Here is a 144179-nt window from a genome sequence, read left to right as displayed (position 1 = left end):
GCTTCTCATCTCTCCGTTCCTGTCTGTCTGTCCCTGTCTATCCCTCTCTCTGACTCTCTCTCTGTCTCTGTAAAAAAAAAGTCAAAGGGGACACCCCAAAACTGGTCATTCAACCATAAACCCTCTACCTTTATAGAGACTATAAAAATCACCTATATCAAGAATACAAAAAGCCATGAGTTACTAGTGATGAGAGAAGAGTTTTGGAGAGAGCAGGTAGTGTTCTGTGAGTTCCTAATCTTCTCTGTGGAATGCCTGCCCCTCAACTCAAATGTGGGGAAACAAGGCCACTCACAGACCTCAACACTTACCCTTGCAGTTTGGGGATATTTAGCTCTACCTGAGAAATTTAGAGTCAGAGCTGGCTATCTGTTCCAATGTAAGAGCAAAAGAGAGATTGATGCTATGTTAGGAATAACCTGAATTTCTCTATTTGGGCAAAGGATGAGTGTTTTCTATGAACTGGAAGGAAATCATGCATGTGAGAGGACCAGCATGTAAGTGTCTTAGATTCCTCCCAAAAGGACTCTGGGGGGTGTACCATTGGGCGCCTATGGACTGCAGAAAGAGTAGCAGACAACCAGCCAGACTACAGATGCAAGCACTCATGGCAAGGGACAGACTTGTGAAAACTTCCTAAGAAATGTGGGATTTATGAAGAGCCCATAACATCTACCAAAGTGTCCAGGACAAAAAGAGCTGGTTGAAAACTTTGAGCCAGAGAACATTTTACCATATCACCAAGACAGTGCCAATTAGTTATGAATTTTTCTATTTCTCTTTTCTCTTCCTTTTCCATGCACTCAGACCCTAGAGTGACCAAAACCCAGCTTTGGCAAGATGCAAGAACAGGAGGAGGAGAAGCACCAACCCTGTAGAGCAGGGGTCCCCAAACTATGGCCCGCGAGTGGCATGCAGCCCCCTAAGGCCATTTATCCAGCCCCTGCCACACTTCCGGAACGGGCATCTCTTTCATTGGTGGTCAGTAAGAGCAAGGTGTGTGTTGCTCACGTACAGTACTACTTCTGGTGACGCAGGATGCACGCGTCACGGTTCTGGAAGCGCGTCTTATCACTTGTTACAGCTAGCAGTGACAAATATGGAACCGGACATTGACCATCTCATTAGCCAAAAGCAGGCCCATAGTTCCCATTGAAATACTGGTCAGTTTGTTGATTTAAATTTACTTGTTCTTTATTTTAAATATTGTATTTGTTCCCATTTTGTTTTTTTACTTTAAAATAAGATATGTGCAGTGTGCATAGGGATTTGTTCATAGTTTTTTTTATAGTCCGGCCCTTTAACGGTCTGAGGGACAGTGAACTGGCTCCCTGTGTAAAAAGTTTGGGGACCCCTGCTGTAGAGGGCGAAGCTGCCTTCCTCCTCTTCCTTGATTGCAGCCCTCTCACTGCAGCAGGCCAGAGCTGGGGGTGGGGCTGGAGGAGCCCACAACTCTGGATCATTAAACAGGAGATCTTTATTATTGATGTGTGTGTTGTGTGATGTGGAGTGACTAAAAGGATGGCCTGAAAAGTCCATGACCTCAGTTTTTATCTGGAGGTGAAGAGCAAATGAGTGCTAGAGAGGGGATTTAAAGGGACCCAGGGAGTCAAAAAATAACCGGGAACTCTCAGTCCTCGTATTTTTTATGCACACTACACTGTTCTATATGCTGTAGATTTGGCTACTCATTCCACCAAGGCTGTGACTATAAAGAGGCACTCCATGCCCTGGCCAAGGGGCTCGGTTGGTTGGAGCATTCTCAGATGTCTGGATGTCCAGATGTGTAGGGTTGGGGGCTGGGAAGGTGTAGTTAGATCCCCTGGCACGTGCAGGAATTGACCAATGGGTGCATAGGTGGATGGAACAACAGATCCATGTTTTTTTTTTCTCTTTCCCTTCCTCTTTCTCTAAACTCAATAAGAAACAAAAAATTTAAAGGCACTTTACTATAACACAGGTGATAATTTAAGTAACATGCCACTGGGTGGCATGGACTAGCAGTATCCCATCTTCTATTATAACAGATCCTGCTCCTTTCAAAGAAATCCAGATCACATAATCCCAGACTCCTTATTTGAATGTCTATTGTCTACAAAACTTTTGGATACAGATAGACAACAAAAATTACTCCAGCTATTTTCAGCAGAAAATGATTTCATACAGGAATTCAGTGGTGAAAATAATTGCTAAGAGGGCTAGACTCGAGCCGCTACAGGAACAGGCTCAGAGATGACCCTCAGAAGAAGACTGACTACTGGAGTGCTGCTGTATTTGCCCTGATCAATCTGCTGGCAAATCAGGACGGCATGCTACAAGTATTGTCTCCAGGAACAGACAGCAGGATGTTGCCACTGCACTGATGGAGTGATGTCACACTTGTAGCCTTGCCAGCAAAAACAGATGCCATGCATGTTATATACTCATTCTCCACTTAACTCAGTTCTGAATTCAAGTCTTACATGTATCTTCAAGAGAATCGGGCAAATGCCATTTTTAGCTTTCCAGCCTTTATACAACTAGAGAGGCACACTAGGGGGAGGTTGGAATATTTTACGAAGGAAACACACCATATCTCTTTCTTTCATTTGTCTTCTGGGTTTAAGACTGTTCACTGTTGTTAATTTGTTTACTATGTCACTCACTGAGATTTTGGAAAGGAATAAAGATAAACATATATATTCAATACAATAAGTTTTGTTTTTGTTTTTGGTGACAGAGACAGAAAGATAGTGAGAGGGACAGATAGACAGAAAGGGAGAGAGATGAGAAGGATTAATTCTTCGTTGTGGCACCTTAGTTGTTCAATGATTGCTTTCTCATTTGTACCTTGACTGGAGGGCTCTAGCTGAGCCAGTGAACCCTTGCTCAAGCCAGTGACCTTAGGCTCAAGCCAGCAACCTTTATGCTCAACCCAGAAACCATGGGGTCATGTGTGTGATCCCCCACACTCAAGCCAGATGAGCCTGCAGTCAAGCCAGTGACTTTGGGGTTTTGAACCTGGGTCCTTAGCATCCCAGGTCAACACTCTATTTGCTGCCTGGTCAGGTCAAGTTCTATAGATTCTACAGATACTTCCTTTGTTTTGATTTCTTCCTTTGTAACCCTATCACCTCTACTCAAGTGGACCCTACTATTGAATGCTACAATAATTACCTTAATGGTACTCCCTACCTTCAGAATCATTTTTTTCTAATTTATTCTACATGAGCAACCTTTTTAGTCCTCTACTGTTCAAAAAGCCTCTAATGACTGTCCATAGAATGAAACAAACTAGCAGACTGAATTTCAAGGTCCTTCACAATTTGGTCCTCACCTACCTACCTTTTTTTTCTTCTGCTTCTTATTAAGAAATCCCTTCTGATAGCCTCACTCTTTTGCTTATTCTTCTGTGGTCACACATAGTGCTCTATTTTTTACCTTGCTTCCAAATACTCTCCTACTTGTCACCTATTGAAGGTACTAATCATAATTTAAACTCAGGGAAAAAAAGGATATTTTTCTCTCATCCTGGAACCATCTCACTTAATTCTGAGTCTCTGTAGAATTTATGGTACTTGATATTTAGTGTTTTACTTTGTCAGTTAAGTTTTATTATATATGCTAAATTTTGCCAATAAATTGCTAATTTCTTGATGCCAAGGAAACATAGATATTAATGCATGTATTACTGTATACATTAAACCAAATATTGGGACACACAATCTGTGAAAATACATACTTATGGGGATAGAGGGCTGATACTTGAATTTGGGCCACTCATGACTCATGGAAATCCACTCAGATTTCAAACTTTATAAGCCCATTTTTTTGATGCATATAAGTTTGTTTCTTAACAATTGAGCTCTGCAGAACAGTAAATGTGGTGTTAGTTCGCACATGTGTTTGAAGTGTAACTGTTTTATTAATTTTACTTTATCTGATAATGAGAAAACAAGTAAATCAAGCATGAAAATCAAATATATTAAACCTCAAACTATTCTTAGCTGATTTATTTTGACAAGTGTTTAAATTATTTAGCTGTTCTGAATTTATTTGATTTTAATTATTTATAACTACACACGGTAGTGCATTAGTAAATGTCTTGAAGAGTGTTTTGTAAAAGTAGGCAGCATCTCAGTAATAATAGGAGCATAACTCTGCCATTTAATTTTTGCTGACAAAAAGGTTGAGCTTGTGAGGATAATTGTAAGGAACATTAGGGGACAGTTGATACAGGATGGCATTGTCACTGCCTTTTCAATTCTGTGGCTACTATAGTTTTTCAATACTTTTCAAAACTGTCAGCAGTTCAATAAGACTTTTAGTTCATTCTTGAGCTTAAAATACCATCTTCATATGCATTCAACGCTATATGCCCAAATTTCTAAAGTGCTTACCTACTTAGCTTTTCAACAGAAGTACTTTTAAATGGTGTTCCATTACATCCTAAATGTTCAAACCTCTTCTGCTTGGAAATTTTTTCAAAAGCACTTCAATATTTGAACAACAATGCAATAATGTACAATGTAGATTTTATGTGGAGCAACTCTATTTAATGAACTTAGCTTCCTTATGCATTTTTCTCCTTAAGTTATTTCCCTTTGACATTTTCAGTAGAAGCATCTTTACTGCCCAGTGAGAATGAAATAAGTATAAAGAAGGCTACAGTGAGGCATTTCCCAAAGTTTGTTGGCTTTGAGAGCAAAACCAAGAAGAAATAATTCATTAATTATTTAACTCCTGCGGTGGACATGACCTGTGTTTATTAAGAATAAAAATGGCTTAGACTATAATCCTAGTGCTGGTAAAACACCCAGAAAGTTAAAACCTTCAGCATTATCCAAGATAGTCATTTTACTTCACAGATATAGATATTCCAGTTACTGGAAAGATGGAATCTACTGTGCGACAAAGACTTTCTAATTTATGTATCCAGTTTTGTGTTCCATTTATGCAGTAACATCAAGGCTTAGCTCTTGATTTCCATCCTTCCTAGCACTTGATTTCCTTCCAGTGTGCAAAGTGGTTAGCAAAGGCTGAAAAGGCAAAAATTAGATTACCAGACTCTTTTGCAGCTATGAGTTGTTCTTTTTTTAAAGAAACTTGAGTATGGACATTTTCAAACATTTACAAAAATAGACTAGTATTTTGGACCCTGCATCTCTATCTACAGTGTGTCCGTAAAGTCATGGTGCACTTTTGACCGGTCACAGGAAAGCAACAAAAAACGATAGAAATGTGAAATCTGCACCAAATAAAAGGAAAACTCTCCCAGTTTCATACCTATTCAGTGCAGTTCGATGTGGGCTCACGCACAGATTTTTTAGGGCTTCTTAGGTAGCTATCCCATATAGCCTCTACAGACTTGTCACTGACTGTTGGCCTACCAGAACGGGGTTTCTCCACCAAACTGCTAGTTTCCTTCAACTGCTTATCCCACCGAGTAATGTTATTCCTATGTGGTGGTGCTTTGTTATAAACACACCGATATTCACATTGCACTTTGGTCACAGATTTGAATTTAGCGAGCCACAGAACACACTGAACTTTCCTCTGTACCGTCGACATCTCAACTGACATGGCCGTGGGCTGCTCCGCTGTATACACAGTGTTATGTCATCATCTGCACATGCGCACATGCTGCCACATCATCCTACAGAAACTGGGAGGGGTTTCCTTTTATTTGGTGCAGATTACACATTTCTATCATCTTTTGTTGCTTTCCTGTGACCAGTCAAAAGTGCACCATGACTTTACGGACACACTGGATTATCTAGCTTCAACAATTGTCAACATTTTGCCAATCTTTATCCATCTATCCCTCTTCACAATTTTGTTTTGGTTGAAATTTTTAAAAACAGATTTAAGATGTCATTTCTTTGTACCTATAAATATTTCAGAAGGCATCTCTAACTGATAAGTACATTTATAAAATAATTGACAACACCTAGGTTCTTGCAAAATGTGCATAATTAAGATATGAAAGGTGGAGGTGAGGTAGAGGTCATCTGTAACTTCTACTGTTGAGCATGGTGGTGGTGAACACTTTGGGTTTTTTTGCAAGAGCGATCCAGTGTCTAGTTGCTCACCACAGGCTAGTAGGGTCCCTACACTTATTAAGACAAGTGGGCTTTATCATCAGGAGTTATAGGGTTGCTGCTAGCAATACCCGGGACAAAAAAAAAAAGTGTTTTTCTGGAATCTAGAGAGTCCTTTGAGTTGCCTCTTATGTACCATGCCAGTGATAAAAAATTAATGGGAAACTAAAACTACCTAATACAGGCAGGATTTCTCAGGAAATAAACAACAGCTTGTACTTACATGGCATTAATTATATGTTATCTACTGTTCTATGCATTTCATATATATCAACTCATCTAATTCTCACAATAACCTTCTGATGGCGACACTTTCATGATCTTTATTTTACAGAATAACATATCGAGGCACAGAGTTTAATTAACTTGACTAAGGTCACTTAATAAGTGACAGTGCTGGGCTTTAAACCCAGAAAACAACTCCAGAGCCAGGTGCTTAACAACTGCATTTTACTAGTTATTAATTTTGATATCCTGCCAGGTAAAACCCAAACCAGTTGAAGTGCTAACTGAGGGCAAAAGGAACATGGAGTGACTAACAAAATTATAAATTTTATGACCTGTAACAGAGACATGACCTGTAGTAACAACCCAGATTTTTCCCCTTTTGTATTATATATTGTAACATACCTTTGGTGCTCTCTTATTTCTTTCCTTCCTTTCTTTCTTAAAATATTTCTACTTTTAAAAAAGTTAATTTCAACATGGATTCAAGTGTCCCACTCAATATAACACCCTCACCCCTAACCACATGCTCCCCTGTTATACCCACTTTGTCCCCCTCCCATAATTTCTCCCTCCCTCCACCCCATTCCTCTGGGATTTGCTGTCCTGTTATCTGTATCTATGTGTTATGTATATATAATTTCACTAATCCCTTCATCTTCTCTGGTCCCATCCCCTCATCCCCCTTCCCTCTGACTGCTGTCCCTCTGCTTCCTGTGACCCTGCCTCTGCCTCTATTCTGTTCCTCCATTCACCTTGTTCATTAGATTCCACATATAAGTGAGATCATATGCTATTTTTCTTTCTCTGCCTGGCTTATTTCACTTAGCATAATAATCTTCAGGTCCATCCATGCCATCGCAAAAGGTAAGATTTCCGTCTTTTTCACAGCCGCATAATATTCCATCGTGTATACGTACCACAGCTTCTTAATCCGCTCGTCCACTGACGGACACTTGGGCTGTTTCCAGATCTTGGCTATTATAAATAATGCTTCAATAAACATGAAGATGTATATCTTCTTTTGAATCAGTGATTTGGTATTTTTAGAATATATTCCTAAAATTGGGATAGCTGGGTCAAAAGGCAGTTCCATTTTTAACTTTTTGAGAAAACTCCATACTTTTTTCCACAGTGGCTGCAGAGGCCTGCATTCCCACCAGCAGTGTAGGAGGGTTCCTCTTTCTCCACATCCTCGCCAGCACTTATTGTGTGTTGATTTAATGAGTGCCATTCGGACAGGTGTGAGGTGGTATCTCATTATGGTTTTAATTTGCATTTCTCTAATAATTAGTGATGTTGCACGTTTTTTCATATGCCGGTTGGCCTCTTTGGAGAAGTGCCTATTCAGTGCTTTGCCCATTTTTAAATTTGATTGTTTACCTTCCTGGTTTTGAGTTTTAGAAGTTCTTTATAAATTTTGGTTATTAATCCCTTATCAAATATATTGGTGAATATGTTCTCCCATTATGTGGGTTATCTTTTTTATAGTGGTATCTTTTGCTGTGCAAAAGCTTTTTAGTCTGATATAGCTCCCCTCTTTTTCATTTTGTCTTTTATTTCACTTGCTTGTGGAGATAAATTGGCAGAACTATTTCTCCAAGAGATATTAGAGAGTTTACTTCCTGTGTGTTTCTTCCAAGATGTTTATGGTTTTACAGCTTATACTTAAGTCCTTTATCCATTTTAAGTTTATTTTTGTGAATGGTGTAAGTTGGTGGTCTAGTTTCTTTTTTTTTTTTGCGTGTACCTGTCCAATTTTCCCAACATCATTTATTGAAGAGACTATGTTTACTCCATTGTATACTCTTTTTAAAAAATTGAATTTAATTAATTGTGTTTACATAGATTCTAGTGTACCCCCAAATGCACCCCCAACCCCATGTTCCTCTCAACATCCCCCTTGCCCCCCTCCCTGCAACGCCCTCCTACCTTCCCTCCAGGATTATCCCATTCTATCATCCCCTTACCCTCTGTCCGCTTTCCCTCTTGTTACTTTGATCCCACTTGATCATGATGTATGATTTTTTTCATGTATTGCTGGATCTGGTTTGCTAATATTTTGTTGAGAATTTTAGCATCTAAATTCATCAGGGATATTGGCTATAGTTTTCTTTCTTTGTGTTGTCTTTGCCTGGTTTTGGAATCAGAATTATGCTCACCTCATAAAAGGAGCTTGGAAGTTTTCCCTCCTCTTGAACTTTTTGAAATAGCTTGAGAAGGATAGGAGTTAGTTCTTTTTTGAATGGTAGAATTTGCCTGTGAAGCCATCTGGCCCAGGGCTTTTGTTTGTTGGGAGTTTTTTGATAACTGTTTCAATCTCATTTGTTGTAATCAGTCTGTTTAGGTTTTCTGATTCTTTCAGATTGATTTTTGAAAGATTATATTTTTCAAGAAATTTGTTTATTTCACCTAGATTGTCTAATTTTTTGACATACAGTTCTTCATAGTATTTTCTTACAATCCTTTGTATTTTTGCTGTGTCCGTTGTTACTTCTCCACCCTCATTTTAAATTTTATTTATTTGAGTCCTTTCTCTTTTTTTCTTGGTGAGCCTGGCTAAGGGTTCAGCGATCTTGTTTACTTTTTCAAAGAACCAGCTCTTGGTTTCATTGATCCTCTCTATTGTTCTTTTAGTCTCTATGTCATTTATTTCCGCTCTGATCTAAATTATTTCCTCCTTCAACTTCCTCTAGGCTTTACAGTGATACCTTGACATATGAATTTAATTTGCTCTGTAACTGAGCTCATAAGTCAGTCAACTTGTATATCAGACTGCCGATACTGGACCTGTGCACCAATGCACCAACTAGCGGCAGCTTCTGGAATTACGACTCGTATCTCGAAATTTTGCTCAGATCTCGAACAAAACTACAGACTGAGTTGCAGCTCATATCTTAAAAATTTGCATGTTGATCTGTTCATATCTCAAGGTACCACTGTACTTGCTGTTCTTTTTCTAGTGCTTTTAGTTGCAGGATTAAGTAGTTTATTTGAGCTTTTTCTAGCTTCATAAGGTGTGCCTGTAATGCTCTGAACTTCCCTCTCAGGACTGCTTTTGTTGTGTCCCACAGATTTTGAGTTGTTGTATGCTCATTTTCATTTCAAGGAAATTTTTTATTTCTTCCTTGATCTCATTGTTGACCCATTCATTATTTAATAACATGCTGTTTAGTTTCCAAGTGTTTGAGTGTTTTTTAGTTTTTCTATTGTAGTTGATTTCTAGTTTCATGCCATTGTGGTCAGAGAAGATGCTTGATATGGTTTCAATCTTCTTAAATTTGTTGAGACTCATTTTATACCCTAATATGTGGTCTATCCTAGAGAATGTACCATGTGCACTTGAAAAGAATGTATATTCTGCTGCTTTAGGGTAAAAGGTTCTGAAGATATCTATTAAATTCAGTTGATCTAGTGTGTTACTTAATTTTGCTGTTTCTTTGTTAATTTTCTTTTTTTAGGATCTATCCAGTGATGTTAGTGGGGTATTGAAATTTCCTAAAATTATAATATTGCTGTTGATCTCTCCCTTTATGTCCATAAAAAACTGCTTTATATATTTAGGTGCTTCTATATTAGGTACATAGATATTTATAATGGTTATATCTTCCTGTTGGATTGCTCCCTTTATCATTATGTAGTGACCTTCTTTATCCCTTACTATAGTCTTTGTTTTAAAATCTATTTTGTCCTATATAAACATCTCTACTCCAGCTTTTATTTCATTTCCATTTGAATGAAATATTTTTTTTCCATCCTTTACTTTCAGTCTATGTGTATTGTTTGTTTTGAGGTGTGTCTCTTGTAGACAGCATATGTACGGGTCCTATTTTCTTATCCATTCAGCTACCTTATGTCTTTTGATTGGATCATTTAATCCATTTACATTTAAGGTTATTATTGATATATGGTTGTTTATTGCCATTTTATTCTTTAAAGCTGTATTCCTCTTTTGCTACATTCTTTTCCCCCTTTGACATACATTTAGCAATGCCCCTTAGCATTTCTTGCAGCATTAGTTTGGTTGTAGCCAATTCATTGAATTTTTTTTGTCTGGAAATCTTTTTATTTCTCCTTCAATTTTAAATGATAGTCTTGCTGGATAAAAGAAGTCTTGGTTATAGGTTCTTGTTCTGCATTCTTTGAATATTTCTTGCCATTCTCTTCTCGCCTCAAGTGTTTCTGTTGAAAAATCCAATGTCATCCTTATGGGGGTTCCTTTATAGGTGTTGGACTGTTTCTCTCTTACAGCTTTTAGTATTCTTTCTTTATCTCTTAGCTTTGGTATTTTGATTATGATATGTCTTGGTGTGGGTCTCTTTGAGTTCTTTTTTAATGGGGTTCTCTCTGCTTCTTGAACCTGTGTGACTCTTTCCTGCATCAATTTAGGGACATTTTCAGCTATAATTTTTTCAAACAATTTCTCTATTCCTTGTTCTTTCTCTTCTCCTTCAGGAACTCCTATTATGTGGATATTGTTTCTCTCCATGTTGTCACAGAGTTCTCTTAGAGTTCCCTCAGACTTTTTGATACTTTTTCTTTTTGTTTTCTGCTTCTATACTTTTGCTTATCTTGTCCTCTAAGTCGCTGAATCAATCCTCTGCTTCATCCAGCCTGCTTTTAATTCCTTCTAGTGTAGTCTTTATTTCTGATATTGTGTTTGTCATTTCTGTCTGGTTCTTCTTTATGATTTTTGTGTCCTTTTTGATGCTTATAATTTCTTTATTGAGGTGTTCATTAAGTCCATCAATTGTAGCTTTGAGATCCTTAAGCATTCTAACAATCATTATTTTATACTCTGCATCTGGTAATTTGATTACTTCTGTTTCATCCAGGACTTTTTCTGAGGATTTGTCTTGTTGAAACATATGACTTATGTTTCTTTTTTTTTTTTTTTTTTTTTTTTTAAATAAATTTTTATTAATGGTAATGGGATGACATTAATAAATCAGGGTACATATATTCAAAGAAAACATGTCTAGGTTATTTTGTCATTAAATTATGTTGCATACCCCTCGCCCAAAGTCAGATTGTCCTTCGCCACCCTCTATCTAGTTCTCTGTGCCCCTCCCCCTCCCCCTAACTCTCCCCCTGTCCTCCCTCCCCCCACCCCTGGTAACCACCACACTCTTGTCCATGTCTCTTAGTCTCATTTTTATGTTCCACCAATGTATGGAATCATGTAGTTCTTGTTTTTTTCTGATTTACTTATTTCACTCCTTATAATGTTATCAAGATCCCACCATTTTGCTGTAAATGATCTGATGTCATCGTTTCTTATGGCTGAGTAGTATTCCATAGTGTATATGTGCCACATCTTCTTTATCCAGTCTTCTATTGAAGGGCTTTTTGGTTGTTTCCATGTCTTGGCCACTGTGAACAGTGCTGCAATGAACATGGGGCTACATGTGTCTTCACGTATCAATGTTTCTGAGTTTTGGGGGTATATACCCAGTAGAGGGATTGCTGGGTCATAAGGTAGTTCTATTTTCAGTTTTTTGAGGAACCACCATACTTTCCTCCATAATGGTTGTACTACCTTACAGTCCCACCAACAGTGAATGAGGGTTCCTTTTTCTCCACAGCCTCTCCAACATTTGCTATTACCCGTCTTGTTGATCATAGCTAATCTAACAGGTGTGAGGTGGTATCTCATTGTAGTTTTGATTTGCATTTCCCTAATAACTAATGAAGCTGAGCATTTTTTCATATATCTGTTGGCCATTTGTATCTCTTCCTGGGAGAAGTGTCTATTCATGTCTTCTTCCCATTTTTTTATTGGATTGTTTGTTTGTTTGTTGTTGAGTTTTATGAGTTCTTTGTAAATTTTGGAAATTAGGCCCTTATCTGAGCTGTTGTTTGAAAATATCATTTCCCATTTAGTTGGCTGTCTGTTTATTTTTATATCAGTTTCTCTTGCTGAGCAAAAACTTTTTATTCTGATGTAGTCCCATTCATTTATCTTTGCCTTCACTTCTCTTGCCATTGGAGTCAAGTTCATAAAATGTTCTTTAAAACCTAGGTCCATGAGTTTAGTACCTATGTCTTCTTCTATGTACTTTATTGTTTCAGGTCTTATATTTAGGTCTTTGATCCATTTTGAATTAATTTTAGTACACGGGGACAGGCTGTAGTCGAGTTTCATTCTTTTGCATGTGGCTTTCCAGTTTTCCCAACACCATTTGTTGAAGAGGCTTTCTTTTCTCCATTGTGTGTTGTTGGCCCCTTTATCAAAGATTATTTGACCATATATATGTGATTTTATTTCTGGGCTTTCTATTCTGTTCCATTGGTCTGAGTGTCTATTTTTCTGCCAATACCATGCTGTTTTGATTATTGTGGCCCTATAATATAGTTTAAAGTCAGGTATTGTAATGCCCCCAGCTTCATTCTTTTTCCTTAGGATTGTTTTGGCTATTCGGGGTTTTTTATAGTTCCATATAAATCTGATGATTTTTTGTTCCATTTCTTTAAAAAATCTCATAGGAATTTTGATGGGAATTGCATTAAATTTGTATATTGCTTTGGGTAATATGGCCATTTTGATTATATTTATTCTTCCTATCCAAGAGCAAGGAATATTTTTCCATCTCATTGTATCTTTTTCGATTTCCCTTAACAATGCTTTGTAATTTTCATTATATAGGTCCTTTACATTCTTTGTTATGTTTATTCCTAGGTATTTTATTTTTTTTGTTGCAATCGTGAAGGGGATTATTTTTTTGAGTTCGTTTTCTAATATTTCATTGTTGGCATAGAGAAAGGCTATGGACTTCTGTATGTTAATTTTGTATCCTGCGACCTTACTGTATTGGTTTATTGTTTCTAATAATCTTTTTGTGGAGTCCTTCGGGTTTTCGATGTATAGGATCATATCATCAGCAAAAAGTGATACCTTTACTTCTTCTTTTCCAATATGGATGCCTTTTATTTCTTTGTCTTGTCTGATTGCTCTGGCCAGAACTTCTAGCACCACGTTAAATAAGAGTGGAGAGAGTGGACAACCCTGTCTTGTTCCTGATTTAAGGGGGAAAGCCTTCAGTTTAGTGCCATTTAATATGATGTTAGCTGATGGTTTATCATATATGGCCTTTATCATGTTGAGATATTTTCCTTCTATACCCATTTTGTTGAGAGTCTTAAACATAAAATTGTGTTGTATTTTATCGAAAGCCTTTTCTGCGTCTATTGATAAGATCATGTGGTTTTTGTTCTTTGTTTTGTTGATATGGTGTATTACGTTAACCGTTTTGCGTATGTTGAACCATCCTTGAGATTCTGGGATGAATCCCACTTGATCATGATGTATTATTTTTTTAATATGTTGTTGTATTCGGTTTGCCAGTATTTTGTTTAGAATTTTAGCATCTGTATTCATTAGAGATATTGGTCTGTAGTTTTCTTTCTTTGTGCCATCCTTGCCAGGTTTTGGTATGAGGGTTATGTTGGCCTCATAAAATGTGTTTGGAAGTATTGCTTCTTCTTCAATTTTTTGGAAGACTTTGAGTAGAATAGGAACCAAGTCTTCTTTGAATGTTTGATAGAATTCACTAGTATAACCGTCTGGGCCTGGACTTTTATTTTTGGGGAGGTTTTTAATAGTTTTTTCTATTTCCTCCCTGCTGATTGGTCTGTTTAGGCTTTCTGCTTCTTCAAGACTCAGTCTAGGAAGGTTGTATTGTTCTAGGAATTTATCCATTTCTTCTAGATTGTTGTATTTGGTGGCATATAATTTTTCATAGTATTCTACAATAATTCTTTGTATATCTATGATGTCTGTGGTGATCTCTCCTCTTTCATTTTGGATTTTATTTATTTGAGTCCTGTGCCTTTTTTCCTTGGTGAGTCTTGCCAAGGGTTTGTCAATTTTGTTGACCTTTTCAAAGAACCAGCTCCTTGTTTTATTGATTTTTTCTATAGTTTTTCTGTTCTCTATTTCATTTATTTCTGCTCTGATTTTTATTATCTCCTTTCTTCGGCTGGTTTTGGGTTGTCTTTGTTCTTCTTTTTCTAGTTCCTTAAGGTGTGAAGTTAAGTGGTTTACTTCGGCTCTCTCTTGTTTGTTCATATAGGCCTGAAGTGATATGAACTTTCCTCTTATTACTGCTTTTGCTGCATCCCAGAGATTCTGATATGTCGTATTTTCATTTTCATTTGTCTGTATGTATCTTTTGATCTCTGCGCTTATTTCTTCTTTGACCCATTCATTTTTTAGAAGTATGTTGTTTAGTTTCCACATTTTTGTGGGTTTTTCCCCCTCTTTTTTGCCGTTGAATTCTAGTTTCAAGGCTTTATGATCAGAAAATATGCTTGGTACAATTTCAATTTTTCTAAATTTGCTGATATTGTCTTTGTGGCCCAACATATGGTCAATTCTTGAGAATGTTCCATGTACACTAGAGAAAAATGTATACTCTGTCGCTTTGGGATGAAGTGTCCTGTAGATGTCTATCATATCCAGGTGTTCTAGTATTTCGTTCAAGGCCACTATATCTTTATTGATTCTCTGTTTGGATGACCGATCTAGAGCCGTCAGCGGAGTATTGAGGTCTCCAAGTATGATTGTATTTTTGTTAGTTTTTGTTTTAAGGTCAATAAGTAGCTGTCTTATATATTTTGGTGCTCCTTGGTTTGGTGCATATATCTTAAGGATTGTTATGTCTTCTTGATTCAGTGTCCCCTTAATCATTATGAAGTGACCATTTTTGTCTCTGAGTACTTTTTCTGTCTTGTAGTCAGCATTATCAGATATGAGTATTGCTACACCTGCTTTTTTTTGGGTGTTGTTTGCTTGGAGTATTGTTTTCCAGCCTTTCACTTTGAATTTGTTTTTATCCTTGTTGCTTAGATGTGTTTCTTGTAGGCAGCATATAGTTGGATTTTCTTTTTTAATCCATTCTGCTACTCTGTGTCTTTTTATTGGTAAGTTTAATCCATTTACATTTAGTGTAATTATTGACACTTGTGGGTTCCCTACTACCATTTTATAAATTGCTTTCTGTTAGTTTTGTATCTAGTTTGATTCTTCTCTTTTGTTTTTCTATCATTTGTTTCTGTTTGTTTGTGTTCCATACTTCTTTCCTCTGTTGCTACCTTTTTTAAGTCATGTGTTTTTGTGGTGGTTTTTTCAAGGGTGGTTACCATTAAGTAATGAAAAGGGTACCTACCATATTCATTGTAGTACCCTATCTTATAAGTATTTCTGCACTTCATCGTCCTTTGCTACTGTTAATCTCCATTCTCTCCCCCCCTTTTTTTTTCCTTTGTTGTCACAGTTTAAGTTTGGTTTTATTGTGTTCTTGGTGGAGCTGTTACTTGTGGTGTTGTTTTCTTTTGTTCTTTGAATCTGGTTGGAAAACCCCCTTTAGTATTTCCTGGAGTGGGGGCTTTCTCGTGATAAATTCTCTCATCTTTTCTGTATTTGTGAATGTTTTTATATCTCCTTCATACTTGAAGGATAGCTTTGATGGGTATAGTATTCTTGGCTGAAAGTTCCTCTCTTTCAGGGCCTTAAATATTGGGGTCCACTCTCTTCTAGCTTGTAGAGTTTCTGCTGAGAAATCTGATGATAATCTAATAGGCCTTCCTTTATATGTTGTACTCTTCTTTTCCCTGGCTGCCTTGAGAATTTTTTCTTTGTCATTGGTTTGTGTCATCTTTATTATGATGTGCCTTGGAGTGGGTTTGTTGGGGTTAAGAAAACTCGGTGTTCTGTTTGCTTCTTGAACTTGAGGCTTTAGTTCTTTCCACAGGCTTGGGAAGTTCTCGTCTATTATTTGTTTGAGTATATTCTCCATTCCATTTTCTTTCTCTTCTCCCTCTGATATACCTATTATTCTTATGTTATTCTTTCTGATGGAGTCAGATAATTCCTGTAGGGCTTTCTCGTTTTTTATTATTTTTGAGTCTCTTTCTTCTTCTCTCTGTTGTGCCTCAAGTTGTTTGTCTTCTATTTCACTAATCCTATCTTCAATCTGGGTTGTTCTGCTAGCTAAGCTTGTTACCTCGTTTTTCAGCTCGTGAATTGAGTTTTTCATTTCTGTTTGATTTGTTTTTATAGTTTCAATTTCCTTGGTAATATATTCTTTGTGTTCATTGAGTTGTTTTCTGATCTCCCTATATTGCCTTTCCGTGTTTTCTTGTATATCTCTGAGTATTTTTAAGATTTCTATTTTAAATTCTCTGTCATTTAGCTCCAAGGCTTCCAATATGTTAAGTCTTTTCTCCATAGATTTTTCCACATCTATTTGTGTTACCTCTCTTTCTTTTGTATCCATAATATTCGATTTCCTCTTTCTTATTGGCATCTGCGGGTGGTCTTGTTGATAGCACACCGGCGCACTTTCTCGCGGCTTGAATGAACGTCCCTGCGGTAGCTTCCTCCACACCCTCGTCTCTCAGATTCGAGTGATAACAGTCCTTTTGCTTTCAGTTTGCTCCGAAGATAAATTTTCCTGTTTCTAGTTGATAAATTTGTTGTGATTTTGGGGAGATCTGTCGGACGCGCTGCTCACGGCGCCATTTCCGTGACGTCACTCCTGACTTATGTTTCTTTGCCTTCCTATTGTTCTGTGTATGGCTTGTAGGCTTGTTCCAGTTGTGGTCTCCTTTCCTAGTAGAGCCACTTTAAAGTCTTGCATGTCCTTTTTTTTATATTGGAAGACTAATCTGTAAATGTCCATATTTGATTGATGCAGAGTCAATCCATTGCATGTGATGTGATGCATTTGTATCTAAATGAGTACTTTTTTTTACAATTATTATTAAAAATTAATAGACATGTAAGCATAATTATAATATAAAATATTACAAATATTTTTATTATGCACTTATCATATTATAGTTTATTATTGTTGCAATGAATAAAGTGTTTCTTTTATTTATAATATTGTTTTCTTCAATTTATTTTTGTCCTTTTTTTCATTGTAAAAAGGTTTGTCACCTTATTAATTGTACGTAATATTTTTTATTTATTTTAAAATATTGTTAACATGTGTTTTTATTTTCCCTGTCTCTCTCTCTTTTTTTAAGGGGTCCAATATATTTTTTTCACCTGGGGCCTCAACCGACCTTAATGTGTCTCTGTGTGTGGGCTCTGGGGCTCTAGGCTGGGGCACCCAGCCTGGGGCTGAGCACTCTTCCCTCTCAGGACGACCCTCCCCTCAGTGAGAGTCCCTCCGGACCCTTAGCTGTCGCTTGCTCCTGGGAGCGTTTCCAAGTCTCTGCCCTTCCTACCAGTCTTGGTGTGGCTTCTTCTGTGATCCTTGGTTATAGACTCCTCTCTGTTTAGTCCAAAGTTGGTTTTTCAAGATGATTGTTCTTAAATTAGGTTGTAATTCATTTTGGTTCTGGGAGGTGGCAATTGGAATGTCAGCCTACTCAGTTGCCATCTTGGAATCACCTGGTGCTCTCTGATTTCAAGTACAGTTATTATAACTAGTTCCCCTTGTAAACATTTCCTGTGCTGGCAGACATTTCTCACTTCAAGTGTTTCTCCATTTTCCTTCTCAGGGCTTTCTCTGAAGTTGTGGGGGTTTGCTCAGCCTAGGCACAGGGCAGCCCAGAAAGGGAGAGGCACTAATGCCCAGGGGCAACTCTATACTCTGTGGGATTGGAGTTGTTGGATAAATGACCACCTCCATCCTTCAGGGGACAACTTGGAGTTGCATCTGATCTGTTTCTTAGAATATTCCCAGTTTAATCAGCTCCAGTTGCCCCAGTTGTAACCAGCTCAGGAATGGACACATTATTGTATGTCCTCTTTTCCTGTCTCATGTCCCCACTCTTTTGTTCCTCTTTTGTGGGATCACCTCCCCAATAAATACATGCACTTGTGTCCTTGTCTTGGGTATAAATTATTTATATAATTGAACCAATTTCCTTCATTTTTTCTTCTTTCCCTCTTATTTGTGTAGGGTGTGCTGTTAATGATTAACTTCAAAATTTAGGCCACTGTTTATAGAATATGATGGCAGGATTGGGACTGAACAAGATGAGAAATGAACATCACCCAGAGATGACCCAGAGAATTTGAATATACCCTTCTTGTGAGAGATTTTGCATGTCTTTTTTTAGGTAGAATAATTGCATCTGTTAGGTAGGAGCAAGTTGTTTTGCCCTTTCCATTGTTTAGAAGTTTAACTATGGCTGTTAAACTCAGCCAAAGGCCTGAGTTATGGGGAACATAATTTTAATTCAGCCCTCATTTCCAATGCCTTCCATTTTCTCTTCTGATATTTTAGAGTCTGAAAAGTTACAAATTGTACTTTTAAGACTTAGACTCCCTTGTATTTATTATTATTGTTGTGATATAGTTTCCTCAAATTAAATACATTTATTACAATTAAAGTTCTTTTAAATTTATTGATTTTAGAGAGAGAGAAAGGGAGAGAGAGAAAGTGAAATATCGACTCGTTGTTCCACCTATTTATGCATTTATTGGTTGATTCTTGTGTGTGTCCTGACCAGGGATCGAACCTACAACCTTGGCTTATTTGTACAATGCTCTGACCAATTGAGTTACCTAGCCAGGTCTGCGTTAATTATGTTTCAAAGGTGGGAGTGAAGCAAAGTTTGTCTGCCATTTTTAGTATTTTCCACTACCAAGTATAGTGGGAATGTTGGGTTTTTCTTCAATTTTTGGCTTTGCTGGTAGTTAGAGGCACAGTAGCTCACAATCACCCCCTATGGCAGCAAAGACTTCATGATTCATCATGATTTCCACACTGTGTTCTAGAGGCAACCTCTTATTCCCCACCTTCCTGGCTATGGCAAAGGCTACTCCTCCTCTGGTGGGCTAGTTCTGTGGTGCTGTTCTTTCTAAAAGTCATCCTTGGAGACCTGACTAGTATCCATGTCTTTAGGCATTCCAAGTGATTTTTCTGTAAGCACCCAATTCTCTGGTTTATATATCCTTTTATATTTAAAATAGTTCCTAGTTACTGTTTTTTGAAAATAGACTCTGATTAAAAAAATTATAAAGAGATTTGTATCTGTGTGGTATCACCTCAGAGTATGTTACCAAATTGAGTTTCTATTGATAGATCAGTAGCAATGAAGTTTGGACCTGAACCACTCTTGCTTCACTGGGGTGCTATCACTCTGTGAGACCTGGTCTGAGAAATTGTCTGGCTCCCTTTATGATATATATTCTCTACTAATACAGAAGCTCTTATTAACAATGTTTAGGGCTGGAGGCATGTAAGGGAGAATCCCTTTCAGCACCTTAATTTTACTTTATTTTGTTATATGTACTATGTTTTTTCTGTATGATTTCCTTTTATCTACTTTTTAAAAATTGGGTATAACTTAAAATGCACATAAAAGTGTTGCTCTGTGAATTTTTACGTATGTCTACACCATGTAAGCACTACTAAGGTAAAGATACAAACATTTTTTTAGTACTCCAGAAGGCTCCTTCATGTTCTCTCCCAACTGATAGCTCCCTATAGTGTATCAATTTCACAGGGCTGCCGTAACAGATTACACCAAACTGACTTTCTTAAACTACAGAAACTTATTATTTCACAGTTCTGGACATTAAAAGTTCAAAATCAAGGTATTAGTAAGTCTGGTTCCTACTGGAGGATCTGGGGGAGAATTTGTTCTATGTCTCTCTTAGTTTCTGGTGGTGCCAGCAATCCTTGGAGTTCCCTACACTAGCTGTATCATTCCAACCTCCATCTTCCATATCTGATGGCATTCTCCTTCCCTGTCCCTTTGTCTAACTTTCCCTCTTCTTCTAAGGACATCAGTCTCTGGGTTAGGATTCACTCTAATCCAGTATGACCATATCTTACTTGATGACATCTTCAAAGACCTAATTTCCAAATTAGGTCACATTCATAGGTCCCCCACTTATAACTTGAACATATTTTGGAGTGTGCACAATTCAATCCATAACACCCAAAGTAACCACTATTCTTGTTCCTATCATAATAGAGTAGTTTTACTTTTTTGAACTTCTTGAAATATTATACATATACATGAGGGCATAGGGTAGTTCTGAGTTTATCACTCCATATATATAAATATCTGTGAAATTTATCCCATATACTATATCATATATAAGTACTTCCCCCCAATGTACTGTTGCATTACATTGTAGATATTTATATATTCTACTGTTGATGCATATTTAAGTGTTTCCCAGTTTGGAGGTTACTAGAACCTGTTTTTACCCACAGAGCACTTCTGTCACCAAATGTGTAGATTTTCACACCAATGACCACTTCTGCCATTGTCCAGACACTCACTGGGTGGATTATAATTCAATTCAATTCTGATACTGATCACTTGGAGTTAACACAGATCCCACAGGTTGAGTTCAGTCTCACAAGACTTCCTCCACTTCCAATTCTGTTCTACCTGTACTCTGACCAGGCAGCTATATAGTCAGGAGGTTCCCATGACACCATCCTCAGGCTTCTTCTTCTTTTTCTTTTTAGCAAGAAAGATACAGAGAGGAAGGGAAAGAGATGAGAAGCATCAACTCATAGTTGCAGCACTTTAGTTGTTCATTGATTGTGTCTCATATTTGCCTTGACTGGTGGGTGCAGGGGAATGGCTCAAGCCAAGCCAGTGACCTTGAGCTTCAAGCCAGTGACCTTTGGGCTCAAGCCAGTGACCATAGGGTCATGTCTATGATACCAAGCTCAAGACGGTGACTCATGCTCAAGCTGGATGAGCCCACGCTGAAGCTTGCGACCTCAGGGTTTTTTTTGTTTGTTTTTTGGTATTTTTCTGAAGCTGGAAACGGGGAGAGACAGTCAGACAGACTCCCGCATGTGCCCGACAGGGATCCACCCGGCATGCCCACCAGGGGGCGACGCTCTGCCCACCAGGAGGCGATGCTCTGCCCCTCCGGGGCGTCGCTCTGTTGCGACCAGAGCCACTCTAGCGCCTGGGGTAGAGGCCAAGGAACCATCCCCAGCGCCTGGGCCATCTTTGCTCCAATGGAGCCTCGGCTGCGAGAGGGGAAGAGAGAGACAGAGAGGAAGGAGAGGGGGAGGGGTGGAGAAGCAGATGGGCGCTTCTCCTGTGTGCCCTGGCTGGGAATCGAACCTGGGACTTCTGCACGCCAGGCCAACGCTCTACCACTGAGCCAACTGGCCAGGGCCTCAACCTCAGGGTTTTGAACATGGGTCCTCAGCATACCAGGTTGATGCTTTATTCTCTGTGCCAGCATCTATATCTTCTTGTTGGATTGCTTCTTTATCATTATGTAGTGGTCTTCTTTGTCTCCTACTGTAGCTTTTGTGTGTGTGTGTGTGTGTGTATGACAAGGACACAAAGTGAGGGGCAGATAAGAACAGACAGATAGGAAGGAGAGAGATGAGAAGCATCAATTCTTCATTGTGGCACCTTTGTCGTTCATTGATTGCTTTCTCATATGTGCCTTGAATGGAGGGTTACAGCAGACCGAGTGACCCCCTGCTCAAGCCAGCGACCTTGGGCTCAAGCCAGCAACCATGGGGTTATGTCTATAATCTCATGCTCAAGCCAGCAACCCTGTGCTCAAGCAGAATGAGCCTGTGCTCAAGCTGGCGACCTCAGGGTCTTGAACCTGGGTCTTCTGGTTTCCCAGTCCAATGCTCTATCCACTGTGCCACTGCCTGGTCAGGCTGTAGCTTTTGTTTTAAAGACTATTTTTGTCAGATACAAGTATTGCTACCCCAGCTCTTTTCATTTCCATTTGCATAGAATATTTTTTTCCATCCCTTCACTCTCAATCTGTGTGTGTCTTTTCTTCTGAGGTGGGTCTCTTGCAGAAAGCATATATATATATATATATTGGTCATGTTTTCTTATTCATTCAACTATTCTATGTCTTTTGATTGGAACATTTATCCATTTACTTTTAAAGGTATTATCGACATATACTTATCTATTGGCATTTTATTCTTTAAACCTATAGTCCTCTTTCAATTTCTTTTTTCCTTTCCTTTCCTTATAGCAGACTCTTCAACATTTCTTTTTTTTTTGTATTTTTCTGAAGCTGGAAACGGGGAGAGACAGTCAGACAGACTCCCACATGTGCCCCACCGGGATCCACCTGGCATGCCCACCAGGGGCGACACTCTGCCCACCAGGGGGCGATGCTCTGCCCCTCCGATGCGTCGCTCTGCCGCGACCAGAGCCACTCTAGCGCCTGGGGCAGAGGCCAAGGAGCCATCCCCAGCGCCCGGGCCATCTTTGCTCCAATGGAGCTTTGGCTGCGGGAGGGGAAGAGAGAGACAGAGAGGAAGGAGGGGGGGCGGGTGGAGAAGCAAATGGGCGCTTCTCCTATGTGCCCTGGCCGGGAATCGAACCCGGGAAAAGAAAACTCAACATTTCTTGCAATGTTAGTTTGAAGATAATTAAGTCCTTTATTTTTATTTATTTATTTATTTTTTCCCAGAGACAGAATGAGAGTCAGACAGAGGGATAGATAGGGACAGACAGACTGGAACACAGAGTGATGAGAAGCATCAATCATCAAGTTTTTTTTTCGTTGTGGCACTTAGTTGTTCATTGATTGCTTTTTCATATGTGCCTTGACTGTGGGGATACAGCAGACTGAGTAACCCTTTGCTCAAGCCAGCGACCTTAGGTCCTAGCTGGTGAGCTTTGCTCAAACCAGATGAGCCCGCTCTCATGCTGGCGACCTCGGGGTCTTCAACCTGGGTCCTCCGCATCCCAGCTGGACGCTCTATCCACTGTGCCACCACCTGGTCAGGTGGTAATAAAGTCCTTCAGCCCCCTTTTTGTTTTGTCTGGAAAGTTCTTTATTTCTCCTTCAATTTTAAACAATAGCTTTGCTGGATAGAGTCCTCTTGGTTGTAGGTTCTTGTTTTTCATCACTTTGAATATTTCCTGACAATCCCTTCTGGCTTGAAGTGCTTCTATTGAGAACTCAGATGACAGTCTTATGGGGGCTCCTTTGTATGTAACTAATTGCTTTTCCTTTGTAGCTTTTTGTATTCTTTCTTTGTCTTTAATTTTGGCATTTTAATTATCATGTGTCTTGGTGTGGGCCTTTTTGGGTTCATCTTGATTGGGATGTTCTGTACCTCCTGAACTTGTGTGACATTTTCCTTCAACAGGTTAGGGAAGTTTTTAGCTATAATTTCTTCAAACATGTTCTCTATTCCTTGTTTGCTTTCTTCTCCTTTAGATACCCCTATGATGCAGATGTTGTTTTGCTTGATATTGTCTGAAAGGTTTCTTAGACTTCTTCAGACTTTTGAAGTCTCTTTTCTTTTTGCTGCTCTACTTGTGTGCTTACTGTTATGTTGTCCTCTAAATCACTGATTTGATCCTCCATTTTATCTAACCTGCTGTTGATTCCTTCTAGTGAGCCTTCATTTAGATATTATATATATTATTTCTGACTGATTCTTTTTTATGGTTTCTATGTCCTTTTCAATGCTTACTATATTTTTGTTTAAATTCTCACTGAGATCATCCATTTTTACCCTAGGATCCTTGAGCATCCTAATAACCATTGTTTTACACTATGCATCTGGTAAGTTTGATTGCCTCCACTTTAGTTACTTCTTTTCCTGGAGATTTCTCTTGTCTTTTAATTTAAACATATTGTTTTTTACTTGCAATTTGTCTGTGTATTAGTTAGCTCTGTTCTGACTACTAAACTTGTTGTGATGTCTTTATGAGGAAGATGTCTTGTTGGGCTCCATGGTACAAATATCCAGGTCACCTGAGCTTCTTGCTTTAGGAATGGTTTTTTTTTGTCTGGAAAGTTCTTTATTTCTCCTTCAATTTTAAACAATAGCTTTGCTGGATAGAGTCCTCTTGCTGGATAGAGTCCAGTAGGTTAGATGTAGCTTCTGATTGTATATGAGTCTTGAATGCTGTAGAGTTAACCCTCTAGGTCGTCTGGCTCTAAGGGTCAACCTTGATCACTGTGTATGAAATTCTGTGCAGTGGCTGTCCCTTAGGGTAGAGTTATCCTCAGCAAGGTCTGGTGCCTGCTGGACTTCCCTTTTAAGTGTGCCACTTGTGTGGTTAGTTGGGTCTAGCACAAGTGTGGTCTGAAGTCCACTACTGGTTTTGTTGGTTCTGTGTCCTCTTGGTGGTGTTTGGGTATGGGTCAATGTCAGACATTGTTTGTAACCAACTGTGTACTCCCTGTTTAGGGCTACCACACTGTTCACTTTTTGTGTCTGTATTTACTGTGGCTTGGTACCTGTGAAAGGGGTCAACCTGTTTATTAGAGTTGAATTCCTCCAGCTTATAGCTTGTGGCAGCTCTGTAAAAGGTCCCAAGCTTTTTAAGACTTGGCTGTACTTGTCAACTGCTCCACTTCCTGTTGCAGTTGCCTGCTCTTGCCTTGAGACTTCTGAAGAAAGACTATCAAGTGGGCCCACAGGTTGTGAGTTTGGTAGGGCAGGGCTTCTGAGGTTTGGAGGACAATGTTAGTGGGACCCCTACTTGTAGAGGGTCTCTTGGTTAGGCACTCTGTGCAGAGAATGTGACCTCCTACTCTAAAGCTTAGTCCCTCAGCCACTGTTGGATAGTCCAATTCTATTTTCCCCTGGAGGGGTGAGAAGCAGGTTCAGGTTGGGTGGGGCCAGCAGTCCCGTCTGCAGAAGTTCTTTTAGCTGAGGAACCCCTGGTCTCAGGGGGGAAGATTGAGAGAGCTTCTCACTGGAGCTGTTTGTGGCCCATTCCAAAGGAGGAGGCTAAGCCCTCCATCTGCACCCCTACAATAGGCTCCAAGGAATTCACACCTTGAATGTCTGAGCTCTAAGCCTTCCCACGGGGGGGGGGGAGGGTATTCTGGATTTGATAGGGCTAATCCTAACAGCTTCCCTTTGGGGGTAATGCTTGTAGTCCTGTAGAAAGGGGTGGGGCACTTTTCTGCCTTTTCAGGGTATCACTGACTGAACTCCAAGGGGAGGCAGGAGTCAGCACCCCCACTGTGCAGTTTCTACATGCCCCTGCACCTGTCTGTCTGGCTCCTGGACCAAAGCTTCCCGGGGATGGCAGGCTTGGAAAGTTCTGGCTCTCTGCATGGCACTGTGATCTCCCAGCACTCTGTGAGAGAGGCCAGATTCTAAACAAGTCTTGACCCCTGTGCAGTTTTCTGCTCTCTCAGTGCTCTCTTTCCAAGGCCCTTTGGGGGTAGTGCACATCAGCCTATGGAAAGGAAGCTGGGACTTCTTCCCTTCCCTGGGGGTAGCAAGGGCTGTGATAACCAGGGAGACAGGAGTCGCACCTCCTCGATGACTCCAAACACCCCTGCTCCTACCCATCTGATTCTCAAACAAAAACTCCTCTGGAGACAGTTTTGTTCTGGGGGTTGGGGAAGCTGGCCTTCTTTTTAAGGCCCCACAATTTAGTCACTGTCTGTATTTCCACCAAAAGCTTCCCCAGAATAAGGGCACCACAAAAGACGCTGGTAGGACTGAGCACAGCAGGGTGCCCCACCAGCAGTTGGGGACAGGATGTGCACTCCCCTGGCTGTGACAATAGAAGTGCTGGTACTTGGGAAGGTAGCTTCTGGAACTCTAATTTTCTAATTTTCTAGATGTTATGTGGGCTCCTCTTCTTGTCCCTGTTGTTCTGGGTTGAGGATCCCTGTTTGTGTTTGAGACTCCCACTCTCTTGGAGGGAGGGATGTTATATCCCTCTGGCTTTTCAGCCACTGCACATAGATGCAAGGTTAACCCTTCCACACCTCTACCCTCCTTACCAGACTCTGCATGGCTTCTTAGTTAAATCCTTGGTTGTTATTTTTCAGTTTAGCTATTGCTCTGTTGATTATTCTGGTTGAATGCCCTGTGTTTTGAATGTGAATCAAGTTTGGAACTGGAAGCAGGTAAGTGTAGCATTCACCTACTCTGCAGCCATATTGGAGTCTATACCCTCCTTAGGTTTTGTAATTTACTAGAAGGGCTAACAAAATTCAGGAAAAGAGTTTAATTACTATTATTAATTTATTTAAAGGATAAAACTTAGGAACAACCAAGCAGAGGAGGTGTACAGGGCAAAATATGAGGGGTGGATGTGCACATAGCTTTCAAACCTTTGGGTGCAGAAGAACCTCCTTGTGATCAACAAACTGGAACCTCACTGTTTTACTGTTTTTAAATTTAAATTTATATATTTGGAAGAGAGACAGAGAGAGGGACAGATAGGGACAGACAGACAGGAAAGAGAGAGATGAGAAGCATCAATTCTTCATTGTGGCACCTTAGTTGTTCATTGATTGCTTTCTCATATGTGCCTTGACCAGGGGCTACAGCAGAGCCCTTGCTCAAACCAGCGACTTTGGGCTCAAGCCAGAGACCCCATGCTGAAGCTGGTGAGCCTGTGCTTAAGCCTGCGACCTCAGGGTTTTGAACCTGGGTCTTCTGCATCCCAGGCCAATGCTCTATCCACCGTGCCACTGCCTGGATAGGCTGTTTTAGTTTTTTTATTATGGAGCTATGGTTGATTAAATCATGGCTCATTGAACTTTTTCTGAATTTTCAGATCGTTTCTTCTCTCTGAAAGTCAGAGGTTGAAGCTAAAAGTTCCAACTCTCTAATAACACTGTTGGTTTCTCTAGCAACCAGATCCAATCTTCCAAGATTCATCACATTAGCATAGCTCAGATAGTACGAATAACAAAAGATGTTCTTCTTATACCACCACTCAGGAAGTTCCAAGGGTTTTAGGAGCTCTGTGCTAGGAACAGGGACCAAATATATTTTTCTTATTATATCACTATATCAGAGACATTATTAATAAAGGTACCATGAACATTCTTGTATATGTCATTGATACTAATATGTATTCATTTTCTCTTGGGTATATGTCTAGGAGTGGAATTGCAGTGTCATGAGGTATGCATATGTTCAGCCTTAACAGGTAAACAGTTATCTAAAGTGGTGGCACTTATTCATAGTCCTACCAGCAGTACATAAGAGTTTCAGTAATTCTACATCCTCATCAATGTTGGGTATTATTGTTTTAAAAAGCTAACAGTTTTGGCCCTGGCCAGTTGGCTCAGCGGTAGAGCATCGGCCTGGCATGCGGGGGACCCAGGTTCGATTCCCGGCCAGGGCACATAGGAGAGGCGCCCATTTGCTTCTCCACCCCCCCTCCTTCCTCTCTGTCTCTCTCTTCCCCTGCCGCAGCCAAGGCTCCACTGGAGCGAAGATGGCCCGGGCACTGGGGATGGCTCCTTGGCCTCTGCCCCAGGTGCTAGAGTGGCTCTGGTCACTGCAGAGCGACACCCCGGAGGGGCAGAGCATCGCCCCCTGGTGGGCAGAGCATCGCCCCTGGTGGGCGTGCCAGGTGGATCCCGGTCGGGTGCATGCAGGAGTCTGTCTGATTGTCTTTCCCCGTTTCCAGCTTCAGAAAAATACAAAAAATAAAAATAAATATAAATAAATAAATAATAATAAAAAAAAGCTAACAGTTTTGTTGGATCTGTAGTGAAATATATTTGTGTTTCCTTGATGACTAATGATGGTATCTTATATTTGTAGGCCATTTGGATATCCTATCTTGTGAAGTACCTGTACAAATATTTTGCCGACTTTTTACTTGGGTTATTTTCTTCTTGATTTGTGGTGTTATATTGGAACAGCGAGAAACAGATGTGTGCCACACAATTAAGTAATCAAATTAAGGAGTCTGTATTACAGAAGCCTGAGACCATGAGTGGACTAGTGTCCCAAAGAACTCACGGCTCCTCACACACTTAGGAGCAAGCTTTTAAAGGCATAAACCACATCCTGGTTGAGCTATGGGGGAGGGAAAGATTCCTAGCAAAGTGAGTAAGAGAAGCAGAAAAACAAGCTCGTTATTCTTGCTGATCTTTTGCAAGGTCTATTTTTAGGAACAATTTAGGGAAGGATAATAGTTATTCTTAACGACTTCAGACATATATGTAGGCGTGCAAAAACAAGTTCTGAGGTCAAGGGTAGAGATTTCTTAAGAAAAACATGTTCTAGGGTCATTTAGAATTCAAGGTGGTAGTCAGAAGCTAAAATGGAGTTACTTATGCTAAGAGCCTTGCTTCATTCCCTACTGGGTTTTTTTTTTTTTTTTTACAGAGACAGAGAGAGAGTCAGAGAGAGGGATAGATAGGGACAGACAGACAGGAACTGAGAGAGATGAAAAGCATCAATCATTAGTTTTTAGTTGTGACACCTTAGTTGTTCATTGATTGCTTTCTCATATGTACCTTGACCGTGGGCCCTCAGCAGACCGAGTAACCCCTTGCTCGAGCCAGCAACCTCAGGTCCAAACTGCTGAGCTTTGCTCAAACCAGACGAGCCCGCACTCAAGCTGGCGACCTCAGGGTCTTGAACCTGGGTCCTCCGCACCCCCAGTCTGACACTCTATCCACTGCGTCACCACCTGGTCAGGCCCCTACTGGTTTTATGTACATAGAATCAAATCATTGATTCTTCTAGATCTGGGTCTGGGTCCTGATTAGCTAGTGGTTTATACTGTCCTCTGATAATCATAAGCTTGAAAGAATTTGTGCAATTCTGAATAAAGTTAGTTACGAAGTTTCTGAGTTAGGGTCTGACAAATAAGCCTAACAGGATTAAAGTCAGTGGACCTGTGGCTGCTGACAGGAGAGTGGTGAGCCATGGGGACCAGTTGAACATATGCTGGAACAAATTTTGGGATAGTTCTAATTTTCTCTTTCTGTTTTCTATATATTTTTTCTAACTAGGGAGAGACTTTCTTGAATTAATCCCCTATTATTAGCATAAAAACAATTTTCCCCTAAGGCTGCACAAAGTCCTCCCTGTTGAAGGAAAAGAAGATCTAAACCTTGTCTATCTTGGAGAATTCTTTCAGCTAAAGAATCTACTGGCTTGTTTAATCGGGAAATTGAACTTTCAAGGTGGGTGAGGTCTGCATTTACTTGGCTAGTAAGCTCTCCTATGTGAATTTCCCCTTTGATTAAAGCAGCTGTTCCTATGGCTGCAGACCCTGCTAGTCCTAACTCTGCTAATATGGAGACTAAGATTGGGGCCTTGTTCCATCATGATAAGGAGGAAGGGGGGTAAATTAGAGTTCTGCCTTCATCTCCATTGTATATATGTACTTGAGGCAGAACATTTACTAGGATACAAGCCCTGGCTGGTTGGCTCAGCGGTAGAGCATCGGCCTGGCGTGCGGGGGGACCTGGGTTCGATTCCCGGCCAGGGCACATAGGAGAAGTGCCCATTTGCTTCTCCACCCCCCCCTCCTTCCTCTCTGTCTCTCTCTTCCCCTCCCGCAGCTAAGGCTCCATTGGAGCAAAGATGGCCCGGGCGCTGGGGATGGCTCCTTGGCTTCTGCCCCAGGCGCTAGAGTGGCTCTGGTCGCGGCAGAGCGATGCCCCGGAGGGGCAGAGCATCGCCCCCTGGTGGGCAGAGCGTCACCCCTGGTGGGCGTGCCGGGTGGATCCCGGTCGGGTGCATGCGGGAGTCTGTCTGACTGTCTCTCCCCGTTTCCAGCTTCAGAAAAATACCAAAAAAAAAAAAAAAAAAAAAAAAATTCACTAGGATACAAAGGAGGGACTTTGAGGGATTAGATATTGCCTGATGCACATCTTGTGAGGCCATCTGTAAAGGCTAACCAAGTGTTGTTAGAAGCTACGTAATAAATGTCAGAAGAGTGGCCTATAGAGGAGTTTGGGGAGATGAGCAAAGTGTTGTTGCAAAGGTCCCAATATGGGGACAGATGGATCTTATAAGTAGTGGTCATGAGGCAAGATCCTTCCCTTTGAATATCCCCTAAGGTTAATGGGGGTTGGTTCCAGTTGCAGCTATCCTGGGAGCTGTCCTGAGAGATATTTTGGAGGATGCCTATTCCTATATAATAGGGAGGCTTAGGGTTGAGACCTAGACCACAATCAGCCCCTAAGTCAGGGTCAGTGGAGTTTACAAATTTATGCATGGCAGCTAGCATGTTTAGTGGAGATGGCTCCAGGGTCTCACTCGGCTCAGGTGGGTAAGCAGGGCTGGGGAAGATAGGAGTTGACAGGGAGTGGATGAGGGACAGCCTGGTTGGGATAGGTTTAACCAGAATGGGTAGGGCTAAGTCGGCAAGAGGGCTGAAGGGTCTATAGGTGGTGTGTATGCTCGTTCTTGAATGGTAACGAGGGTTCCTGGATTGGTACCCGAAACATAAAGCCTAATGCCCCAGGTTTGTCTGATCCTCTGGGTAGAATCCTGCCCATTAGTGATCTGAATTCTTATGAGGTTACATTTTCCTACTACACATGAAGTAGGCTTGGGGTCTCTCCAGAACGTGAGATACAGGTCCCCTTGCTTGCCGTCAACCATGGAGATTGTTTCACAACCCCAATGAGGGCAAAAGAATTCCCTTGCATTTATGCAGTTATAATGAAGTTTTCCTGAACCTGGGCAAATGTAATAATCTATGTTTTGTTATCTCTTTACTGCTGTTGTGGTTCAACAACCATAGGAGCATTCCTGATTTTGAGGGACGACGGGGGTCGTGGTGGTGGTGGTGTCTGGGACCATTATATAAATTTGGCCTAGACAATGAGTTAGTATCAATTCTTGGAAGTGCTTCCCTGAATAGGCTAGAGAGGTCAGTATTCAAAGTGATAGATTCCCACCTAGGGTCAGTATAGTTGGCAAGGACTTTCCCCGTAATTCCTTTTCGGAGTTCATATATTCATTTTGGAGGAGGCCTATGGGGATTAGACCCTTGGCAAGTTACAAAAAGGACTATTAGGAGTGTGAGGGAAAAGGGAGGCGCAAAAGTCTAATCTTTAGCAGATCTGATGTGGTGTTGACCTTCCATCCCAGGCCTGCTGGCTTGAGCCGGTTGTGATGAATCCACGCTGGTATTCCGTCTACCTTCGCGGAGGTCGGAGTAGTCAGGATGATGGTATAGGGTCCTTTCTAGGCAGGAGCTAGTCCCACCTTGATGAACTTCTTGACGAACACAGTGTCCCCAGGTTGGAAAGGATGAACGGGGTCAGAGATGGGTGAAGAGAGGGTCTCCTGGACTTGTTTATGAACAAGCGCCTGGGTGGACTGCAGAACCGGTAAGGACTTAAGTAGCGAAGCATTATGGATTTCGGCAAGAAACTCGTCGTGGAGCTTAGGGAGAAGAGGGGTTGCCCTGCCGAATACAATTTTATACCTGGTGAATCCTGCTTGGTAGGGGGTGCATCTAGCTTTCAGCAGAGCCAGGGAGAGTCGGCTGGCCCAGTTCTCATGTTTCTAGAATGAATTTAGTTAGTATTTCTTTTAATGTCCGATTCATTCTTTCTACCTGTCCTGAGCTTTGGGGCCGATAGGTGCAGTATAATTTCCAATTAATATTTAAAACCTTACCTATTAGTTGTGAAATTTTCGAAATAAAAGCAGGCTCATTGTCAGAACCTATGGCTAGAGGGAACCCAAAATAGGGTATAATCTTATGCAAGAGTTTCTTGACAACTATAACAGCGGTTTCCTTTCTAGTAGGGAAAGCTTCCACCCAGCCAGAGAAGGTGTCAACAAAAACTAAGAGATAACGGTACCCTGCTGCTGGGGGCTTAACCTCAGTGAAATCTACTTCCCAGTGCTCTCCTAGAATTGCTCCTCTAACCCTTATACCTACAGGCCTTTTCCCCTGTCTAGCATTTACCTGAGCACAAGTTAAACATTTAGATACTATACTGTCTACTATAGACTCTAACTGGGGTAGGCAGTAATTCTTTTGAATTAGCTCAGCTAGCAGGCTACGCAGGTCGGTAGCCTGATGAACTTGAAGGCTTATAGTTCTTCCTAAGGCCTCAGAAGAAAGGGCCGTCCGTCTGGAAGGATTAGTCATCCTTCAGAATTGAGGTGTGCACCTTTTTCCTTTGCTAAACTTTTGTCCTCTTGAGTATACTCTGGTGTAGTAGGAAGTTTGGGGTCTGGAACAGTCAATAGAATGTCAAGGGGCCCTACTGGTTTTAGGGGTACTTCCTTGGCGGCAGCATCAGCTGCTCAATTTCCTCGGGCTTCTAGTGAGTTCTTTTTTTTGGTGCCCCAGACAGAGCATTGAGAGCCACCGCCTCTGGCATCCAGGTGGCTTTCAGTAGGGCTAAGATCTCCTCCTTATTATTTATTTCTTTTCCGGCAGAGGTGAGTGTAAGGTATTTTTTCCCTGCCGAGGAAGAAGGAAGGGTGTAGCCACAAAGTGTGGAGTATTAGTACAGAGCGCATCCCGCCCGACGAGGTTCCCTGGTCCTGGGGACAGAGGCCAGGGGAGTCGCATGGGGTGATTCGCGTGGGGGATATTTAAAGGGTCTGTAGGGTGGTCGAGCTAATATGACATGGTGAAATCTCACTGGCTGGCAGACACTCGTTCTTTTCCCAAGGACTCCTGGGAAGTTTCTTTTGGTGCGCATGAGTGTGGGCGGCTCTAGCCAAAGTTCCCGGGTCTGGGTTCCTCACGTGACCTTCCCCCATTGCTGACCACCTTACAGTGAGCAGTCCCCTCTCCTTGTATATGGCTGTATGTATGTGTGCCGTCGCAAAAACATACCTGCTGTTCGTGTATATATTTACAGCTTTTCCTGTGGCCCACCTTAAAGCCTGTGTCAGAGCAATTAGGTCAGCCTGCTGTGCTGATGTTTCATGAGGTAGGGCTTGTATCCAAACAGTCCGTTCCAGGGTGACTATAGCTGGTCCCACATGCTGAATCCCATCCTGCATGAAACTGTTTCTATCTGTAAAAAGCTGCTCATCAGGGTTGGTTAAGGGAACATCAGTCAAATTCGGCCTTGTCCATTACCTCTAAACAGTCATGGAGGGGGAAGCTGGAATCATGTCCGGTAGCAAACTGGCAGGGTTGATGGCTTGGATTTTGCTTAATTTAATGCAAGCTGGTCTAATAAGAGAGCTTAGTACTGGGTAAGCCTGGTGTTAGACATCCATCGTTCTGGGGTGCCGCGGAGCAAAGTTTCTACAGCATGTGGGGTGGTGAGAAAGACCTCTTGCCTGAAGGTTAGCTTATCAGCTTCTTTGACTAACAAGCAGTGGCAGCAACTGCCCGAAGACAGAAAGACCAGCCTGAGGTGACTGGATCAAGTCTCTTAAAAATGTAGGCAACTGGCCTCCGCCAGGGCCCTAGGGTTTGAGTTAGAACCCCATTTGCGACCCTTTAGCCTCATATATAAACAGGTGGAAAGGCTTTAGGATGTCTGGCAGCACCAGAGCAGGTGCAGAGACAAGGGCCTGTTTTAGTTTTTCAAAAGCCTGTTGCTCAGTATCAGTCCAGGTAAGGGCTTGAGTTCCCCCTGTGCTCGAGTATAGTGGCTTAGCAATTTTGGCAAACCCCAGAATCCAAAGAGGACAATAACCAACCACCCCTAGAAATTCATGTACCTGCCTTTTCATCGTAGGGGAGGGGATTTTCAGGCTGGCTTCAATGTGGCCGTGAGAAAGAGTCCGCTTACCTTGCTCCAGATGGTATCCTAAATAGGTGACCTTAGCAGTGCAGACCTGAGCCTTTTTGGGTTTTGTTTTGTTTTTTGTTTTTTGTATATATTTTTTTCTGAAGCTGGAAACGGGGAGAGACAGTCAGACAGACACCCGCATGCGCCCGACCGGGATCCACCTGGCACGCCCACCAGGGGCGATGCTCTGCCCACCAGGGGGCAATGCTCTGCCCCTCCAGGGCGCGTCGCTCTGCTGCGACCAGAGCCACTCTAGCGCCTGGGGCAGAGGCCAAGGAGCCATCCCCAGCGCCCGGGCCATCTTTGCTCCAATGGAGCCTTGGCTGCGGGAGGGGAAGAGAGAGACAGAGAGGAAGGAGGGAGGGGGGTGGAGAAGCAAATGGGCGCTTCTCCTATGTGCCCTGGCCGGGAATCAAACCCGGGTCCCCCGCACGCCAGGCCGACGCTCTACCGCTGAGCCAACTGGCCAGGGCCGACCTGAGCCTTTTTGACAGAAGCCCGGTACCCCAGGGTCTGGAGGGTCCCTAGGAGGCTCTCTGTTACTGCTTAGCAGTTTGCTTCCATCTTTGCAGTGAGGAGTAGGTCATCTATGTATTGGAGCAAGATACATTCAGGGTGCTCTTGCCGAAACCTGAGCAGGTCCTGATGCAAAGCCTCATCTAACAAGGTGGGGAAATTCTTGAATGCTTGTGGCAGCCTTGTCCAAGTTAGTTGACCAGAGACACCAGCTTCGGGGTCAGTCCATTCGAAGGCAAAGATAGGTTGGCTGATTGGAGCTAATGGAATATTGAAGAAAGCATCCTTGAGGTTTAAGATAGTGTAGAACTGTAAATCTGGAGACAAAAGACATAGTAGAATATAAGGAATAGGCACAGTAGGGTGGATAGTTTCAACCCTTTTATTTACTTCCCTTAGGTTCTGAACAGGGTGATAATCCCTCATGCCAGGTTTCTGGACTGGGAGTAGGGGTGTGTTCCAAGGCGACTGGCAGGGAACCAGAATTCCAGCAGTGAGGAGTCTAGAAATGTGAGGGGCTATGCCCTTCTTAGCTTCCCTACTCATGGGGTATTGTCTTACCCGCACAGGCACAGTGCTTGCTCTTAGCTGGACTACTACGGGTGTCTGATGTTTTGCCAGTCCCAGGGGGTTAGTTTCTGCCCATATGTCTGGGAATTTCTGCTGTAAGTCCTGTAGATACTCAGAGTACATGTTAACAGGTGCCATTTTTTCCTACAGGAGGAAAAGTTAAGAGAATCTGAGAGGGTTAAGGGGTTTCCTTAGTCTTAAAGTGAGCAGAATCCCCTTCAAAGGATATAGTGGCCTATAGTTTTCTGAGATCACAGCCTAGCAAAGGGTAAGGACAGTTGGGGACAACTAAGAAAGAATGCGTCACGGCGTTCTTGCCTAAGTTAACAGTTCTTTTTGAAGTCCAAGGACAGAGAACAGAGTCTCCAGTGGCCTTTTGAATGGAAGTCTTATTCTCAGCTATAGGTCCTACGGGAGAAGTTAAGACAGAATATGCAGCTTAGTGTCTATTAAAAAGTCTACTGGAGGCCCTGGCCGGTTGGCTCAGTGGTAGAGCGTCGGCCTGGCGTGCAGAATTCCCGGGTTCGATTCCCGGCCAGGGCACACAGGAGAGGCGCCCATCTGCTTCTCCACCCCTCTCCCTCTCCTTCCTCTCTGTCTCTCTCTTCCCCTCCCGCAGCTGAGGCTCCATTGGAGCAAAGATGGCCCGGGCGCTGGGGATGGCTCCTTGGCCTCTGTCCCAGGCGCTAGAGTGGCTCTGGTCGCAACAGACCGACGCCCCAGAGGGGCAGAGCATCGCCCCCTGGTGGGCAGAGCGTCGCCCCTGGTGGGTGTGCCGGGTGGATCCCGGTCGGGCGCATGCGGGAGTCTGTCTGACTGTCTCTCCCCGTTTCCAGCTTCAGAAAAAAAAAAAAAGTCTACTGGGTAGCCCCTGACTTTTAGGGTTACCTTGTGCTCCTGGGGGCTTATTGGGATGGAGCCCTGGCCCCATCAGTCCTCCTGAAGGTTCAAAACCTTTGAGTAAGATGGTCCTTTTGGTTGTTTATCTTCCCTTTTTGGGCACTTGTTTTTCCAGTGTCCTTCCTCCTTGCAATAGGCACATTGATTTTTACTTAATTTTTTTAGTACAGTCTGGCTGCCTTTCGTTTTCCTTTTTTTGTGGCAATGAATACTTTTGCTAACGTTTTTTCCTGGTTCTCAGTGAGGGTACCTCTACTACTGAAAATCTTTTGTGCTATTTTGACTAATTGTGATAGGTTCATTCCAGGGAAGACTTCTAATTTTTGTAGTTTCTTCCTAATGTCTGGAGCTGACTGAGACACAAAAGCTAAGTTGACTGCTCTGGCACTTTCGGGAACATCTGGGTCTCTAGGGGTATATACCCTGCAGGCCTCTTGTAGTCTCTCTAAATAAGCTACAGGTGTCCCTGTAGTCCCTGTATTTTCTCTGAGACCTTAGATAAATTCATTGGCTTCCTTGCTCCCTCTCTTATGCCTGCTAGCAGAAAACGGTGAAAAGTGTCTAGGGAGGCTTTTACTCTGGCCATATTTGGGTCCCATCGGGGTCTGGTGGAAGGAAAAACTTTTTCAATATGCTCTTGGTTTTCCTCCAATAAGCCCCCACTGGTTCCAACCACGGCTTTCCTTGTCTCAGCCCTAATTCTGTCTCTGTCCTCTGAGGTGAACAAGGTGACTAGGAGTTGCTGACAATCATCCCAAGTGGGATAATGAGTATGAAAAACAGACTCTGGGAGCCCAATCAGGGCTTATGGCTTCTCAGAAAATGTTTTTTTTTTTTTAGTTTCCCAATTATAGAGGTCGCTTGTGGAAAGGGGAACACAGACCATAAAAGGCTGACCCCCCTGGGGCAACCCATCTGCAGGTGGGGCTGCCCTCAAGGATAAGATGGGTTCAGAGGAAGCAGCAGCATTCCCTGAGTCCTCCCTTTGTGTTTGGCTCCAGGTATGAGGTGGGGAGAAAGAGTAAGCTAGCCTGGGAACGAGCGTGGAGGGGGCTGCCTGCCTACTTCCCAGAGCTGAACTGGTAGGGGCAGAAGAGGCTGCGACTGGAGTATGGTAAGGGGTGGGAGCGCGGATTCCTCTGGAGTGGTTTGTAAAACAGGAGGCTGTTTGGAAATGTCTGGGGCTGACTGATGCTACTAAAACCTTTTGTCTTAATCGCGTGGCACAGCCCTTGAGCCAGGAAAGAGGATTCTTTACCAAAGCACACCACTGGTCAATATAGGGGTCAATATCCATTCATTTCCTACCGCTCATGTTCATGGTTGCAGGTGGCTGGAGCTAATCACAGCTGTCCTCCGGGACAACACCAAATTTTTATTGGATAATGCGTAAGGTACATGGGTCGTTGTATGGCTCTCACGGAATTACATTTTAAAATATGTGGCGTTCATGGCTCTCAGCCAAATAGGTTCTGGATCCCTTGTATAGGGCATGGTTTATAGAAAGAAAAGTTGCAAGGAGCTGTTGACCAAAGAGATGGTTGCTAGGGGAAACAAGGCCATACACTTACATCATTTGTTTTCTGATTGGGGGGACAACTAGACTTTCAATGGTTGACTGATTCAGTGATCAAGCAAGTGGGGTTGTGAGGTGAGCACAGTGGGTAATATATGATTAAACAATTATCAGGCCCTAGTTTCAAGTCCTGGCCTGTGGAACAAAAAGGTTTTGATCATCATCATAGTACAGTGAGTATTAGTTAACAACAATGCAAGAAGTACAATTTATCAAACAGTACAATTAGCACAGTGGGGCTGCTGGCTCAGCAGCTGGTTCTGGGGCCCAAAAGAGCAAAGTTATGCTTTGAAAACAGTTTCAGAGCTCAAGCTATAAAAATCCAAATATTGGTCCACAAATTACAAAGTTAAAGTTCTTATAAGTCCTCAATAACACAAATCAGCCCTTTTGAGTTTTCCAATTCTAATTTATGCTACCAGTGTGATTCAAGAAAGCTCCAGTATAGAATTTAACTTTAAGTGATCCCAGTTTGATATCTCCCCAAATAGAAGAAATTCATCTTTGGAGGACTTCAGTTACAAACTAAATATCATAATATTCACAGATAATATTTCAAGGAAAGAACAGTTCAAAGAAATAAGGCATCATTAGTGAGAAAAGATAGAATAAAAACCCAGCAGAAATAGGCCTATAAAAAGTCAGCTTTTGGAATTTTAAGAGAACATAGAATCACTTTGTATAATATAGTTAAAGAAATAAGAGTGAAACTTAAAAATATGAGGGGAAACAAATAGATTTGCAAAATAACCTCTAGAAATAATTTAAATGAAAACCTCAAAATTGATTTAAGCCACTATTAAACACAGGTAAAAGGGAAGATATAAAAAGAAAAAACAAACAACAAAAAAGAAAAGATAGATTTAAATAATTATTTAATAGTGAAACTAAGAGACATTGATAAGAGTGTGGTGTTTAGGGGGGGAGAGGGGGGAATGGGAGAGGGAAAGAGAGAGGGGGAGGGGCACAAAGAAAACAAGATAGAAGGTGACAGAGGACAATCTGACTTTGGGTGGTGGGTATGCAACATAATTGAATGACAAGATAACCTGGACTTGTTATCTTTGAATATATGTATCCTGATTTATTGATGTCACCCCATTAAAAAATAAAATTATAAAAAAAATAAATAAATAAATAATTATTTAAAATAAGTTTAAGGACAAATATATGAAAAATGTGAAAGAAGTGAGGAGATAGGGAGGAGAGAATAAGAATTTCTGTTCTATGTATAAAAGGAGTTCTTAAAGAAGATAATAGATTAGAAAAAGGGCAGTATCCAAATAGTTAACGATGAATATTTTTTTAATTATTGAAAGATATCTGCAGATCCAGAAAGCCCAACTAAAAATATCTACACATCATAACAAAATGTACAACCCTGCCCTGGCCAGTTGGCTCAATGTTAGAGCATTGGCCCAGCCTGTGGAAGTCCTGGGTTCAATTCCTGGTCAGGGCACAGAGAAGTGACCCTCTTCTTTCTTGCTTTCTCCCCCCCCCCCAACAGCCGTGGCTCAAATGGTTTGAGCAAAGTTGGCCCTGGGTGCTGAGGATGGCTCCACAGCCTTGCCTCAGGTACTAAAGTAGCTCAGTTGCTGAGCAATGCCCCCAGACAGGCAGAGCAATTGCCTTATAGGGAGGTTTCTGGGTGGATCCCAGTTCTATGTGCATGCGAGAGTTTGTCTTTCTGCAACCCTGCCTCACACTTAAAAAAAGTACAACCTCAGAGAAAAGGAGAAGATAGTAAAAAGTCACAGGAAGCCTGATCGGTGGTAGCACAGTGGATAGAGCATTGATCTGGGATGCTGAGGTCCCTGGTTTGAAACCTGAGGTTGCTGGCTTGAGCCTGGGCTCATCAGCTTGAACATGGGGTGGCTGGCTTGAGCCAGCCATGAAGCCAATGTTGCTGGCTTCAGTGAGGGGTCACTGTCTCGGCTTGAGCTCCCAAGTCAAAGCATATGCAGAGGTGGATTAAAGTCAGTTGAGGCTCTGGGTGCAGAAGAAAATATTGAGCCTCTTAAAAAAAAGAGAGACAGGGAAAATAAAAATACATGTTAACCATATTTTTAAATAAATAAAAAATATTATGTACTATTAATGTTAAAATTGCACATATGAAACCAAACTTGGTGCATTAGAAAAAAGTATAAAGTTAGGGTTTTCTGGGGCCCTTCAGAAGTCGAGGCCCAGGGTGTGAACATTTTGCTCTTGCTGTTAAATCCACCTCTGCATATATGAGAAGCAATCAATGAACAACTAAAATAAAGCAACTATGAGTTGATGCTTCTCATCTCTCTCCTCCCTTTCTCTGTCTCTCTCTCTCTCAAAAATAAAAAAAGTCATATTACCTACAAAAAGAAAAGGTACTTAGATGGCTGGGTGACTCTCAACTGCAACAGTGAGGACAGAAAAAATATGATATATTCAAAATGCTGAGAGAAAATATTAATCAATCTAAAGTTCTATACCTATCAAAGGTATCTTAAAAAACAAAGGGGTAAAATAAAGATATTTTCAGACAAGCAAAAACAGACTTTACCATCAAAATACACTGTCTATGAAAACTGACCATGAGCCTGCCTGGTGATGGCATAGTGGATAGAGCGTCAAACTGGGATGCTCCTGAGATTGCTGACTTGAGCAAGGCTCATCTAGCTTCAGTGCAGGCTCACCAGCTTGAGAGTGGGGGGCACCAACTCCCTGACCCTTCCCCTGCCAACCTCCTCCCCCCATCAAGGCTCATATGAAAAGCTATCAATGAACAACTAAATTGAATCTTCTCATCTTCCTCTCCCTCTCACAAAACAAAACAAAAGAAAAACAAAAATCCTGACCATGTATTGCAGGGGTCGGGAAACTTTTTGGCTGAGAGAGCCATGAACACCACATATTTTAAAACTAGAAAGCCCAGCAGTCATACGAAATGACCACTGTTCTAGATATTATAAATTGTAATTAAAATGATTTGTGCAAAGGTGTCTGCTAATTCAAACTGAATTACCCAGGGCAGGCGGCGAGGACGCCCCTTTGCTTACTGCCCCATGGGGTTTCCCCCTTCTACTTGCTTAATTGCTTAAAGTAGAGTGCAATGAAGGAAACCACTGATGGTACATTTCTTAAGAGCCACCACTAGCTCAATAAATAAAGGTGATTTAAATAATAAAATGTTAATTCACATGTCAAAGATCTCTTTGTACACAACATTTCTTGTGTAGATCTTTCCATCATTTTTAAGCTCGCCTTGCAGAGGACCATCAATTATTTTTAATTTCATGTTCATTCTTTCACGAACTCTCGAACAGGCAACATAAAGTTGACCATGTCCAAATGCAGGCTCAGGTAAAAAAAATGCCAACACGCTTAAGCGTTTGGCCCTGAGACTTATTGATGGTCATAGAAAGGCAAGTTTTACAGGAAATTGTATATGTCTCAATTGAAACGGCAACCCTGTTTGAGATGGAGCCAAATCAATTCTTGGAATGACATGTATTTCACCTTTAGAGGAGCCAGTCAAAGACTTAGCTATTATGACATTATTTTTCAATTGGAGAACCTCTAGTCTTGTACCATTGCAAAGACCCCTTCTGGTGCTAAGATTTCTTAACAGCATAATAATTGCTCCAATCTTTAACCTCAATTTGTGAGGTGGCATGCCAGAAGGCGACAGAGTATTTAAAAATTCCATTGGAAAGTTGTTGGCACTCGCTTTATTATCAGCTACAACGGAATCAACACTTAAATATGTCGTGTCGTTCCCTTCTATGATATTTAAGACATCATCATTTAGTTTGTCTACATCAGAATTTTTAGGATGCAAAGTTCCAGTTTGATGGTAAACTTGACCATGAAGTCGAAAGCAATAAAGTCCTGGTCCAGGCAAGTCAATTGGTTTGTTTCCCATGGACGCAAAAGCAAATGAACTATTAATGGATTGAATGCTATCCATGTACTGTTTGCTATTTGGATGCTGATTAGTCAATAATTTATTCAAGAGTGGTGGATAATTCTCAATTAGTGGAACTACAATGTTTCCATACTTGCAACATTGAGAAAATCCTTTCTTGCCATGGTCAAATCGATTAGTTTCTAACTTGAAGTTTAAGGACTGACAGTGTTCACATTTAATTTTCATGTCACCGGAGGAATGCTCAAAAATTAAAGTTTCTCCGTTTGAAACTGTTTTAATCCTTTTTGCGTTTCGGTCAGCATTACTCTGTTGTTTTTTTGCATTTCTCTCCTGCCTTTATTCAAGGGACTCATTTTGTCGAGACAGGCTTTTTTGTCTTGCATCTGAGGCAAACCTTGTTTCTCTATGCTCATCAGTCTCATTTTGCCCAGAAAGACGCATTTGCTCTGCGACTAAAGCAAGCCTTGTCTTTCTCTGCTCAGTGGTTTCTTTTTGTCGAGAAAGCCATTTTTGTGCAGCTGTAGCTCCTTTTCTCTCCTCTTCAGTGCTGTATTTTCTAGGAGGCATTCTTAAAAGAAATTACGTTAAGACGTAGTTTTTATGTAAAATAGATGATTGCCAATGCAAACAAATGTTCACCTTCCCCCTGACACGCTCAATTTGCGTTCAGCCTTAAATTGTTTCAAAAGCAGATGATTGCCAATGCAAACAAATGTTCACCTTCCCCCTGACCCGCTCAATTTGCGTTCAGCCGTGGCAACTTCACCCCATTGGCTAGTACAGTTACGCAAGCAACCAATAAGCTATCGGCGACAAACAGACACTTAAGCCGCATATAATAAAGATGTAATTCCGTGAGAGCCATACAATGACCCATGTACGTTATGCATTATCCAATAAAAATTTGGTGTTGTCCCAGAGGACAGCTGTGATTAGCTCCAGCCACCCGCAACCATGAACATGAGCGGTAGGAAATGAATGGATTGTAACACATGAGAATGTTTTATTTATTTATTTTTTCCTTCTCATATGTGCTTTGACCACGGGCCTTCAGCAGACCGAGTAACCCCTTGCTCGAGCCAGTGACCGTGGGTCCAAGCTGGTGAGCTCTTGCTCAAACTAGATGAGCCCGCACTCAAGCTGGTGACCTCAGGGTCTTGAATCTGGGTCCTTGGCATCTCAGTCCGACGCTCTATCCACTGCACCACTGCCTGGTCAGGCAAGAATGTTTTATATTTTTAATGTTATTATTATTTTTATTAAAGATTTGTCTGCGAGCCAGATGCAGCCATCAAAAGAGCCACATCTGGCCCTGGCCAGTTGGCTCCGCGATAGAGTGTCGACCCGGCATGTGGAAGTCCCAGATTTGATTCCCGGTCAGGGCACACAGGAGAAGGGTGCTTCTTCACCCTTCCCCCTCTCCTTTCTATCTCTCTGTTCCCCTCCCACAGCCAAGACTCCATTGGAGCAAAGTTGGCCCAGGCGCTGAGGATGGCTCTATGGCCTCTGCCTCAGGTGCTAGAATGGCTCCAATTGCAGCAGAGCTACACCCCAGAGGGGCCTAGCATCACCCCCTGGTGGGCGTGCTGGGTGGAACTCAGTTGGGTGCATGCGGGAGTCTGTCTGCCTCTTCCAGCTTCTCATTTTGGAAAAATACAAAAAAAAAAAAAAAAAAAAAAAAAAGAGCCACATCTGGCTCACAAGCCATAGGTTCCCAACCCCTGATGTATTATTGTATGTACTAGGTAGGCCTTAAAGGTAGTGTTGGCAAATTTCAAAGTATTGGTACTATCTAGGCCAGGGGTCCCCAAACTATAGCCTGCGGGCTGTATGCAGCCCCCTGAGGCTATTTACCCGCCCCGCCGCACTTCCAGAAGGGGTACCTCTTTCATTGGTGGTCAGTGAGAGGAGCACATTGACCATCTCATTAGCCAAAAGCAGGACCGTAGTACCCATTGAAATACTGGTCAGTTTGTTGATTTAAATTTACTTGTTCTTTATTTTAAATATTGTATTTGTTCCCGTTTGTTTTTTTACTTTAAAATAAGATATGTGCAGTGTGCATAGGGATTTGTTCATAGTTTTTTTTATAGTCCGGCCCTCCAACGGTCTGAGGGACGAACTGGCCCCCTGTGTAAAAAGTTTGGGGATCCCTAATCTAGGCTACATTATCATGCAATTAAGTTAAAAATCAATTGTAGAAAAATAACCAAAAAATCCTTTTTTTTTTAAAGTGAGAAGAGGGGAGATAGGGAGACAGACTTCTGCATGCACCCTGATTGGGATCCACTGGGCAACCCCTGTCTGCAGCTGATGTTCGAATCAACCAAGTATCCTCAGTGCCCGAAAATGACGCTTGAACCAATTGAGCCACTGGCTGCTGGAGAGCAAAAGAGAGAGAGAGAGAGAAGGCGGAGAGGGCGGGGAGAGAAGCAGATGGTCACTTCTCATGTGTGTCTTGACCAGAGATCAAACCCAGGATGTCCAGACGCCAGGCTGATGCTCTATTCACTGAGCCAACCAGCCAGGGCCTAGAAAAATCTTATACTGAGAAATTAAGAAATGTCTTAACAACTCATGGGCAAAGAAGAAATCATTATGAAAAGATGAAAGGCAGGGTAAAAGCATCTTTCATGTCTTGAATACCATTGATCATATCTAGAACTGTGGCTTGTACATATTTGCTTTCAACCAATACTGGTTGATTGATTTGCAATATGTCCTATAATAAGACAATGGTACTAATGTGAATTCTTTAGAGTTGCCATCTAAGAACACAGCAATATTGATTCAGTCTGCTTATTGACAAATGATTCTGACATTTTCATTTTGGTACTGTGTGTACTTTTTGGTAATTCAAACTGAAGACAGATTGACACCAAGATCCTTAGAATACCTCTGAAACAGAAAATAAGGTGGCTTAGCTGGAACAAGACAGCTATTTGTCTTTGTGAGTCTCAAGTACAATGGCAACAGATCTATTTAGTAGATGCTACAAACAAGATCTTTTAAAATAATGGGTTTTCTCCTGTGGCTTCATATAGGTACGCATAAAGGTGTGCGTGGTGAAATCATCTACTCTGTTAGCAAATTTCAAGTTTACAATACAGTATTTTTAGCTACTATCACTATGCTATGTATTAGATCTCCAGAATTTATTCATCTTATAACTGAAAGTTTTTACTCTTTGACCAACAGCTCCCCATTTCCCCCCAGCGCCTGGTAATCACCATTCTGCTGTGTTTTTTTTTAATGGAGTTCAGCTGTGAGATTTGAAAGTATGTTTATTTACAATGATTTTTACAAATAGGGAGATAAAGGAATTGTGAATAAAGGCTCAGGAATGATTGTCAGTTAAATCAGAGAGGCAACTGGTGACTCTGACATCAGAGTCAGTCAGTTACTATTCTGAAGACCTTGGGCATGTTACTTAATTTCTGAGCTTTAGTTTACTCACCTGAAAAAATAGTAATAATAAACCTTGCATTTCAGAAAGCATGTATGGTACACTGTATTTTCCCATGATGGCTGCGACAATATCTCCCATCCCTGGTGCTCTCTTCCATGTGACTGACTCATCTCTCATTGCAACGTGGGGGTTGTTTTAGTTTATTGGGGCTGCTTTAACAAATTAGCATAGACTGTATGTCTTAAACGACAAACATTTACTTCTCACAGTTCTGGAAGTTGGAAATCTGAGGTTTGGGTAGCAGCATGGTCGGCTTCTGGTGAGAGTCCTCTCTTGGGTTGCAGCCTGCCAGCATTTCATGGTGTCCTCACGTGGCAGGAAAAAGAGTGAGCTAGCTCTCTGGCCTCTCAGAGAGCTCAACTCTCATGCCCTGTAACCTCCCAAGGTCCCCTCCTCTAAATACCATCACATAGGGAATTAGATTTCAACATGTGAATTTGGGGGGTCACAAACATTAGTCCATAAAGGTCCTCCGCTTGTATCTGGAGGGGCTTGTGATTATGGGAAAGACAGTACTGTGTGACTTCAGAGGCTAGGTCATAAAAGGAGGTAGTGAGGAAAAAAGCAGTCTTTAACATTTGGAAGCTGGCCTAGCGCTAGCAGCTAGGCCATCTTTTTTCTTATCGAACATAAACAATCTTAAGAGAACAATCTTTGGACAAGATTGATCTAAGACTGTGATAAAATGAAACAAAGCAAGGCCACTTCCTAATTTTATCTAAGCACAAAACCAAAGTCACTGTGGCACCCACAAAAATACCAACTCTCCTTTAAAAAAATGTTTTTTAAAATATTTTTTATTAAGTGAGAGGCAGGGAGGCAGAGATAGACTCCTGCGTGTGCCCATCCAGGATCCACCGCACAAGTCCCCTGCCCATCCGGGGCTGCTGCTCTGTTGCCTGGCAACTGAGCTATTTTAGTGCCTGATGCCTGGCCATGGAGCCATCCTCAACTCCCAGGGCCAACTTGCTCAAATTGAGACATGGTTGCAGGAGGGGAAGAGAAAGAGAGAAAGAGAGAGAGAAAGACAAGGGGGAGGGGTAGAGAAGCAGATGATTCACTTCTCCTGTGTGCCTTGACCAGGAATCAACCTAGGACATCCACACATCGGGCTGACACTATACCACTGAGCTAACCAGCCAGGGACCTTTTTTATTTTTATTTTAAGATTTATTTATTAATTTTAGAGAAAGGATATATATAGAGAAAGGCAGGGGTGGGGTGGGAAGCATCAACTCTGTTGCTTCTTCTTTGTGCCTTGACCTGGCAAGTGTGGGGCTTCCAACCAGTGACCTAAGCATTCTAGGTCCACACTTGATCCACTGTGCCACCACAGTTCAGGCCCAACTCTCCTCTTGGTCAAAATGAGTGAGGCCTACTTCTTCACCAATTGCAGTTTTATCCTCACTTTAGTCTGCTCTAAGAATAGGTAAGATAATTGCAATATCGATCAGAATTGCATCCAATCTGACAGCATTAAATCCAGAGAGAATTAGTTCCTCCATCCTCAGACCCTCCCTCAAAAAACTCAGCCAAAGCCCAAATCCTATAATTGGTTCTTTCTAACATTCTCTTACTGAAACATCCAATGTTTCTCCCATGGGATGTGTTCTCCCTCACTGCAAAGAGTAATAAATCCAACTTGACGGCCCTCTGTCTCTCCAGAGCACTCTGGCGCCTTTCTCTTCTCTCTCTCTCTCCTCCTATTCCCCCGCTTTTTACCCTTAGATGCATTTTTCTTGCCTCTCTCCTAAGCTCCAAGCCCCTCCCCCCTTTTTATGCCTCTGTAACTTGTTTTTTACTGTCTGTGATTTTTTTGTTTTTAATTTATTTATTGTTTTTAGAGAGACAGGAAGAAAAAGAGAGATTGATAGAAATATTGATCTGTTCCTATATGTGCCCTGACCAGGGATGGAACCCACAATCTTAGCGTATGGGGACAATACTCTAATCAACTAAGCTATCTGGCCAAGGCTGTGACTTTCTAAATAAATTTTTTCTTATAAAAAATATTTAACTTGCTTAAGTACATGTATATTCATGATGGTCTTTGGCTGGAGTGAGGAAGGAGGGGCAGGCCTCCTCTTCCCTGAGAAAGAGAAAACGAAAAGAATACAAGGGAAAGGAGCCAGCTGGGGTAACTGAGTCAGCCAGTGATAAATGAACTATATCCATAGTTACAATACAAAGCAAGAGTAGCAGGATCTGTGTATAACTATGGCCAGTGATCTGGAAACCCCTTCCCCCTTGCTTACCCCACTGAGCTTTCCCCTCCCCTCTCCTTGAGTCCTGGGAAACTTTAAACAAAGAAATCACACACCCATTGCTTAGATACTGTAAAGGTATATAACCTGTAAGAAAGTCAACTTCAGGAAGCCCGTGTTCTAGAGCTACAAGCCCTACATGCTCCTCTGGCTTTAATAAATCCTACCTCTTTCATCAAGTTGTGTGGGCGTTTTTGTCCTCCTTTGATTCCTGCAATAGGAGGACATCAACTATGTTTTAGCTTTTTTCTCTTAAAACATTTGTTTGGGGGTTGGGGTGCAGTGGGGTGGGGAAGAAAACCAGTTGTCATGTAAGCAGACCAACTATTCTATTAAAATAAAAAAAAATTATTCATTTTAGAGAGATGGGCCAGTGGGTGGGTGTGGGAAGACAGAAAGAGAGAGGGAGAAAGGCAGGGGGGAGGAGCAGGAATCATTAACTCCCATATGTGCCTTGACCAGGCAAGCCCAGGGTTTTGAACTGGTGACCTCAGCATTCCAGCTGATGCTTTATCCACTGTGCCACCACAGGTCACGCATCTTTTAAAAGATTATCTCTGTTGACATGTATCCTATGCTATTCTCCATGCTCATTAACCACATACATATTGTCAAATAAAAAAAAAATTCTGATTTAGGTAAGGAGAGATTTTATTTGAAAGGATTATGGCAACCAATGTTGGGGAGGTTATTGCAATAGGAGGAAGGAGACTTCCCTGCTTGGAAAGAGTGAAATGAAAGGGTTCCTTGATTGGATAGTAGATGAGAGAATGTTTTACCAAGATAAACATATTCTCAGGAGAGGCCTATTAAGTGAGGGGTTACATGCTGGCTCAGGCCATCCTAGGTGCAAGTTCCTAGTCCTGGAGCAAGAAGAGAAATTTTACCAGTTTGATTAAGGAGCATTCTCCCCCACCCCTATTCCCCCATTGGTCAGGGGGCAGAGGTAGTTCAGCTAATCATTCATGAGGCAAAGGATGCAAACTTGGAGAATCTGTGTCTGGCCTTGTCCTAAGTGACAAAGAGAGCATCTCTGGGTCTTACCTAAGTCACACAGGGAATGGTGTTATTTTGCAGTATGCCACTTCCAAGAACACAAAAAGGTGGAAATATTAGCAGTGAAAAGGCACAATGTGTTAGTAGTGGTGGAGTTAGACCAGACTTTGGTTCAGCAAGGTACTTGAGTTCTTGCTAAGAAAGAATTCAGAACCAAGACTCTAATACAAGCAAAACTTTATTATTTATTTATTTTTTTAAAGGTATAGACATGTATGTATATACGTATGTATGTATGTATGTATGTATGTATTTATATTTTTAGAGAAACAGGAAGGGAGAGAGGGGGAGGAGAAAGATGAGAAGCATCAAGTTGTAGTTGCTTCACTTTAGTTGTTCATTGATTGCTTCTCATATGTAACTTGATGGGGGGGGGAGCTCGAGCCAACTTAATGACCCCTTGCTCAAGCTAGTCACCTTGTTCTTCAAGCCAGTGACCTTTGGGCTCAAGCTAGTGATTTTGATCATTGACATGATCCCATGCTCTAGCTGGAGACACTGCATTCAAGCCAGCAAGCCTGCACTCAAGCCAACAATCCTGCGCACTAGCTGGTGACCTCAAGGTTTCAAACTGGGGACCTCAGCACCCTGGGTTGACGTTCTATCCACTGCACAACTACTGGTCAGGTGCAAAACTTCATTTTGAAAGTCACAGTGGTAGAAGTGAGCTGTGGAATAAGTGAGCCAGCTGGGCTGCGTGGGCTCAGGGAACAAATTACAGAGGTAAAAGAAGGTCCCCTGGAGCTTAGAAGAAAGACAGAAGAGTAAATGTGCTTGTGCCTGAGGGAAATAGAAGGGGAAAAGCTCTGGCATGAGAGAGAAAGAGAGAGAGGGAGAGAGAGAACTGCAAGCTGGATCCTTTGTCTTGAGGAGTTTTATCTGGAGGTCTCAGGGGAGGATCATCAACTTTCCAGGTGTGTTCCCTCAGGATCATGGTCTCCACTCATTAGTCAGTGGGCCAGTGGTTAGGTTAAGAGTCATTAGTCATTGTAGCTGGTCTTGATGTCAGTCATGGTCACCCTGCCTCTCTTGCTGCTTTTCTGGACTTGGAGCTGAAACACAACTGAGGCCTAGATGTTATCTCTAGGTCTTAACATTTCAGGGAGTGGTCATGCAAGGGCTTGTATAGGAGTCATATAAGGCTATTCTCTGGTCCCCTTTGTTCCTTCTCTAAGGGGGTCTACTGCATGGCTGGTCACATGCCAGGGGAGGAATGGTCAGATGAGAGTCCAAACCACATGACTGGTGATTTGAAAGGTCAAGGGTTCTAAACATGTTCAGCAATGTGCTAGGGCAGCAGTTTGCAACCTTGTTTTCATCTCATGGCACACACAACTAATTACTAAAATTCTGTGGCACACCAAAAAATATATTTTTGCCAACCTGACAAAAAGATAAGTATAATTTTGATCCATTCACAGCTGTTGTTGTAATCTAAGGGAAAAGAGGTCAGTGACCCTGTCTAAGTAGTTAAGTATTGCATGTTTTAAAAATTCTTTCGGCACACCAGTGTGCCACTGTACAACCATTGAAAATCGCTGTGCTAGGGGAAGAAAGGTCACCCTGGAGTGAGGTCCCACCTTACAGCTGTCTGTTGCTAGGCACCTGGGGCTTTCTGCCCTGGTGGCCTTCTGTTTCTACTCTGCTTGTGCCTAACTGCTTACTATTAAAGGTTTCTTAGCCATCACTGTTTTCCAGAAGTACAATGCGCAGGTAAAATTCAACATTGACAATGTACAAGGTTTAATGGGTTGTTTACTTTACAAAAATGAGATCATGTGTTTTTAGAAAAATATTGATTGATATTAGAGAGAGAGAAAGGGAGAGAGAGAGAGGGAGAAACATTTATCTGTTCTTCTATGTGTCCTGACCAGGGATAGAACCTGCAATTTTTGCATATGACTACAACAACCAATCAAGCTATTCAGACAGGGCAAAGATAAGACGATATCAAGTACTGTATACTTCCCCGAATCTTATCTTTTTCTCTTAAAAACAGAGAAAATCCTTTCAAGGCTTAGAATAGCTCTTTTCCATTTTTTATTATTTAAAAAAAATGTTTATTGATTGATTTCCAAGAGAGGAAAGGAGAGAGAAAAACATTGATTTGTTGTTCCACTTGTTTATACATTTATTGATTGTTTCTTATATGTGCCCTGACTGGGGATTGAACCTGCAACTTTGGCATATGGAATGACGACACTCTAACCAATTGAGCTACTCTACAAGGGACTCTTCTCTACTCTTTTTAATAACCTTATAATGTTTCACGATGTGGTTGTACCATAATATTCAGTTACCCCATCTCACTTCAAATATTAGAAAAAGTCATTTCACTAAGACTTAGGGGTTCTTGTAGCTGCTAAACTTGGGATTTCTAAAGCTGCATTTCATTTTTCAAAATCTATTTTCTTGGACCTGGGTAGCTCAGTTGGTTAGATCCTCTTCCCTATATGCCAAGCTTGCATTCCCCCCTCCCCCAGGGCATCCCCCAGGGCATATACAAAAATTAATCAATTAGTGCATGAATAAATGGAACAACAAATAAATGTTTCTCCTTTTTCTCTCTCTCCTTTCTACTCTCTCTAAAATCAATCTTTAAAGAAATAATTTTTAAAAATTGATTTTCTTTCAGAATCTTTTCACAGAAATGTGGATGGGTTTGAATTTACATTTATTTCCCTCCTTCCTTATTTCCTCCTTCTCCCTCCTTGCCCAAGGAAGGGGTGGTCTTCCTGATCACTTTCCAGGAAGCAGGGGGTCTCCCAGGCCCATCCTGTCAGTGAGAGGCAGGAACTTTGGATCCCAGCTCCTAGTCCTTCCTGCTCCACAGAAGCATCTGAAGGAAGGCGGCCCAGGCTTCTGGCATCCTGGCTGAGCGCCAGGGGTTGGCATTGTCCCCGTGGCTGGCACGTCCCCGGGAACTCTGAATAATGAAAGGTAAACCGAAAACACTGTGAGGAAGGAGATACACCACAAAGACCTGTTTCCAGGATCCCTTCAAGATTTTACCCGTTTTTCGAGGAAAAGAAACAGAACTAAAGCGTCTACAGTTTTGTTTTTAGATGGAAAACATGTTTTCTAAACTAGTCCGAGGGAAGGAGACTGGGAAGTAAAGGGAGGGGCCCACAGCTTCTTTCCAGTTAGCAAAGTTCAGGCCATTACCAAATCATTGCTTCTTAAGTTAGGACACGCGGGAATAACCTAGTAGCACCTCATTTGCTGATGTTAACTAAGGGGCCATAAAAACCTGAAATGCATATTGGGTGTCACCCAACACTGAGGCTCGACTTCTAAAGCGGAAAAAAAAAGTGCCCTTTCTCCTCCTGCTCCCCCGGAGGTGCCAGGTTGTAATCTGCAAATGTTATTATTGCCTGGCCCCAGGGGCTCGACAGTTAATGATTTGCCGCAGAAGCAGCCCGCGGGAGAAGCCTCCAGACCCAGCGAGCGCCGGAGCACCGGCGCAGGGACCGAGGCGAGCCCCCGCCGCCCGCACAGGCGCCGCCTCCCGTCTTCCGGGCCCGGGCACTTCGGGGGGTTCCGGGCGCCGAGACTGAAGGCGACCCGATGGAGGCGGCTTCACCGGCGGGACCCGGCGCCCCGCAGCCAGAGGCACTGGCGGCTACGGACACGGTCGCGGGGCTGCTGCGCAGGATAAAAGGCAAACTGTTCACCTGGTAAGTGGAAGGGGCGCGCGGCGGGAGCGCGGGGGAGCTGCGCCCTGGCGCCCCAGGACCCGGCTCGCACGTGGCTGCAGAGCACACGGACCCGCGGCGAGGGAGAGGCGGCGGCAGCGTGGACTTTGGAGCTGGTTCGGGCGACTCAACCTGTGTACAGGGATGTAGCTATCTACCTGTCTTTGTGCAGTGCTTGGTGCTCCTCCCTTGACCCCTTCTTAAGCAATCGCGGGAATGTATTTAAGAGGATTGGGGGAAATTCACCCTGTTGGCACTGTTGGGTCGGTCCCAGGTGGTCTACCAGAGGGGAGGGGGCGAAGTCTCCAGGGATGCTGTGAAGGAGGGGTGGCACCCTCGGGCTTGGCAGATGGGTGGGTGAGCGCCCTTTTCTGGCGCGGGCCGCCCGCATTCCTTCTGCAGCAGAGAGCCCGTCTCGCTGGGCCCGTGATCCTGCTCTAACAGATGAGTTCATCCAAGTGAGAAATCTGTGTTAAGTTTTGTGGTGCCGCCGGCAGGGCGTCTAGAGCTGCCTCCCTCCTTCCCGGGCCTGAGCAAGGCGACATGGCCACCTTCAGATTTGCGGTTTAGGGAAGCCTGCTTTTAGAGTCTCTGGGCTCTGTAGGAAAATGTGCTTAAGGGATTGATAGCGATTCTGGGACAGAAAAAGCATTTCTGTGGCTTCTGGAGGACTTGAATTATGGAAATAGAAATAACCCAGGATCTAAATAATGGAAGCCAACATTTACGGAGCATTCACTGTGTCAAGTACAATGCATAGCATTTGATTGTTTTTCCCAGGGAATTTCTCTAATTGATTTTCTTTTTTGGGGGGTAGAGGAAGTGGGGAGAGAGAGAGAGAGAGAGAGAGAGAGAGAGAAATCGATTTATTGTCTCACTTATGCATTCATTGGTTGCTTCTTATATGTCTGTGCCCTGACTGGGGATCTAACCCACAGCCTAGGGACAAAGTTCTAACCAACTCAGCTACCTGGCCAGGGCTAGATGGTAAGCTTTTTTTTTTTTTATTTTTTTTTAAATAAGAGAACGTTTATTTAGAAAGTCACAGAGGTAGAAGCAGCGAGCTATAGAAGAAATGGGCTCTGGAAACTAGTTACAGAGTCAAAAGAAGAACCCTTGTACCTTATCTGAGAGAGGCAAGGAAACATGCCTGGGGGAAGGGGGCAGGGAAAGGCAGGGGCTGCTCCATAGAGAGAGCTTTAGATAGTAAGCTTTTTGAGGACATACATTTTATTTTATCCTGTTCTTTCTGTAGCATAATACAATACATGTGTTCGTTCACTCATTCATCAACTCATTCTTCTTCTTCTTCTTCTTCTTTTTTTTTTTAGTGAGAGAAAGAGAGCGAGACAAACAGACAGGAAGGGAGAGCGATGAGAAGCATCAAATCGAACCTAGATCCTCAGCATCCCAGGTCGACGCTCTATTCATTGCGCCACCACCTGGTCAGGCAGATCACATCCCTTTTTAAAATAAGTTTTTCATTCAGCACTGTATGACTTAGTCAAGTTGTTTTGTTCAACCTGTCCCGTGTTTCTCAATTGCATCCCTATTGACATTTTAGTTTGAATAATTCTTGGGAGGTGCTGCCTTGTACATTGAGGGATGTAGCAGCATCCCTAGCCTTTACCCACTTGATTGCCAGTATTACACTCCCCTCCACCCTTCACCTTCAAATTGTGACAATCAAAAATCTTTACAGGCATTGTGAAATGTCTCTTTAGGGAACAAAATCACCCCTGGTAGAAAACCACTGATCTAATCTATTGTTTCTAAGTAACTACTGCAGACAATTCTGTGCTTCCTGGTTCTCCAGTGATGGACACCTATGTAGTTTCTAGCTCTCAGCCTCCACAGTCAACACTGTGATGAACATTCTCATACACAGTCCCTATGTACTTGGGGAGAGCCAGTGGCCAGGCCTGGTTCTAAGTCCCTACAGGTGACTTTAAGTACAAGGGAGGGATAAACCTCAGGATAGAAAATCCTTGGGCACCACAGAACCACTGTTGATTGCTGTTGTTCTGGGCCTCTTCCTCAGGCTAGTCATTGGACTACCACTGGGCTAGTCTATGATCAAGGCATTATCTTCAGCTGCTCTGGAAAAAGAAAGAGGAGGTATTGTCTCTAGGTTTTAGCTCATTAGCTCTAAGAGCTTAGACAGCCTGGACCTTTTTATTAACTTCTCAACACAGCAAGGGTTTGTTAAAGGGACAGTAAGTAATTGTTCCCATGAAATATAGGCGAGAAGGTGGAATTTAAAAGCTTTTTTCCAACATGCTTTCTATTGGGCTTCAGCCTGTTTTCTGCCCCAGCCTGTTTTCTGTCCCTCCCCTCCTCCCCTGTTCCCCCCAACCAGATCCATTCTAGACCACCTTTGGGCTATTGCTGCTTATCTCTGCTCCTTTCTTCTGGTTGATTTGAAGGCAATGAGATGGCTGCCAATGCTTATCCCCATCTCTACTGCACTTTCAGAATATTTTTGGAGTTCACCTCCCCTTCCACCCCCTACTATCACTACTTCAGTTCAGGCTTTTATGATCTCTCATTGGGCTCTTGTCAGAGTTTCCATCCATGCCTCCCAGTCTCCTCACTACATGGAACCAGAGTGATGGTAAATAAAAGTAAGGGGTATCAATAACTGCCATCAAATGAGAATTCACGTTGTTTCGTCATCCAACTACATTGCATCAGTCCTAGACAGTCTTACGAAATAGTTTTCTTACTCCCTTTGACAGCAAATAAGTAATTTGCCCTAGAAAAGCACATGGCTGGCTGGTGAGAGGCAGAGCTGAGATATATAAGATGCAACATTTTTTGAAAAACTTGGGGTCTAAAAACTGGGTGCATCTTATACAGTGGTTGTAGATGTTTTTACTTGCATTTCCCGCATTTTCACTCTTGTTTTGTGCTCCTTGTTGAAGACAGTGATTCGTCATCAGACACAGATGAGGACAAGCTAATGGATGGGAATTTTGACAGTGATGAGGAGTTGTATGAATTTTATGATGAATAAAACTTGAATTCAATAACTTTATGTAATGCTTGTCCATTTTTTTTTTTAAATTTCAGGCCCCCAAATTAAGGTGCATCGTATACATGGGGAGATATGGTAATTCACTTGATTCTAAAGACCAGACACACTTTGCTGTTTCAGAAATCTTACTGTATCTTGTTCAGGCTGAAAGATTTCAGCTTCCTCCATTTGCACCAGTGGTTTGCAAAGTGGGAGAGGTCTTTGGGTTCCCTGGAGGTACCTCAGGGTCCATTCTGGGGCAAGTGGGGAAATTGTTGTCGGTGGCCTTCCAGGCCAGCTTCTCGCACACACTGGGTCTGTTGCTTTCCTTGTTGGGCTTTGTCTGTAGTTGGGCTTTTATGTAAGATGTTTGAAGAAAGAATTCTCCTGCTAGAACAAGTTTGATCCACTACTGTAATCACTGGATTGAGCTCAAGCTGTGGCTGTTGCTGCTGCTTCTGGCTGTGGTTTCCCCCACCTCCACTTCCTTTCCTCTCCTCACCTCCCCCCTTCTCCTTCCCCTGGACATGATTATTATAGTTTTAGTGTTTTTCTTGTGATAAAATATATGTAACATCAAATTTACCAATGTAAAGTGTATAACATAGTGACATTAAGTATTTTCACCATGTTGTGTGATCATCACTACTCTCCATTTCCTGAACTTGCTCATCATCTGAAAGAGAAATTGTACCTGTTTAAACACTAATTCTGCATCTTTCTCTCCCCTTAACCCCTGGTGACCACCCTCTGTCTCTATGAACTTGACTTTCTAGGACTCTCATATAATGGGAATCATGTAATATTTGTCATTTTGTCAGGGCTCAAGGTTCTTTTTTTTTTTAGATTTCATTTATCGATTAGAGAGCAGGGTGGGGAAGAATGGGAAGCATCAGCTCATAATAGTTGCTTCTCGTATGTGCCTTTACTGGGCAAGCCCAGGAGTTTGAATTGGCGACCTCAGCATTCCAGGTCGAAGCCTAATCCACTGCGCCACCACAGGTCAGGCAGGGCTCAAGCTTCTTGACATGATGTACAGGGCCCTCTATCAGGGGCCCTCTTCCCTCTGCAAGCTCATCTCCCAGAGTGTCCATCTCTCTGGCAACCAAACAAGCCTCCGATTTCCTTGCACACTCCATATTCTGCCCCTCCACACCTGTTTTTCCCTCCCTGAATGCTTTTTCTATTCAACCTCTTCTCATAGTTGCTTAAAGACTCTTTGTAGACAGCACCAAGTCAGGCAGTCTTCTTGCCTGACTCCTTTCTGTCTCTCTTCCCATAGGTCTTGGGGTGATGCTCTTCCTCTGGTACCCGTTCCTAACTCATTACATTTATCATGAAGTAGAAGGTAACTATCACTAGTCTGGGAGAATGCCTTAAGGCCAGAGATGGCAGTTCAATAACTTTGTGCCTCTTCCCTCTGCAAGCTCATCTCCCAGAATGTCCATCTCTCCGGCAACCAAACAAGCCTCTGATTTCCGAAATGATAGTCATTGAAATGACAGTAATTTCCGAAATGATAGTAATTGATTTCTAGGAACAGTCAAAACCTGTTGACAATCAGATTTGATAAATAAGATATAAGAGTTAGGACTGAAATAAAATTAGGCTCTTTCTGAAAAAGAGTTTTTATTGATGTTTTGATTGGTAGCCACATCTGTGGAAGGAGTCACTTGCCTCACAAGGTAATTGCTTGCGTGTATAAGTTTTTGTAAGTTTATTAAAATATAAAAAACTTCCGTATTACTTACTGAGGGTCACCAGAGAAAGTGAACCACTTTATACAGGTGAATTTTACAGGTAATTTAAAACTCACTCTTTTAAGTATTAAAATTTACTTAAAACTTTTTTATTGTACAGTATCTGTTGGGGTAACAGTGGTTAATAAAACTATACAGTTTCAGGTGCACAATCTGCAACACATCACCTGTGTACTGCATTGTGTGCGCACCACCCCGAGTCAGGTCTCCCTCCATCACCAGCTATTCCTCCCTCCACCCTCCTGCAATCCCCATTAAAGTTTACTTTTAAAACCAACTGGATGGCACTGTTTAGGTCATGGATCACTCACTTCAGTTAATTTATTTATAATTTTGGGTAGCAGTTCTACATTTAGTTGGTTTGTATCAAACAACTTTATAGTGTAGCCAACCTATTGATTTACTTACTGGGTCCATTTGCAACTAATCCTGGAGATTTTACCAAGAAACAATAAAACATTATTTAAAAGTCTTCATGGTGTGTTTAAAACAAATATATGAGACTAATCACCTTTTAATGAACAATATCACATTTTCTTCCTGATTCAAGTTCATCATTATGAATGAAATTTATTCTGTTGCATGGCAGTAACATGCTTAGGAGCCACTGAAGTGGATTTTTATTTCTTTTTTCTCACAGTTGTCACTTGTGATTTTTTTCCCCCTGTTACTAAGCATATCTCTAGAAGTCTGCATTCTTTCGAAATTATGACTTCTAACCTGTTAACACTGTAGATACCAGATAACCCATTTTCTTAAAACTGCTTGTACTGAAGATATAAATAGTCTCTGTATAAAGATTGAAATAGTTTCCATTTTGATAAGTTATAAAAACTTTTTTTTTTTTTTTTTTTTTTCATTTTTCTGAAGCTGGAAACAGGGAGAGACAGTCAGACAGACTCCCGCATGCGCCCGACCGGGATCCACCCGGCACGCCCACCAGGGGCGGTGCTCTGCCCCCCAGGGGGCGATGCTCTGCCCATCCTGGGCGTCACCATATTGCGACCAGAGCCACTCTAGCGCCTGAGGCAGAGGCCACAGAGCCATGCCCAGCGCCCGGGCCATCTTTGCTCCAATGGAGCCTTGGCTGCGGGAGGGGAAGAGAGAGACAGAGAGGAAAGCGCGGCGGAGGGGTGGAGAAGCAAATGGGCGCTTCTCCTATGTGCCCTGGCCGGGAATCGAACCCGGGTCCTCTGCACGCTAGGCCGACGCTCTACCGCTGAGCCAACCGGCCAGGGCTAAAAACTTTTAGTTCACAGATTTTGTGACATTTTTTGGGCGGGGGTAGATGGTTATGGGAGTCTGTGACTAAAGTCATCAGGTAAATTATATGTCACAAGCACTTATTTATGTTAATGATGCAGAGATAGATTCCATGAAAAATCGGACAAGTCCCAACCTACTTTCTAGTCATTCTTTGGAAACCAGAGCACTTAAACCAGGGGTCCCAAACTTTTTACACAGGGGGCCAGTTCACTGTCCCTCAGACCGTTGGAGGGCCAGACTATAAAAAAAACTATGAACAAATCACATTATCATGAAGTTGAATCTCTGTAATATTTATTGGCCTTATGTGTTCCTACTTCTGTGAAGTACCCATGTTACTTGTGAAATACATGGATTTTTCACCTGAGAGGTGAAAAAATTGGGGCCTGCATGAGGTCACCCACTAATGCTCATTGATTTCTCACCTAATAGTGGCAGTTCAGTGGGGAAGTTTGAGAGTAGTTGAGAAGTAGAAGGATGAAATTGGGAGCAGCTAAGCTGACTAAGGAGGGGAGTGAGTTTTTCTAGTTTGAGGCCTGTGGAGTGTTGAATGACTAATGTGATTCATTTGGAAATCTCCCTTACACCTCTACTTCCTCTGCTGGCTGAGTCTTCAGGGACTTCCTAGATCAGGCTTAGACTCCTGACTTTTTCTGACTTCTGTTCTTTTTTTTGTGTGTGTGTGTGACAGAGACAGAGAGGGACAGATAGGGACAGACAGACAGGGAGAGAGAGAGATGAGAAGCATCAATTCTTCACTGTGGCTCCTTAGTTTCCTTAGTTGTTCATTGATTGCTTTCTCATATGTGCCTTGACCGGGGAGGGGGGCTGCAGCAGAGCGAGTGACCCCTTGCTCAAGCCAGAGACCTTGGGCTTCAAGCCAGTGACCTTTGGGCTCAAGCCAGTGACCATGGAGTCATGTCTATGATCCCACACTCAATCCAGCGACCCTGCATTCAACCTGGTGAGCCTGTGCTCAAGCCAGAGACCTCGGGGTTTTGAACTTGGGTCCTCCGCGTTCCAGTCCGATGCTGTATCCACTGTGCTACTGCCTGGTCAGGCGTTTTCTGTTTTTTGGTGGTGTTTGATGAGCATATTAACTTTGGCTGTTAGTGGAGAAATTCACCACTGGCATAGGTGAAAAAGAAGATTTATTACTTTACATGTTTCAAGGAGGGTTAAAATGCCAAACCAAAGAGAGCAGAGAAGCAGCTGGAGCCAGGAGCCCCAATCCACACCACAGTCTCTGTGCTTTGCTGCATTCTTCTGAATGTAGACCAGTGGATTATCTTCATCAGAGGATAAACCACACAGACAAAAACCAAAATCCCCAAGTTTTAAAACTGTATTTTGTCTGATAATCCACAAGGAGGTTTATTTAGATTTTACAGTGTTAAAAAATAGTCCTTCAAAACTTCCTGTTCTGCCTCAATGGGCAGGCGGTATTAGGAATGTAAAATTTTATGGGCATGGCTTCTTGTCTGCCTGTTCAGACAGGGTTACTCTGTCTGTTCTCTTTGGCACCTGTGCCAGACTGTAGGGTAGAAAGAGAGTTGTGTGCCTGTCACAGGACCATAAACTGTAACCATCCAGACTCTTGAAATGCCAGTGCACTCATTACCCAATACTAATCCTATCCTTACGAACTACCCTTCCCCCATCCTGGTGACCTTGGTTTCAAACCTGGGTCCTCGGCGTCCCCGATCAATGCTCTATCCACTGCACCACCACTTGATCAGGCATAAGCATTAATTTTTATAAGCATTGTTGACTTATTTTATTAGTTTTTTTGATGTCATAACGAACTAACACAAATGTAGAGGCTTAAATCAACACACATTTATTATTTTAAAGTTCTGTAGGGCAGAGATCTGACACAGGTCTCACTGTGCTAAAATGAAGAGGTTAGCAGGGTTATGTTCTTTTCTGGAGGCTATAAGGAGGGATTCGAGTTCTTTGCCATTTACAGCTTCTAGAGCAGGGGTCGGGAACCTATGGCTCGCGAGCCAGATGTGGCTCTTTTGATGACTGCATCTAGCTCGCAGACAAATCTTTAATAAAAAAAAATAATAACGTTAAAAATATAAATCATTCTCATGTATTACAATCCATTCATTTCCTATTGCTCACGTTCATGATTATGGGTGGCTGGAACCAATAACAGCTGTCCTCCAGGACAACACCAAATTTTTATTGGATAATGCATAACATACATGGGTCATTGTGAGGTGAGGAAGTAAACTTGCCTCCTTTCAATCAAGTAGTCAGCTAGCTAATTGCAGAAACCCTTTTGACGAGGAAGATGGCTAAAAGAAAAAAAGATGAGTATCATACTTTTCAGCAGGAATGGACAGAGGAATTTGCCTTTGTGGAGAGAGCAGGTTCTGCAGTGTGTCTAATATGCAATGATAAAATTGCATCGATGAAACGGTCAAATATAAAGCGGCACTTCGACACACGCCATACTACATTTGCATCGAAATATCCAGTGGGGGACAGCAGGAAGAAAGCATGTCAAGATCTATTGTGCAGAGTGCAAGCTAGTCAGTAGCAACTCCGTGTTTGGACTCAACAAGGTGACTGGAATTCAGCTAGCTTTGCTGGTGCTTTAGCAATTGTGAGAAATGGAAAGCCATTCACAGATGGGGAGTATGCCAAAACATTCATGCTTGATGTTGCCAATGAACTTTTTGACGACTTTTCGAATAAAGACAATATAATCAAACTAATAAAAGACATGCCTCTGTTGGCAAGAACTGTTCACGATCGTACCATCATGATGGCAAATCAAATTGAGGCAACACAAGTGAAGGACATAAATGCAGCACCATTCTTTTCTCTCACTTTGGATGAATCAACAGACATAAGCCATTTATCCCAGTTCAGTGTGATTGCAAGGTATGCTGTAGGTGACACACTATGTGAGGAAAGTCTTGCTGTTTTGCCTATGAAAGAGACAACAAGAGGGGAGGATTGCTAAAGAAAAAAATCTACTGATGGATAAACTTATTTCGGTGTGTACTGATGGTGCTCCGTGCATGGTGGGGAAAAACAGAGGATTCGTAGCACTTCTTGGTGAACATGAAAAGAGACCCATCCTAAGTTTTCACTGCATCTTACATCAGGAGGCACTTTGTGCTCAGATGTGTGGCGAGCAGCTTGGCGAGGTGATGTCGCTGGTTTTTCGGGTGGTCAACTTTATTGTTGCCCAAGCTTTAAATGATTGCCAGTTTAAAACAGTGCTTGATGAAGTTGGGAATAATTATCCTGGTCTGCTTCTGCACAGCAATGTGCATTGGTTGTCAAGAGAGAAGGTGCTGGCTTGTCTGAGCGAAATCCAGACTTTTCTTGAAATGAAAAACATCGAGCATCCTGTGTTAGCTAACACTGAGTGGCTCCATGTCTACTATCTCATGGACATAACTGAACATCTGAACCAGCTCAATGTGAAAATGCAAGGTGTTGGAAATACAGTCTTATCCCTTCAACAAGCAGTGCTTGCATTTGAAAACAAACTGGAACTTTCATGCTGACATTGAAACAGGTCGTTTACTACACTTTGAAAAACTGGGAGAGTTTAAAGATGCATGCACAGCAAGTGACCTTGCTCAACATCTTGATCTCCAGCAGCTAGCGGGCTTCACATCTAGTCTCCTGCAGTCATACAAAGCACGCTTTGAAGAATTTTGTGAGTGCTCTTGTCTTTTGAAGTTCATCACCCATCCACACGAGTGTGCAGTGGACAGCACCGACCTGAGTTACATCCCCGGTGTCTCCATCAGAGATTTTGAACTACAAGCTGTTGACCTGAAGGCCTCAGACATGTGGGTGAATAAGTTCAAGTCACTGAATGAAGATTTGGAAAGACTTGCACAATAGCAAGCAGAGTTGGCAAGCAAACACAAGTGGGAGAAATGAAAAAACTTCAACCCGCGGACCAGCTGATTGTCAAAACTTGGAACACGCTTCCCGTCACATACCACACACTGCAGCATGTGAGTATTGCTGTACTGACAATGTTTGGCTCTACGTATGCATGTGAGCAGTCTTTCTCACATCTAAAGAATGTTAAGACCAATCTACAATCACATTTAATGGATGGAAGTCTCAACGCCTGCATGAAGCTTAACCTCACCATGTATCAACCAGTCTACAAAGCCATCAGCAAAACCATGCAGCACCAGAAGTCGCATTAATGGTAAGAAGTACCATTATTCATCATTGGTTAGCAACACATAACAATGTTATTAAAAATAATTCAGAGACTTATTGTACTTTAAAAGTGTTGGTCTTACATAAAATGCACACATTTACTTGTATTTAGTGTTAAACATATTGTATGGCCCTCACGGAATTACATTTTAAAATATAAGGCGTTCATGGCTTTCTCAGCCAAAGAGGTTCCCGACCCCTGTTTTAGAGTCTATCTGCTCTCCTTGGCTCATGGCCCTTTCTTCCACTTTCAAAGCCAATAATGGTAGATCTCTCTGACTTTTTCTGTGGTGTCATCTCCTTCTGACAATAGGTTGGAAAAGTTTTCCTTTTAAGTACTGTGTTTAGATGGAGCTTACTTGGAAAATCCAGGATAATCTCTTCATCTCAAGGTACTTAATCATAATCGTACCTGCCAAGTCCCTTTTGCCATGTAAAAGGAAAAGAACTGATTTTCTGTACTCAAGACTTATGACAACAAATGTATGTATTTTTTTCTCACATCAACCGATTCTCTAATTCTCCAGACACAAACTGGATATCTTATGATTCAGTTATGACACTAATTACCTGGAGTTAGCACGGACCCACAGGTTAAGTGCTCAGTCCCACAAGTACCCTCCTACTTCCCGAAACCCCATTTCAGACACTAGTCTCTAGTTTCTGGCTATCACCTGTACTTCTGATTATCTAGGAGCCAAAACCAACACACACACACACACACACACACACACACACACACACACGGTGGGGAAAAAGTAGTTTACAGTTGTGAGTATGCAAAACCCAAAGTTTATTCTTGTATTATTATTTATTAATTACTGTATTATTATTATTATTTTAGCAACAGAGAGAGAGACAGATAGGAAGGGAGAGAAACATCGGTTCTTCGTTGTGGCACCTTAGTTGTTCATTGATTGCTTTCTCATATGTGCCTTGACCTGGGGGCTCCAGCCGAACCAGTGACCCCTTGCTCAAACCAGCAACCTTGGGCTTCAAGCCAGCGACCTTTGGGCTCAAGCCAGAGACCCTGCTCTAAAGCTGGTGTGCCTGCACTCAAGCCTGTGACCCCAGGGTTTTGAACTTGGGACCTCAGCATCCCAGGTTGATGGTCTATCCACTACATCACCACTGGTCAGGCATATTGTATTATTTTCTATACGATCAACTGTAAACCTACTTTTGCCCCACCCTGTGTGTGTGTGTGTGTGTGTGTGTGTGTGTATATATATATATATATATATATATATATGTTAATATATCACAATATCACACTAGGTAAGGTGACCTATTCACAGGTTCCAGAGGACTAGGGCATGGATATTTGGGGGGAAGCATTATTCTGCCTACTATATTTGGTGGTACAATCTAAAAATGGTTCCAATAAAAGAAAATAGCTTTAGAGCACAATGACCACCTGGATACTGGTAAAAATGTTAAGAATAATGCATAAAATGTTAAGGAAACCTTTCCTCAATGCATTTAATGCAAAATGTTTTGCATATGGTCAGTATTTGAAATAATCAACCAAGAATTGCTAAACTCCTCCAGTTGCACCACAGGTTTGGAAGAGATGTAGTAGCTGCTAATTCCATTTAATGAGTTGCATCCCCAGGCTTCAGTCATGTTGTAGAATTTGTAACACTGTTCCCTTTGCTGGGACAGCACAGCAGTTTCTCTTCCCTTTCTCTTGACCTGAACAACTTGTCTTCATTCTTCAAGTCTCATGAAATATCACATTGTGAGTAAAGCCTTCCATGAAATCTCAGATTAGGTTAGGTCCCATCCTAATTGTTTCTTTACTGTTTTTCTTCACTGCTGTATTGAAATTTCATAAAAGCATGGGCTCTGTCTATTATTTCTCTGTATTCCCAGAGCCGGACACAGTGTCAGGAATCTATTAGCTATGAAAAAAAACCTTTGCTGACTTGAACTGGGTGCCATTAGGAAGATGGTAATAAGGGTCACTGTGGGTTGTTGAAGTTGCCTGCCAATTTGGACTGTTTCCATTAAGTAGGCAAAGAGAATTCCCATATACCCAGTCTCTAGGTGGAAGTTGTAGAGTGGTGTACTACTGCAAAGGTTACCCCTCTCCTGAAGGAAGACACAGGTATAAACTTGATTTGATCATTCCTGAGATAGATCAGCTCCTTCGGACATGGCTGCAGTTTTTCAGGTGTGCTTTGTCCAGTTCACAGATGCAGTTACCATTAAGTACCTCAAGAGGCTCTCTCCACACTTCTCTCTCTCTCTCTCTCTCTCTCTCTCTCTCTGTACTAGCATCCATCTGATTTTCTACTTAAATCTAATTTTCTTTTTTTTTTAAATTGAATTTAGTGGGGTAACTCTAATTTTCTTTTCGAAGTTATTTTTATTTATTTGGGATAAAAGTGTCTGCATTTGTATTGTGCAATTTATCAATTAAACCTTCTTTCTCTTCTTGAAGTGACCCCTGAATTTCTCATTTTGATGAACTTTGAATTTATTGGGTTTTCCGCAGCCAAGAGAACAGACTTGATGTTCAGGGAAGACTGGCCAACCTAAGAGCTTGTGTAACTGAAATATTCAAGAGTTCATTTGCAAATATAGTAAGTGAGCAGCTAAAAATATCACCCCACTTCTTAACAGTGTGCATCTCGGGCCAACAGACACATATTTTGTCATCAAGTTGCTTAAGCTTCTGAAGGCAGGGCTACAATTGGGTCAGATGGTAAGAGAAGTGAAGAGAATGTTTGATAAAACCTGACTGATTGATGTCTGGCTTCCCCACCATCACAGGCAGTTGACAGTTTGGGACCAGATGATTTATTTGGCTATTCCGATAGAAGATGGGGCCTGGTAGGCAAGTCTGAAGGACAGTAAGGTCAGTTTCTGTGTAGTGTCTAGTAATGCTGAGTTCCCCCAAGGTGGGACATTATTAATATTTCGTTGCTTCTCTTTTAGGTCCAGACCCTAATATTTGATAGTCATTTAAAGTCATGAAGATTCAGTCTACAAACATAAATGTGTGACTATCTTTCTGTTTTATTTAATGTTTTTACATTTATGTCACAAAAAGCAAGGGCATATATTTATTTAATAATTATACGATATTTTATATGATTCTTTGCAATATATAATGACTTTTGCTTAGTTAATTATCTTGTAAAAATAATCATAACACATTAACTGGCTAAACTTGTTATTTAAAAATTACTTTTTATGGAGAAATAAATATTTCCTGAGGGGAAAATTATAAATTAAACTAGGGTTTCAGCTCCCGGTATTTGGGTATCACAGATTATGAGAAGCTTACATCAAAAAATATTCAAGTACAGCCCTGGCCGGTTGGCTCAGTGGTAGAGCGTCGGCCTGGCGTGCAGGAGTCCCAGGTTCGATTCCCGGCCAGGGCACACAGGAGAAGCGCCCATCTGCTTCTCCACCCCTCCCCCTCTCCTTCCTCTCTGTCTCTCTCTTCCCCTCCCGCAGCCAAGGCTCCATTGGAGCAAAGTTGGCCTGGGCACTGAGGATGGCTCCATGGCCTCTGCCTCAGGCACTAGAATGGCCCTGGTTGCAACAGAGCAACGTCCCCTGGTGGGCATGCTGGGTGGATGCTGGTTGGGCACATGCGGGAGTCTGTCTGACTGCCTCCCTGTTTCCAACTTCAGAAAAATACAAAAAAAAGAAAAACTCAAGTACACAGTTTAGATACATCAGAATTTGGGAACACCTTGGTTGGCACAATGGGAGAACTTTGTTTTTTATTTAGGTCTGTGGTTAGTGAATGATCATGCAGTACTTTGATGACGTTTAATCATGTGACTTATTGATTTTAGAGAAAAAGGAAGGGGAGAGGGGAGAGAGAGAGAAACATTTATTTGTTGTTCCAGTAATTTCTGTATTTGTTGCTTGATTCTAGTATGTGACCAGACCAGGGATTGAACCCACAACCTTGGTGTATCTGGAGAAAGCTCTAACCATCAGAGCTACCGTGCCAGGGAAGCTTCAGTTTCTTTGTAACCTCACAGCAATGTCAAATGGTTAAAAATCAAATAAGCTAGGGTATAGAAGAGTTTTTCTAAATTGCAAGGTACTTTAAAAGACATAAGGTATGTTATTCTGATGAGGTCCATTAGCATGCATGTAATAAATAAATAATACTTGATGATGATGGATGCCCCATTGGCAATCCAGGGAGCTTAAAGCCAGCAGTTTGGAAATCTTGAATTGCCAACAGAGAATCATAGGGATTAAGGAGGTTGGGGGAGAAAAATAGAGGGAAGGTGAGCTGTGAATCTAAATTAGCACAAGGATTCAAAATGCGTGAAGAAGTCTTCTGAAGTTATTTGTGTTTTCTTCTGCTCCCTTCACTCCTGGTTCCTTTAGGAAAGAACACATTTTAAAAGTAGACTTCTGAATGTTGGAAAACTTGGTATGTACAAAATGGATAAAGAAGAAAACAAAACAAAATGTCCCACAATCTCACCCAAATTCTCTGTTAATTTTAAGATTCAGTCAATTAGGTAATTTGCTCCGTCAGTCAGTCTGATCATTGACTTCTTACCCCTCCTACTAGTATGCCGTGGCACTAGGCCCTCTCTTGTTCCTGCAGAGTCAGAACGGAAAGAAGCAGTTCCAGGAACTAGCAGAGTTGGGAAGGCCCAGAGAATAAAGTTCATGTTGAATATCCCGAGTTACCACTGTAAGTTCAACCCTGTGGGTTACTCGCTGGGTTTAGACCTACACTAAACTTGCTCTTCTGCAAACTCTGTTATATTGTTATAGAATACTGCAAAATTTGTTAGCTTTCCCTCCCTTCTAGTCGGGAAGTTACATATTGTGAAGATAAGTAAAGAAAAAATTTGTTCCTGTTTTCCGATGAGTCCTGTTCTATTATTCTGTAGCCACAAATCTAAGAAAATGTAATGAGTGCTACCATTTATGGGGCAATTTTTGGAAAAGCTTGCTTCATTATTTCATTAAATATCAGGTTGTGGTTTTGGCAAAATTTTATGAACATGCTTCTAGAATTGTAGATGAAGAAGACCGACATCTGAACTACTGGATTCCTGTTAGAATTTTCCAGTTCTATATGGCTGGAACATCACGGTCAGTTCATTTGGGGGTGACCAGCCTCTAGATAAGTGGCTCTTGTGGCTCAGACTCACAATTTATACTTGAAAATAAATGTCCTAATTAATTTACGAGGAGAATTTTTGCCATTTAATTTGAGAGCTGGTAAGACCATCCCAAGAAACCTACTTAGGAAATTACATGATCTGAAGTTGCTTGGTGAGTCTAGAACAAGGACAAGACATGACAGACAGGTCCCTACCTGCTTCATGACACTCTTCTACTCTAGCCGGCTGCCTTCCAAGCGGTAAAGATCGAGTTGTAAGTGGATCCGAGACTTTTGCTCCTGTGTCCTGTGCAGGATTGGAGAACTTGGGTAGGTTTCCTTTTTCTAGAATTGCTGTTGTCCAGCAGAACAGACCCCTGTCACTCTCTGTCCTGTTGCAATATGCATTGCAACTTATTTTACGTTTCCATTTTAACGTTGAATGCTTTCTGGTAGCATTTGGATCGACACATTTCTAGGTTAAAATGTAGAGTGATATCGTTCTGTTGTTCACTGTGGTTCCCCTTGCTGCACATAGGCTAATAGAGGCTTCAGAAAGGCCTCTTTCTCTGGTGGCAGTTTTACCTTTGGCCAGCCCATACTGACTCACATACTGGATAAACAAAGACAAATATGACATTGATTCTGCCTTTTAGGAGCCCACAACCTACCTGGGGAGTCTAAAGCATATACCAAGTAGGATACAGTGTGAGATATTTTATGTTAGATCAGCAACCTTCAGGGTTTTAATCCATTATAAACCCTGTTTATTGTTTTTCCACCAGGAATGATATATTTTGAAAGATTTTGAAACTCCTTTAAGTTGGATTTGTTAAGTAATAGTGAATTTCTCTCTTTTAACTAATCACACTAAGACTTCTTATTAGCAAGAGAAAATGAGAGTTGCTACACTTGATTGGTTAATTATGGCTGAAAGCAAATGTAATGATTTGTTTGTACAGCATTATCACGGATAAATGTAAGATTTCTGTTAGGCTGTTTTTCTTTGAGAGAGAGAGAGAGAGAGAGAGAAAGAGACAGAGATTGTGAGAGAGATGGGAGAAGAAAGGGAGGAGGAAGGGAGAGACATGAGAAGCATCACCTTATAGTTGTGGCACTTTCAGCTGTTCACTGATTGTTTATCATATGTGCCTTGACCAGGGGGCTCCAGCCAAGCCAGTGACCCCTTGCTCAAGCCAGGGACCTTTGGGCTCAGGTCAGCAGCCATGGGGTCATGTTGATGATCCCACACTCAAGCCAGTGACCCCACGTTCAAGCTGGTGACCTCGGGGTTTTGAACCTGGGACCTCAGCATTCTAGTTCAGTGCTTTATCCACTGTGCCACCACAGGTCAGGCTCTCCTGCCTTCTTAATCTACCACCTGTGGGTTTCATGCAACCTTCCTTGGCTCTTCTTTGACTGTAAATGTGTAAAAATAACTAACTGCTATATTGTCCTTCTCAGGAGCATTTTCTCAACCTCTTGTGATCTTGCTTCCAACCAAGCATATCCTCAGTTACTGGTGCAATTAAACTCTTATAAATTTCTTTCTATAGGTTTGGACTTTTTTTCATTGACAAAATTAAGATGCACATAAGGCCTATACATTTAAAGATTGTTATATCTATATATTTTTCTTCTGTAAGCTTCTCCTTATTTTTGTGGTTTATTTTTGAAGAAATAGTTCATTTGTCATGTAAATTTTTACACATTCTGAGTTTTGCTGATTATGCCTTTCTGGTGAGTTTAAAATATGTCCTTCTCAGAATAATGTTTTAAAATACATGAAGTGGCCCTGGGCAGTTATCTCAGTTGGTTAGAATGTTGTCCCGATATGCCAAGGTTCATGGTTTGATCCCTCTCAGGACACATACAAGAATCAACCAGTGAATGCATAAATAAGTGGGACAACAAATTGATCTTTCTCTCTCAAATCAATAAAAAAAGTAAATGTATAAGTTAAAATACATAGGATTATAATGGAAACCAATTACATCTATCTACGTATTAAACTATTGAGCCTGATCAGGCGGTGGCATGGTGTATAGAGCGTCGGACTGGGATGTAGAGGACCCAGGTTTGAAACCCCAAGGTCACCAGCTTGAGTGCAGGGTCACTGGCTTGAGCATGAAATCATAGACATGATTCCATGGTCTCTGGCTTGAGCCCAAGGTCGCTGGCTTGAGCAAGGGGTCACTCATTCTTCTGTAGCTTCCTGGTCAAGGCACATATGAGAAAGCAATCACTGAACAACTAAGGAGCTGCAATGAAGAATTGATGCTTCTCATCTCTCTCCTTTTCTGTCTGTCTGTCCCTATCTGTTCCTCTTTCTGACTCTCTCTCTGTCTCTGTCAACCTCCTCCCCCCAATACAAAAAAAAACCTATTGAAAACACATTGTGGTCCTGACCTGGTGCAGTGATAAAGTGTCTACCTGGAAGGCTGAGGTCACTGGTTTGAAACCCTGGGCTTGCCTGGTCAAGGCACATATGAGAAACAACTACTACAAGTTGGTACTTCCTGTTCCTCCTCCCTTTATCTCTCTCTTCCCTCCCTTTCTCCATCTCCCCTCTCTAAAAAATCAATAAATAAAATCTTAAAAGAAACACACATTGTGATATGTTAATGTATATGCTCCTTTTCTTTTTTCTTTCTTTTTTACAAAAATTTTCCATTGATTTAAAAGAGAGAAGAAGAGAGAGGGAGGGAGGTGGAGCTAGAGGGAGAAAGCAGCATCAACTCCTTGTTCAAATTGTTTGTTTCATTTATTGTGCATGCATTGATTGCTTCTTGTATGTGCCCAGACCAAGTATTGAATCTGGGGTCTTAGCACATCAGAGAACATTTTATGCCCTGAGCCACCAGGCCAGGGCCAGTGCCCCTTTTCTAACACACACACACACACACACACACACACACACACACACACACACACACACACATTAAATGACAAGGTCTCACAGTAGGTCTTTTATTTTGTGACAAAGACAGAGAGAGGGATAGATAGAGACAGATAGACAAGAAGGGAGAGATGAGAAGCATCAATTCTTCATTGTGGTTCCTTAGTTGTTCATTGACTGCTTTCTCATATATGCCTTGACCAGGGGGCTATAGCAGAGCAAGTGACCCCTTGCTTAAGCCAGCGACCTTGGGTTTAAGCCAGTGACCTTGGGCTTCAAGCCAGTGACCTTTGGGCTCAAGCCAGTGACCATGGGGTCATGTCTATGATCCTATGCTCAAGCCAGTGACCTTGCACTAAAGCTGGCGACCTCGGGCTTTCAAACCTGGGTCCTCTGCATCCCAGTTCAACACTATCCACTGTACTACCGCCTGGTCAGGCACAATAGGTCTTTAACTATCATGATTTTGCAGTAGTGATGAAATGTAAATGATATTTTGAAATTTCAATGGCAGTTGTTATATGATAGGAATATGTCTGGAGTCTTTGGCAACAAACTCCTAGGTACTGCTATTGCTACTGTAGTTTGTTGCCTACATTCATAATTGAAGGGAGTATTAAACTTGAGTTAAATGTTACTGGAAATCAGGGTCTACTTTTCCCACCCATGTTCATAGATTTCCCAGAATATTTTCATGGACCTGGTCCATGGACACCTGGTAAAAAAATCCTCTGGTCCTTTTTTTTTTGCAAGAATATTTTCTAGATGTTGAGTAATGCCGTCACAAATTCTGTAATGTTTGTTTGTCTCTCTTTTTGTATTAGGAACTACTGAGTTTTATTACCTACATTCATTATTTTATTAGGGGTTATAAAATGCTATTCTATTTCTGTCATTTCATTTTTATTTATTATCTACATACTTTTATTTATTATCTACGTACTCCTTATCATCAACTCATTACCCTGATGTATAATTTGTCCAGGAAGGGCAGGGTAAATGTTTACTTTCCCCTCCATTTATTTGCCAGTTTTCAAAATAATCTGTTGGTTCCCTAACATCCTCCAAAGTGAACCAATCAGTTTTATTTAATTTTTTTTTTAATAATTGCAATTAATTTATGGAATTAAACATATCGGAGGCATTTCATTGTTTTGTCATGACTCTACTACTCTCTGATAGCTTTCCTGTCACTTGGTATGACCAGAGTTTCCAGGCTTTATACTTATCTTGCTCTAGGTCTGAAGTCTCTCTCTAAGAGCCCTAGTTCGTTTTAGTATGAAGTATTATTTAGTTGCCATATTATAGGCACAGAAGTGTTCATGATTGTTGGTTGTTCATTGCTTTTGGTCTTTACAGTGAACAAAGATGGGAAATATATACAGTACTTAAAAATATATAAAATGTCTTATGAGTTAATTCTTTCAATAAAGTTCAGAACAATAGGTTTAAAAACAAAACAAAACTTAACCTTTTTAATCTTACACCTTCACCTTTTTCCTGTACCAAAAATTCATGCATCAATATAATTTCTTGCTTTATTTCACAGTATACACACAGTGTCAAAATAATTTCAACACTACACTTCCAGACAATTTAAGTTATTTTATGATTCTTATTCTCCTATGCCATATTCTAGTAGGAATGTATTATCAAATTAGTGTATTTTAAAGTCACTTGAAATAATTCCTCTCTATTTCATTGTACCACAAACTTAAAATACCCTTGTTTATTTAAAAAATTTTAAATTAGATTGGCTTCTTTTTAAAAAAATGTTTTGTTTTCTAATTATAGAAAATATTTACATGGCTCCAAAGACATCTGTAAAACGAGGTATATTTAGACATCTATATATATGACTTTGCTCTCTTTCCTGACCTATAGGTAACTTTAAAAAGTTTTTGTTTTATCTTTCCATTTAGAAATATTAACAAAGATAGGTAAATGTTAGTGTCTCATACCCATTTCACTCCATGTTTTCCTGTTTTATGTAAACCCTGGCAGTCACTTTATAGCAGCGAATAGAAGTATCTGCCTTGCTTTTTATAGCTGCACAGTGCTCCTTTGTGTTTGTGCAGCCAGCTCCCTACTGTTAAACATTAAGTCTTTTTTCTTTAGTCTTTTATTATTGTAAACAGTGCAGCAATGATAGACACCTGTATATACACCTATTCTTTTTCTGCCAAAGTATGTAATGGAATAGATTCCTAGAAGTAAAATTTAGAAATTGCCCCATAAGAAATGTATCATTTTGATTTCTTACCAGCAATGGTCAGAAGTACCAGCTTGAGCGTGGAGTCACTGGCTTGAGTGTGGGATCATAGACATGATTCCATGGTCACTGGCTTGAGCCCAAGGTCACTGGCTTGAGCAAGGGGTTACTGGCTTGGCTCGAGCCACCACCACCCTTTTCCCGCATCAAGACACATATGAGAAGCAATCAAAGAACAACTAATGTGTTGCAGCTGAATTGATGCTTCTCATCTCTCTCCCTTCCTGGCTGTCTGTCTCTCTAGCCAAAAAAACAAAACAAAACAAAAACCCACAGAGTTTTGTTTTTTTTTTCTGAAGCTGAAGCTGGAAACGGGGAGAGACAGTCAGACAGACTCCCGCATGCGCCGGACCGGGATCCACCCGGCACGCCCACCAGGGGCAACGCTCTGCCCACCAGGGGGCGATGCTCTGCCCCTCTGGGGCATCGCTCTGCCGCGACCAGAGCCACTCTAGCGCCTGGGGCAGAGGCCAAGGAGCCATCCCCAGCGCCGGGGCCATCTTTGCTCCAATGGAGCCTTGGCTACGGGAGGGGAAGAGAGAGACAGAGAGGAAGGAAGGGTGGGGGGTGGAGAAGCAAATGGGCGCTTCTCCTGTGTGCCCTGGCCGGGAATCAAACCCGGGTCCCCCGCACGCCAGGCCGACGCTCCACCGCTGAGCCAACTGGCCAGGGCCCCCACAGAGTTTTTTGAGAGGCTTACTACCGTACTCAATTTTGTAACAGTAATAAGAGATGGAGTTAGTTTGATTCAAAGTCTAATATACTTTCCACTGTGTTCAGAAGGAGTTCTCCTTTCCCAAAGACTACATCTGGGGTGCAGTCTCTACCAGGCTTTTACAAAACAAAACAGAAATGACGCCATACGCTGTTTTCACATGTCTGCACCTGTTTCTTCTCTCTCACATGTTTCAAATTTAAATTTAGACCCCCGTTTTATCTAACTCCTGGGCTCATATTCATTCTGCTATTATAATGCCTCTTGAGTTTACTTCTAAAGGTCGCCTACCTTGCATTTTAACATTATGACATCTCAGTAATTAATTGTAGCATTTATTCATTAAAATAATAAACATTTACTGAGCACCTGCTATGAATAAGATGTAAGTTATTGGGGGTAAACCTATAAATTTTCTTTCCTTACATGCCTTCCTTTTAAGGTAATAATATTTACACATTACTACATTCCCTATTCCTTGAAATTTGGCTTTCTTGGCCACTTTGAGTTTTGAAAATGCCCTGTTACATCAGAATGTGTTTTTAACTGCTAGCTAGCTACTTATGCTAATTGGAATTAGGTGATACACTTATGGCTAAATGTTTGAACCCCAGAAATGTAGAAATGGAAAGAATATAGAGGTCAAACAGGCTACGACTCACTGTGTGAAGAAAATCTACTTATTTGTTTTCTAGCTTCTAATAAGATTTAAAATTCTTCAGTAATAGATACTAGATAATCTGTGTGTTAAATCTGAGGATTTGTTCTAAATGAATATTTATTTTCAGATTTGTAATAAGATTTTTTTTTTTAATAAAAGAGAGAGAGAGAGAGACAGACAGACAGGCAGGGACAGACAGATAGGAAGGGAGAGAGATGAGAAGCATCTTGAGGCACTTTAGTTGTTCACCGATTGCTTCTTCTATGTGCCTTGACCGGGTAGTGACCCCTTGCTCAAGCCAGTGACCTTGGGCTCAAGCCAGAGACCTTTGGGCTCAAGCCAGCAACCATGAGGACATGTCTGTCATCCCACTCTCAAGCCGATGACTTAGGGCTTCAAACCTGGGTCCTCAGGATCACTTATTGACACTCCATTCACTGTGCCACCACCTGTTCTGGCTGTAATAGGATTTTTATAGACGTGCTGGAAGTTATTCTGTACCAGGTAGTTAAAGGTGGCAGATGTAATGAATTTTAAAATCTCCCCAAAGAAGCTCTGCTCCTTAGAAACCTTTTAGCTATCCTACTAAATCCTGCCTTTAACTAACAATATATAATTTAGCAGCACAGATTTATTGAGACATGATGTGAAGAAAAATGTGTAATTTGCATTCAAACAATGTATTTTATCAGTCATTTGAAACTTTTTTTTCTTTAAATAAAAGGGAGAGAATAATTCAGCAGTTTGCCATTCTTATTGCATACTAGACGCATATAGGGGGCTTTTCAAAATAGACTGATATTTAGACCCTACCTCCTGAGAATCCGATTCAATTAGTTTAGCCTAGTCTTGCTGTCATTGTTTTTTCTTTTTAAGCCCTCAGCGATATTTAATGTACATCCAGGTAGAGGACTACAGTCAAACTTGATGTTGCAAATGAGGAAGAGCTAAAGAAATGTATCGATTCCATCATCCTGTTTTGGATACATTTTATGTAAAACTAGTGTTTGAATTAGGCAAAAAACCCTTATTATAGCCTTTTCTTCATTCCTGAATCTTTCTGGAAATTGTTCACATTTCTGGTCTGTGATCAAGGGTCTTTAGGTTATCTGTAAGAGAGAAGGGAGGGAATTAAGTGCCTTAAAATATTTTCTTTAAAAAAAAGGTTTTCTTTTTTCAATCCTTAAATTCTGATGCTATATCTAAATAATAAGGTAGTCAGAAGTGACCTTCAGTTTATCTTCTACCTGTTTTCCTACCTCTGCCCCAAATGATGCATGACTCCTGTTTTTAGCTCTGCTTTCTGCTGGCATGGCTCCCTCAGCGTGAGGCCGCCTGGGGAAACGCCTGGGAATTGGACCACACCCTGCCATTGAAGTTCCCTTCAGTGTAGTTCCCTTTGAAACACCGCGACAGGATATATCCCATGGTTAGATGCACGTTGTTTCCTGCAACTTCCTTTAGAGAAGAACAGGTTTTGTGTAAAAAAGATGAACTAAGACCTTGTGGTGAAATGCAAAGCCTTAAATGTGAAGCCATAAGTAACAAAAATTGTTTTGAGGCCTTTGGTATCTCTCCACAAGTCTGTTCTTCTCTCTTTCCTTTTTCTGTTCAGCCACCACCCCCCTTCTGCCAGTTTGCCTCTCTCGCTCCTGTTCTCGCTCCTCCATTATAGATGAGGTCATTCTGATTTGGAGCCAAGAGAAGTGCATTCCTGTAACTTTAAATTTCCATACTCGATTTGTGACTCTCCCTTTTTTTTTTTTTTTTTGGAACATGGTTATACTTTATAGTGGGAGGACAGCTTGCTTAATCGTGTTGTTTCAGAATGCAACTATGCGCTTACTGGAGGCATTCTGTCAATTTGTGAACAGGGCTTAGTGCTTTCACACTTCTTATTCTCACTTATTTCAAATTTATAGTTGCCTTCAAGTCCATAAAGGGATGTGAAAAATGGTCTAACTTTGATTAGGTTATTGGCCACTTGATTAGCTTTTTGGTACTTTGGACCTTGTCCCCTGATGTACAGGGAAGCGGTGTTAATACCGGTGGGAGAGAAATCAGGCTAATCTCCTTTCCTGATAGCAAGGTGGGGGTGCAAGGATCCTTTAGAGAAGGGATTACTAATGTAAGCTCTGTTATAAAATCCTAGTGGGGAAGTGAAGGAGGGTAGAGAGGGGTGTTTGGGGGAAGGAGAGTGAGGAGAGAGACACAGAAAGTCAGAAGATTTCCCTCTTCTGGGCTACAGTTTCTTCACTTAAAAAAGTGGTCATTTAGCAAAGTCTTGCAGTTCTGAGACTTTCTTCCAGAAGAGGAGATGTTTCCCTAGATTAGATTCTTTAAGCAAATTTTTTTTTTTTTTTTTTCATTTTTCTGAAGCTGGAAACGGGGAGAGACAGTCCGACAGACTCCCGCATGCGCCCGACTGGGATCCACCCGGCACGCCCACCAGGGGGCGACGCTCTGCCCACCAGGGGGCGATGCTCTGCCCATCCTGGGCGTCGCCATATTGCGACCAGAGCCACTCTAGCGCCTGGGGCAGAGGCCACAGAGCCATCCCCAGCACCCGGGCCATCTTTGCTCCAATGGAGCCTTGGCTGCGGGAGGGGAAGAGAGAGACAGAGAGGAAAGGGCGGCGGAGGGGTGGAGAAGCAAATGGGCGCTTCTCCTGTGTGCCCTGGCCGGGAATCGAACCCGGGTCCTCCGCACGCTAGGCTGACGCTCTACCGCTGAGGCAACCGGCCAGGGCCTCTTTAAGCAAATTTTAACTCCCTGATCTAGTCTTTTATTTTACTTATTTTTGTTTATTGATTTTTAGAGAGAGAGAGAGAGAGACAGACAGGAACATCTATCTGTTCCTGTATGTGTCCTGACTGGGGATCGAACCAACAACCTCTGGGCTTTGGGATGGTGCTCTAACCAATTGAGCTATCTGGCCAGAGACCCTGATCTATCTAGTCTTCTAATAGCTCAGAGCAGCTACTTCCCCCTGTATGACTATGGGTGAATTATGGAGTCACTCTGTAACAGGAGAGTTATAGGACTACTTTTCTCAGGATTGTTATGAGGATTATGTTGAGAATGTGTGCCATGATGATACCAGTTGAACCATGAAATACAGGAAAATTGGGAGCATGTCCTTGCTAGGTAGCTACCCTTCACCACAGATTTCTTGAGGGAAGTATGTGGCTGGGGACAATGACACCTGTCTCCCCAAAATGTACATTTCCATTCTTTGGCTCTGCTTGTCTACAGAACAAAGTGGTGAGTTTCTTTTGTCTGGGATCAGGCAGTCTAAAATCCAGAGTCAATGCCTTCTTCAGGGAGAAGAGAGCACAATGGAAGAGGCAGCATGCTGGATCTGGGTTGTCTCAGCAGCCTGTGACAGGTAGAGCATTCTTAAAAACACTGCTGCCTCTGTGGGAGCAAGTTCTTAACCCTTTGCTCACTTGGGCAAAAATTTCCTTCCCCAGCCTAATAAAATATCTGCATCTGGCCAGTCCTGACACTCTTCCTCCCCCTTGGTGGGTGGAGGTTTTCGGCTCTTCCCTTTTGAGAGTAACAGAGTAATATAACCTTTGAAGAGCTATCTAGCAAAACAAGTAAATTTGAAGATGCATCTGCCCTAAGACTAACAATTCCACTCTTAGATCTATCTTCAAAGAAAACAATGCCTTTAAACTTCATGCCACAAATAGAAAGTCGTATTTGTAGGCACTCTGAGTTCACCATGTCCGGCAGATGGATGCCTTCAGTGGTCGCTAGACAGCGTCCTGAGTGCTGAGGAGACTATATCTTAGCACATCAGTAACCCATTTGAACCAGTTTGCTAAACACCAGAAAAACTCTTACATATGTACATCAGGAGACATAAGCAAGAGTGTTTGTGGAGGCATTGTTTATAAGAGCAAAATAAATAAATAAATAAATTGGAATAGAATCTACCATATTTTCCCATGTGTAAGATGCACCTTAATTTTGGGGCCCAAAATTAAAAAAAAATGTATTACATAAAGTTATTGAACTCAAGTTTTATTCATCATCAAATTCATATAACTCCTCATCACTGTCAAAACTCCCATCCATTAGTTTATCCTCATCTGTTTCTGATGATGAATCCTGTCTTCATATATTGCCTCCTCCTCAGTTCCATCTATGGCATTTGAAATGCCACACTTCTTTTTTTTTTTTTTATAAATAAATTTTTATTTTAATGGGGTGACATCAATAAATCAGGGTATATATATTCAAAGAAAACATGTCCAGGTTATCTTGTCATTCAATTCTGTTGCATACCCATCACCCAAAGAGAGATTGTCTCTGTCACCTTCTATCTAGTTTTCTTTGTGCCCATCCCCCTCCCCCTCTCCCTCCTTCCCTCCCCCCGTCCCCCCCCCCCCCCATAACCACCACACTCTTGTCCATGTCTCTTAGTCTCGTTTTTATGTCCCACCAATGTATGGAATCCTGCAGTTCTTGTTTTTTTCTGATTTACTTATTTCACTCCGTATAATGTTATCAAGATCCCACCATTTTGTTGTAAGTGATCCGATGTCATCATTTCTTATGGCTGAATAGTATACCATGGTGTATATGTGCCACATATTCTTTATCTAGTCTTCTATTTTTTTTTACAGTGATTAAAGCCTTTAAGTAAACTCTTGGCCAATACAGCAAGAATCCATAAAAGAGTAGTGTCCTTAACATGTTCACCAAGTCCAAGTTGGCCCCAACATCATGCCAAATCTCTGAAGAATGCAACCCAACCCCAGTTCAGTCTGTCAGGAGCTGTCACAAGGAGCAGGAGTCCAGGAAATGTCCACATCCAGGAAAAGTCCACATGGCACTGGAATTGTTGTCACAATTCTATACTTTGCAGCTCACACTTCTTAAATGACATGACAACCACTGAATAAGATGCACCCAGTTTTTAGACCCCAAATTTTTTGGAAAAAGGTGCGTCTTATATATGGGGAAATACAGTAACTATCCACAAGGAATGGATAAAGTGTGATAAGATCCTGTAGTGGCAAGTAATGAACCAGAACTAATAATGTATCACTCTGGATGACTTTCTCAAACAATGTTGATCAAAACAGCCACTTGCAACAGTACATATATATTATGATGTTGTTTACATAAGATTAGAAAACCAAGCAAAACCTTTGTAGCTTAGGGATGCTTTGGAAAATATTAAAATATATGGAAATGCATAGAATGACACATGCCAAGTTTTGGCAAGTAGTTATCTCAAGAGGGCTTGGGAAATGGGGGAAGACTTAAGGGGGATATGTTTATGTTTGCCAGTATTTTATTTCTTAAGCGGCCTACTAGTTATATTAATACATGTTGATTATGCATTATACTTTACTATATTTTTAAATATCCTATAAGAAATTAAAAATAAATAAAAATTAAATCTGAGAGAGAGTAGTCCAAGATGAGTTTGGAAAGCTAGGCAGGGGTCAGATGATAGGTTGCCTTATAATGAGGCCATTTTAAAATTTGGCTTTCACTTAAGGGCAAAGGGGCACTGCTGAAAGGTATTAGACATGGGAATGACCCCATTAGATGAGCACTCAGAGCACTAACTCTTGCTACAGCATAAATACTGAGTTTGTGGGGAAGGAGAGTGGGGCAGGCCCACCTACAGAGCACTTCCTTCTTGGAACACTGTTTTCTCTCGGTTGCATGGTTCTTCCTTCCTTGTTCTTGCTCTGCCTCTCTGGCCTTGCCTCTTCATGTCCCTCTGTAATTCCTCTTCCACCTCCGGTTCCTTAAATGTTGCTGTTTCCCACTTGTCTTTCCAGTTTTTAGGCATGTGTTACAGTGATCTCATTTATATCCCAACTTCAGCGGCCACTTTTATCCTTCCGGTTCCCAAATTTATTTCTTCAACTCAATCCTTTTTCTCAGCTCCAAACTACCTACTGGAGATTTCTTCTTGATTGTTTCACAATTAAACAAAAAAAGTGAGGGGGTTAAGCAAAAACACCGTACAAAAAACCAACAAGAAACAAAATTATAGACACAGACAACAATGTGGAGATTGCAGGAAGGAAAGGGGAGGTGGGAGGAGGTGGGAGGAAGTGGGAGAGGTAGAGGGAGGATAGGCTGCGATGGAGGGAGACCTGACTTGGGGTGGTGAACACACAATGCAATATGCGGATGGTATGTTATAGAATTGTACACCTGAAACTGGTATACTTTTATTAACCAAGATGATCCCAATAAATTCAATAGAAAAAAAATCCAGCATTTCCAATATGGACTTAAACTCCCTTCCAAATGTGCCTGTTTTCGGGATCTTGATGAACCACATTGCTATCTATCCAATTGTCTAGTCCAGAAACTGGGTATTATTCTAGAAACCTCTGTCTCTGTCAGCTTTCCTGTCTAGTTTGTTTTCATGTTAGGAATTATGGGTAAGGTTTTGGTGCTATGTGCTATGATGCATGTGCTGTGACACATCTAGAAATGCTCAATTCCCACCTTGCTAATCACTTTACTCCCTTCTGTGTAGAAGATTTTAATGATTTCACCACCTTTCTTTTTTATTTTTATTTTTAAGTGAGAGACACAGACAGAGAAACAGACAGGCAAACAGGAAAGGGGAGAGAGAGTTGAGAAACATCAACTTGTAGTTGCGTCACTTTAGTTCATTGATTGCTTTTTTTTTTTTTTTTTAAATAAATTTTTATTAATGGTAATGGGATGACATTAATAAATCAGGGTACATATATTCAAAGAAAACATGTCTAGGTTACCTTGTCATTAAATTATGTTGCATACCCCTCGCCCAAAGTCAGATTGTCCTTTGCCACCCTCTATCTAGTTCTCTGTGCCCCTCCCCCTCCCCCTAACTCTCCCCCTGTCCTCCCTCCCCCCACCCCTGGTAACCACCACACACTTGTCCATGTCTCTTAGTCTCATTTTTATGTTCCACCAATGTATGGAATCATGTAGTTCTTGTTTTTTTTCTGATTTACTTATTTCACTCCTTATAATGTTATCAAGATCCCACCATTTTGCTGTAAACGATCCGATGTCATCATTTCTTATGGCTGAGTAGTATTCCATAGTGTATATGTGCCACATCTTCTTTATCCAGTCTTCTATTGAAGGGCTTTTTGGTTGTTTCCATGTCTTGGCCACTGTGAACAGTGCTGCAATGAACATGGGGCTACATGTGTCTTCATGTATCAATGTTTCTGAGGTTTTGGGGTATATACCCAGTAGAGGGATTGCTGGGTCATAAGGTAGTTCTATTTGCAGTTTTTTGAGGAACCACCATACTTTCCTCCATAATGGTTGTACTACTTTACAGTCCCACCAACAGTGAATGAGGGTTCCTTTTTCTCCACAGCCTCTCCAACATTTGCTATTACCCGTCTTGTTGATAATAGCTAATCTAACAGGGGTGAGGTGGTATCTCATTGTAGTTTTGATTTGCATTTCCCTAATAACTAATGAAGCTGAGCATCTTTTCATATATCTGTTGGCCATTTGTATCTCTTCCTGGGAGAAGTGTCTATTCATGTCTTCTTCCCATTTTTTTATTGGATTGTTTGTTTGTTTGTTGTTGAGTTTTATGAGTTCTTTGTAAATTTTGGAAATTAGGCCCTTATCTGAGCTGTTGTTTGAAAATATCATTTCCCATTTAGTTGGCTGTCTGTTTATTTTTATATCAGTTTCTCTTGCTGAGCAAAAACTTTTTATTCTGATGTAGTCCCATTCATTTATCTTTGCCTTCACTTCTCTTGCCATTGGAGTCAAGTTCATAAAATGTTCTTTAAAACCCAGGTCCATGAGTTTAGTACCTATGTCTTCTTCTATGTACTTTATTGTTTCAGGTCTTATATTTAGGTCTTTGATCCATTTTGAATTAATTTTAGTACACGGGGACAGGCTGTAGTCGAGTTTCATTCTTTTGCATGTGGCTTTCCAGTTTTCCCAACACCATTTGTTGAAGAGGCTTTCTTTTCTCCATTGTGTGTTGTTGGCCCCTTTATCAAAGATTATTTGACCATATATATGTGGTTTTATTTCTGGGCTTTCTATTCTGTTCCATTGGTCTGAGTGTCTATTTTTCTGCCAATACCATGCTGTTTTGATTATTGTGGCCCTATAATATAGTTTAAAGTCAGGTATTGTAATGCCCCCAGCTTCATTCTTTTTCCTTAGGATTGTTTTGGCTATTCGGGGTTTTTTATAGTTCCATATAAATCTTATGATTTTTTGTTCCATTTCTTTAAAAAATCTCATAGGGATTTTGATGGGAATTGCATTAAATTTGTATATTGCTTTGGGTAATATGGCCATTTTGATTATATTTATTCTTCCTATCCAAGAACAAGGAATATTTTTCCATCTCATTGTATCTTTTTCGATTTCCCTTAACAATGCTTTGTAATTTTCATTATATAGGTCCTTTACATTCTTTGTTATGTTTATTCCTAGGTATTTTATTTTTTTTGTTGCAATCGTGAAGGGGATTATTTTTTTGAGTTCGTTTTCTAATATTTCATTGTTGGCATAGAGAAAGGCTATGGACTTCTGTATGTTAATTTTGTATCCTGCGACCTTACTGTATTGGTTTATTGTTTCTAATAATCTTTTTGTGGAGTCCTTCGGGTTTTCGATGTATAGGATCATATCATCAGCAAAAAGTGATACCTTTACTTCTTCTTTTCCAATATGGATGCCTTTTATTTCTTTGTCTTGTCTGATTGCTCTGGCCAGAACTTCTAGCACCACGTTAAATAAGAGTGGAGAGAGTGGACAACCCTGTCTTGTTCCTGATTTAAGGTAGAAAGTCCTCAGTTTTATGCCGTTTAAAATGATGTTGGCTGATGGTTTATCATATATGGCCTTTATCATGTTGAGATATTTTCCTTCTATACCCATTTTGTTGAGAGTCTTAAACATAAAATTGTGTTGTATTTTATCAAAAGCCTTTTCTGCATCTATTGATAAGATCATGTGGTTTTTGTTCTTTGATTTGTTGATATGGTGTATTACGTTAACCGTTTTGCGTATGTTGAACCATCCTTGAGATTCTGGGATGAATCCCACTTGATCATGATGTATTATTTTTTTAATATGTTGTTGTATTCGGTTTGCCAGTATTTTGTTTAGAATTTTAGCATCTGTATTCATTAGAGATATTGGTCTGTAGTTTTCTTTCTTTGTGCCATCCTTGCCTGGTTTTGGTATGAGGGTTATGTTGGCCTCATAAAATGTGTTTGGAAGTATTGCTTCTTCTTCAATTTTTTGGAAGACTTTGAGTAGAATAGGAACCAAGTCTTCTTTGAATGTTTGATAGAATTCACTAGTATAACCGTCTGGGCCTGGACTTTTATTTTTGGGGAGGTTTTTAATAGTTTTTTCTATTTCCTCCCTGCTGATTGGTCTGTTTAGGCTTTCTGCTTCTTCATGACTCAGTCTAGGAAGGTTGTATTGTTCTAGGAATTTATCCATTTCTTCTAGATTGTTGTATTTGGTGGCATATAATTTTTCATAGTATTCTACAATAATTCTTTGTATATCTATGATGTCTGTGGTGATCTCTCCTCTTTCATTTTGGATTTTATTTATTTGAGTCCTGTGCCTTTTTTCCTTGGTGAGTCTTGCCAAGGGTTTGTCAATTTTGTTGATCTTTTCAAAGAACCAGCTCCTTGTTTTATTGATTTTTTCTATAGTTTTTCTGTTCTCTATTTCATTTATTTCTGCTCTGATTTTTATTATCTCCTTTCTTCGGCTGGTTTTGGGTTGTCTTTGTTCTTCTTTTTCTAGTTCCTTAAGGTGTGAAGTTAAGTGGTTTACTTCGGCTCTCTCTTGTTTGTTCATATAGGCCTGAAGTGATATGAACTTTCCTCTTATTACTGCTTTTGCTGCATCCCAGAGATTCTGATATGTCGTATTTTCATTTTCATTTGTCTGTATGTATCTTTTGATCTCTGCGCTTATTTCTTCTTTGACCCATTCATTTTTTAGAAGTATGTTGTTTAGTTTCCACATTTTTGTGGGTTTTTCCCCCTCTTTTTTGCAGTTGAATTCTAGTTTCAAGGCTTTATGATCAGAAAATATGCTTGGTACAATTTCAATATTTCTAAATTTGCTGATATTGTCTTTGTGGCCCAACATATGGTCAATTCTTGAGAATGTTCCATGTACACTAGAGAAAAATGTATACTCTGTTGCTTTGGGATGAAGTGTCCTGTAGATGTCTATCATATCCAGGTGTTCTAGTATTTCATTTAAGGCCACTATATCTTTATTGATTCTCTGTTTGGATGACCGATCTAGAGCCGTCAGCGGAGTATTGAGGTCTCCAAGTATGATTGTATTTTTGTTAGTTTTTGTTTTAAGGTCAATAAGTAGCTGTCTTATATATTTTGGTGCTCCTTGGTTTGGTGCATATATATTAAGGATTGTTATGTCTTCTTGATTCAGTGTCCCCTTAATCATTATGAAGTGACCATTTTTGTCTCTGAGTACTTTTTCTGTCTTGTAGTCAGCATTATCAGATATGAGTATTGCTACACCTGCTTTTTTTTGGGTGTTGTTTGCTTGGAGTATTGTTTTCCAGCCTTTCACTTTGAATTTGTTTTTATCCTTGTTGCTTAGGTGTGTTTCTTGTAGGCAGCATATAGTTGGATTTTCTTTTTTAATCCATTCTGCTACTCTGTGTCTTTTTATTGGTAAGTTTAATCCATTTACATTTAGTGTAATTATTGACACTTGTGGGTTCCCTACTGCCATTTTATAAATTGCTTTCTGTTAGTTTTGTGTCTAGTTTGATTCTTCTCTTTTGTTTTTCTATCATTTGTTTCTGTTTGTTTGTGTTCCATACTTCTTTCCTCTGTTGCTACCTTTTTTAAGTCATGTGTTTTTGTGGTGGTTTTTTCTAGGGTGGTTACCATTAAGTAATGAAAAGGGTACCTACCATATTCATTGTAGTACCCTATCTTATAAGTATTTCTGCACTTCATCGTCCTTTGCTACTGTTAATCTCCATTCTCTCCCCCCTTTTTTTTCCTTTGTTGTCACAGTTTAAGTTTGGTTTTATTGTGTTCTTGGTGGAGCTGTTACTTGTGGTGTTGTTTTCTTTTGTTCTTTGAATCTGGTTGGAAAACCCCCTTTAGTATTTCCTGGAGTGGGGGCTTTCTCGTGATAAATTCTCTCATCTTTTCTGTATTTGTGAATGTTTTTATATCTCCTTCATACTTGAAGGATAGCTTTGATGGGTATAGTATTCTTGGCTGAAAGTTCCTCTCTTTCAGGGCTTTAAATATTGGGGTCCACTCTCTTCTAGCTTGTAGAGTTTCTGCTGAGAAATCTGATGATAATCTAATAGGCCTTCCTTTATATGTTGTACTCTTCTTTTCCCTGGCTGCCTTGAGAATTTTTTCTTTGTCATTGGTTTGTGTCATCTTTATTATGATGTGCCTTGGAGTGGGTTTGTTGGGGTTAAGAAAACTCGGTGTTCTGTTTGCTTCTTGAATTTGAGGCTTTAGTTCTTTCCACAGGCTTGGGAAGTTCTCGTCTATTATTTGTTTGAGTATATTCTCCATTCCATTTTCTTTCTCTTCTCCCTCTGATATACCTATTATTCTTATGTTATTCTTTCTGATGGAGTCAGATAATTCCTGTAGGGCTTTCTCGTTTTTTATTATTTTTGAGTCTCTTTCTTCTTCTCTCTGTTGTGCCTCAAGTTGTTTGTCTTCTATTTCACTAATCCTATCTTCAATCTGGGTTCTGCTAGCTAAGCTTGTTACCTCGTTTTTCAGCTCGTGAATTGAGTTTTTCATTTCTGTTTGATTTGTTTTTATAGTTTCAATTTCCTTGGTAATATATTCTTTGTGTTCATTGAGTTGTTTTCTGATCTCCCTATATTGCCTTTCTGTGTTTTCTTGTATATCTCAGTATTTTTAAGATTTCTATTTTAAATTCTCTGTCATTTAGCTCCAAGGCTTCCAATATGTTAAGTCTTTTCTCCATAGATTTTTCCACATCTATTTGTGTTACCTCTCTTTCTTTTGTATCCATAATATTCGATTTCCTCCTTCTTATTGGCATCTGAGGGTGGTCTTGTTGATAGCACTAATTAGAATTAATAAAGAGTAAAATGTAAAAAAAAAAAAAAAAAAAACCCAAAGGGTAAAACACCCCACAAAAAAAAGCAGTAATAATTTATTATTTCCCCCTTTTTTTTTCTTTCTTCTCCTTCCCTCCTCTCCCCTCCTCAGGGAAATATCGTGCCTATAATGGAGGGCCTGGTTTGCGGTGAAGAGTTTAAGGGGCAAAAAAAAAGGGGAGTAGGGACCTACTAAATGCAAAAAAAAAAAAAAAAAAAAAAGGAAGAAAATCTTAGACAAGCATAAGTTGATCTGCCTGCGGGTGATGGTCAACTAAGAGATATAATGAGAGGGATAAGAGGGAACCAGAAAAAAGGACAAAAAAAGGAATAATAAAGAAGAAAAAAATAAAAATAATAAGTAAAAATCTGTTGTATTAAGTGGAGCGAAGACCAAATACAATGGAGACCTTGGGTTGGGAGGACCCAAAATGCCACAAAAATAAACTAACAAGAAAAAAACAAAAACAAAAGCGAAAAAGAAAAATAAAGCCAAAAAAAACCTTGAGTCCCAAATTAACTAATTTGTTCGTGATTGAGGATTAAATGGGAGGAAAGTAAAACGAGAAAAGCAAAAACGAATAGAAAGGAAAGAATAAGAAAAAGAGAAAAATGAAGGAAGAAATAAAAAAGGAAGAGAAAAAAACAAAATAAAGCGAAAAAACAAAAACAAAAAACAAAACAAAAGAGGAGAGAGTGAGAGTTAAGTGTCCTGGAGTATAACCCCAAAGGAGGGTGAGGATGAAGAAGAGAAATAAAATGTAACACTTATGGGTAGTGTAGTTCAAGAAAAGGGAAGCATAAGATGGGCAGAGAATAGAAGGACCGAGGTGGAGGAAATAAAGGCAATAAGATAGAAGAAACAAACAACAACAACAACAACAACAACAAAAAATTAGTGGAACAAGTTGTAAAGTCTGTGGATTTTTCTTGATTTTGAGATGTTAACTTTTTCCTTTTTCTTTTCTCTCCCTCTTCCTGGTCGGTGACTCTGTACCCCAGGCTCTGCCCCTGTGTCACATTTAGGTAGGGATTTGCAGTTGATGGGATTCTATGGCAATGTCATATAATTGGCTTTAGTCTTGCTGGTAGTCAAGGCTTGTTGGCGTTTGCAGGGTCCAACGATGAGAGAGTTTGCTTTCGTGGATTCTCTCTCCTAGTCCCCCCTTCCTGAATTAGCAGCCTGGTGATCCAGCTATAAGGCTGCCACTGCTTCTGCCTGGGGAGTAAGAGGCTCAAAGAGCTGGGAAATCCCCACTCTATCCCCACTCAGTGCAAGACTTTGGGAAGGGCTCTGGCAGTCAGGGCCTCCAGTGTAATCAGGCGGGGGTGGGAGTCAATTGTTGTCAAGGTGACTGTTCAGCGCCTAGCATTCAGTTGGACCTCTCAACCCAGGCTTTCCCCACTTTGTAGCCTGTTTTGGCTGGTAAGAAGAGGCACTAGTCTCTGCTTGCGACTAGTGTGGTATAGATCTTATTATCTGCCAAGTCCTTCTTGTTAGCGTTTATCCCTGAATATGGAGGCTCTATCAATCAGAAGTTGCCCCCGCCCCTTTAGCGAGAGGCACTAAAAAATATCACGCCTCTTGTCTTGGGTCGGTGAACTGAGAGAGATCTTATCAATTAGAACCGAGGGTGCGCAGATTTCACGGGTTAAGTTAATTTTAGTAATTGGGTCGCAGCTGTGCTCCCGAAGGTATTTCAGGTTGCCTGCGCGCGCCCCTCCCCCAACGCTTGATTGTTAGCTTGAATGGCTGGGTGAGGTGCCCCGCCCGCGGAGAGAATCTCCCAAGTAGGGAATACCGCCCTGGGGCCTCTCCCGCTCCCCGTGCGCGGGCCGCTGGGAACGTTAGCGGTGCTTGGTCTGCAATGCTCGGTCTGCAACCAGACCGGGCGCGCGCCAGCGGCTGCTCGCCGCTCCGGAGTGTGGGCGGTGCTCGCTCTGCAACCGACCCGGGCGCTGCTCGCGGCGGCTCGCGGCGGCGGCTCGCGGCGGTGGCTGGCGGCGGCGGCTCGAGGCTGCTGCTCGTGGCTCCCGAGTGCGGGATGACTTACCACAGGCGCACTTCCTCGCGGCTTGAATGAACGTCCCTGCGGTAGCTTCCTCCACACCCTCGTCTCTCAGATTCAAGTGATAACAGTCCTTTTGCTTTCAGTTTGTGTGGAACTCTGTAATGCTCCGAAGATAAATTTTCCTGTTTCTAGTTGATAAATTTGTTGTGATTTTGGGGAGATCTGTCGGACGCGCTGCTCACGGCGCCATTTCCGTGACGTCACTCCATTGATTGCTTCTTATACGTACCTTGACCAGGGTGCTCCAGCCGAGCCAGTGACCCCTTGCTCAAGCCAGAGATCTTCAGCTCAAGTCAGTGACCTTGAGCTTCAAGCCAGTGACCCTGTGCTCAAGATGGTGAGCCCGCGCTCAAGTCGGTGATGTTGGGGTTTCCAACCTGGGTCCTCAGCATTCCAGTTCGACGACGCTCTATCCACTGCATCACTACCAGTCAAGCATATTTTTTTTTTCTTTTTATGGTTCTGATTGGGTGTGTTTTGCTTCCTTATGTTCCAAATTGCTGATTTGATTCTTGGCATCATCTACTCTATCGTTGATTGCCTATAAATTATTCTTCATTTCAGTTAGTGTATCCTTCATTTCTGACTAGCTTTTTTTTTTTAATGGTTTCTGTGTCCTTTTTCATTCTATTAAAATTCTAATTGTCGATGTTCTGCTAAGTTCCTTGAGCATCCTTATAACCATTGTTTTGAACTCTGTATCTGGTAGTTTACTCGCCTTCATTTCATTTAGTATTTTTTTCTGGAGATTCCTCCTGTTCTTTTATTTGGGACATATTTCTTTGTCTCTGCATTTTGGCTTTTTCCTATGTTTGTTTCTGTGTACTAAGTAGAGCTGCTATATCTTCTGAACTTGGTAACGTGACCTTAGGAAGTAGGTGTCCTGTGGGACCGAGTGGCGCAGCCTCCCCAGTCCTCTGGGTTGGGCGCTCCAGGTGCGCTCCTGTGTGGGCTGTGTGCGTTGTCCTGTTGTAGTTGAGCCTTGATTGCTGTTGGTGTCATTGGGCGGAATTGATCCCCAGGCTGGTTGCTGTGAGGAATGGCTACGAGGATAGCAGAGGAGCTGCTGCTCCTCAGGAGCTGACCCTGTGGAGCAGGACTTGCTTCAGTGGGGCTTTGATGCTCACTGAGTGTGTCACTTGTGGACGTGGTAGGGTTGTAATCCTGTATGGTGAGAAGCTGTACAGCAGGTGCACCAGCTCTGGGGTCTCCTGGGAGGTGCAAGGGGTCAACCACTGCCTGGCCCTGCCTGGGACCACTTGGCATAAGTATGATCTGCAGATGGCTGCTACTTGTGCTGGGCTTGGATGTGCCCAGGTGAGGCCAAGCTGTGAATGAACCAAGGCCAGTTGCCACTAGTGCTGGGCCTGGGGCCACTTAGCAAGAGATATAGGGTACACAGAAGCCAGATACTAGTTGTTTGAGAGAGTTTAGGAAAGTCAGAGTCAAGAGGCAAAAAGAGAACTCTCTCTCTTAAATTGCTAATGGGCAAGGTCTGGGTTGTATTCTTCTGTGGATCCACTAGAGCAGTGATTCATGATCTTGGCTGCATGTTGAAATCACCTGGGTAACTTTGGGACATCACTGATACCTGGAATCCACCTCAAAGGTGATGATGTAATTGGTCTCGGGTGCAGCCTGATGTTGTCATTTTTAAAAGAGCTGTGATTCTGACTACCCTAAACCTAAACCCCTATCCCTAACCGTAACCCTAACTCCAACCCTAACCCCTAACCATAACCCTTTCCCTAACACTAACCCTATCCCCAAAAGAAAAAAAATGCTGTGATTCTAATGTGCAGGTAACATTGAATACCTTTACTTTTAGTTGAAGAAATAAAAACCAGGAAAAAGGAAGGATGAGACTATGTTAAATATATAACAAATAGGAAGACCTTAAAACTAGAGTTAAAGCTGAGTTGTTAAAAATCACACACATAAAACTCACACACACACACACACACACACACACACACACACACACACCCTCTCTCTCTCTTCGAATAACGTAGCTAAGTATTCAAAGTGATTTCTAAATGGACAGTCAGTACCATGGGGGAATTTGCATTTTTGTGGTAATGATGGGAAATCAGAAATGTAAAAGAGTCTAAAACCGTGGTCTCTCAAAGTCCAAAACTTTAATTTTTGTGCATCTCAAGTGAGCAATAAAATGGAATAATGAACCACCTGAAATAATTAGCATTTCCTTTTTTGTTGCATACTAAACTATGTATCGTGCATGGTATGTATTTGTGTCAAAGGTACAACTTACTTGCAAGTTATTCAGAATTCCTTCTTTATTTTCTAGGAATATTTTGAAAACAATTGCCCTGGGTCAGATGTTGTCCTTGTGTATATGCGGAACAGCCATCACCAGCCAGTATTTGGCAGAAAAATACAAATTGAACACCCCAATGCTTCAAAGTTTTATCAACTATTGCTTGCTATTTCTAATTTACACAGTGATGCTGGCATTTCAATCAGGTATGCTAAATGTGGGAATTAACCTTTTCAACACATTATCTTCATGAAAAAATTTGACTTTTAGACGTTTTAAAAAATAAAACATGAAGCAAAACTAAGAAAAGGGAAAACTATTACTGTTTTTTTTTTTCTTTACAGAGACAGAGAGAGAGAGAGTCAGAGAGAGGGATAGACAGACAGGAATGGAGAGATGAGAAGCATCAATCATTAGTTTTTCATTACACGTTGCAACACTTTAGTCATTCATTGATTGCTTTCTCATATGTGCCTTGACCGCAGGCCTTCAGCAAACTGAGTAACCCCTTGCTTGAGCCAGCGACCTTGGGTCCAAAGTGGTGAGCTTTTGCTCAAGCCAGATGAGCCCGCGCTCAAGCTGGCGACCTCGGGGTCTCGAACCTGGGTCTTCCGCATCCCAGTCCAACGCTCTATCCACTGCGCCACTGCCTGGTCAGGTTATTACTGTTTTTATAGAAGTTATTAGAAGGGTATGACACCTGAATTCTGTGAAAGCCGTGATTAGAGATTTATACATAATCTCTGAAATTGCTATTTAAAATAAGCAGCACCAACCTGGAACAGAAGAAGTTGTCAAAAACAGTCTAAGTGCTATTACAAGTTAGGTTTAATTTTTTCCTGTGGTTGATAAGATTAAGAGATAATATTTAAAACACAGTTAAAAACCTTACTCTCCAAAATCTGTATTTCCAGCTAAGTGGAGAAAGCTAAATGGAGCATCAATTGCATGTAGATCAGGTCTATGTTATGAGAGAATCAAAGACAAGGAACTGGCTGGGAACCAACATCTTTATCACTGCTGGTTAAGTTGTTTTAGAATCATTATAGAATTATCAATTCTCACTAGCTACACAAAAATGAGAAAAACTAGGTTCTGACGAACATTTTTGTGCCATGTTATTATTTTAATGGCTTAACTTATTTGGGTTTGGTATTACTCATTGAAGCCTCTCAACAAGTCAAGTGAGGATTATTATCCCCACTTCACAGATGAACAAACCGAGGCTCTGAGTCATATATGTAGTAACTGGTGGAGCCAGGGTTCCCACCTAGGCAGCCAGAGCCCATGCTCTACCACTATTCTGCATTAGGGGCTTCTAGTCATGACAACAACCATTTTTCCCCACAAGAGAAGAGAATAGTGTTATAAAATAAATTAGATGAGATTGAATTTAGGAATGTGAAGTCAATGAGTAATGCAAATCAACTGGGAAGGTGCAATACTTCCATTTTCATCATATTTAAGGCACATAATAAAAGTACCAATGTAGTGTTTGCTAATTCTCTTTTAATATGAATGTTAAAGCATCAACGGTGTTCCTTTGTGTCAGGATTAAAAATTTATTTTTGAAAGAAAATAGGAACCAGTTGTGGAGAGAAGAAACCATCTGAAGGGGAATGTACGAACTGGTGCGTGGTTAATAGCCCTGGACTCGCTCTTGTCTGTAAGCCTTGTCCTTTAGTAAGTCAGTGTAATTCATAAACACAGCACTGTGGTCTCCCTAATGGCTGTTAGGTGCCTGCTGTATCATCTCATGTTGAGGAAGACTAACTTTGTTTTCAGGATTTTTCTGTTAATCGGGTATTAATGATAATTAGCTGGTTATAATTCTTATTACCGCTATTTCCTTTTAGGTTGTTTTATAATAAGCCTACTCATGTATGTGCCAACTCTGTATCTCCTGTGATGCTAGATTCTGCAAAGAAGTGAATCACAGTTAAATTGAATAAGTAGAATTTGGTGAATAAAAGGTGTTTCTTCAGTGGTGCCACTAAATCTTTTTTCCAAAGTAGTCACTCACTTTTCTCTTGAAAGCACATCTCTTCCAAAGGAAAGACCACGTGCAGAGTTTCCTTTGAAGAAGCCCATGAATAGAGGTTAAATTACCAAGGACTTCATAAGAAAACATCTCATTTCCGGGGGAAAGCTGTAGCTTGTCAGGAATGGCAACATCTGAACCACACCTGGATATTTCCATCACAATGGGCAAGGGAATTTAGCTATTTTTCTACTTTCTCTCTCATGCTTTCATTGAATACTTGGTCTATGATGACACCTTAGCTGAGGTCTCATACTCGAAAAATCCAGCTGACTCTGCTGAAGTGTTATAAGAATTTGGGTTATGAGTAATGGAAATTAGGAGAGGCCACATCCAAAATACACAGTAAACACTAAATTAATTTGCACGGCATTATTTCCAAGTAACATGTACTAACCTAGATTTTTTTTTAACCAGGCAGTGATAACCTTTTATACATCTTGAAAAAAAAATGGTGGAAGTACATCCTTCTGGGACTAGCAGATGTGGAAGCTAATTACCTGATTGTCAGAGCGTACCAGTACACAACGCTAACCAGTGTTCAGGTAAGAGGGAGTCCTCTGACCAATGTAGATTTTATAGTTTTTAAAGAAAAATCTGAACTCATATATATTAACCTAATTTTATTGAAAACCTGTTCACTTGAAGAAAACTTAAGCACAGGTGGATGCTGTCTGTTTTCCAGTGGAGTGTATGTGCTAATGAGTAAGCTTTCCTGGAATTAGTGAACATGCATACAAGTTAATGAGTTCCCAAACTGCAAATCTGAGTTAGCAGATTAAAATGGTTTCTACCAAGATAAGCATAGATATTTAGTTGGCAATTGATGCTGTGATGTTGATGAGCGTTCTGCTTATTTTTTAAGTGAGAAGAGGGGAATAGAGAGACCTCAGCATGTACCCCACCCAGGATCCACCTGGCAACCCCATCTGGGGCTGATGCTCAAATTAGCCAAGCTATCCTCAGCACCCAAATCTGGAACCAGTCAGCCACTGCTGGGGAAGAGAGAGAGAAGGGGGAGAGGGAGAGGAAGAGAGAGAGAGAAGGGAGAGAGGGAGGGAAAGAGAGAGGGAAGAGGGAGGAAAAGAGAGAGAGAAGGGGAGAGGGAGGGGAAGAGAGAGGGAAGAGGGAGGAGAAAAAAGAGAGAAGGGGAGAGGGAGGGGAAGAGAAGCAGATGGACACTGCTCATGTGTGCCTTGACCAGGATCAAAGCTGGGACATCTGCATGCTGGGCCAGTGCTCTATCCATAGAGCACACTGGCTGAGAGTTCTGTTTCTTTTGTGTTGCTCACATGTGGCATATAAAGTGGGTGGACCTTTGTGCTATGGAAAACTTGGAGGTTTGCAAGTAGATATGCAGGACAAAGGAGTGCTTGTAAGCCACCTACTAGACATCTTGGCAGAAATGGTAGCCAAAGGTGAAACTTACATCTCTATTTGTTTATTAGGTTATTCTTGCTGGATTGAATGAAAATGTTCTTATCTAGCATACTTTTCAATGTGGTAGAGTTGAGGAAGACTGATTCAGTTGTTTAAATGTTAGGAAACTATGGGATATGTCATAACACTGACTCACCATTATTAACAACAGAATGTTTTATAAATGGAGGTGAAAATGAGATAAACTCCAGTGCCAGGTTTAGATTTTGTCATTTAATGAATTTATAACTTTTTGATGCATCACTTTTTTCACTATGTAAAATAAAGGTATTATTTGATCTCCAAATTTTAGGGAAAAATTAAACTGAGATTAGACTTATTTCACCTGGAAAAGATAAGGATTGAGGAAAAATAAGTATTTTTCCAATATGAATATACGTTAAATGCTATTATTACCAGAATGCATTTTATTAAATGCTTTATTTTCTACAACATTTCCACAGCAAACCTTAGTTTTTGTTTTGTTTTGTTTTTTTGTATATTTCTGAAGTTGGAAACGGGGAGGCAGTCAGACAGACTCCCGCATGCGCCCGACCGGGATCCACCCGGCATGCCCACCAGGGGGCAATGCTCCACCCATCTGGGGCATTGCTCTGTGACCAGAGTCATTCTAGCGCCTGAGGCAGAGGCCATGGGCCATCTTCAGCGCCCGGGCCAACTTTGCTCCAATGGAGCCTCAGCAGCAGGAGGGGAAGAGAGAGACAGAGAGGAAGGAGAGGGGGAGGGGTGGAGAAGCAGATGGGTGCTTCTCCTGTGTGCCCTGGCCGGGAATCGAACCCCGGACTCCTGCACGCCAGGCCGATGCTCTACCACTGAGCCAACCTGCCAGGCATGTTGAAAAGCCCAGATAGGAAATATTTTGATTGGCATGTTGAAAAGCCCAGATAGGAAATATTTGTTAGGGCAGACATTATTGGAGGTACATAGAAAACCCAGAAATTCATAAAAATTAAAACAGGAGTTACCTACAGGATGAAGTTCATCATAAATAGTATTAACTGTACTTTCAACAATGGGCAGTGAGGGTAGAGGTATGTAGAAAATAGCGTTTTCTAGTCACATCTACTTTCAGATCTCACACACAATTCAACTGCTTGATTCCAATTTCCAGAAACCGATCTCTGACTAATAATTAGAAGTTTTAAATTAGTATGAGGTCTTAACACAAAGGTGTGTTCAAATACTTGCACTTGGGTTTTTTTGACTGAAGGTCATGCCTTTTAGTGGTTTTCAACCTTTTTACCCTTGGGGATCAGTGAAAATAGGAGACTTATTTTGGGGACTGCTAAGGCAGAAGTCATGTGACTAAGATCATTGGGTCTATAATCTTCATACAACATCGGGGTGGTTAAGTCTTTCTCAGATTGGTATGAAATTTCTGGCAGACGGGTCTGCACAGACCCGCGGTTGTAAAACACTGCATACTCTCCAAAACAGTTTTTTCCTACTTTTGCCTCTTAGAAAAACCAAAGCGTGTAACAAAAGTTATGTATTTATGGCTGTAACAAGGAGTGTATTTCTTAAAAGCCATGTTAACAACTACAGCTCTGTCCAGGAGTGAGGAGTGCCTGTCCCGGGAATCCTTCTGATTCTCTACTTGTGTAAATCTCTGGCCTGGGTGATCTGAGAGGTGGAAGTTTGGATTTGGTCGTCTTTGAACCTCCTTCCTAAGGATTTCTTCAAAGATTCTGTAATTACAAGTAGTAATGCTTACATGAGGTTCCGGATGTGGCCATTGGCATCCATCCTATGGCCTCGGCTTCTACTCAGGTCCTCACCCACAGCTGCCTTCTACTCTCTTGTGCCATTCTGTTCTTTCTAGAGTGTAACTCTTTTTGAAGCCCACCCCCCTCCGTTCTCCCCCCCCCCTAATTCAGTTTCACTTTCTCCTCCATACTCCATTGTATCTCTGATAAAGTATAACTCATTTTTATACTTATACCTTCTCGCCTCCAGGGTCCTACTTAGTACCTCACTTACTGCGGCTGTACAATAATTTTTAAAGATTAAATTAGACAGGGAATCTTGGAACTGAAAGCATCAAAAAGCCACCAAGAATACATTTTTGAAAAGGAGATTCAGTGTAGGTAATTGGCTGAGTGTGACAGATACCAGATAAGAAGTCCTGGAGTTTTTTGTTTGTTTGTTTTTACAGAGACAGAGAGAATGTCAGAGAGAGGGATAAACAGGGACAGACAGACAGGAACAGAGAGAGATGAGAAGCATCAATTATCAGTTTTTTGTTTTTTGACACCTTAGTTGTTCATTGATTGCTTTCTCATATGTGCTTGACCGTAGGCCTTCAGCAGACCGAGTGACCCCTTGCTCAAGCTGGTGAGCTTTGCTCAAACCAGATGAGCCCACGCTCAAGCTGGCGACCTCGGGGTCTCGAACCTGGGTCCTCCACATCCCAGTCCGACGCTCTATCCACTGCGCCACCGCCTAGTCAGGCCTGGAGTTTTGGAGCTGAAAGGGACTTACTTGGGATGTCATTTGGTCTGATCTCTTCATTTCCTATTTTGGCTTAGAGGGTGACTGGCTATAGCCCATGCAGTTGTCAGGGGCCTGGGAAGTCTGGAACTCCTACTCGACCTAGGCAGCTCCCTTATTTGGCTACTCATTGCCCACCAAAATTGTTCAAAATAGAGCACTTTTAAGTTTGATTTTAAGATACAATTTGCCCTGGCCGGTTGGCTCAGCGGTAGAGCGTTGGCCTGGCGTGCGGGAGACCCGGGTTCGATTCCCGGCCAGGGCACATAGGAGAAGCGCCCATTTGCTTCTCCACCCCACCCCCTCCTTCCTCTCTGTCTCTCTCTTCCCCTCCCGCAGCCAAGGCTCCATTGGAGCAAAGATGGCCCGGGCACTGGGGATGGCTCCTTGGCCTCTGCCCCAGGCGCTAGAGTGGCTCTGGTTGCGACAGAGCGACGCCCCGGAGGGGCAGAGCATCGCCCCCTGGTGGGCAGAGCGTCGCCCCTGGTGGGCGTGCCGGGTGGATCCTGGTCGGGCGCATGCGGGAGTCTGTCTGACTGTCTCTCCCTGTTTCCAGCTTCAGAAAAAAAAAAAAAAAAGAGAAAAAAAAAAGATACAATTTGAGGACAGGGAGTCTACTGTGAGAGTTTTTAGGGAGACTTTCCACTTTTTTGTTTAAGGACTGTAGTTCAGACTTTGTTAAGTCATTACAGCTGGATTCTGCTGGTGTCTTCTGGGACAGGCTATCATTATCACTTGCATCGTTTAATGCTTTGTTATTCAGGCGGGCTCAATAAAGCACTTAGGAGATTAGAGTTCTGCAGCTGGAATAAATAACCAGGTAAGGTGCCCATTTCTACACACGGGGTGTCAGACTCCAGTAATAACAATGCAGTGGAAGACATTTAGTAAACAACTGTGGGTGGGATCAGACAGGCCACTGGAGATTTAGGGGCCTGCCTCGTCCAGGTTAAACAGACAGAGAGCCAGGGACAAGGTGAAAAACAACAGGATAAGCAATAAGGCAGCAGATTGAGGGGGCAGGGATATTAATAGTATAAGAAATATCTTTTATCCTTGAACACATTTTACAAAATTTGTGAAGAACTGAGTGAATGAAATCTCTATTTTTCCTTTATCTTATACATGACTTTGGACTTGCTATCCTTTTGTCATTCTTAATCCCCCTGCCTTTCAGATTGGCAGTATCAGTGGGATAGCACGTGTTTTCTGGAGCCAGGAGCAACAGGTGATGGAGGAGCAAGAGTCTATGCTGTGAGCAAGTGTGTGTCTGACAGGGTGGAGCTGGACACTGTCAGGGAGATGGTGTCTTCTTGCTCTCGCATAGTAACCAGTACTTTTATGTAGCTCTCAGCCCAATTGCAGTTAAGTGTCTGGCTGTGTGATTATTTATTCTATGTCTGTCTGGCCTTCTGTAGGCTCCTGAGGGTAGGGCTTGTGTCTCTCTTTGTCTCTGCATTCCAGCTCCTCTCACAGTGTCTCCATGCTTAAGTACTCATTGACTGAGAGAATGGGTACATATAGGTAGGAAAGTGTGCCTGTTGAATTTAAGGATAAACACAAGTGAGAGTGTAGAGGTAAATGCCACAGGCCCTTGGGAACCATTCCTGGGTGCAGCAACTATTGCTCTGACTTTCTTATTACTTTTTTGAGAGAGTGAGAGAGAGGAAGGAAGAGAGATGAGATGCATCAGCTCGTAGTTGCAGCACTTTAGTTGTTCATTGATTGCTTCTCATACGTGCTTTGCGGGGGTGGGGGGGTGCTCCAACCTTGGTCTTCAAACCATGGTGTCATGTCTATGATCCCACACTCAAGCCGACGACCTCACACTCAGGCCAGCAACCTTAGGTTTTCAAACCTGGGACCTCAGTGTCCCAGGTCGACACTCCATCCACTGTGCCTCCACTGGCCAGACTTTCTAACTTGTAACTATGTGACTTTGACCAACTAATTTAACCTCTCTGGACCTGTCTTTCTCCTCAATTGTAAAATGGGGTTTGCAATTTGAATCTCATAGGTTGCTGTGAGGATTAAATGAATTAATGCAGGTAAAGCATTTAGTACAGACTGGCAATAATAAATGCTCAGTAAATGCTAACTGTTATTATTACTTAATTAGCTATATGCTAGTGAATGAGAGATGTTTTAACCTGTTTGTTTCTCCTTCCATGCAGCTTTTGGATTGCTTTGGGATTCCTGTGTTGATGGCTCTCTCATGGTTTGTTCTTTATGCAAGATACAGAGTAATCCACTTCATTGCTGTGGCTGTCTGTCTGCTGGGTGTGGGAACAATGGTTGGTGCAGACATATTAGCAGGGAGGGAAGACAATTCAGGTAAGACTGTGTTACTTGTTTCTGGTTCAGTCACAGAGAAAAGTTTTGCTTAGGTTTTCACTTTCACTTTTCAAATATGTAGTAGAAGGTAGGAAATATGTCCTTCTTATTATCTTTTTAATTTTAGTTTCAGATTTACTTGCTTCTTCTGGTATGGCAACAAGTTCCACAGAGTACTTACTCTGTGTTCTTCTTACCTGTCCACAGTTCTTGTTCCATTCTGTCACACTAGTTTTGTTGCTCGTCATGAAAGAAGTTTCTTTATATGTTTACAATCTTTTGTCCTGTATATTTGGATTAGTTACTGGAAAACCTACTACAGATTCTTTTCTTTAAAAAAACTTTTTATTGATTGATTTGAGAGAGAGATCAATTTGTTTTTCTACTTAATTCTACTTACATTCATTGATTGTTCTGTGTGCCCTGACGGGGGATCGAACCTGCAATCTTGGCGTATTGGTACAATGCGCTAACCAACTGAGCTTTTTGGCCAAGGCTTTAGAGTCTTGTGTGTGTGTTTAATCAAATAAAGAATTTATGTCCACTCTGTTGATGAAAACACTGATATATTCTGTGGGTCAAAGTTCAGACAATTGATGGTATAAAATCTCAATAAGGTCTATGATTCACCCAATCTACAAGTGACTTTAGTAATCCCTTTAAGACAGTGGGATTACTGTCTTTAAAACCTTTAATCCCTTTAAAACCTTTTTTTGGGCCACGGACCGGTTTAATGTCAGAAAATATTTTCACAGACTGGCCTTTAGGGTGGGACGAATAAATGTATCATGTGACCGAGACAAGCATCAAAAGTGAGTCTTAGACGGATGTAACAGAGGGAATCTGGGCATTTTAAAAAATAAAACATTGTTCAGACTTAAATATAAATAAAACAGAAATAATGTAAGTTGTTTATTCTTTCTCTGCGGACCGGTACCAAATGGCTTACGGACCAGTACCGGTCCACGGCCCAGGGGTTGGGGACCACTGCTTTAAGAGACACATGACCTTGCTTACTTAGCTTCCTTCCATGTAATTTTCAATTAATTCCCTTCAATAAATTCCCTTAATTTCTTATGTCATACAGTCATTTTCTGAGACCTTACATTAAGACATATACCCCCATCTTCTACCTGTTAGTCGCTTGAGGAGTCCAAACATGAAAAATCACAATAGAATTGTGCCAGAGTCAGAAGATCAAGAGTCTTTAAACTTCTAGGAATCAGGGTTTCTCCTCCCATAAAATCTTAATCTTAACTATACATAAGCCATATAAACTCCTGGAAACAAGCTAACAATAGGTTTCTCTATTGACAATGTGTTCCTTTGGGTGGCTTGTCTTCTGTAGGTAGTGATGTTCTGATTGGTGACATCTTGGTCCTTCTTGGGGCTTCCCTCTATGCCGTTTCTAATGTGTGTGAAGAGTACATTGTGAAGAAGCTCAGCAGACAAGAGTTTTTAGGAATGGTGGGCTTATTTGGAACAATTATCAGTGGCATACAGCTGTAAGTATACAATTTCTTACAAACAAGATAAGCAAATATGTCATAGATGATTACTTTCCAATTACTAATGTCCATTGTTTATTTGGCCCAAATTCACCTTTAAAATCAGTTAACTTGCTAAATATATTTTAGAGGATTTTTGAAATGTCAAGAATTATGCCTCATTTTCTTATGGCATCACCAGTGGTAAAAGAATCACCAGTCAAGACTTCCTTTTTCAATTATTTCTTGAAAATACTAACTTCCTATCCAAAGATAAAACATAATGTAATATTTTCTGTTATAGCCACCTCCTATTCAAGAGTGCTTCTAAGGGAGTTAAACACATGGTTATAAATCCCTTTGGTTTTATTCTTTGTTATTTTTATATAAAAAAAAGAATATAGCTATTTTTATTCTCTAGGAAAAATTCAAAAGTCAACTTCTCAGCATATCTGAAGTATAGCAATTAGTGCTTATAAAGTAGTGAAAATTAGTATGTGGATCCTCTGTGACCTCTTGTTTTAACTGTAGATTGCTTGTGGAATATAAGGATATTGCCACCATTCATTGGGACTGGAAGATTGGTATGTACATAAATGATGATTTTATTTTTTAGTCAGTTACCTTTTTTCTAACTGACAAAACACACACCAAGAAATAAATACTTCATTTTAATAATATTTAGGCATTTTTATAAAATCACAGAGTAATAATACACAGAGAGCTATAGTGATTTGTATTGAGTTTTCTCTGAGAACTTGTAAATAAACCTCCATAGAAGTTAATTTTTAATCTTTACTTTCAGGAATAGCCTTTCTTTACTAGGAATTCTTTTTTTTTTTTTTTTTAAGTTAGAGGCGGGGAGGCAGGGAGGCAGGGAGGCAGAGAGACAGACTCTTGCATGTGCCCTGACTGGGATCTACTAGGCAAACCCCCTAGAGGGTGATGTTCTACCCATCTGGGGCTGCTGCTCTGTTGCTCAGCTACTGAACATTTCAGCACCTGAGGCGATGCTGTGTAGCCATCCTCAGTGCCCTGGGGCCAACTTGCTTGAACCATTTGAGCCATGGCTGTGAGAGGGGGAGAGAGAGAGAATGAGAGAGAAAGAGAGAGAAGGGAGGACGGGTGGAGAAGCAGATGGTAGCTTCTCCTATGTTTACTGACCAGGAATCGAACCCAGGACTTCAACACTCTGGGCCAACCCTCTACCGCTGAGCCAACTGGCCAGGGCCTATTAGGAGTTCTAAACAAGACTGACCTGCCTTGGTCACGTCACTTTTCTTTTCTTTTTTATATAATTTTTTTAAATTTTTATTTTTTTACATGGACAGAGAGAGAGTCAGAGAGAGGGATAGATAGGGACAGATAGACAGGAACGGAGAGAGATGAAAAGCATCAATCATCAGTTTTTCATTGCGACACCTTAGTTGTTCATTGATTGCTTTCTCATATGTGCCTTGACCACGGGCCTTCAGCAGACCGAGTAAGCCCTTGCTCGAGCCAGCGACCTTGGGTCCAAGCTGGTGAGCTTTGCTCAAACCAGATGAGCCCACGCTCAAGCTGGCGACCTCGGGGTCTCGAACCTGGGTTCTCTGCATTCCAGTCCAATGCTCTATCCACTGCGCTACCGCCTGGTCAGGTCACGTCACCTTTCAATTAGATCAGTATCTCGAGTCTTCAAACCTTTTGTAAAGCTTGCCTGCTTGACCATTCCACACTGTTGGAGTTTTGAAGTTCTTCACCGACATTACATTTTGTTCTTATTTATTTTTTTTCTGAGAGCTTTGTGTGTCCCATTTACTGTGCTGATGTTAACAAGGGGTTCTGTAGGTTCAGGGGATTATGTAGCAGTCAAGCGTTAAGCACTTTGCCTTCTGATTTCTTCCTATTAATAGATTCTCTATTTTTTTGTAGCCTTGCTGTTTGTAGCATTTGCCCTCTGTATGTTCTGCCTGTATAGCTTCATGCCACTAGTGATTAAGGTTACTAGTGCCACTTCTGTCAACCTGGGCATCCTGACAGCCGACCTCTACAGCCTTTTCTTTGGACTCTTTCTCTTTGGCTATAAGGTAAGCAAATAGAAATCATGTTCAAGTAAGAACACTTGCTTAGTCCAAAGAAAAGTGAGTTTCTTTATTTATTTTTATTATTTATTTATTTATTAAATTGGATACGGTCTACCAGAAAGTTCTGTCCATTTCTATCACAAGTTTCGACACGTAAACACATGTTTATATGGAGCATGTGTGCCTCTCTATTTTTATCAATGTATACATACTGATGTAGCAAATTAACTAAAACAAAGTTGATTCATGTTAGTCTTATGTGTGAAGCGATAGTGTACCCATGGCACTGATAAAGTAGCCACTTTATCATTTACGCCACTGTAATTTTTACAAATTTCAACAAGGAAGAAATGCTACAGAAGCATGTCTGTCACATCCACCATATTCCCCTGACTTAGCACCCTCTGACTATCACTTGTTTTTGTCCTTACAAAATTTTTTGAAGGGCAAAAAATTAAAAAATGAAGAAGATATCAAACAAGCACTGGTTCAATTTTTCGCATCAAAAGATAAAACATTTTTCAAAAATGGGATATACAAATTGACCTCATGCTGGCAAGAAATCATTCATAATAATGGCAATTATTATTTAATAAAGTTTATTGACAGTAAGAAAAATTTGTATTTTGTTTTATTCCAAAAACAGACAGAACTTTCCGGTAGACCTTATATTTATTGATTGCTTTTAGAGAGAGAGAGGAAGGAAGGGAGAGAGAGAGAGACGTAGATTTGTTGTTTGGACAGTTCTCACTCCTTTTGTTAACTACTTCTGGACTAGAAAATGGGCCCAAATAAGAATTGTTCTTAAAAGTTTTTTTAAAAAAGCAAAATCCAATTTTCTTTTTGGTATGGCCCAGGACACTATTGCATAGAAATTCTAATGCATGTTGCTTAGTGATAAACACAGAATAACAGAGCTGCTGTCGACTTTGAGATACCATTTAACCTAGGCTGGGCACCTGAGCTTTCCTTTTTCACCTCAGATTTCTTGAGATATAATTGACAAGTGTGTAAATTTGAGGTGTACAATGTGTTGATTTGATACACATGTATTGCAAAGCCCTAGTACAGAGATAAAAAGCCTTGGTACTTGATTGAAGGGAAGGAGATAATTGTATTATTATGTGGGCAGTGGTTGGAATGGTTCTATTTTTGATGGTAATTTTATATCTGGAAGGAACCTTAAAGATAATTCCGCCTAGTGGTTTTTCAGACTTTTTCTGTCTTTGCAGCTTCACAGCATTCACAAGTGTAACCTGCTCCCATTAGTAACAGCTTTTATTATGTGTAATAATTCTCAAGGAGAGTTGGGTGGGAAAGAATGGATTAGTGCCTTCAAGGAAAGCAAGAGAGCAAATATAGCATCTCCAGAGAGTCTGATACACCTCCCCTGGAAACTGTGGAATGAATGATCTTATTTTACAGATGAGGAAACAAAGGCCCAGGAAGGTTGTGGACAATTAAGTGACTTAACCTTAGTGAGTCGCTGGTTAGGGGTAAAGTCAAGACTAAATCTTAGTTATCAGTCTTAAAGTTTAGTCATTTTTCTGCTGCACCTTTCTCTCTATTCTCATTATTAAGATGAGAATCTTAAGTTTATGTATTTATCAAGTTAAGGTCTCATGCATTAGAGAGAACCAAAGAAGTATAAATTTTTTTGGTACTTCACAGCTAATTTGAAAACTCTTAGGACAGCAGTTTTCACACTTTTGATCTCAGGACCCTTTTCTATGCTTACAAATTGAGGACTGCAGGTCCCTTATTTGTGTGATTTATCATATTAGCAATTAAAACTGAGATATTTAAAAAATATTTACTCATCAAGAAAATAATGAACTCATGTGTTAGCCTAAAATGTTTATTTGAAAAAACTATATTTCCTAAAAAGAAAAAAATCAGTGAAAATAGCATTGATTTACACTTTTTTTTTGGTATTTTTCTGAAGTGAGAAGTAGGGAGGCAGAGAGAGAGACTCCCACATGTGCTCGACTGGCATCCACCCGCAAACCCACTAGGGGGCAATGCTTTGCCCATCTGGGGCATTGTTCTGTTGCAACTGGAGCCATTCTAGCACCTGAGGTGGAGGCCATGGAGCCATCCTCAGCGCCCCGGCCAACTTTGTTCCAGTGGAGCCTTGGCTGCGGAAGGGAAAGAGAGAGATAGAGCGAAAGGAGAGGGGGAGGGGTGGAGAAGCAGATGGGCGCTTCTCTTGTGTGCCCTGGCCAGGAATCAAACCCGGGATTTACACACACTGGGCTGATGCTGTACCACTGAGCCAACCCGCCAGGGCTGATTTACATTTTTGAAAATTTATTTCATGCATGGCTTAATGGAAAATAGTTGGATGCTCACATCTGGTTTTTCATTCTGCTTTGTGATTTCACATATCATGTAGTCTCTGGAACTTTCCGTTGTGCACTTCTAAGACAATGAAAGTGAAAAAGGCAAATAGCATCTTAGCATTATTTCCTGAGAAAGTTTTTGTGTACCTTCAAGAGTCTTTGGACCATATTTTGCGAACTGCTGCCTTAGAATCCATCTTTTCTTAGTATACCTTCAGTAAACACTTGTTGACCTCCTTGCTATCTTTTCCCATAGCCATTTGAATAGTTTAGATGTTGACTGTTACTTGATCATTTTAGTTTCAGTAGGAGATAGCAACTACATTTCTTGATCTTTGTAAAATTGTGTCCAGGCAGAAATCTTTGGAACCGATTTACACTCTACCCAGGAATTGGCTATGACCTTATAATTCCTAGTTTAGTGGGTTCACAGAAATTTTCTACTTACGGAGCATAAACCATTTTGCCTTGCGAGATTACACGTGACAGGAACCAGCTATTATCTTTGCAAAATTGCTGGTTAATGTTTTCCTGAACTAAGAATGAAAAGAATATTATTTTAGGTTTTTAGTAGTATGCCATTAAAAAGTTAAAAAAAAAATCACTGTCTTTCTCTCTCTCACACACTAGGCCATTTTCTCAGCCTCTCTCCTAAGCTCCAAGGGCCCTTCTTTTGCTTCTGTAACTTGTTTCCTGAGCTCATTTCTTCTATGGCTCACTGATTCTACATCTATGACTTTCTAAATTAACTTTCACTTATAATTTGAAACAAAACAACCAAAAAAAAGGTAAATAAAATGATACAGTGAATCAAAGTGGTCCTGACAGGCCCAGATTACTGTGCTTGCATTTCACACAGATACCACTAGAGGACAGTAGTGTTCTGTTCTGCAGTTCAAGGCCAGTTGATGGTTTACCCTACCCAGAGGAAGCCTGAGAGCTCAGCGATATAACCAATGGCCCCGCTCACCTGCATTATTTTTGTGTTTTGTTTTCTTTTTTTTTTTCTGTATCTCTCTGAAGCTGGAAATGGGGAGGCAGTCAGACAGACTCCTGCATGCACCCAACCGGGATCCACCCGGCACGCCCACCAGGGGGCGATGCTCTGCCCATCCGGGGCAATGCTCCGTCGTGACCAGAGCCACTCTAGCGCCTGGGACAGAGGCCAAGGAGCCATCCCCAGCGCCTGAGCCATCTTTTGCTCATTGGAGCCTCGGCTGCAGGAGGGGAAGAGAGAGACAGAGAGGAAGGAGAGGGGGAGGGGTGGAGAAGCAGGTGGGCGCTTCTCCTATGTGCCCTGGCCGGGAATCCAACCCGGGACTCCCTCACGCCAGGCCGACGCTCTACCACTGAGCCAACCGGCCAGGGCCATTTTTTGTTTTCTAACCAAATAATACTGATGTAGCTTTAGTAGTTTAACTTCGCTTTCCTTCTTAAGTAAAATAATGTCCAAAGAGGAAGTAAGGTTAAAGAAATAAAAGCTGAGAGGTAAAAGTACATTTGGCGCTACCAAACTGTTCTCAGCCTCCTTAATGTAAATATTTGCTTCTCTTAAAAAAATTTTTTTTAATAGGGGAAAGTTTTTTTAAAAAGATACAGAAGTAGAGAAGGGCCCTTGGAGCTTAGGAGAAATAGGGAGAGAAATACAGGCTCTGAGGGATGAAAGAGGGAGGAGAGATGTGAGGGGGGGTAGGGAAAAGCCTGGGTGTGCTCCATAGAGAGAGCTGCTAAACATTTGCTCTTTAACTGCTCTAACTTTAATATGAAAAAGCCCTTCTGTGTGTCGTTTTTGGCCACATAACTTTAAACTAGTCTCAGAATTGGAGACTACAAACTAAATTCCTTTCTTGTTGTTTTGCTCTGTTTCCTTGACTCTGCATGTCGAGCAGCTCACACTTGAATCAGACCAGATTTTATTGCTTTTGGTTAAGGGTCATTTCAAGACAAGTGAGCAAAGAGCAGGTCTTTTTTCAGAGTAAATTACTCTAATTTTCAGAGTAAATTACAGAGGTGGAAAACTATGCATAAAAAAGCAGAGAAGATTAATTTACAAAAACAAAATGCAAAACGACACCATTTGTATGCAGCACATATTGCATAAGGCTCATTAGTGAAACAGACATATCACCTTAAACCTTCCACGTCAGAGACCTATGTGACACAACAAGTAGCCAGCAAACCTTATCTACAGAGGAACAGAAGGCCAATGAAACCCCATCTGGGACATCATGTGTCAGGGCAACATGGTTTCCACACACCCATCACTGGCTTTTAAAAATAGTTGAGTCTTGGGAGGCGGCAAGATGGCGATGGAGTAGGTGGACATACCAACTTCCACCTCCCAGAACCAAAGTGGATTACAACTTAATTTTAAGAACCATCATTTGGAAAAACCAACTTTGAACTAAACTAAGTGGACTCTTTAACCAAGGAACACTGAAGAAGCCACAATGAGATTGGTAGGAAAAGCAGAAACGTGGAGAGGGCTGCCTAGCTCCCAGGAGCGAACAGCAGGCTGGAGGGACTTGTGTGGCGAGAAGTGAGTTTAGCAGAGAGGGGAGGGTCCTGGGCCCCAAGAACAAAGCCCCAGCCTGCAGCCCCAGATCCTAGAAGAAGCATATGGACAGTGTTTAGCTGCAAAACAAGTCAGGATACTGTTTGTAAGAAAGAGACAGATTTCTCAGACCCAGTATTCTTCTTAAAGGGACCGCGCAGAAAACCTCTTTCACAACCACCTACCCGGGACTCTGGGAGACTGGGAAAGTTGAGAGGGCTGGAGTAGCAGGAAGAGAGTGTATAATCTAGGAGGCACAGGGAGAAACACTTTGAGGGACAGCCACCCTAACCCCTGGGCTGAGTCAGCCCCCAAATCTAAAGTGAATATTTCCCCTGTAACCAGCAATATCAATGTCAGGCAGATAAAATATATTATGCTTACTTTGTTAAAGATGGTGCCGCCCACGTGGAAGCCTGTCACCCAGTTGATGGTATTGGTTGCCCTTCTTGCTTGGGATGGGCGTGATTATATTAATGTGTGTTGGGGGCAGGCTGTGGGCAGGCAGGATCCTTGTAGCCTGGGGGTTGGTTTTGGGACTAAGCCTTTCCCACCCCTTTTGATGTGGGGTGGTACACTTTCATGAGGAATACCATTATGCCTCAGGTAAGTGACTTTGTATTAGAGACTTCCTTGTTTGTATATTGGATTAAAGGTTTTGGTTTCTACACTATAAAGTGGGGCAGAGCGAGAGCTTGCTCGCTCTTGGTTCCTGAGATTAGCATTGGAGAGGAGAGAAGAGAAAGGCCACGTGGAGGAGGCCAGGAGAAGCAGCCAAGATGGTGGAGTGCTGAGTGAGAAGCCAGTTTGTGCAGAGTTTGTGCAAGGAGAAGGAAGGAGATGGGGAACAGAGGTGAATAAGTCTGGTGAGCTAGAAACTGTTGATTCTAGGAAACTCAGATAAGTCAGTAGTTTTGTGAGCACTGAATGAGTGGATTTTGGAGCCCATTGTGTGTTTTTACTTGCCCGCCAGCTGCAAGCTAGGATTAAAGATGAAGGCCCACCAGTTCTTGGCTCCGTTGTTTCATTATTGTCTGTCTGAATCTAATGGGAACCTGCATGTGAATGGCCAGGATGGCGGCTCCTGGCCTTACAATCAGCAAAAGGAAACAGGACATCAGCCAAACAAGCTCTCCTGCGGCACTCAGAGCAGAGTCGCTGAGAAGGAGTGAGTCTTCAGGGATACAGTATTGAGGGATGAGGTCTGAGCAGCAGTGCCCTCACCCACACTGCTGAGGGCATGCTGGAGGGTGGGCAAAGGTGGGATGCGGAAGTGTGGTCTCATCAGCGGAGCCAGAAGCCAGGACAGCCATGACTGAGGCTTGGCGTGAGCTCAGTCTCGCCTGGCAAGGGCAGAAAGGGCGCATGAAAGTGGTCCAACCTGGCTGTGGGCCGGGTGAGCAAGAGCGGACCTGCCTACAATCCTGCCCACAGGGGAAAGGCGAAAACTGGGGAATTGCAGAGACCTTCAGTTGAGCGCGAGCACACAACCCCACCCAGCATGTGGAGCTGGGGCGTGTGGCTGGCATGCGAGCACAGCTCCACTGATGGGGCAGGCGAAAGCCCAGAAACAGGCGGAGACCTGCGGCTGAGCATAGGTGTGCAGCCCTGCCCACGGTGCTGAGGCTTGTGGCCCTGGCGTGGAGCGCAGCCCAAGGGAGGGGCGAAGGCCGAGGCTGGCAGAGCTTGTAGACCTGGCATGTGAACACAGCCCTTCCCCTGGAGGAGAGGTAGAAACCGCAGTATGGCCACAGCAGGCCGGCGCCAGCAACACCCATACCTGAATGCCCAAGGCAGTGGCAGAGGGGGTGTTGGACCTGTAGACAGACTACACCTAGGGAACACAAAGGCCACACACATTGGACTCCAGTGGCCACACCCTTCTTATACACAGACAAAATGGGAAGGCAGAGAAATGCAACACAACTGAATCAAGAGAAATCCCCAGAAAAGGACTTGCATGAGTCAGATATAACCAAATTACCAGATGCAGAGTTTAAAATAATGATTGTTTGGATTCTCAAAGATCTTAGAATAACAATAGATGGACATAATGAAAACCTAAATAAAGAGATAGCAAGTATAAAAAAGGACATTGAAATAATAAAAAGGAATCAGTCAGAAATGACAAATATAATATCAGAAATGAAGACCACAATGGAAGGAACTAAAGGCAAGATGAATGAAGCTGAATCAGCAAGTTAGAGGACAAGATAAATGAAGGCACGGAAGCAGAGCAGCAAAAAGAAAAGAGACTCAAAGTCTGAGGAAACTCTAAGAGAGCTCTGTGACAACATGAAGAAAAATAACATTCGTATCATAGGGGTTCTTAAAGAAGAAGAGAAAGACCAAGGGATAGAGACCTTGTTTAATCAAATCATAGCTGAAAATTTCCCTAATTTTTTTTTTTTTTTTTTGGTGGCAGAGACAGAGTCAGAGAGAGGGACAGATAGGGACAGACAGACAGAAAGGGAGAGAGATGAGAAACATCAATTCTTTGTTGCAGCTCTTTAGTTCATAGATTGATCTCTCATATGTGCCTTGACCAGGGGGCCACAGCAGACCGAGTGACACCTTTTTTGAGCCAGTGACCTTGGGCTCAAGCTGGTGAGCCTTGCTCAAACCAGATGAGCCCAAGCTCAAGCTGGTGACCTCAGGGTCCTGAACCCGGGTCGTCTACATCCCAGTCCAATGCTCCATCCACCATACTACCACCTGGTCAGGCAACTTTCCTAAATTGATGCAGGAAGAAGTCACACAAGTTCAAGAAGCACAGATAATTCCATTAAAGAGAAACCTAAAGAAATATACACCAAGACACATCATAATTAAAATATCAAAGCTAAGAGAAAAAGAAAATATTAAAAGCTGCCAGAGAAAAAAGGCTATCACTTACAAAGGAGCCCCATAAGAATGACATCCGACTTCTCAACAGAAACACTTGAGGCCAGAAGGAAATGGCAAGAAATATTCAAAGTAATGCAGAACAAGAGCCTAAAACCAAGACTACTTTATTCAGCAAGGCTATTGTTTAAAATTGAAGGAGAAATAAAACACTTCCCAGACCAAAAACCCCCCACAAAACTCAAGGAATTCATTACAACAAAACCGAAGCTGCAAGAAATGTTAAGGGGCCTGTTGTAAACAGATCAAATGGGGGAAAGCATATAGCAAAAGAGGAATACAGCTTTAAAGAATAAAATCGCAAGAAACAACTACACATCAATAATAACCTTATATGTAAATGGATTAAATACTCCAATCAAAAGACATAGGGTAGCCGCCTGGATAAGAAAACAGGACCCATTCATATACTGTCTACAAGAGACACACCTCAAAACAAAAGATGCACATAGACTGAAGGTAAAAGGATGGAAAAAAATATTTCATGCAAATGGAAATGAAAAAAAGCTGGGGTAGCAATATTTATATCAGACAAAATGGACTTTAAAACAAAGGCTATAGTAAGAGATAAAGAAGGTCCTACATAATGATAAAGGGAGCAATCCACCAGGAAGATATAACCATTGTAAATATCTATGCACCTAATATAGGAGCACCTAAATATATAAAGCAAACTTTGATGGATATAAAGGGCAAGATCAACATCAATACTATAATAGTAGAGGATTTCAATACTGCACTAACATCACTAGATAGATCCTCAAGAAAAAAAATTAACAAAGAAACAGCAGACTTAAAGGACACACTAGGTCCACTGGATTTAATATATATCTTCAGAACCTTTCACCCTAAAGCAGCAGAATATACATTCTTTTCAAGTGCTCATGGTTAATTCTCTAGGATAGACCACATGGTAGTGCACAAAAGCAGTCTCAACGAATTTAAGAAGATTGAAATCATATCAAGCATTTTCTCTGATCACAATGGCATGAAACTAGAAATCAACCACAACAGAAAAACTGAAAAATACTCAAACACTTGGAAACTATAACGAATGCATTAACAATGAGTTCAAAGAAATTAAAAAATTCCTAGAAACGAATGTTAATGAGCATACAACAACTCAAAATTTATGGGATACTGCAAAAGCAGTACTGAGAGGGAAGTTTATAGCCTTACAGGCAGACCTTAAAAAGCTAAAAAAACTCAAATAAACAACTTAATCCTGCATCTAAAAGAATTAGAAAAAGAACAGCAAGTAAAGCCCAGAGGCAGAGAAGGAAGGAAATAATAAAGATTAGAGCGGAAATAAATGACATAGATGCTAAAGAAACAATACAGTGGATCAATGAAACCAGGAGCTGGTTCTTTGAAAAGGTCAACAAGATCGATGAACCTTTAATGAGACTCACCAAGAAAAAAAGAGAGAGGACTCAAATAAATAAAATTAGAAATGAGAGTGGAGAAATAACAACTGATACAACATAAATACAAAGGATTGTAAGAAAAGACTATGAAGAAGTGTATGCTAAAAAATTAGACAACCTAGATGAAATGGACAAATTCCTTGAAACATATAATCTTTTAAAAATCAATCTGGAAGAATCAGAAAATCTAAACAGACTGATTACAACAAATGAGATAGAAACAGTTATCAAAAAACTCCCAACAAACAAAAGCCCAGGGCCAGATGGCTTCACAAGTGAATTCTACCAAATTTTCAAAGAAGAACTAATTTCTATCCTTCTCAAGCTATTTCAAAAAATTCAAGAGGAAAAAAGACTTCCAATCTCCTTTTATGAGGTGAGCATTATTCTGATTCTAAAACCAGGCAAGGACAAAACAAAGAAATAAAATTATAGGCCAATATCCCTGATGAATTTAGATTTTAAAATCCTCAACAAAATATTAGCAAACTGGATCCAGCAATATATGAACAAAATCATACTCCATGATCAAGAGGGACTTATTCTGCTGGGGCAAGGCTGGTACAGTATTTGCAAATTAATCAATGTGATTCATCACATAAACACAAGAAAGGAGAAAAACCACATGATAATTTTAATAGATGCAGAAAAAGCATTTGATAAAATCCAGCACCCATTCATGATCAAAACTCTCAGCAAAGTGGGGATTCAGGGAACATACCTCAACATGATAAAGGCCATCTATGACAAACCCATAGCCAACATCATACTCCATGGGCAAAAATTAAAAGCAATCCCTTTAAGATTAGGAGTAAGGCAGGGGTGCCCCCTTTCACCACTCTTATTCAGCATAGTTCTGGAAGTCCTAGCCTCAGCAATCAGACAAGAATACAAAATAAAAGGCATCCAAATTGGAAAAGAGGATGTAAAACTATCATTATTTGCAGATGATATGATATTGTATATAGAAAATCCTAAAGTCTCAGTGAAAAATCTACTGGACCTGATAAATGAATTCAGCAAGGTGGCAGGATATAAAATTAATACTCAGAAACCAGAGGTATTTTTATACACCAACAATGAACTGTCAGAAAGAGAGTTTAAGGAAACAGTCCCCTTCACTATTACAACCAAAAAAATAAAGTACCTAGGAGTATATTTAACCAAGGAGGTTAAAGACTTATACTCGGAAAATTATAAAACATTGATAAAAGAAATCAAGGAAGATATAAACAAGTGAAAGCATATACTGTGCTCATGGCAGGAAGAATAAACATCATTAAAATGTCTATATTACTCAAAGCAATTTATAAATTAAATACAATACCAATTAAAATATCAATGGCATACTTCAAAGATATAGAACACATATTTCAAAAATTTATATGGAACCAAAAAAGAACACGAATAGCCTCAGCAATCTTGAAAAGGAAGAATAAAGTGGGAGACATCACACTTCCTGATATCAAGTTATACTACAAGGCTGTTGTACTCAGAACAGCTTGGTACTGGCATAAGAACAGGCATATATGTAGATCAATGGAGCAGATCAGAGAACCTAGAAATAAATCCACACCTTTATGGATAGCTGATATTGACAATGGAGGTAAGAGCATACAGCGGAGTAAAGACAGCCTCTTCAACAAATGGTGTTGGGAAAATTGGACAGCTACCTGCAAAAAAATGAAACTAGACTACCAGCTTACACCAGTCACAAAAGTAAACTCAAAATGGATAAAAGACTTAAATGTAAGCTGTGAAATCATAAGCATCTTAGAAGAAAACATAGGCACTAAGCTCTCCGACATCTCTCACAGCAATATATTTACTGATATATCTCCACGGGCAAGTGAAATAAAAGACAGGATAAACAAATGGGACTATATCAAACTAAAAAGCTTTTTGCACAGCTAAAGACAATAAGAACAGAATAAAAAGACAAACTACACAATGGGAGAACATATTCGACAATACGTCTGATAAGGGCTTAATAACCAAAATTTATAAAGAATTTGTAAAACTCAACACCAGTAAGATAAACAATCCAATCAAAAAATGGGCAAAAAAAAATGAATAGACACTTCTCCAAAGAGGACATACAATTGGCCAGTAGGTATATGAAAAAATGCTCAACTTCACTAATCATTAGAGAAATGCAAATTAAAACCCCAATGAGATATCACCTCACACCAGTCAGAATGGCGCTCATCAACAAAACAACACACGATAGGTGCTGGCGAGGATGTGGAGAAAAGGGAACCCTTTTGCACTGCTGGTGGGAATGCATACTGCTTCAGCCACTGTGGAATACAGTATGGAGATTCCTCAGAAAATTAAAAATGGAACTGCCTTTTGACCCAGCTATCCCACTTTTAGGAATAAACCCCAAGAACACCATAGCACTGTTTCTAAAGGAGAAATGCACCCCCATGTTTATGGAAGCATTGTTCACAATAACGAAGATCTGGAAACAGCCCAAGTGTCCGTCAATGGACGAGTGGATTAAAAAGTAGTGGTACATATATACAATGGAATACTATGGGGCCATGAAAAAGAAGGAAATCTTACCTTTTGCGAGAACATGGATGGACCTGGAAACTATTTTGTTTAGTGAAATAAGCCAGGCAGAAAAAGAAAAATATCATATGACCTCACCCATTTGAGGAATCCAATGAACAATGTGAACTGAAGAACGGAATTGAGACAAAGGAGAGATCAAAGGGACCAGAGGAAAAGAGGACAGAGGGAAAGGGGATGATAGGATGGGATAAACCTGAAGGGAATGGGGGAGGGCGCTATGGGGAGGGGAGCAAGGGAGATGTTGAGGGGAATACGGGGGAGGGGGAATGTATTCGGGGCAACACTAGAATCTATGTAAACACAGTAAATTAAAAAATAAAAAAGAAACCCTACTGTCAGGCTGTGGCTAGGTCAGACAGAAACTACATCTCCCGGAAAGCACCGCGGCCATGTCCCAAGAGGCGTGGGTGCATTTGATGGGTGAATGCTCGGAGGTAGTTTCTGTCTGGGAACTACCAGGAGAGGCTTCCTTGCTCTTCTCTATTCATGACTTGTGCAATCTGTCTGCAAAGACCGAAACAGTAATCGAGTTACTCACCTCAGTGATTCTTTTTTATTACCAACATTCTCCTGTTGCAAAGAAATATTCGGACAAGTAGCTTTCCGTTACCGGTTGGCTTGTTGCCTTGGTAACTAGGACGCACAATCACTGTGGCGGTTATGGCCAGGCTGGGCAGATGCCCCACGGGATGTTCACGCGGTCGTGTACAGGCTCATCCGCCGTTCCCACTACACCGAGGCGGTGCAGCTGCTGAGCGGAGAAACCCAGTGGAGCCCCGGGAGCCGCGCCGGCCTGTCGCTGCTGGGCTACTGCTACTACCGCCCGGAGGAGTTCACAATGGCGGCCGAGTTCTATGAGCAGCTGAGCCAGCTGCACCCAGAAGTGGAGCAGTGCCGCCTGTACCAGGCCCAGGCCCTGTACAAGACCGGCTTCTATCCGGAGGCCACCCGGGTCACCTTCCTCCTCGTAGTCACCCCACCTACCACAGCCTGGTCCTCCGTCTGCAGGCTGCTATCAAGTACAGCGAGGGCGATCTTCCCGGGACCGGGAGTCTGCTGGAGCTGTTACTGAGCGGCAAAGGGGGAGAAGAGAGTGGGGGTGAGAATGAATCAGATGCCCACGTCAGCCTGGGTTGTGTGCTGTACAAAGAGGGACAGTATGAAGCTGAGTGTTCCAAGTTCTTTGCAGCCCTGCAGATCTCAGGCTACCGGCCTGACCTTTCCTACAACCTGGCTGTGGCCTATTACAGCAGCCGGCAGTATGCCCCAGCACTGAAGCTTGTCGCTGATATTGTTGAGCATGGCATCCGCCAGCACTCAGAGCTAGGTGTGGGCATGACAGCCGAGGGCATTGATTTTGGCAGTGTTGGCAACACTTTAGCCCTTTACCAGACAGCACTGGTGGAAGCCTTCAACCTCAAGGCAGTCAGAATAAATACCAGCTGAGAAACTATGAGGCAGCACAGGAAGTCCTCACTGACATGCCACCTAGGGCAGAGGAAGAGTTGTATCCTGTGACCCTGCACAACCAGGCGCTAATGAGCATGGATGCCAGGCCTACGGAACGGTTTGAAAAGCTACAGTTTCTGCTCCAACAGAATCCTTTCCCCCCAGAGACCTTTGGCAACCTGTTGCTGCTCTACTGTAAGTATGAGTATTTTTGCATGGCAGCAGATGTCCTGGCAGAAAATGTCCACTTGACTTATAAGTTCCTCATACCCTATCTCTATGACTTCTTGGATGCTGTGATCACTTGCCAGGCAGCTCCTGAGGAGGCTTTCATTAAGCTTGATGGCTTGCAGGGATGCTGACTGAGTAGCTTCGGAAACTCACCGTACAAGTACAAGAAGCAAGACACAGTCGAGATGATGAAGCTGCCAAAAAGGCCGTGGAGGAATATGATGACATCCTGGAGAAGTATATTCCAGTGTTGATGGCCCAGGGAAAAATCTACTGGAATCTTGAATATTATTCAATGGCGGAAAAGATCTTTCACAAATCTGCGGACCTCTGCAATAACCATGATGTGTGGAAGCTGAATGTGCCTCATGTTCTGTTTGTGCAAGAAAACAAATACAAAGAAGCCATTGGTTTTTATGATCCCATAATCAGGAAGCATTATGACAACATCCCCAGTGTCAGTGCTATTGTACTGGCTAACCTCTGTGTTTCTTATATTATGACGAATCAAAATGAAGAAGCTGAGCAGTTGATGAGGAAGATTGAAAAGGAGGAAGAGTGGCTCTCCTATGATGATCCAGATAAGAAAACCTATCATCTCTGCATTGTGAATTTGGTGATAGGCACACTTTACTGTGCGAAAGGAAATTATGACTTTGGGATTTCTCGAGTTATCAAAAGCTTGGAACCTTATAATAAAAAACTGGGAACCGATACCTGGTATTATGCCAAGCGATGCTTCTTGTCTTTATTAGAAAACATGTCAAAACACACAGTCATGCTTCCTGACAGTGTTATTCAAGAATGCATACAGTTTCTAAAACACTGTGAAGTTTATGGCTGGAAGATACCTGCAATTATTGAACAATCACTGGAAGGAGGGAGAATGCATATTGGAAAGAATATGGTCACATATGAATTGAGGCAGTTAAAAGCATTGATTTATGAGATTACAGGATGGAGTATATAGTCATGCCTGATAATGAGCATTTATCATATGGCGCTGTTACCTGTATTTAGTATTGTCTTTTATCTGTATTTATCTTTGTTAAATTTGTTGAAATTTTACCCTTTAAAAGTTAATTTAGTTGTTAACTTTCTTTTGAGAAATGTCACAAAAAATAAAAGAAACTTGAACCCTAGAGGGATATGAAAAAATTGAAAAGTTGAATGAAAAGATTGTGTTTAATAGTATTTGTAGTGCCTCTGTTCCCTCTCCTTTGTATATTTGTGCTTTCCTGCATCCTGAGAGCACCCTGCATGACAAGATTACATCATCCAGGGACTAGGCACTATCAAATCCAGGACCCAGTTAATGTATAAGACATCTGGACATTAATAATCATTTCAAGAATATTGTGCTCTACTCCATCATTAACCCCTGTAAGTACATTAGTTTATAATGCATATATTTTACATAGATTTTAGTATGTCTTGACAATATATGGGTATAATTTTTTATTTAACAAAAATTCCTTATGTTCTAAGTGGAATTTTATTGTTGATCTTTTCTGTTTATTTTTTTTTGAAAAAAAATTTTTTTTTTTTTTTACAGAGGCAGAGATAGACAGGGACAGACAGACAGGAACGGAGAGAGATGAGAAGCATCAATCATCAGTTTCTCGTTGCGCGTTGCGACTTCTTAGTTGTTCATTGATTGCTTTCTCACATGTGCCTTGACCGCGGGCCTTCAGCAGACCGAGTAACCCCCTGCTGGAGCCAGTGACCTTGGGTCCAAGCTGGTGAGCTCTTTGCTCAAGCCAGATGAGCCCGCGCTCAAGCTGGCGACCTCGGGGTCTCGAACCTGGGTCCTTCCGCATCCCAGTCCGACGCTCTATCCACTGCGCCACCACCTGGTCAGGCTCTGTTTATTTTTTTATATGCAGGACTCAGGGGGAAATCTTGTGCCATAACAAAATTGTGGTGCTATATTGTGTGGAGACAATAAATGCTTGAAAAATTTCCATGGTTAAAAAAAAGAGCAGAAGATACCTACTATTTTAAAAAGTAGTTTTTAAGACAGAAGCATAAATTCAATATACTACCAATTTTTTTTCAACCAGCAAAAGGAGCTGACTTCTTTTTTCTTTTTTTAAGATTTTATTTATGCATTTTAGAGAGGTGTGGGGAGGAGCAGGAAGCATCAACTCCCACATAAGCCTTGACCTGGCAAGCCCAGGGTTTTGAACCAGCAACCTCAGCATTTCAGGTTGACTCTTTATCCACTGTGCTGCCATAGGTCAGGCACCACCAATTTTTAAAATTGTAGTATCTAAAGCAGGGGTCCCCAAACTTTTTACACAGGGGGCCAGTTCACTGTCCCTCAGACCATTGGAGGGCCAGACTATAAAAAAAGCTATGAACAAATCCCTATGCACACTGCACATATCTTATTTTAAAGTAAAAAACAAAACAAAACGGGAACAAATACAATATTTAAAATAAAGAACAAGTAAATTTAAATCAACAAACTGACCAGTATTCCAATGGGAACTATGCTCCTCTCACTGACCACCAATGAAAGAGATGCCCCTTCCAGAAGTGCGGTGGGGGCTGGATAAATGGCCTCAGGGGGGCTGCATGTGGCCCACGGGCCGTAGTAGTTTGGGGACTCCTGATCTAAAGTAACTGGCTCTGATTGTTTGAAACAGATGGTTGAAAAAGAGTTTAAAAATTTTCTACACTCATCTGTGTCAGACACTGCCTACTTTGAAATTGATCTTTAGTAAATACCTATTTAACAGAGTAGCCACAGAAACTTCTTGTGTAGATCCAGACACAAGGGTGGAATTTTAACAAGAGAAAAGGTAAAGCGTATCTAATTCAGGAGACCTACCTCACTCCCTCAGTCTCTCCCTTCAAATAGAGGTGCCTCAGTGTGATCACCTGCCTTAAGGGGGACAAGATACTTTTTCTTCTAAATATTTAAAACCACCAAACCAAATAAGACATATTTTGAGTGAATTTTACAGGTTTTTTCCTCAGGTAACAGTGAACATTTTATAGGAAAGCATGATTAACTTCCATTAAAAAAAAAAAAAAGGTTTAACAGTATAGGGTACTCTAAGTAGCTTTAACTTCCTCTAATATTCTCTGAATTCTCCCCAATAAACATTATTAAACACCATGTGGTGGGCATTGTACCGAGTATTGGAGCCAAGATCTGAAGCCAGTAGTAGGAAGTTAGTGGGTTGCTCAGCTTGACATTAACATCGGCTTTCACCACTGAATCCAGTGAAGGTTCTTCCACCTTCGGAAGGGCTGTGGCTATTCCATTCCTTAAGGAGTTCTAACGGTTGACAGTTAAGAAGTAATTGAGCATCTGCAGACTATTAACACGTGGAAACCAGTGGTGACCCACAGAAACCCACAGCTGGAGGGAACCAGCAATCTATTTCAAAAACCTATTTAGTTTTTCCTTCTGTCTTTGGGAGTGTATCTTTCTTTTTCTTTTTCTCTTTCATCTCTCTTCTCTTTCCTCAGCACATTCTGTTTTCATTATTTTCTTTGTTATCCCCTGGTTAGAACTCGTTTTATTGGGCATACTATGAAGTCTAAGTTAATTTAAAAATATTTATGGGCTTGAATAAAGTAGCATGCCCATTCTTAATTTTTAAATCAGGTTAGCAGGACCACTTATAAATTGTGTTTGCTTGTTCCAAGGGAAAAATAAATTACCCTAGGCATTTAATTACACATTCATTATGCTACATAGTTTCCTTAATTTTTACTACGTAATTCTTGGTCAGTCTTTCCCTACTGTCTTTCTATGTTTTATTTTTCATGCTGTTTAAAAACAAATATTACTGTCCTTAATACATGATCTTTTGTATGGATTCCAATTAAAATAAAAGCAGATAGTAAGTATATATTATTTAGTTAGTCTTTGCAGTATGTCAAAATGTCATCTTTAGTAAAAATACACAAGGAATTAGCATTCTGCTTTCATTGCATTTTGTTAAGGGTAGCTGTTTTCAGCCCTAAAAAAGGGCAGGTTGGGGAAGATCAGCAGGAACTCAGCCATCCTCATGGTGTATCTGTCAGAATGAGCTCTGGCTTATAATCAGTCCTTCCAGGAGCAGAGAGGGTTGGAGATCCTCCTGCCAGGCTCCATTCTCTGTGGCTGTTCAACTGAACCTTATGCCAGTAACCTCTTTGGGCTTCACGCTCTTCTGAAAAATTGATGTCTTAGCTTAGGCTCTTTCCAGCTTTAAAAGTCTCAGTCCACCATAAATTTTACTGAGTAACACTTGAAACAAGTTAATTTTTAAAATTTTAATAAAATAAATTTTATTGGAATAGCATACATGAGGGGTTGTTAACATATGGTCACATCTCTACACCCACATTTTATCTTAGGTCCTGTGCTCCTGTTTCATACTGGCTGTGCCTTGGGTCTGAATCAGGGTCTCTCACAGTATCCATACTAACCTTTTATTCTCTTAATTAGGTGGGACTGGTTGCGAGGTGGGGTTACAGAAAGCTAGATTGTCACAGAAAAGGGCAAAAGTTCCATTTCCTAGAGATGAAAGGAGCCAGTTGACCAACATGCCAGGTGATGATGTCAGAGATCAGGCATTCAGCGGTATACACAGGAGGACTTTGGTGAAAGGCAGCGGCACAGATGTGTATGCCAGGAAGCATAATCCACTGCTGTTCTTCTTTTCTCCTAGTTTTCAGGGCTGTACATCCTGTCTTTCACCGTCATCATGGTGGGGTTTATTCTGTACTGCTCCACCCCCACACGCACGGCAGAGCCGGCTGAGAGCAGTGTGCCTGCCGTCACCAGCATTGGAATCGACAACCTGGGACTGAAGCTTGAGGAGAACCTGCAGGAGGCCCACTCTGCAGTCTTGTAGTTGGAGGAGAAGGTGTACATGGACATCTGCAGCTTACTGGGGAAGGGGGAGCTGCCACCAGGGTAAAGCAGGGCCTGCTGACTGTGGAGAGGACTCTTGGAAAATTATCTGATATAGAGCAAGCACTCCATAGCATCAGATTGGATCCAGCGGTTAGATTTTCCAGAGGAATACAGAATAATGTGTCAAACATAGAAATACCAAGGTAAAGCAGAAGCCAAGGCTAGGCTTGTTCTTCTGTGTGTTTGAGGATCACTACCTGTTAGTGTCAGGAGACAAGGTGTGGGCCCCTCTCTGGGGTCTTGGAGGCACAGGTGGAAAGGAGGATGGGGCCGACAGCCACTCACGAGCCAGCCTCATCGGGTCAGGACCTGGGCGCAGCCTGTCTAGGCTGGCCTGGGTGGTCAGGAGCAGGGGCACACCAGGGTGAGTTTGGAGTGGGTTTCCTCAGTCAGAGGCTTCTGGGTTTTTTACTTCTGATGCAGCCACTGTCTGCAAGTCACAGGTGAGGTCTGGTGACAGACTGGATGTCAGGAAAGTGGGTGGGGCAGCACTGGAGAAATCCCCAGACACAAGTTGTGAGTACCATAGAAGCATTAGAGTGGAGTGCAGCAAACCTAGGAACCCTGTCTTAATTGTTAAAAGAGGATACTACACTAATTACCAAATTCTTATGCGCCATGAGATTTTTATGATACTTCTTGAATAAAAGTGTTACTAGGTAGCATCATTATATCAACTACCAGTATACCACTTTACAAAAACTCTGTATGTAAACATTTTTTGGAGATAAAAATATAATAAAATAATTGAGGGTAAGTGTTCATATTATTAAAAGATTTTGATTTCATGAAAATATATTCACTGTGTGGTTTCTTTGATTAACCAGTTTCTCTTCTTTTTAAATGACTTAATACATTCAAGATTTCTTAACATCCAACTTTTCAAAAATATTAAAAAAATTTTTTTTAGAGTAAAATAACCTCATTCTCTGAAGCCAGTGAAAACCGATGTTTAATTTCCATGTCCTACCAATAACAACTGTCAACGAGTGAAAAAAGGTTACTGTATATTAAAATGTTTGGCATCTTTGGAAGCCTTGCAGTTTAATTAATACACTGATTATTTCTTAAAATACCTTAAGAATAAACCTGTAGGTCCTGGCCGGCTGGCTCAGTGGTATAGAGTGTCGGCCTGGCGTGGAGGGGTCCTGGGTTCTATTCCCGGCCAGGGCACACAGGAGAAGCGCCCATCTACTTCTCCACCCCTCCCCCTCTCCTTCCTCTCTGTCGCTCTCTTCCCCTCCCGCAGCCGAGGCTCCATTGGAGCAAAGATGGCCCAGGTGCTGGGGATGGCTTCTTGGCCACTGCCCCAGGCGCTAGAGTGGCTCTGTTCGCAACAGAGCAATGCCCAGGAGGGGCAGAGCATCGCCCCCTGGTGGGCAGAGCGTCGCCCCCTGGTGGGCGTGCCGGGTGGATCCCGGTCGGGCGCATGCGGGAGTCTGTCTGACTGTCTCTCCCTGTTTCCAGCTTCAGAAAAATACAAAAAAAAAAAAAAAAAAAAAAAAAAAAAAAGAATAAACCTGTAAATATAAGGATAGTGACGAAGTAGGGAATCTCAGGTGACAACATCCCATGTGTCCGTGAAGGCTGAGCTCAGATGGAATCTCTCCTGTGAAGCCTTTCTGAGGCTGGCCGGCCTGGGTCCCCGCTCTGGGCGCCCAGGGCCCATGTTTGCATCTTCCTTGTAGCTCCGACTGGAGTGCTTGCCTTTGACCTGCTCCTCACTACAACTGAGCTCTTCCAGGTCAACAACAGCCTTTTTAAAATCTCTCTAGTCCTATGGCTGTCTCAGTCCCGGGTATTTGTTAAATGAACTTTGTCTTTGGTCTCAGTTCAAAAACATTTAAAGGGAAATTGACCTAAAGGCCTTTTATGCAGGTACATGTAGCTAGTAAATTATCCTACCCTGCTCTGCTATTCCCGCTCAGCCCCTCAGCCCCCTCAGCCCCAGTGTTGCCCTTACGTGTGCCCTCTGGAGACAGGCAGAGCACTTCCCATCTGGGTATACAAGATAAAACCCAGAACTCAGTGTTTCAGAGAAGCAATACTGCGAATCCCATTCAACAACTTAGTAACAGTACTGTAAGGCTGTGCATCCTGGTTTATTTATAAAGTAAGTTTATAAAGATTGGGACTTAGTTGAATTAGCCTGGATAACGTTTTTAAACATGGCTTATACACAAGTTTTTGAAACACAACACATTCTTAAATTGAGAATCTCCTGTAAATTCTTTTTTAGTTCATTCAACCAGTGTTTCAATATTTTTTGTAGATATTTATGCCAGTTTAGGAAACCCCACTGAATAGTATAATAGTTGCTAGATTGTTCCCTAGTGTTGTGCAGTTGAGCTGTGGTCGCTGTAAGAAGAGAGGGCTTCACTGGTGCCATTGTCACTACTTGCATTTTGAAACTAAGTTCTCTTTTGTGGACAGGTAGCTAACACTTCTCGCCTTCTAACACCAGCATCTCAGAGAATTGGTATGTATTTTGTTGTTCCCGGCAGGTGGCCACGCTTCAGCAATGATAACAAAGACCTGTGACAAACAATACTTTTTCATTTTATGGATCCAACATAATGTGCTGTTAAATCAAAGTGTTTTGTTTTAAAAGAACATTATGATGACTTTCTTTGGCAGGGACCATCCTTGGGAGACTGCCCTTTAAAAGAGCTGTCTACATTTATTTCTGTGAGGTCTTTCGTATTCCTGGTCATGATTCCCTTTCTTATTATTATTAAGGGAATGTGCCATTTTCATCCACATTTAATCACTTAGTATCTGGACATATCCTCAGCCCTCGTAAGATGTCGATAAATCAGGGAAATTCAGCAGATAGCCACTTAGCTAATTAAAAGGCAAGAGATTTATGAGGAAATTAGATAATGCTGAACTTGCAGTTCCCAACAGTCTGATAAAGGGTGTCTTGAGAAGCCTAGCAATATATAAGTTGTATATCAAGAGGAATAAAGCCTCTTTAGAACCACCTAGAGGATAGTGTCCTCAAATTTCTTCTTCTAATGCTTCATGATGCACTTTATTCCTTGGTTAAATACTGCCCTCTTCTAGAAATTTTACCTTAAAAAGTATAGATACATTTGAAGAAGGAAATTTAGATTGAAAAAGGGAGAGAAGTGATACCAATAAAAGACATGAACCATTTGGACAATAATTGCTTCCAGTTGAGCATAACAAGCATTCAGTTGGTGCCCTATAATCACCATTCATTCAACTATCAGTATTCAGGGCCTCCTCAATGGGGAAGCCAGGTTTCCCACACAAGGTGTGATGGGTACAGGACTTACAGTGCAGGGAGCTGGAGTTTCCATGTGGAGTCTTACTTTCCCAGGCCTCAGATGTTTCCTTCTGCCTGGTGACTGTTTTTCTACTTTTGTCTGACTATTTAATATTCTTTCAGATTCTTATTCTGACTTCGGTCTTGCGATCTCATGTGAGACTTTATCCACCTTTGTTATGAAAAGACTGCTAGTTCAGTGCATGCACATTTACTTGGGGTCACATAACACTGTCACCATCATCCCTACATATTACTTCTCCAGAAATTGCTGTTGTTGAAAAGACTGATTGTGGCAGCTTCAGGGAATCTGCCCTCATCCCTGACAAACATCTAGAAGCATTCCTGTAGAACTTCATTTCCCTAGTCCATCTGTTGGATTGAGCGTGGTATCTTTAGTTGGGCACAATTGGTGTACAACATTTATTTGATCTCTGTTGTCAATTTGGAGGGTTAGACAGGAGGGGGAGGGCCAAGGCTTGATCCCTGATCTGCTAACTAAAGTGTGAGACATTCCAGAGCAGGGGGATTTGGCTCTGTTGAGAGCCAGATTGGCTGGTTAGCACAATGTACTGTCTTGAGAACTCTTCGGTCATGATGTAGGAATATGGTTCAAGCCCATCTCATCGTGTGTGTGTGTGTGTGTGGGGGGGCAGAGTGGGAGGCTTTAAGGTCAGGAAGAAAACTTCCTGGCCCAGAACCTTCAAATGGCTCCTGATTACTCTTAGAATAAAGCCCAAGCTGAGCCTAATCGACTCTGTTTTTACTATCCCAGTTTGTTTACTGGTTACTGCTTGTCACACAGCTTCAGCCAACAAGCCTCCTCCCTGACCTATGCTCACAGCTTTGTGGATTCTGCCTCCACATACCTTACAGGCAATCCTCCTTAGGTACAATTCCTCCTTCCGTTTGGAATTTGTGTAACTAATGCTTACTTCGTTCTCCACACTACAGCTCAAGTCCATCTCCTCCTTCCTAGCGATGGAGCCTACAGGATCTTCTCCTCTTCAGAGTGCTCACAGCGCTTTCTCTTTTCTCCTACTATGTTGACACACACCAATCCTTCGGTAGCATAAGCAGACTATATTCCTCAGAATGTGCCCGATGGTTGAATGTGGAAGTCAAGCAATGCACTTACATGTTATAAAGGGTGACGAGGTTCCTTCCAAGAGAGCTAAGAAATCCAAAATCTGCAGCTACATCTCACATTTTAGGCAAGTACTTCGATGATACATTTTTTATTTTATATACAGTAAAAAAGTTTTCTTGGCCCTAGCCAGTTGGCTGAGTGGTAGAGCCTCAGCCTGGTGTGTGGAAGTCCCAGGCTCGAATCCCGGCCAGGGCACACAGAAGTGCCCATCTGCTTCTCCACTCTTCCCATCTCCTTTCTATCTCTCTCTTCCCCTCCCGCAGCCAAGGCCCCATTGGAGCAAAGTTGGCCTGGGTGCTGAGGACGGCTCCATGGCCTCTGCCTCAGGAGCTAGAATGGCTCAAATTGCAGCGGAGCAATGCCCCAGATGGGCAGAGCATCGCCCCCTGGTGGGTATGCCAGGTGGATCTTGGTCAGGCACATGCGGGATTCTGCCTGGTGCCCCCCTCCTGTTTGGAAAAATACAAACATAAATAATAAAAAAATTAAAAAACAAAAAAGTTTCCTCCTTCATAACATAGTAGACTAGTGATCCTGATTGAGGCTAGGGATGCATCACTTTTGTGATTTCATTTTTTGTAAAATAGAAATAGTTTCCATTTCTGTTCTATTATATTACATTTATAAAAATTACATTAATCATTGGAAATTATTCTCACTTTTTTTATAAAATAGGATGGGCAAGATGAGATAAAATAGTCAAACAGTTATGTAAATACCAATTACCCAGTGATGATAATGAAACTACTCATTCAAAATATATTATTGAGCAAGAGTCAGGCACAGTTCAAGGCTGAGGTACCACAGGGCTTTCAAAGGTTGGTTTGTGGTATAATCTAATATAAGAAAATGGAGAGTCTATGAAAATACTGAATTTGAGGTCTATCTTCTGTTTGTATTACCAACTTAACTAATTAATAACTCATGTGAATATATTATCTTCATAATGAAATGATAAGATCCTCGTGGACAGATCTTATCCTACTTTGTGGTACACAGAGACCTTAGTAGAAGGAGAAAGTTCACAAGCAGATAGTTTTAAACATTTAATATAGTACTGAACATAAAGCTTTAAAAATAACAGGAACTCAGTAATACTGCATTTGTATTTGTTGATTATGTTTCCTCATGCTCTAACCAGGGGTCTCAAACTCGGGCCCGCGGGCCGCATGCGGCCCACCCACCAATTTTGTGCGGCCCGCAGACTGGCCCGCAGACTAATCCATGAAGTTTGATTAGTCTGTGGGCCGCACAAAATTGGTGGGCGGGCTGCAAGTTTGAGACCCCTGCTCTAACCAATCCTAAACTGAGTCACTATTTTTGGTTTGGTAAGTAGTGATAATACTATGATGTAAGAAACCAAAGATGATTTACTATTCAGGCTGATGCACAATGGTGATATCCATTAACTGTGCATTAATCTCACCCAGGGAGTCTCATCATTGGCATCAGTTAAAATGGGGCGGGACAAAGAATTTTAGAAGTTACTTGATGAGGAAATGGTAGGCTAGTTGGGACAAAGGAAAGATCAGTAGGTCATAGTCCTATGGTTATAATGTGCCTTATTGAGAGATATGACAACCAAATTAAGTAAAAGAGGTATTAGAGGAAATTATGATTGCCCAGTGTTGACATGAACGTTAGTAAAAATAACTATATTTGGGAGCCAGAATCTGTGTATCTGAATAAGTACTGTATTTTTTGCTACTTAAGACATACTTTTTCCCCCCCAAAAATGGAGGGGAAAATGCCCATGCATCTTATAGAGCAAAAAATATGGTATTTTATTAAATATTTTAACACACCATTTGGTTCAGAATATATAATTTTTTACTTTTGACTTTTTATTAATGTTAATGGGGTGACATCAATAAATCAGGGTACATATATTCAAAGAAAACATGTCCAGGTTATCTTGTCATTCAATCATGTTGCATACCCATCACCCAAAGTTAGATTGTCCTCTGTCACCTTCTATCTAGTTTTCTGTGTGCCCCTCCCCCCTTCCCTCCTTTCCTCCCATGCCCCCCTACCCCCACCCCTGGTAACCACCACACTCTTGTCCATGTCTCCTAGTCTCGTTTTTATGACCCACCAATGTATGGAATCATGTAGTTCTTGTTTTTTTCTGATTTACTTATTTCACTTTGTATAATGTTATCAAGATCCCATCATTTTGTTGTAAATGATCCGATGTCATCATTTCTTATGGCTGAGTAGTATTCCATAGTGTATATGTGCCACATCTTCTTTAACCAGTCATCTATTGAAGGGCTTTTTGGTTGTTTCCATGTCTTGGCCACTGTGAACAATGCTGCAATGAACATGGGGCTGCATGTATCTTTACGTATCAATGTTTCTGAGTTTTTGGGGTATATACCCAGTAGAGGGATTGCTGGGTCATAAGGTAGTTCTATTTTCAGTTTTTTGAGGAACCACCATACTTTCTTCCATAATGGTTGTACTACTTTACAGTCCCACCAACAGTGAATGAGGGTTCCTTTTTCTCCACAGCCTCTCCAGCATTTGCTATTACCTGTCTTGTTAATAATAGCTAATCTAACAGGTGTGAAGTGGTATCTCATTGTAGTTTTGATTTGCATTTCTCTAATAACTAATGAAGATGAGGATCTTTTCATATATCTGTTGGCCATTTGTATTTCTTCTTGGGAGAAGTGTCTGCTCATGTCCTCTTCCCATTTTTTTATTGGATTGTTTGTTTGTTTGTTGTTGAGTTTTATGAGTTCTTTGTATATTTTGGATATTAGGCCCTTATCTGAGCTGTTGTTTGAAAATATTATTTCCCATTTAGTTGGCTGTCTGTTTATTTTGTTGTCAGTTTCTCTTGCTGAGCAAAAACTTTCTAGTCTGATGTAGTCCCATTCATTTATCTTTGCCTTCACTTCTCTTGCCTTTGGAGTCAAATTCATAAAATGCTCTTTAAAACCCAGGTCCATGAGTTTAGTACCTATGTCTTCCTCTATATACTTTATTGTTTCAGGTCTTATATTTAGGTCTTTGATCCATTTTGAATTAATTTTAGTCCAAGGGGACAAACTGTAGTCCAGTTTTATTCTTTTACATGTAGCTTTCCAGTTTTCCCAGCACTATTTGTTGAAGAGGCTTTCTTTTCTCCATTGTGTGTTGTTGGCCCTTTTATCAAAAATTATTTGACCATATATATGTGGTTTTATTTCTGGACTTTCTATTCTGTTTCATTGGTCTGAGTGTCTATTTTTCTGCCAATACCATGCTGTTTTGATTGTCGTGGCCCTATAATATAGTTTGAAGTCAGGTATTGTAATGCCCCCAGCTTCATTCTTTTTCCTTAGGATTGCTTTGGCTATTCGAGGTTTTTTATAGTTCCATATAAATCTGATGATTTTTTGTTCCATTTCTTTAAAGAATGTCATAGAAATTTTGATGGGAATTGCGTTAAATTTATAAATTGCTTTGGGTAATATGGCCATTTTGATTATATTTATTCTTCCTATCCACGAACAAGAAATATTTTTCCATCTCATTGTATCTTTTTCGATTTCCCTTAACAATGCTTTGTAGTTTTTGTTATATAGGTCCTTTAAATTCTTTGTTATGTTTATTCCTAAGTATTTTATTATTTTTGTTGCAATCGTGAAGGGGATTATTTTTTTTAGTTCGTTTTCTAATATTTCATTGTTGGCATATAGAAAGGCTATGGACCTTTGTATGTTAATATTGTATCCTGCGACCTTACTGTATTGGTTAATTGTTTCTAGTAATCTTTTTTTGGAGTCTTTGGGGTTTTCGATGTATAAGATCATATCATCTGCAAAAAGTGATACCTTTACTTCTTCTTTTCCGATATGGATGCCTTTTATTTCTTTCTCTTGTCTGATTGCTCTGGCCAGAACTTCTAGCACCACATTAAATAAGAGTGGAGAGAGTGGATGACCCTGTCTTGTTCCTGATTTAAGGTAGAAAGTCCTCAGTTTTATGCCATTTAATATGATGTTGGCTGATGGTTTATCATATATGGCCTTTATCATGTTGAGATATTTTTCTTCTATACCCATTTTGTTGAGTGTCTTAAACATAAAGTTGTGTTGTATTTTATCGAATGCCTTTTCTGCATGTATTGGTAAGATCATGTGGTTTTTGTTCTTTGTTTTGTTGATATGGTGTATTACGTTAACCATTTTATGTATGTTGAACCATCCTTGAGATTCTGGGATGAATCCCACTTGATCATGATATATTATTTTTTTAATATGTTGTTGTATTCAATTTGCCAGTATTTTGTTTAGTATTTTAGCATCTGTATTCATTAGAGATATTGGTCTGTAGTTTTCTTTTTTTGTGCCGTCTTTGCCAGGTTTTGGTATGAGGGTTATGTTGGCCTCATAAAATGTGTTTGGAAGTATTGCTTCTTCTTCAATTTTTTGGAAGACTTTGAGTAGAATAGGAAACAAGTCTTCTTTGAATGTTTGATAGAATTCACTAGTGTAACCACCTGGGCCTGGACTTTTATTTTGGGAGATGTTTTTAATAGTTTTTTTCTACTTCCTCCCTGCTAATTGGTCTTTTAGGCTTTCTGCTTCTTTATAACTCAGTGTAGGAAGGTTGTATTGTTCTAGGAATTTACCCATTTCTTCTAGATTGTTGAATTTGGTGGCATATAGTTTTTTGTAGTATTCTACAATAATTCTTTGTATATCTATGATGTCTGTGGTGATTTCTCTTCTTTCATTTTGGATTTTGTTTATATGAGTCCTTTCTCTTTTTTCCTTGGTGAGTCTTGCCAAGGGTTTGTCAATTTTGTTGATCTTTTCAAAGAATCAGCTCCTTGTTTTATTAATATTTTCTATAGTTTTTCTGTTCTCTATTTCATTTATTTCTGCTCTGATTTTTATTATTTCCTTTCTTCGGCTGGTTTTGGGTTGTCTTTGTTCTTCTTTTTCTAGTTCCTTAAGGTGTGAAGTTAAGTGGTTCACGTGGGCTCTCTCGTGTTTGTTCATATAGGTCTGAAGTGATATGAACTTCCCTCTTATTACTGCTTTTGCTGCATCCCAGAGATTCTGATATGTCGTATTGTCATTTTCATTTGTCTGTATATATCTTTTGATCTCTGCGCTTATTTCTTCTTTGACCCATTCATTATTTAAAAGTATGTTGTTTAGTTTCCACATTTTTGTGGGTTTTTTCCCTGTTTTTTTTTTTTTTTGCAGTTGAATTCTAGTTTCAAGCCTTTATGATCAGAAAATATGCTTGGTAAAATTTAAATTTTTCTGAATTTGCTGATGTTGTTTTTGTGGCCCAACATATGGTCAATTCTTGAGAATGTTCCATGTACACTAGAGAAAAATATATACTCTGTCGCTTTGGGATGAAGTGTCCTGTAGAAGTCTATCTTATCCAGGTGCTCTAGTGTTTCGTTTAAGGCCAATATATCTTTATTGATTCTTTGTTTGCATGACCGATCTAGAGCCGTCAGCGGTATATTGAGGTCTCCAAGTATGATTGTATTTTTGTCAGTTTTTGTTTTAAGGTCAATCAGTAGCTGTCTTATATATTTTGGTGTGCCTTGGTTTGGTGCATATATATTAAGGATTGTTATGTCTTCTTGATTCAGTGTCCCCTTAATCATTATGAAATGACCATTTTTGTCTCTGAGTACTTTTTCTGTCTTGTAGTCAGCATTATTAGATATGAGTATTGCTATACCTGCTTTTTTTTGGATGTTATTTGCTTGGAGTATTGTTTTTCAGCCTTTCACTTTGAATTTGTTTTTATCCTTGTTGCTTAGATGTGTTTCTTGTAGGCAGCATACAGTTGGATTTTCTTTTTTAATCCATTCTGCTACTCTGTGTCTTTTTATTGGTGAGTTTAATTCATTTACATTTAGTGTAATTATTGACACTTGTGGGTTCCCTACTGCCATTTTATAAATCGCTTTCTGTTAGTTTTGTATCTTGTTTGATTCTTCTCTTTTGTTTTTCTATCATTTGTTTTTGTTTGTTTGTTTTCCATACTTCTTTCCTCTGTTGCTACCTTTTTTAAGTCATGTGCTTCTGTGGTGGATTTTTCAAGGGTGGTTACCATTAAGTAATAAAAAGGGTACCTACCATATTCAATATAGTACCCTATCTTATGAGTGTTTCTGCACTTCATTGTCCTTTGCTACTGTTAATCTTTGTCCTTTCCCCCCTTTTTTTTTGCTTTTGTTGTCACAGTTAATTTATTTATTTTTATTAATTTTACTAGGATGACATCAATAAATCAGGGTACATATGTTCAAAGAAAACATGTACAGGTTATCTTGTCAATCAATTATGTTTCATACCCGTCACCCAAAGTCAGATTGTACTCCATCACTTTCTTGTTGTCACAGTTTAAACTTGGTTTTATTGTGTTCTTGGTGGAGCTTTTACTTGTGGTTTTGTTTTGTTTTGTTCTTTAAATCTGGTTGGAAAACCCCCTTTAGTAATTCCCTCATCTTTCCTGTATTTGTGAATGTTTTTATTTCTCCTTCATACTTGAAAGATAGCTTTGATGGGTATAGTATCCTTGCCTGAAAGTTCCTGTCTTTCAGGGCTTTAAATATTGGGGTCCACTCTCTTCTAGCTTGTAGAGTTTCTGCTGAAAAATCTGATGATAATCTAATAGGCCTTCCTTTATATGTTGTATTCTTCTTTTCCCTGGCTGCCTTGAGAATTTTTTCTTTGTCATTGGTTTGTGCCATTTTCATTATGATGTACCTTGGAGTAGGTTTGTTGTGGTTAAGAAAACTCAGTGCTCTGTTTGCTTCTTGAATTTGAGGCTTTAGTTCTTTCCACAGGCTTGGGATGTTCTCATCTATTATTTGTTTGAATATATGCTCTATTCCATTTTCTCTCTCTTCTCCCTCTGATATACCTATTATTCTTATGTTATTCTTTTTGATGGAGTCAGACAATTCCTGTAGGGCTTTCTCATTTTTTTAAATTTTTGAGTCTCTCTCTTCTTCTCTCTGTTGTGCCTGAAGTTGCTTATCTTTTATGTCACCAATCCTACCTTCTATCTGGCCTATTCTATTAGCTAAACTTGTTACCTCGTTTTTCAGTTCATGAATTGAGTTTTTCATCTCTGTTTGATTTGTTTTTATAGTTTCAATTTCCTTGGTAATATATTCTTTGTATTCGTTGAGTTGTTTTCTGAGCTACCTAAATTGCCTTTCTGTGTTTTCTTATACATCTCTGAGTATTTTTTGGATTTCTATTTTAAATTCTCTGTCATTTAGCTCCAAGAGTTCCAATATATTAAATTTTTTCTCCATAGATTTTTCCACATCTGTGTTACTTCTCTATCTTTTGTACCCATGATATTTGATTTCCTTTTTCTTAATGGCATCTGAGGGTGGTCTTGTTGATAGCACTAATGAGAATTAATAAAGAATAAAAAGTAAAAAAAAAGTAAAAAATGGAAAAAAATTTGGAAAAAACACACACACAAACAAAAACAATAATAATTTATTATTTCCCTCCCCTTTTATTCCTTCTCTTCCCCTCCTCTCCTCTCCTTCTTAGGAAAATATTGTGATGAACTGTGAATTATATTATGCTAAATGGAACAAAAACTGCCTATAACAAAGGGCCTGAGTTGGGGGGAAGTTTTCAAGGGACAAAAAAGGAAGTAGGGACCCACAAAATGCAAAAAAGAAAAAATGTGGTCAAGTACAAAATGATTTCCTTGTAAGTGATGGTCGATTAAGAGATATAATGAGAGGGATAAGAGGGAAACAGGTAAAAGGAAAAAACAAACAAACAAACAAAAAACAAAACAACTATTGTATTAAGTGGAGCAAAGACTGAATAGAATGGAGATCCTGGGTTGGGAGGAATGCTAATGAGTTAAAAAGCAAAGTAAAAAGCACCCAAAATGCCACACACAAAAAAATTGGGTCCCAAATTAAATAATTTGTTCATGATTGAGGATTGAATGAGAGGAAAAGTAAAAGGAGAAAAGAAGAAACTAATAGAAAGGGAGAAATAAGAAAAAGGGGAAAAAGAAAGGAAGAAAAAAGAAAAAAACAAAGAGAGAGAGAGAGAGAGAGAGAGTTAAGTGTTTTGGAGTGTAACCCTCATGGAGAGTAAGGAAAAAGAAAAGAAATAAAATGTAACACTTATGGGTAATGTAGTTCAAGAAAAGGAAAGAGTAAGACAGGCAGAGAATAAAAGGACCAAGGTGGAGGAAATAGAAATAATAATAATAATAAAGGCAAGAAGATGAAAGAAACAAAAAAATTGTGGAACAAGTGATAAAGTCTGTGGATTTTTCTTGATTATTGAGAGGTTAACTTCTTCTTCCTTTTTCTTTTCTCTCCCTCTTCCTGGTCAGTGACTCTGTAACCCAGGCTCTGCCCCTGTGACATGCTTAGGTAGGGATTTGCAGTTGATGAGACTCTACGGCAGTGTCATATATTGGGCTTCAGTCTTGTTGGTAGTCAAGGCTTGTTAGCATTTGCAGGCTCCGACAATGAGAGAGTCCGTTTTCCCAGAGCCTCTCTCCTAGTCTCTCCTTCCTGAATTAGCAGCCTGGTGATCCAGCTATGAGGCTGTTGCTGCCTCTGTCTGGGGAGTAAGAGGCTCAAAGAGCTGGCAAATCACCACTCTATCCCCACTCAATGCAGGGCTCTGGGTAAGGCTCTGGCAGTCAGAACCGCAAGTGTAATCAGGTGGGGCTGGGAGCCAATTGCTCTCAAGATGACTTTCTATGAGCCTCCAGTCCTGTTCAGCATGCCTAGCACTCTGTGGGCCCACTCTCCCCAGGCTTTCTGCACTTTGTAACCTGTTTTGGCTGGGAAGAAGATGCCCTATTGACTAGTCGCTGCCTGCAGTACAGGAGGTCTTAACATCTGCCAAGTCCCTCTTTTTAGTGTATATCCCTGAGTATGAAAGCTCTGTCAATCAGAAGTTGCCCCCACCCCTTTAGCAAGAGGCACTAAAAAATATCACGCCTCTTGTCTTGGATCGCTGAACTGAGAGAGAGTTTGTCAATTACAGCCACATAGGTCAGTTGGGAGGTGAGTAGCCTGTGGGTTAAGCTAATTTCAGCTATTGGATAGGCTAAATTGCTCCAGAAAGGACTGCAAGCTGCCCGTGCGCCCCTCCCCCGATGCTTGACTGTTAGTTTGAAAGGCTAGGTGAGGCACCCCGCCCACCTAGAGAAGCCCGGGCATAGGGAAGTTTGCTTTGGCGCGCTCCCCGTGCAACGCTGGCAGCTGCTGCTCGTGGCGCGGTGGTTGCTCGCGTGGGTGGTTGCTCACAGTGCACACGTGGGCAGCCGGGTAACTCGCAGCACTTGGGCAGCAGGGTTGCTCCTGGCTCGGTGCACAGGCAGCTGGGCTGCTTGCAGCGCAGCCGGTTGCTCGTGTGGGCTGATTCACCACAGGCACACTCTTTCCTCGGCTTGAACGAATGTCCGTGCCGCAGCCTAGCTTCCTCCACACCCTTAGCCCCCCCCCACTCTCAGTTCCAAGTGAAAGCAGCCTTTGCTCAGGTTAGTGAGGAAGGCAGAGTGTTTCTTTGTCCGACTTATTTCCTTCAGGGTTGATTATATATTTAGTCAATTTTTTGCTGGATCCTACCTTTGCCTTCAGTGTGTGGAACTTCCATATGCTCCAAAGATAGATTTTTCTGTCTCTGGTTGATGAACTTGTTGAAATTTTGGGAAGATTTGTCTGTCGAGCTCCTCACGGCGCCATTTCTCTGACATCACTCTATTTTTTTTCTTATTTTCCTCCTTAAAACCCTAGGTGTGTCTCATGGTCAGATGTATCTTATGAAGCGAAAAATACAATAATTAGTACTTTTATAGACTCTCCAGCTGACTGCTCAGGAGAAAAGAAACTGGTTCTAGCATTAAACATCTGGATGATCTTGGACAATTCTTTGCTATTTTCTATTCTCCTAGCTCATTGATCTAGAAATAGTTTGTTTGGCAATGTGCTAAAAAGTTTTTTAAACATGAGTTATTTTTTTTTAACACTTCATGACATCCTAAGAAGGTAGGTTCCATTTATATCACCATGTAATAAATGAGGAAATGGAAGCATGTATTAGTCAAGTTGGACCATGTTATACTGCTATAACCATACCAAATATATTATTGGCTTAAAACATCAAAGGCTTGATTTTTTTTTTTTTTTGGTCATAGTACATGACCCCTGTGGATCTCCTCAAGTTTTCCTCACTCTGAGACCCACACCAATGGAGCAACCAAAGCAGAGGGAAAGAAGACAGAAAATTCCTCATTATTAAGGACTGCCTAGCAGTAACATAGATCACTTTCTCTTACATCCTATTGGCCAAAGCAAATTCCATGGCCACATCCAAATTCAAAGGGATGTAGAAAAGTAATTCTACCATGTGCTTGGATGGGAAAGTTGTGTTTATGTCACTGGACCCCTCTTACGCTTTTGTTAAATGAGAATGATGGCAGCCTCATTTTTAATTATTATAAATGTGTGATCACTACCCTGAACCCAGGCAAGCATCAGTGAGAAGGAAAGCTCTTGTCTTTGGAATTAGTCAAACCTGTGTTCAAATTTCAGTTCTTTTATTTATTAGCTTAAGTCTTGGGCAAATTACTTAACCTCTCTAAACCTTTTCTTAATTTGCAAAATGAGAAGGATAAGCATGTCTATTACCTCATGGAGTTATTTGAGGATTAAACTGACCAACAATACATGTTATTAAAAAAGGGCCTGGCATATAGCAAATGCTCAATGCACTCTTTATTGTGTTAATTATCTTTGTGACCTTAGGTAAAGTTAAATAAAGATGTAACCTTTGCGGACCTGGCCGGTTGGCTCAGCAGTAGAGCATCGTCCTGGCATGTGGTTGTCCTGGGTTCCATTCCCAGTCAAGGCACAGAGGAGGAGCAACCATCTTCTCTCCTCCCCCTTTCCCTCTTCCTTCTTTATCTTTTTTTCTCTTCTCCTCCTGCAGCCATGGCTCAATTTATTGAAGCATGTTGGCCCTGGGCACTGAGGATGGCTCCATCGAGATTCTACATCAGGCACTAAAAATAGTTCAATTGCAATTGGACCCCAAATGGGCATAGCATTGGCCCCAGACAGGGGTTGCTGGGTGGATCTTGCCTAGTACATTTGCTCAGTACATTTCTGTTAATGTATTTCACTTCATAAAACAATCTTTTCCAGCAGATTGTCATCTTGGGGGCTCATTGGTCTTTTTAAAAATTAAGCTTTCCCCCTATTTATACAATTATTGTGTGATCGATTATTGTTGTGAAAAACTGAAGAAGTACAGGTAAGAATAAGAAAGTAACAAAAATTCCCCCCAATTCTACCAATCAGAGATTCCATCAATAATTTGGAGGGTATTTTTCCAGATTTTTATGCATACACATAAATAAAGTTTGCACACATACATACACACATGCCTACATGTATGGGACTATATAGTACATATCATTTAAAAAATGTTTTCATTCAAAAAGGTGTCATAGATATCTTTTCAAGGAAGAGAATATTGACTTTTCTGTTTAAGAGCTAAATAGCTTTTCTTTGCATGGATAACTTGAGAACTGGTAAATCACAGAACTAAACACTAGATGGCAGTGTTGAAATAAAAATTTTGGAAAATAAATAAGGCATTTACACAGGAACTAGACCTCCTGGGACTTTTTCAGCTGAATCCTGTTATTGACATTCTGATAATTAATAACTGGCGAGGGACGTTTATCTGATTAAGATTGTATTACTTTGGAGGCTCCATATTCCCTGAGCGTGGGCTACAAACATCAAGCTCTTAAGACAAAGATTTGTAAGACTGCATTCCGATGTGTTTTATCATCCATCTGTGAAAGTGGAAATTTGCCCTCTATGGAAGGGATAAACTACTTGCCATCTCTTTCACATTCTCTCCCGGCCCCCACACCAGACATAGTAGGTAGACTGACATTCTTGCTGCCTCCCCACCTGGAAGAGAAAACCAAATTCTTCCATTGTATTCATGGCAGCAGGAGAAGCCATGCTTCATGGTACTTAGGCAAGAACTGGTTCTTTGTCTGGCCCAAGGTCTCTGGGGGGTGCTTCATTCTGAGATTTCAAGTCTCTGAGATCTTGGTTCACGTGTCCTGAGAATTTATTCACTTTATAGCAATTGCATCCATAGATAGCAGGTCACACAGACCTGAGTCAGTGTGTTTTTTATAAATAATTTCCACTTTTTATCCAAAGACATAACACACACACACACACACACACACACACATTCACACGTGTGTGTGCCCATATGCACATGAACGCATGCACATATACACACACAGACATCCCTTGGTATTTGTGCTGTATACTCTATTGGAAAACGGTAAGATGCATGTCTGGAGTTTCAGATTAGACCTTCTGCTGTATTACATATGTACATTGTACATGTTCTCAGGGCCCTCCCAGACACACCCATATAAATGAAAAAAAATTCTGAATTTGGTAATTTCTATTTTTAAAAATAGATGTCGGCCCTGGCCGGTTGGCTCAGTGGTAGAGCGTCGGCCTGGCTTGCAGAAGTCCCGGGTTCGATTCCCGGCCAGTGCACACAGGAGAGGCGCCCATCTGCTTCTCCACCCCTCCCCCTCTCCTTCCTCTCTGTCTCTCTCTTCCACTCCCGCAGCCGAGGCTCCATTGGAGCAAAGATGGCCCGGGCGCTGGGGATGGCTCCTTGGCCTCTGCCCCAGGCGCTGGAGTGGCTCTGGTCGCAACAGAGCGACTCCCCGGAGGGGCAGAGCATCGCCCTCTGGTGGGCAGAGCGTCACCCCCTGGTGGGCGTGCCGGGTGGATCCCGGTCGGGTGCATGCGGGAGTCTGTTTGACTGTCTCTCCCCGTTTCTAGCTTCAGAAAAATACAAAAAAAAAAAAAATAGATGTTATGGGAAAAATCAGAACTTCATGTGTTTTTTCACGTTTATTTTATGACTGTTTTTATCTTGCACTTCTCAAGCCACTCCATGGTTAGAGGTTCCTACAAGCTAAGTACCACCAGAACACTCTGTGATTCAGGACGTGAAGGTATTTTCAGAGGCAGAGCTCAGCCGTGTCACATTCATTCACAGTAACCCCTTGGGTGTACTGAGTCATGGACACGGATTTTGTCTTATGAGAAATGGCTTTGTTCGCACAGACTCTATGAAAAGCCACAGAAGACACCTTCTCTGCAAACTGGACTTCTGGCTCTTACTGGAGAAAATAGGTCTTAATTCAGAAACTGAATAGGGGAAGCTTGAAGAGATGATTTGGGAAAGGCCATTATTGATGATTTAAAGGTAATCTAATTGTCCTCTTGATCACAGGCAACCAAAATGAGAATTAACCAGTGACCCAAATAAAACATTGTCAATTTAATAACATCTGATTCAATTCAAATATATTTCAACTCAATTAACAACTTTTGCGTGCCTACTGTGGCTAGAATGTGAAAGATTAAGTGAACATGATTTCATCCAGCCTTCAGGAGGTATAATCTAGAACTGGCAAACATATACAAGTCTCTTCCCTACTTTAGTCTATCTTATGCACTATCCTTTTAATGCTTTGAATATAATAGAAGTTAATTATTGTTTTTGGATGAATGTATTAAATATATATGACTATATATATGGCAACTGCTAGCAAAAGATAGCGATGCTAGAGGGCCAATTAAAAGGAATAAGAACAGTGCTGAGGGAAGGGAGTATTTGAGTAGAGGCTTCAGAGAGGGATGAGGCAGGGTGATTGATCTCTTGTTCTAGGAGGGAACAAGATGAGCACAGGCAAGCAAGTGTAAAGAGACAAGAGGAAGATAAACTTAAATATGAAACAACAGAAAAAAAATGTAGGCTTTCTGTGGCAGGCACTGCTTTAAGCACTTCATCGGCATTAACTCATTTAATCTCATAACAACCATATGAGACATATGCTATAATTATCTTCATCAAACAGATGAGGAAATTGAGGCACAGAATGGTCAAGTAATGTCCAAGGTTACACAATCACTAAGTGGTAGAGCCAGCATTCCAACCCAAGCAATCAGTCTCCAGAGACTGTGTTCTTCATCACTTGTGGTGGATTGCAAATGTGGTGTGGATTGTTTTCTCTCTGTATCTCAGGCCTTTGAATGTGACTTTGTACTTCCTCCCATCAAGAACTGAAGTCTTGATAAAGCCACATTAAGAAATTCCCAAATAGGTAACCACTTCCCTGCACAGTGAGCTCTCAGGAGACACACTAGGCAAATAACTTCTTTTTTTTTTCTCTTTATTCAGTGAGAGGACGGGAGGCAGAGAGACAGACTTCTACATGCTCCCTGACTGGGAACCACCTGATAAGCCCACTAGAGGGCAATATTCTGCCCGTCTGGGGGGGGGGGGTTGCTCCATTGCTTAGCAACCGAGCTCTTAGCACTTGAGGTGACAGCCATGGAGCCATTCTCAGTGCCCAGGACCAACTTGCTCCAATAAAGCCATGGCTGCAGGAGGGGAAGGAAAAAGAGAGAGAAAAGCAAGAGAGGGAGGGGTGGAGAAGCTGATGGGTGTTTCTCCTGTGTGCCTTGACTGGGAGTGGAACCCGGACATCCACAGGCCAGGCCAATGCTCTACTGCTAGCCCAACTGGCCAGAGCCAGCATATAACTTCCTTAGTAAAAGGTTTATCTTTGCCTTAAGCAAGCCCTGTCCATTGTTCTTGTGCATCTAAGTTAAAATACTTTGAAATGTCAGAGTATTCCTCTTTTTCAGACTCCTCAAGGTATAACCACCCTCAAAGGGGCATGTAATCTTGTTAACTATTTTGTAACCCAGTCCCCACTTTGCTTTTTCCTACTTTTTTCTAAACTTCCTTAATTCCCTCCTTAATTGAAAATATGTAAAAGAAACTGCAAACTGTCATTCTGGGAGGCATTTTTCTCAATCTGTTGAGATCTTGTTTTCAGGCATAGCCTCTGACTGAAATGAACTCAAACTGTTACAAAAACTCTCTCCAGTGTTTCCCAACCTTTTTTGTGCCATGCCCCACCTTGACCTTTCTAAAATTTTTATGTCCCCCCCTATGTAACATACATAATTTTTAACATTAAAAAATTGATTTGTTCACTTAATAAACATAAAGGATAGGTTCTAGGAAGAAATCACTATGAAATTGTTAACAAAACACAGTAAGTAAAATTTCAAAACATATAATGAAAAACAGAAATTTAAATTCCAAATAATTTTAATACAGATTTTTCTATATTAATTTATTATTTTAATTTAGTGTGATCCTTGCGCTTGATGCTTGCTGCACAGAGATTTTATATTAGGTTCCAATTTGGTTAGCTTTAGTCTCAAGACTCCACGTTGTGTTATATCCAGCCGATTTCTTTTTTTTACCAGTAAATCATTTACAGCACTAAATCCACATTCAGCTAAAAATGAAGATGGGAACGGTAGCAATAGTTTTCTTGCACATTTGGTTGAATTTGGGTATTTGATTTCTGTTTCCTCACAAAGCCATGCCATCGCTCCTTTGATATTAAATAAAGCTTTAACTGACTCATCATTTTGCAATTCTGCAAGTTCTTCTTGATATTGCATATTTGATATATCAGACAAATCCACTAACATTGGCTGCATCATCCTTGTTGGGAAATCAATTTGTTTTAAATCAGAAAATCTTTCTTTTAAATCAGCCGATAGAATATTCAAATGATTGACAATAACAAGTAAAGTGGTATCAGTTACTTCACATTTTTGGAGCCAATGAAACTGTTTAAAGTTTTTGTTGTTAATATGTTTCTGACATAACTCAATATTGGTAATGAAACCAAATATCTTTGCTTTTGCATCGACAAGAGTTTTATTTGTTCCTTGAAGTTGCTTATTTAATATATTTAGTTTTTCAAAGATATCGGTTAAATAACTCACAAATGCTTTACCATCTATTGTTAACAGATACTTCATTTCAGGTTTGTCGCTTAAAAAATCACTAAGAGTATCAAACAGTTCCATAAATCTTTTCAAACAATTTCCTTTAGATAGCCATCTTACTTCAGTATGAAGTAAAAGTCTCACATGGTCTTCATTTTGTTCTTCACAAAATAGCTTGAAAAGATGCTCACATTTGGCACTAGCTTTAATAGCATTAACACACTTTATTACTGTATATAATACTTCATTCAGAACAGGCGAAATGTTTTTAGCTACCAAGTTTTCCCTATGAATAACACAATGCACAAGAATCATTTCTAGATTCGCATCTTTCATCAATTTTAAGCAGCCATTTTTCTTGCCCATCATATTGGGAGCACCATCTGCAGCACAAGATGTTATATTTTTCATTGGTATATCATTGACATCTAAGTAGTTTTTTAGCTTATTATATATATCTTTGGAGGTAGTGGTGCTTTCTATTGAATAATCTTTTACAGAACAACATTTCTTCAGCAAAATGTCCTTTATCAATATATCTTACGTAAGTTATCAATACTGCCTCACTGTCTCTCAAAGTTGATTCATCCATTTGCAAGGAGAATTTTCTTGTTTTCAGCTTTTCAATAAGTTGTTTTTCAATATCCTCACTCATTTCGTCTATTCTTCTGCTAACAGTATTGTCACTGAGTGGCATAGCTTTTACATCTTTGTCATCTTTTTCAAGAACCGTTTTAAGAAATGCTGATATTGACGGTTTTATTAAATTCTCTCCTATAGTGTGATTTTCTCCAGTTTTAGCGATGAATAAAGAAATTTGATAACTAGCCTCAAGAACACGATTATTAGTTGAAGTATGAGCAGTAAATAGAGACTTTAATGTTCTTTTTTCAAAATTTTTCTTTAAAGTTTTAAAGTAACTCAAATCTGAATTAATATGAGCACTGACCTTGTTTCATTGATTCGTTGGTCAAGCATTGCTGGCATAAAAGACAAAAAGGAATCCGCTCATCGTGAACAGCGGGTATGAACCCAAATTTTAAATATTCCTCCGAATATTGACGAGTTTTTTTCTTGCTTGCACCACTCATTTTACTATGGGCTATAAGAAATAAAAATAAGATCAATTAAAAACTAATATTAAAATATGTGTTAAAATATATTCAATGTGACATAGAGTAAACGTTTACTAAAAATTCATATTTATTTAAATGTATATAACACATTTACTACACTACCACTGCAAATCAAAAGGTATCTATATTTTTTCCACTTGACAAAATTTTCTGGAAAGTTATGCTTCTAAAATTAAAATTGTCGTGCATGCATTATTATAGCCCCAATAATATTTATAAAATATTATTGCTTTCTAGCCCCGATGCAAGAAGTACTTAATAAAGAGTTTAATATTGATAAAAATAAAATCAAATACTTACCAATTATATCTATACAATATATATATGTATATTTATTAAATCAACGAGCTTTTACAACAGTTTTGACTGACACTTATTTCAAATTAACACCAACTGAATGATGTGAAACACTACAGAAGTTGCGATGGGCCAATTAGGTGAGAATAACTGCGTTGTTTAGCGAGTTTTTAAAATGTCCGGGGTTCCCCGTGGCAGATGGCATGCTCCGCGGTGAACCCAGGATGAAGTTTACTTGATGACGCCAATCACCCAGTTGATATTTTGGTCTCGTCAAACGAAATTATACTTAATAATTATTTACTGCAATTATTTAAGAATTGCATTTTTTGTTAAATTTGGCATCGATATCTAGCATTGCATTTAAATGGCCCGGGGCGAAAGAGTTAAAGTCGTGTCGAGTCCATTTTCAAATTGCCCCCCTTAACTATCAAATTGCCCCCCTGTGGGGCATGGGCCCCACATTGGGAAACACCGCTCTAGCCTGATCAGGTGGTGGCGCAGTGGATAGAGCGTTGCATTGGGATGCAGAGGACCCAGGTTCAAAACCCCGAGGTCCTGGCTTGAACAGAGGATCATCTGGTTTGAGCATAGGGTCGCTGGCTTGAGTGTAGGATTGTAGACACAACTCCATGGTTGTTGGCTTGAGCCCAAGGTCACTGGCTTGAACAAAATGTTGCTGGCTTGAGCAAGGGGTCACTCACTCTGCTATAGCCCCCAGGCATATATGAGAAAGCAATCAATGAAGAACTAAGATGCTACAATGAAGAATTGATGCTTTTCATCTCTCTCCCTTCCTGTCTGTCTGTCCCTATCTGTCCCTGTCTCTGTCTCTGTTGCAAAAAAACAAAAACAAACAAAAAACGCCAAAATTCTCTAGAGCAGTGGTTTTCAACCTCTAGTCCAGTGGTTCTCAAACTTTTTGAAGTCAGGGCACATTTAAAATCCTACAAATAATTGTAGGCACACTATATACAAATTTCTGAGAAATATGTTATAATAATTAAGCCAAACATTAAAAAAACCATATAAAGTCCAAGCATGCTTTTATGGTAATTAAACAAAATAAATACAACAAAATTAAATTTATTCTGACATTAAAAAACATTTTTATGTTACATTTTTTGAGTAGTGCTTTTTAGAATTTGTAAAAAAGAGGGGTTAAAAAATAAAAAACGACAAAAAAGTTATATTTTTATATATATAGATATATTCTTAGTAAGATTTAGTAAATTCGGCAGGTCTCAGCATGAATGTGTTAAGTTTTTTCATTCTTGTGTTTATGAGAAACATGAGCCTGATGTGTTCTAGCAATTTCTTCAATGTTTGGGCATATATTTAAAAGGCAAACTCTCATTTCCTCATCAATACATTGAAGAATTTTTCTCTTTTTACTCTTAATTGTGTTTAGTGCAGAAAACCCCCACCATATATATCATCTTAACTTTACACCAAACAAAGGATAGAAGAAACTGGCCTCCAATTTTTCTGGGGACTGTGGGGGGTAGTGTAAACAATCCAGCACCACAGTTTAACAGCCTTTTGCAACCTAATTAGGAAAGTGAGGTGGGGGGTTGGGCAGACTGTCAGCTTACAGCCAATTCCCCACACCTCTGTCCCCTAAAAATCTAAACTCCAAAAACCCTGTTGGCTTTTTGGTCTCCAACAGGCACATATTTCTCTGGAATACCATAGTGAGAACCTGGAAATCTTCTAGGGCGCACACTTTGAGAACCACTGCTCTAGTCTGTGGACAGGTGAAAGTCTGCCAGAACTTTCCTGCCCGTGGTGGACGGACATCAGTCTCTGTGCTGGTGGTTGTAAAACCACTGCTCTAGAGGTTTGGTTTTTCTTACATTGACATTTATTATCTATCACAATATCAAGACTCCACACACCCAGGCCTGGAAAATTAGAATGAGAAGAAAAAAGATTTTTCAGTTACGATGTTTGAGGCGTTTATGCTCAAATAAGTTGGAAATTAGGTCAGAGTCACCTGGTAAAGGTGCAAAAATGGAAGTCATCCCCGCCCCACCAACTCCCTGGGAAAAATGCAGGCAGTAGGTCCCCACT

The 144179-nt window shown here is 41.1% G+C and overlaps 2 protein-coding genes across 4 annotated transcripts; both read left to right on the top strand.

The window, feature by feature from the left end:
- Window positions 1–51371: 51371 nt before the first annotated feature.
- On the top strand, window positions 51372–121098 carry SLC35F2 (solute carrier family 35 member F2). 3 transcript variants are annotated; one of them, XM_066371597.1, is made up of 8 exons: window positions 51372–51643; window positions 90080–90255; window positions 92508–92635; window positions 98195–98354; window positions 99703–99859; window positions 100373–100425; window positions 101756–101910; window positions 120068–121098. In XM_066371597.1, the coding sequence occupies exons 1-8, from the start codon at window positions 51534–51536 to the stop codon at window positions 120251–120253; spliced, it is 1125 nt and encodes a 374-aa protein (XP_066227694.1). In that variant the 5' UTR covers window positions 51372–51533; the 3' UTR covers window positions 120254–121098. The 3 variants fall into 3 exon arrangements, with proteins under 3 accessions (XP_066227694.1, XP_066227695.1, XP_066227696.1); XM_066371598.1 differs by lacking the exon at window positions 51372–51643 and adding an exon at window positions 53012–53075; XM_066371599.1 differs by lacking the exon at window positions 51372–51643 and adding an exon at window positions 64742–64778.
- On the top strand, window positions 114104–116364 carry LOC136389707 (intraflagellar transport protein 70B-like). The gene is given in 5 exon segments (XM_066361500.1): window positions 114104–114235; window positions 114352–114682; window positions 114685–115142; window positions 115145–115508; window positions 115511–116364. Coding segments are annotated over 5 exon segments (2139 nt in total).
- Window positions 121099–144179: the final 23081 nt, after the last annotated feature.

The sequence above is a fragment of the Saccopteryx leptura genome, chromosome 1 (genome assembly GCF_036850995.1).
Source record: "Saccopteryx leptura isolate mSacLep1 chromosome 1, mSacLep1_pri_phased_curated, whole genome shotgun sequence".
Classification (NCBI taxonomy): Eukaryota; Metazoa; Chordata; class Mammalia; order Chiroptera; family Emballonuridae; genus Saccopteryx; species Saccopteryx leptura.
This window is presented reverse-complemented; position numbering and strand designations above follow the sequence as displayed.

Excerpts from the sequence above, each read along its gene's own strand:
- SLC35F2 (XM_066371597.1), top strand. The coding sequence starts at position 51,534 with ATGGAGGCGGCTTCACCGGCGGGACCCGGCGCCCCGCAGCCAGAGGCA. Across the intron at positions 51,644-90,079 it reads AAAGGCAAACTGTTCACCTG|GAATATTTTGAAAACAATTG; the intron begins GTAAGTGGAAGG and ends TTTATTTTCTAG. Across the intron at positions 98,355-99,702 it reads AGGGAGGGAAGACAATTCAG|GTAGTGATGTTCTGATTGGT; the intron begins GTAAGACTGTGT and ends TGTCTTCTGTAG.